Below are 144,179 nucleotides of genomic sequence, written 5' to 3'. Positions count from 1 at the left end.
TAATCTACCTACTAAATAACGATCTTAAGCTATACAGCAAAATCCTGGCAAATAGACTGAATCCCATCCTACCGAGATTAATTCACAACGACCAGGTGGGGTTTGTATCTGGCAGACAAGCCTCAGACAACACCCGCAAAATTATAAATACAGTTGATCATGCCCACCTCACAGCTACCAAAGCGGTTCTGTTAAGCCTGGACGCAGAGAAGACGTTCGATAGAATTGATTGGCTATTTCTTGACAAAACAATGCAGAAATTCGGCTTAAAAGATGCGTATCTAGCGGGAGTCCGAGCGCTGTACTGCTGCCCGTCTGCAGTGGAGAAACTCCCGGGGGGTACAGCAAAAAAATTTGAAATGAAAAATGGAACGAGACAGGGATGCCCTTTGTCCCCTCTCCTCTTCGCCCTAACAATCGAACCACTAGCGTCTAAAATACGAGACAATATAAATATACAGGGGGTACCAATTGGCGGAATAAACTATAAAGTCTCATTGTTCGCAGACGATATCATATTAACATTAACGCAGACCCAGATCTCCCTTCCCAACTTACACAAAGAATTAAAGGAATTTGGCAAAATATCAGGATACAAAAGTAACAGTGATAAGTCAGAAGCCCTCAACTTAAATCTATCAGAACCAGAGATGCGGACATTGAAATCAAACTTTAATTATAAGTGGAGCCCTATATACATCAAATACCTGGGAGTACATGTATCGAGGCACTATTGCTCCCTATACCAAAATAATTATCCCAACCTATTTAGGAAAATTAAAAAAGATCTGGATAAATGGGAAAAATACCAGATCTCATGGATCGGGAGAATGATCTCAGTTAAAATGAATATACTCCCCCGATTATTATATTATTTCCAGACGCTCCCGATCCATGTCCCTGGTTCTGAATTAAAAACTATCCAAAATAAAATCCTCCAATTTATTTGGAACGGAAGGAGATCCCGGGTAGCTACGTCGGTTCTTATGGCGTCTAGGACAAAAGGAGGACTGGGGGTCCCAGACATTAATAGATATTACCAAGCAGCCCAATTAAAACAGGCGGTAATGTGGAACTCGGACCCAGACAAGCTATGTTGGCTAGCAATTGAATCTCATTACTCCAGAACGCCTTCTCTACCAGCTTTTCTCTGGAGCGGTGACAGGGGAAACATACTTGGGACATATGGGCAAAAACTAAAACTAAATTCTTACTCTCGTCCCCTTGCTCTCAGCTCATTCCAATATTTGACAACCCTAAATTCCCACCAGGGTGTGAAACCCGACAATTCGACCTATTTAAAACAATGGGGATCAGAGCGATCGCGGACCTGCTGAGCGATGGACAGTTCCTGAGTCTCCAAGAATTGCGAACCAAATTAAAATTACCCCACCTGGATACATTTAAGTTTCTCCAAATTCGACACTTTCTACAAAAAATGTCCCCATCATTGAAATTCCCCCCTCTCACAAAATTTGAGAAACTCTGTCGCGAAGGAGTACATCAAAAAGGTCTAATAACACAAAAATATGCCGGCATGGAGAATCCGGTGAACTCTACCGCTCACGACTATATGCTTAAATGGGAAGCGGAATTGGACATAGTTATTGACAGAGAGGACTGGGAGGAAATATGAGACGCGGCCTCAGGAACTTCCATCTGTACCACGGTGAAGGAAAACATCTATAAAATAATGTATCATTGGTATCTTACCCCAGTGAGGTTAAAACAAATCTACCCTCTGGCCTCAGATCTATGCTGGAGAGGCTGTGGACATAGAGGGGACATGGCCCATATCTGGTGGTCATGTCCAGAAATTCAGAAATACTGGCTTACGGTACAAGATTTGATAAAAGAGGTCACAGGCCTCACAATTCCTATAGATCCACTGACGTTCCTACTGGGCAGGCCGATAGAGGACATCGATCGCCCAGTATGGAAATTAATCTCCTTTATTCTAACAGCAGCAAGGTGTTCAGTCGCATACTCTTGGAAGAAGATAGCGCCCCCCACCAAACAGCTAGTGAAAAAGAGTTAACGATGTTATGAGTTTGGAAAAACTCACGACCTTCTTGAACTGCTCAACTGAAGGTTTCTATAAAATCTGGGAACCCTGGTTAACCCATTAATCCGAACCAAATCAGGATACAACCCCAGACGGATCTGAACCACAGTAGAGCCGTGAAGGATGGATGCCGGGACCCGGCCGGACGAAGGTGGAATGACTCCCTCTCTCCCCCCCCCTCCTCTCTTTCTTTTTCCACACCCCAGAGACCATGACGTGGCCTTAGGGGATCTTTCCTTTCTTTCTCTCTCCCCCCACATGAACAAGGAAAATACAACTGTATTAGGCCAACACTGATAATGTAAAACCACATGAACAAGGAAAATACAACTGTATTAGGCCAACACTGATAATGTAAAACCAATGTCTGTAAAGATGATTATGCCTAATAAAAATGTTTGGGGAAATTTTTTTTTTTTAAATGGTACGAGACAAGGGTACCCATTATCTCCTCCTCTCTTCGCTCTAACGATTGAGCCATTGGCTGCTAAAATAAGAGCAAATACTGCACCGACACACTTTATTCGAGCAAATACCCGGTATGTACCTGGCAGATACCTGGAATGCGCCGCTCCTCACCTCTGACAAGCCCCGTTGCATTTGCCTTCCCAGCCTGGGTTCATGCCTGGCTGATGGGCGGCTGATCTGTTAAATGATAATGATTAGGATTTAATAGGCTGCAATGCTTCGCGTGTCTACCAGATGGCATAAATTCATGAATTGTAATGCAGTATATATATATGTACTGTGCAGTATTGCAGCCAACGGGAATAAAGTGCTTCAATCCCTGCCGGAAAATAACTCAATGCACTCGGGCAGAAAACAGTCACAAACCTCAATACACCCGGGTATACCCGAATTCGTGGGACTAGCCGAGCTCGAATAAAGTGTGTCGCCAGTGTAGTAATATACATTGTATATAGTGATTGGGAAAACAAATGATAAAATCTCATTATTCGCAGACGATATTATTCTGACTTTAGCAAGCCCTCAGACTTCTTTACCAAACCTCCAAAAGGCGCTATCAGACTTTGGAAAAATCTCTGGATATAAAATGAACAGCGACAAGTCACAGTCTTTTAATCTGAATCTTTCAGATCCAGAGATAAAATTACCAAAACTGAATTTCAGCTACAGATGGAGTTCCTCACATATTAAATATCTGGGAGTAAATGTGTCTAGGAACTACCACTCCCTATATCAAGGCAACTATCCACCATTGTTTGATAAGATTAAAAGGGATCTGGCAAAGTGGGAAGGATAGCAGGTGTCATGGATTGGGAGAATAGTATCAGTCAAGATGAATATACTCCCTAGGTTATTATATCATTTCCAGACTCTCCCAGTCCGGATACCGGGATCCGAACCGAAAAATTTCCCAAATAGAATATTTAATTTTATTTGGCAAGGTAAAAGGCCTAGAACAGCTAGATCGGTGATGATGGCTTTAAAGACAAGAGGAGGTTTGGGTGTCCCAGATATCTCGAAATACTACCAAGCTGCCCAACTAAGGCAGGTGGTGATGTGGAACGCTGATCCAACACAATATTGTTGGTTAGCCATAGAATCCCAAAATGCTAGAACGTCTTCTCTGCCAGTGTCCCTATGGGCACTGGATAAGGAGGTGTACGCCAAAATGTTTGAGCTAGATCCGACGAGATTTACCTGGGAGATTTGGAGCAAGTCTAAGGGCAAATTTAATCTTGTGTCTCCCGTTTCGCAACTCACTCCGCTTTTTAATAATCCCAATTTCCCCCCAGGCTGTGATTATAAACAATTCGACCAAATTAAAGCTAAACATATTAGAGTAGTTGCCGACCTAGTGCATAAAGGAAAACTTTCTAGTTTCCAAGAGTTCCTAACTAGGTATGAGGCACCAGACCTTAGTATGTTTAAATATCTACAGATCAGAATTTTTTTCCAAAAATGTCCCCAAAATTAGAATTTACTCCCTTCACAAGTTTTGAAGCACTATGTAGGAGAGGTAGTTATCAAAAAGGTTTGATAACTAGAATAAAAGCCAGTTTGGAGGCCTTGGTCAATTCACATGATCATGACTGCATGCTCAAATGGGCAGCGGATTTGAAAATAGAAATTGACAGGGATGATTGGGAGGATATATGGGAGTTTGCTGCAAAAACTTCCATATGCACAGCAACTAAAGAAAATATATAAAATTGTATTCATTGGTACCTCACGCCATGGCCGCTGAAGCAAATCTACCCTGTGGTGTCTGATCTGTGCTGGAGGGGTTGTGGGCAGAGAAGCGATATGGTCCACATTTGGTAGACGTGTCCGGCAATAGAAATATTGGATCGTTATCCAATCTATTAAAAAAAGAAATAACGGATGTGTCCATTTCTATGGACCCACTGACTATTTTGTTGGCTAAACCAGTTGAAGATATTGGCTGCCCGCCTTCTTGCGCCCTACCTGATCCCTCCTGAGCCTGCCTGCGCCTCCACTGTGAAGAGAGGGTCTGATCAGAGCTGTGGTCTGAATAAGAGCTTTCTGAGTAGGAGCTATCTTCATGTGTTTCAGCCTGCGTTCCATCTGGATCCAAGATGGCACCTCCCGTTTCAGTTAAAGACACAGCTTCCCTAAAAAAAAAAAAACCACAGCCAGATCCTAAGTTGTCTATGACAATACTGAATATTGATGATCCATTAAAAATGTGCTAAAGGGATGGGTTTCCGATGATGTCATTAGGAGTGGGGGTGTAGGAGGGGAGCTCCGCGGACCCACCGGCTAAAACTTAATAAATAACGCTCCCAAACCAGAAATTCACGGCTCAAAAACATACCCCCATTACTTGGAGAGATCGGAGCATGTCCAAACACACAAAGAAGCCCGCAGCACCGGCGGTGTCACGGTTCTTCTCCCCGACACAGAAGAGTCCAGCAAACCAAGAGGGTGGCGGACCACGAGGCTCACAAGAGCCGCAAGCAGCTCTAAATATGGGTACGAAAGCCCATGCAACTCTTGAAATGGAGATAGAGGAACCGATCACCCGATCCTACCTGGAGAGCCTATTCTCCACCATGCATGTCAAGCTCCAAACATCCCTGCAGGCAGAAATCAAAGCAGCAGTAGCGGAGATTAAACAGGAGATGTCTGGCCTAACAGAGAGGACAACGACTCTGGAAGGTGGACTGGAGGAGTCCCTGGCAAGACAAACAGCAGCCGAGGAAGAAATCATCCGGCTAGGAGAGGAGATCTCCCGTCTCAAAGACGGGCAGGAAGACCAAGAAAATAGGGACAGGCGCCAGAATCTGCGCATAAGAAATGTACCGGAGAGACGGTCTTACCTGGCCAGCTTCGTCCCCATCTTGCGGAACTGTTCACATCGCTCTGCGGCCCGCTAGAGGACATGGACCTAGAGATGGATAGGGCCCACCGGGCGGTAGCTCCCAGATCAGAAGATCCCAACCGGCAACGCGATGTAATCATAAGATTACACAGCTATACAGTAAAGGAGAAGATCATCACCGCCTGCAGAGGGAAAGAGTCACTACCTTTCCAAAATGAAACTCTCCAAATTTTCAACGACCTGTCACGGATAACAGTCGACCGAAGGAGAGAAATGAAGCCCTTGACCTCATTCCTCCGGGAGGAGGTGAAGTACCGCTGGGGCTTTCCGTTCAAGCTTACGGTAAGCTATGACGGCAAATTCCTAACCATCCGCCGCCCTGAGGACATGGCCCCATTCGTGAAAGCCCTGGGTCTGACCCCGCCGCTTTCCTGGACAACGGAGCAACTACAAGACCCACCGCACTGGGAGGACGCGGAACCACGCAGCACCCGTCCCGCGAGGAGAACGGCGGCGCCAAGGCAGTCTAAGAACAGATGAGAAGCACCGTAGTCCACAGCAAAGACGGGAGCACATGACGGCTCAAGAACCACACCAGACCCAGCCAGACGCATAGCTTCAGAATCCGACCCCTGACGATCGGAGGCAACCCACAGCTGAAGCTACTATAACTTTTGCCGCTGACCGGATGGCAGTTGAAGAGTGCTGAGGTCCGGCTGGGCTTTAGGGGTTGGCGGGGGGATAGGAGGGGAGCGCGATGCTCCGACAACAGCACTGCGATCTACTAACTGTAAGTAGCAAAATTTAATCTGTCTAAGGCCCGGGTACAGGACTATGGACCCCAGGCTCGGTTCGCACGACTGTTGCTACCCTCCCCACCCCCCCCGGACTAGGAAATACTAGTTAACTGGGAAGCTGCCTAATGAGCCCTGCACAAGACAGGATGCCCAAATGACTTCGATAATGGAAGCAGCGGCAGTGACACTATTACAGTAACTGGCAGTCTAGATTAGCTGGCCACATGGATCTAGTGCTAAGCCGTCCCTATGCCACAGTTGAGTTATGTAAAAATAAAAAACCTGTTCCTCAGTTGATGAATGTTGAAGTTGAGAAAAGTTGTGTGTTATAATATAATGTACTCCCTTTTCTCTCCCCCCTTCCCCCTCCCCCCCTCACACACCAAAGCCCATAAGCCTGCCCTTCCGCCGCAGAAGATATGGCCGCACGGCCCCATACTAATGATGCTGCCTGCAGTAATAATATACGTTGTCAATTCCTCTGAGGAAGGCACACGGCGGGCCACATAGATCAAATAGAAATGTCATAAGGATCCTCGGATATTAACTTCACTAAATGTAAGAGCCCCATCCCCCCCCCCCTCTTCCCCGACCAGCAAGCGTAGGAAGTATTCCGTTTATGTTCAGCATGATACCTAAAAACATTAATGCAATGTGCTGTTGTGTTACCTGTCAACCCAGGTCTCCCCCTCCCCCTCCCTCTTATCTCCCCACCCCCCCATCTCCCCCCCTTTTCCCAGGTCCAAAACCTATAAGCTTGACCGACTGACAAAAAGAGAGGTTATAATGCTTTTCATGTACTGAGCTTGTTAAGAGTTGTTCTCACGTTTATTACACTGGTTTTAAGGATTGTCAGAAAGATCTCCATGTTATGGCTATGCTAGGAGTTTTCCCTCCCCTCCCCACGTCCAAAACCTATAAGCTTGACCGTAGTCGGTGAGGGATATTATCCCAATATTCAGGGCTCTGCTGTCCTAGGAACATACATGCATATTCAGAGTACTAAAATATGTATTATAACAATTAAACAAAAGACACCCTATGAGCAGCACTCGTTGTAAGCAAATATGAATTGGTGATAAATTTAAAATTAAAATGCTTTAATCGTATAATTTAAAATAGATGTCAAAATTGTTGAAAAAATGGTCAACTGACTGTGGTAACAAAATACAAAGAAAACAGACAAAAATATATAAAATACTAGCCACCCACCCAAACAGCAGACCCCACCCCCCTTCCCCTCTCTCCCCTCCCTTGCCCCCCACATGCTCCCCCCCCCCCGCAACCCACCCCGAAATCCACCCAGGTTCCCCCCCGCGCATCCTCTGCTAACCCACGGATAGAAATAAAACATACAGCCTAACAGAGGGAAGGCGGGTGGCCATGACAACCGCTAGGAATCACGTGGTGATAAAAACAAAGCGTTATACCAAATGTATACCATGTACGTAAATCAATCTACCCGCACTGAAATGTTAAACGCATGTATTCCCCTTTCCCAATTTCAACAAATGTACTAATATATGTATGTATAATATGCACTGAACTTCATACCCCAGCAAAAGATGGGGTAAAAGGGGTAAATGTGAAATATGGTTTGCATCTGACCAACTAAAGACCCGGACCTACCTCCCTCTTTCCCCTCCTACTTACTTTCCCTCCCCCCCCAACCCTTCACCTCCTCACCGCACTGCTCTTCCCTCAATAGCCCCTCCCCCACCGCTCTCTACTCCGACACCCGGCCAAAAATCCCTCCCCCTCTCCTCACCCTCCCCCCCCCCCACACCTTTACCTTGGTCCCCCCCATCATAGCCACCCGTACCCAAGGGTCGAGGGGTCGAAGGGCAACATACGCAGCAGCGGGCCAGGACCTCCCTGTTGCACTCCGGCCTCGGGCTCCGGACCCACCCCAGAATGGGCAAATTTGTCCGAATGCCGGTCTCCAGGAGACATGGCAATATCACTTTAGGACCTGTACAAGGCCTAATCCTAGTTCTCTTCCATCTGCTGACCCTGTCCCAGCAGATCTCCCCCCCCCCCCTCCCCTTGGCAGCTCAACAGCAAGCCGCAAAGGGCCAATAAAGAAGTTACACCTTCAACCCACCAAGCCCATAGACGAAAATATGTCACACTCCAAGGAAACAGGAGCAAGGTCTCAACTAGTGGGAAAGATGTGACCCAGAGTCCACGACCCACCAAAAAAATAAAATATAAGAATGGCAAATACAGCCCCGATTAAAGTGAGATCTTTAAACGTCAAAGGGTTGCAAAACAACAGGAAGCGGAGATTGGCCCTTCAGGACATGAAAAAATCAGGGGGGACATCATATTCTTACAGGAGACACACTTCACATCTCAAGACCCCCCAAATTTATTCAAAAAAATGTTCCCAACAAGCTTTTTTGCTTCATTTAGTAGTAAAAAGAGGGGTGTGGCTATCCTAATCAGACAAGGCACCCCATTCAATCATATCAAAACGACAGTGGACCCAGAGGGTAGATTCCTTGTGGTATATGGCTCCTTAGCGGGCTCGACAATTGCCCTGATCAATGTATACGCCCCAAACGAGAACCAAACAGAATTTCTCCAAGCTGTTCTCGAGGGCGTAGACCCTAGATATCTATCATAGATGATAGTAGGGGGTGATCTAAATATGGTCTTAAACCCTACCGAGGATAGATCAACCACGATGGGTCCCCCCCGTACAACCTACTCCCAGATCATGGGGAAAAGGTTCAGGGGAATTCTAAACGAATTTTCACTAGTGGACGTGTGGAGATCCCAACATCAAGGCCAGAGAGACTATACCTTTTTCTCAGCGCCTCACCAGACTTACTCTCGAATAGACTATTTCTTGACCACAAAAAACGTGATGGCGGCAGCCATTGAATCAGACATTGGCTCAATCACCTGGTCGGATCATGCCCCAATCACCTTAACACTATCACTCCCCTTTGAAAAAACAACAAGCTATTCCTGGAGACTTAATGATTCGTTATTAAACCACCCAGAGATAGAAAGAGAAATTAGAGCCTCACTTAAGGACTATTTCTTCTTCAACGCAGGAACAGTCTCCTCTCCAGCAATCCTATGGGAAGCCCATAAGGCAAACATCAGAGGGAAATTTATTTCCATCGCCTCCCATAGGAAAAAAGCCCGCCTAACACAAATCAAAGAACTTACAGATAGCATTAAAACCATAGAACAAGCCCATAAGGCCAACCCTACAAAGAAATTATATAAAACGCTGGTTACAGCTAGAACAAAACTTAGGCAGATTCAGCTGGAGGATGTAGAAAAGGCCCTCAAATGGACAAACCAACTCTATTACGACAAGGGAAATAAGGCTGATAGACTCTTAGCAAGTAAACTAAGAGGGGTGCAAAAGAGATCTCAAATAACAGCTATCAAAAGTAAATCTGGTGAGATACAATATAGTGACAAGAAAATTGCAGAGGAATTTACAAAATACTATACTGAGTTATATAATTTAAGATCTAAAATTGACCGCCCCGCACCAATAGCCATAGAGGCCATAACACAATATTTGAACAAATGTCAGCTCCCCACTTTAACGGAGGAGGAAAACACAGTCCTCAATGCTGAGATTACAAAAGAGGAACTGGAGGAGGCGGTCAAATCATTAAAGATCACCAAGTCTCCTGGCCCTGACGATTTCACCAACGTCTACTATAAAAGATTCTTGCCCACACTATCTAAGCATCTTCTAAAAACATTTAACTATTTCATGGAAGGGAACCATATTCCCACATCAATGTCTTTAGCCAACCTGGCCATTATACATAAGGAAGGCAGAGACCCGATGCAGTGTGGAAGCTATCGTCCAATCTCCCTCCTCAACAGTGATCTCAAATTATATAGTAAAATTTCAGCAAACAGATTAAACCCCATCTTGCAGAGATTAATTAATATTGACCAAGTCGGATTTGTCAAGGGCAGACAAGCCTCGGATAACACTCGGAAGATAATCAACATCATTGAACATGTACACCTCACAGGGACCAAAGCACTTTTGTTAAGCCTAGATGCAGAGAAGGCGTTCGATAGAATAAACTGGCAATTCCTGGACCAAACTATGCGCAAATTTGGCTTCAAAGACGCATATCTAGAGGGGGTCCGTAGATTATACCAAAACCCATCAGCAACGGTAAAACTACCAGGGGGCAATAAAAGAGGTTTGAGATCACCAATGGTACTCGACAGGGATGCCCCTTATCTCCTCTCCTCTTTGCCCTTTCCTCTGTTACTCAACTGCTAAAACTCTGACTCAGGCCCTCATTCTCTCACGTCTCGATTACTGCAACCTCCTGCTGTCCGGCCTTCCTACCTCTTACCTGTCTCCCCTACAATCTATCCTAAACACTGCTGCCAGAATCACTCTACTCTTTCCTAAATCTGTCTCAGCGTCTCCCCTGCTGAAATCCCTCTCCTGGCTTCCGATTAAATCGCGTATCTCACACTCAATTCTACTGCTCACTTTTAAAGCTTTACATTCTTCTGCCCCTCATTACATCTCAGCCCTAATTTCTCGCTATTCACCATCACGACTCTTGCGTTCTTCTCAAGGAAGTCTTCTTACTACCCCCTTTGTATCTAAAGCTCTCTCCCGCCTTAAACCTTTTTCACTTTCTGCCCCACACCTCTGGAATGCCCTTCCCCTCAATACCCGACTAGCCCCCTCGCTATCCACCTTTAAGACCCACCTTAAGACACATCTGCTTAAAGAAGCATATGAGTAGCACTGGATAATCATGGACACATGACACAAAGCTTGGCCCCCTGCAGACGCACTTACTAGTATTCCCTCCTACTGTCTCTGTACGTTCTCCCTACCTACCAATTAGATTGTAAGCTCCTCGGAGCAGGGACTCCTTCCTTAATGTTACTTTTACAGTATGTCTGAAGCACTTATTCCCATGATCTGTTATTTATATTTGTTATTTATATGACATGTATTACTACTGTGAAGCGCTATGTACATTTTATGGCGCTATACAAATAAAGACATACATACATACATACACTAACCATAGAACCGCTGGCATCAGCAATACGACTCAATAGTGACATCCAAGGAATAGAAATTGGACACAGGCAGCACAAAATATCCCTATTCGCTGATGATGTCATCCTAACCCTTTCCAAACCCCAAATCTCCCTGCCCAACCTACAAAAAGAGCTCCGAGACTTTGGACAAATCTCGGGATATAAAATAAATAACGACAAATCGGAGGCCCTGAACCTCAGCCTGCCGGAGCCAGAGGTGGAACTCCTCAAATTAAAATGTAACTATCGTTGGAGCTCCTCTTGTATCAAATACTTGGGAGTTAAGATATCGAGGACCTACCAAACACTATATCAATATAACTATCCGGCCCTGTTCAAAAAAATTAAGCAAGACTTAGATAAATGGGGAGAATACCAGATATCATGGATCAGGAGGATGGTCTCGGTCAAAATGAACATACTCCCTAGGCTACTATACTATTTCCAGACCCTCCCGGTTCCCATCCCTGGCTCAGAATTAAAAAATATTCAAAAATTAATCTTCCACTTTATCTGGCAAGGCAAAAAGCCTAGAGTCGCCTCTCTTGGCCTCAAGGGGGAGAGGAGGACAAGGAGTTCCAGACATAACAAGTTACTACCTAGCCGCACAATTACGGCAGGCAGTGGTATGGAACGCTAGCCCAAAACAATACTGCTGGCTAGGTATAGAAACACACTATGCCGGGACGCCTTCACTACCAGCTTGCCTTTGGTCCATGAGCAGGGAAGACATGCTAAGCAACAAATTCAAACTAGGCCCGATGAGACACACTTGGGAGACCTGGACGAAATGCAGATATAAATTTAAGCTCACGACACCTCGTTCCCAACTCACACCAATCTACAAAAATCCAAAATCCCCACCTGGATGTGAGCCCAGACAATTTGATCAATTTGAAACCAAAAATATTAGAGCAATTGTCGAACTCCTGAGCTTCGGGGAGTTCCTGAGTTACCAAAACTTAAAATCCAAATATGAGATAGTAGGGCTGAATGTCATCAAATACAAATTCGACACTTTACCCAAACATTATCGCCAACGTTGGAATTTCCCCCTCTCACTGGCTTTGAAAGGCTATGCAGGGAGTCCGGCCATCAGAAAGGTCTCATAACACAAATCTGTGCAGAACTGGAGAGAGCCTCAGAAGCCCCAACTCATGACTATATGCTGCATTGGGCAGCAGAATTGGACATCGTTATAGACCGAGAGGATTGGGAAAGTATTTGGGAAACAGCTTCAGGAACTTCCATATGTACCACAATAAAAGAGAATCTATATAAAATACTGTTTCGCTGGTCTCACCCCAGCCAAAATTAACCAAATCTACCCCCTGGCCTCTGATCTGTGCTGGAGAGGCTGCGGTCAAAAGGGGGACATGGCCCACATCTGGTGCTCATGTCCAGAAATTCAGAAATACTGTGAAACATACACAATCTTATAAAAGAGATCACAGACCTCACAATCCCGGTTGAACCACTGACTTACCTATTGGCCAGGCCCCTAGAAACACTGGACCGACCAACAGGCAAATTGATCTCCTTTATTCTCACTGCGGCTAGATGTGCGGTGGCAGCCGCCTGGAAGAAAGTGTCCCCCCCCTCCAAACAGACAGTAATAAATAGAATCAACGAAGTAAAGGAAATGGAGAGACTGTCAGCATTTCTGAAATGGTCCATCACTGCCTTCTACAATATTTGGGACCCATGGTTCACTAGAATGGCCCTGACACACAGAAACGCCATATAAGGATAGAGGTAGGAGCCACAATGGGTAACGGAAACTAAAGGCGCATGCCAAGGCGAGGGAAGGGTACAACTACTCCCCTCCCCCCCCCATCTCTCTCTTTTCCCCTACTTCTCTTCCCTTTTCTACTTCAATTCTCGCGTCACCCCGACAGACCCTGGAGGAACAGGGGGACGTCGAGACTTTTCTTTCATATGTAAAAAAATTGTGTTAGGCCACAAATGGACTGTCATAGAAAATATGTTGACTGTTATAACTGCCTAATAAAAAAATTGAAACAAAAAAAATCTATCAGAACCAGAGATGCGGACATTGAAATCAAACTTTAATTATAAGTGGAGCCCTATATACATCAAATACCTGGGAGTACATGTATCGAGGAACTATTGCTCCCTATACCAAAATAATTATCCCAACCTATTTAGGAAAATTAAAAAAGATCTGGATAAATGGGAAAAATACCAGATCTCATGGATCGGGAGAATGATCTCAGTTAAAATGAATATACTCCCCAGATTATTATATTATTTCCAGACGCTCCCGATCCATGTCCCTGGTTCTGAATTAAAAACTATCCAAAATAAAATCCTCTAATTTATTTGGATGGAAGGTAGCTAGGTCGGTTCTTATGGCGTCTAGGACAAAAGGAGGACTGGGGGTCCCAGACATTAATAGATATTACCAAGCTGCCCAATTAAAACAGGCGGTAATGTGGAACTCGGGACCCAGACAAGCTATGTTGGCTAGCAATTGAATCTCATTACTCCAGAACGCCTTCTCTACCCGCTTTTCTCTGGAGCGGTGACAGGGGAAATGACATGGCGCCCAAATTCGGGCTGGGGGCAATGAAACATACTTGGGACATATGGGCAAAAACTAAAACTAAATTCTTACTCTCGTCCCCTTGCTCTCAGCTCATTCCAATATTTGACAACCCTAAATTCCCACCAAGGTGTGAAACCCGACAATTCGACCTATTTAAAACAATGGGGATCAGAGCGATCGCGGACCTGCTGAGCGATGGACAGTTCCTGAGTCTCCAAGAATTGCGAACCAAATTAAAATTACCCCACCTGGATACATTTAAGTTTCTCCAAATTCGACACTTTCTACAAAAAATGTCCCCATCATTGAAATTCCCCCCTCTCACAAAATTTGAGAAACTCTGTCGCGAAGGAGTACATCAAAAAGGTCTAATAACACAAAAATATGCCGGCATGGAGAATCCGGTGAACTCTACCGCTCACGACTATATGCTTAAATGGGAAGCGGAATTGGACATAGTTATTGACAGAGAGGACTGGGAGGAAATATGAGACGCGGCCTCAGGAACTTCCATCTGTACCACGGTGAAGGAAAACATCTATAAAATAATGTATCATTGGTATCTTACCCCAGTGAGGTTAAAACAAATCTACCCTCTGGCCTCAGATCTATGCTGGAGAGGCTGTGGACATAGAGGGGACATGGCCCATATCTGGTGGTCATGTCCAGAAAATCAGAAATACTGGCTTACGGTACAAGATTTGATAAAAGAGGTCACAGGCCTCACAATTCCTATAGATCCACTGACCTTCCTACTGGGCAGGCCGATAGAGGACATCGATCGCCCAGTATGGAAATTAATCTCCTTTATTCTAACAGCAGCAAGGTGTTCAGTCGCATACTCTTGGAAGAAGATAGCGCCCCCCACCAAACAGCTAGTGAAAAAAAGAGTTAACGATGTTATGAGTTTGGAAAAACTCACGGCCTTCTTGAACTGCTCAACTGAAGGTTTCTATAAAATCTGGGAACCCTGGTTAACCCATTAATCCGAACCAAATCAGGATACAACCCCAGACGTAACTGAACCACAGTAGAGCCGTGAAGGATGGATGTCGGGACCAGCCGGACGAGGGTGGAATGATTCCCTCTCCCCCCCCCTCCTCTCTTTCTTTTTCCACACACCAGACCATGACGTGGCCTTAGGGGATCTTTCCTTTCTCTCTCACCCCACATGAACAAGGAAAATACAACTGTATTAGGCCAACACTGATAATGTAAAACCAAATGAACAAGGAAAATACAACTGTATTAGGCCAACACTGATAATGTAAAACCAATGTCTGTAAAGATGATTATGCCTAATAAAAATGTTTGGGGAAATGTTTTTTTTTTTTAAATGGTACGAGACAAGGGTAGAACAAAGAGAGTGAAGCTGCACACCTCAAAAATAGAAAAAACATACAATTACCGGTGCTCCAATGTTTGCACGAAAGCCTGCAATCAGTCCAAGACAGATGAATAAAGGAACAAAGGGCACTGCGGATTTCAGCAAAAGAAACTCATTTATTGAGCCAACACGACGTTTCGACCTTAGGGGTCTTTTTCAAGTGACAATGCCATTGTCACTTGAAAAAGATCACTAAGGTCGAAACGTCGTGTTGGCTCAATAAATGAGTTTCTTTTGCTGAAATCCGCAGTGCCCTTTGTTCCTTTGTTCACGACACAAGGGTACCCATTATCTCCTCTTCTCTTCGCTCTAACGATTGAGCCATTGGCTGCTAAAATAAGAGCAAATAGTAATATACATGGTATATAGTGATTGGGAAAACAAATGATAAAATCTCATTATTCGCAGACGATATTATTCTGACTTAAGCAAGCCCTCAGACTTCTTTACCCAACCTCCAAAAGGCGCTATCAGACTTTGGAAAAATCTCTGGATATAAAATTAACAGCGACAAGTCAGTCTTTTAATCTGAATCTTTCGGATCCAGAGATAAAATTACCAAAACTGAATTTCAGCTACAGATGGAGTTCCTCACATATTAAATATCTGGGAGTAAATGTGTCTAGGAACTACCACTCCCTATATCAAGGCAACTATCCACCATTGTTTGATAAGATTAAAAGGGATCTGGCAAAGTGGGAAGGATATCATGGATTGGGAGAATAGTATCAGTCAAGATGAATATACTCCCTAGGTTATTATATCATTTCCAGACTCTCCCAGTCCGGATACCGGGATCCGAACTGAAAAATTTCCCAAATAGAATATTTAATTTTATTTGGCAAGGTAAAAGGCCTATAACAGGACGTCACCGCAAATGGCAGGTTAGGAGACGAGCTCCCGACACCCTCCCCACGAAGAGACATAGCAGCGCATCCCAAACACCGCAGAGAACCCCCAAAAGTGTCCAGAACCCCCCCGAAACCTCAGGCATGGCGGGGAAACAGCAGAAGAAGGCTCAGAATCCCGTGTCTAAATTTTTCCAACCAAACCCGGCGCCGAGGAGCAGGAACATGCCACGGAGGTCGCAACTCTGGGCCAAGCGGCCCCGGCCCCCCAGGAATTCAGCAAGGAGTTCTTTGAGGAACTGCTCCAGCGCATGCGACGGGGGTTCATAGAGGACCTAGAGAAAGTCCTGAGGGACATACGGGCGGACCTGAGCACCCTACCCACGAGGACAGACGCAGTGGAGGCCCAAATCACCACCATCTCAGACGCTCACTCCAACATGGAAGACGATATGGCCCGAATGGGGCACGAGATCGCCGCTCTTAAAAGCTCTATTGAATACCAGGAAAATAGAGACCGTAGGCAGAACCTACGTATCAGGGGGATTCCAGTCAGTCACACCAGAATCCCTCCAGCCCTATCTGAAGTCTCTTTCTGAGCCTGGTCCCTGACCTAACCGAGCATGAGCTTCAGCTCGACAGAGCACACAAAGCCCTGGGCCCGAAATCCCCCGATCCCAAACGCCCCCGAGACGTGATCGTTCGGTATCACGTATATTCGACCAAAGAAAAACTTGCGGCGGCAGCGAGAAGCGCGGGAAATATTAAAATGGCCGACCACGCTCTCCAAGTCTACAGCGACTTATCCCGGTCTACGGTCCTGAAACGCATGGACATGAAACCCCTTACAGCCCTCCTCCATGATCAAGGGATCTCCTACCGATGGGGATTCCCATTTAAACTTATCGTACTGAGAAACGGACGTTTCTACACCGTTTCGGATCCTGCTGATACGAACGACTTCCTTAAAGTCATCGGCATCTCCTCCCCACGAGGAGAAGAGAGGGCCCCCCGAGGAACAAGACCTGGCCCCCCCGAGCATCCGAAAGACTCGCCAACCAACGGATACAGTGAACCGGAGCCTGAGACTTGAAAGACCAGCTGGCCTCACCAAATACCCAACTCACCTGCGCTATCTCCCTTCTGCCTCAAACCTCTGACCATCTAAGAGGCGACGCAGCTGCCCGTATCCTGCTTCCCCCTCCCTCCCGCTCCCCACCCCCCTCCCTCACGCTCCCCACGCCCCTCCCTCACCCCCCTCTGCCTCCCCCCCTCCACACCCAATTGGTCTCCCCCTCCCCAAGCATCCCCCCCTCCCCTCCTTACCTTCCCTTTCTCCCCTCTCCACGCTGGACGACACCGCGATCCAGACGACGTCCACCCATCACCGCTGCTGAGCCGCTCCTGAGGACCTGTTACAAGATGGCGCCGAGAGCTGATCGATCCATCCGCAGAGCCGCACCAGCAGGGAAAGCGGGAGCTGCCCATACGACCCGCGTGATTCGACAGCGAAGACCTTAAAGTTCCAAAGCCGAGAAAAAACTCTCAACAAGGCCAAACGCCCCCACTTTGAGGAAAAGTCCAGGACCGTACAAAAAACTGCCCAGGCCCCCCCCCCCTCTCCCTGGACCCCCAATGGCGGACCTTCAGACACCCCAAGACCCTACCTGTGGGGCATTCCTGGACTCCTGGGCACGGACAATGGACGCTCTTCCGCTGGCAACCATAGAAATCAGGTCGTATGCGCGGAGCCCCCCCCCCCTACATATCCCCCCCCGCCAGGTAGATATGGGCGACAGATGCCCCCCGGCCTCTCCCGTTGGGTACTCTCTCCCTCAAGCAAACCCCTGCCATCCTAGGGGAACAAGACTGTGCCCCATGAGGTCCCTTCCCCCCCCCCCCAGCCATCCTTCCCCTCTACCCCCCTCCCCGGGACTTCCCCCCCCCCACTCTGATGGCAATCAGCTCCCTGAGTCTGCCAAAGCGATAGAAACAGTAGCACTACCCGTTGGCTAACCCGGCACAACCAAGAGGGAGAAGTATCCTCCCCCCCCCACCTCCCCCCCTCTCTCGCCCACTAGCCCCCTACCCCCCTCCCCCCCCCGAAAGCCCCCTGTCCCTGACTAATCTGAAAATGACTCAGGGATAAGGTGTCGAAGCCGAGGCACCACAGCCTCTTTACTTAAAAGCGTGAGGGGTTTGCTGAAAAGGATGACAAGGGATAAAGGGGCACTGTGCATAACCACAGGGTCATAAGTAGTATTGACCTCATGACCTAAACATGAGATGCAACAGGGGTGACAGAAAAGCACCGCCTGATGCTCAGCATCTCTCACCCTGCTGTCAGTCCCCCATGAGGCCTTCCCCCCCCCTCCCTTCATCCCACCCCCCGCCAGGTTGCCGTGATGTTACAAAACACAGATGATGCAAAGTGTTATGAATATATCTGTACAATAATTCAAGCTAACGCGTTCTAAACCAAAATTTCAGGAATTATGTTCATATGCAAAAAAACGCCAACCACCCTCCCCCCCGGAAACCTCCCCCCTCCCCCCATCCCCCCCAGTGTGACATTTATAACACTAAACATAATGGTGGCAAAGGTTTTAAACAGACAGGTCCAAAATAAGCGGCTCAATAAACTGAACACCAAGCAGCTGAGGGATAAGAACAGTCACAAAGATAGGGCATTATCCCCGCTCACCCCCCCCTCCTCTCCCAACCCCCCAGACCTCCCCCCTCTCCCCCGCCGGGTCACCCTGACGTTGTAAAACACAGATGTTGACAATTGCTTTGAAACTATTTGTACAAAAATGCAGTTTGATATTTTGTCAGTAGAAATGTTGAGAAATGAGATAGCCTACAAACAAACACAGTCTGTATACAAGAAACTCACTTTAATTCCAATGACCCTCCTAACACATTTAAAGAAACCTTCCCTCAGGCCTTCTACGCCTCGTCCCCCATAAACAAAAGGGGAGTAGCCATTCTTATTAAAAATAACGTTCCATTTGTTCCCACCAATATATCCCGAGATCCAGAGGGACGTTACCTACTCCTACAAGGAGCCCTGTCGGGAAACCCCCTTTCCATACTAAATATCTACGCACCCAACGAAAACCAAGCACAATTTCTTCAGGGCCTTTTGGAACCCCTGGATCATACAGTGCTCACCTCGCTGTTGGTAGTCGGGGACTTTAATATGGTACTGACGGCAGAGCAGGACAAATCCTCCTTGCCCTCTGCCCAAAACACATCCCAGAACCAGCAAAAGGCGAAAAGGTTCAGGGAAATCCTGCAGAATTTTTCCCTTACGGATATTTGGAGGGCTCAGCACGTGGGCCAGAGGGACTACACGTTCTTCTCGGCCCCTCATCAGTCTTACTCGCGGATCAATTACTTACTAGGTTCCATGAATGTTCTCCAGGCGTCCTCCCAGTCCAATATAGGACCAATAACATGGTCGGACCATGCCCCGGTCGATTTGACCCTCTCTCTCCCTTTTGTAAAGAACACTTTCTACAATTGGAAATTGAATGACTCCCTACTTAACGACCCGCAAATTGTAGATACAATTCGGCACAAATTAACCTCATTTTTAGCATCAAATAAAGGGTCAGTCTCCGCAGCGTCAACGCTGTGGGAAGCCCACAAGGCAACGATCAGAGGCGACCTAAACTCATTGGCATCCTATAAGAAAAAATCTAAACTAAAAGCACAAAAAGCGCTGACTGACAAAATAATTTCCCTCGAACAACACAAAAAGACCCACTCCAAAAAAACACTCAGAACGCTTGACAAAGCAAGAACTGAGCTTAAGCACTCCCAACTAGAAGAAGTGGAGAGAGCGCTCAAATGGACCAATCAGAGGTTCTATGATAGAGGTAATAAGGCTGACAAACTACTAGCATCGAAACTACGAGGCATAAAAGCAAGAGCCCAAATCACACGAATCCGTACTAAGGAGGGCCGCACTACATATATAGACAATGAAATTGCCCAAGAATTCGCAAATTACTACACGGAGCTCTATAACCTCCACCCCCACAACCAAGCCCCAGCAGAGGTGGATTCGGCCTCACGATTCCTAGAGAAGTGCAAGCTCCCCTCTCTCACCAACGAGGAACTCAATGCCCTGAACGCTACAATCACCCAGGAAGAACTGGCGCAAGCCATAAGCACCCTTAAGATTGCCAAAACTCCTGGCCCCGACGGCTTTTCAAACGCCTATTATAAAAAATTTAGATTGTCACTCTCCCCATATCTTCTGGATATGTTCAACTCCTTTCTAGAAGGAGCCCCAATCCCAGGCACAATTTCGGCTGCCAATTTAGCTATAATTCATAAGGAAGGAAGGGACCCGCTGCAATGCGGTAACTACAGACCAATCTCCCTGCTCAATACAGATCTGAAACTCTATAGCAATATCCTCGCAAACAGGTTAAACCCTATTCTCCCCCGACTAATTCATATAGACCAAGTGGGTTTTGTGTCAGGAAGACAGGCCTCTGACAACACCCGCAAAATTATCAACATCATTGACCATGTGCATCTCAATAAACTCCAGGCCATGATTCTGAACCTAGACGCCGAAAAGGCCTTTGACCGTATCAAATGGTCCTTCCTTGATCGAACAATGATCAAATTCGGTTTCTCAGGGCCTTTCCTAGAGAGGGTTCGGGCACTATACCAGAACCCCACTGCGTATCTAAAGCTGCCAGGAGGACAAACCAGCCCGATTCACATACGGAACCAGGCAGGGTTGTCCCCTATCTCCACTGCTTTTCGCACCCTCAATAGAACCACTGGCGGCACAAGTCAGAGCGAACCCAGATATCTCAGGCATAACCATAGCCGACAAAGACGATAAAATATCCCTTTTCGCGGACAACGTCATTCTGACCTTAGCTAACCCACATATCTCCCTTCCCAATCTACAAAAGCTGCTCGATCAGTTTAGTCTAGCTTCAGACTACAAAATAAATATGGACAAATCTGAAGCACTAAATATATCCCTCCCCGAGCCCACATGGAAACTCCTCCAAGCGAACCACAAATATAAATGGAATTCCTCTCACATAAAATACCTAGGAATAAAAATTACTAGAATGTATTCCTCGCTATATAAAACCAACTATCCTCCCCTTTTTAGTCAGATCAAGAAAGATCTAGAAGCTTTGAATACATACCAGATTTCCTGGTTTGGCAGAATCGTCTCCGCTAAAATGAATATTCTCCCCCGACTTCTGTACTACTTCCAGACCCTCCCAGTTCCAATCCCTCTAGCTGACCTTAGGAATATACAGACGCAAATTATGCGCTTTATTTAGAAACAATGAAAACCCAGAGTCCCGCGGTCGGTACTCATGGCTGCAAGATCAAGAGGTGGACTGGGAGTGGCGGACGTGATCAGGTACTACCACGCAGCCCAGCTTAGACAGGCGGTAGTGTGGAACTGCCCCCCGGACTCCGCCTGCTGGCTGGAAATAGAGACCAGTCATGTAGCCCCTGTCCCTCTCCCCGTATTGCTTTGGTCCCTGGACCGCAAGGAAAAAATCCCCCAGAGGCTTGGACTGGGGGCGATGAAATGCACGTGGTCTACTTGGTCCAAAAACAGAGGGAAATATGGCCTAACTTCACCCCCCTCTCAACTCACCCCCATACTTGGGAACCCTGCCTTCCCTCCGGGGTGCTCCCAAGTTCAGATCGGTCAATTCCAGGACCTAGACATTAGCATGGTTGCGGATCTGCTAGAGGATGATGAAGCTGTCCTTCCAGGAGCTAAAAATCAAACTATCAGCCCCCCACCTCCCCATTTCTACAAATAAGGCATTTCCTTGGAGCTCTATCCCCGACCTCAAAATTCCCCCCCCCTGACCAAATTTGAGTCCCTCTGTTGTGTGAGAGAATACCGGAAAGGACTAATCACAGCAATTTATAACATATTGGAGAACTCCCTTCCCACACCCACTCATGCTTATATGCAAAAATGGTGCACAGATCTCGGCATACCGCTAGACCTCGAGGACTGGGAGGACATCTGGGACGCAGCTCCTAAAACCTCAATTTGCTCGGTTACAAAAGAAAATTTATACAAAATACTATTTCAATGGTACCTGACCCCGGGTAGACTGAGCCAGATCTTCCCCGGCGCAACAGACCTGTGCTGGAGAGGATGTGGACAAAAGGGTGACATGCCTCACATATGGTGGACATGTCCTGAGATTCAGCGGTTCTGGACCAGAGTTCAAGGGCTGCTGGATGAAACCCTGGGCCTGGAGGTGCCCCTGGACCCTCTGACATACGTGCTGGGTAAACCAAGAGGATCTCCCAGCCCCCGCGGCCAGGCTGACATCCGCCATACTTACAGCGGCAAGATGCTCGGTGGCGGCGGCCTGGAAGCAACTAAAAGCGCCCTCAAGAAGGACTGTGGTCAATAGAATAAATGTAGTAATGAATATGGAAAAGCTGACAGCCAGGTTAAAACAGAAAATGCCACAATTCTATAATACCTGGGAGCCCTGGACTGGCTCCGGAATCCTAACCCCCGGCTAAGTCCTAACGCCAAAGAGCCTACACGATAGGGAAGCGAAAAGAGAGAGGGGCTAACCTGCCCCCCCCTTCTTCCCTCTCCTGTCGTTCCCATCTATCATCCCCCCTCAGTCTCCCCCCCTGCTTTCCGTACCAAAAAAATCAACAAAACACTTTATTGAGACTATACGCCCACCTCACAATCTAAGAGCCATTATTCCATGACTGTTATGTATCCCATTGATTGTACCCTCTGTATGTAATTTCTGTATGCATCTCCAATAAAGGAAAAAAGATATTTAAAAAAAAAAAAAAAAAAGGCCTAGAACAGCTAGATCGGTGATGATGGCTTTAAAGACAAGAGGAGGTTTGGGTGTCCCAGATATCTCGAAATACTACCAAGCTGCCCAACTAAGCAGGTGGTGATGTGGAACGCTGATCCAACACAATATTGTTGGTTAGCCATAGAATCCCAATATGCTAGAATGTCTTCTTTGCCAGTGTCCCTATGGGCACTGGATAAGGAGGTGTACGCCAAAATGTTTGAGCTAGATCCGACGAGATTTACCTGGGAGATTTGGAGCAAGTCTAAGGGCAAATTTAATCATGTGTCTCCCGTTTCGCAACTCACTCCGCTTTTTAATAATCCCAATTTCCCCCCAGGCTGTGATTATAAACAATTCGACCAAATTAAAGCTAAACATATTAGAGTAGTTGCCGACCTAGTGCATAAAGGAAAACTTTCTAGTTTCCAAGAGTTCCAAACTAGGTATGAGGCACCAGACCTTAGTATGTTTAAATATCTACAGATCAGAATTTTTTTCCAAAAATGTCCCCAAAATTAGAATTTACTCCCTTTACAAGTTTTGAAGCACTATGTAGGAGAGGTAGTAACCAAAAAGGTTTGATAACTAGAATATAAGCCAGTTTGGAGGCCTTGGTCAATTCACATGATCATGACTGCATGCTCAAATGGGCAGCGGATTTGAAAATAGAAATTGACAGGGATGATTGGGAGGATATATGGGAGTTTGCTGCAAAAACTTCCATATGCACAGCAACTAAAGAAAATATATATAAAATGTTATTCATTGGTAACCTCACGCCTTGGCGGCTGAAGCAAATCTACCCTGTGGTGTCTGATCTGTGCTGGAGGGGTTGTGGGCAGAGAAGCGATATCGTCCACATTTGGTGGACGTGTCCGGCAATAGAAATATTGGATCGTTATCCAATCTATTAAAAAAAGAAAGAACGGATGTGTCCATTTCTATGGACCCACTGACTATTTGGTTGGCTAAACCAGTTGAAGATATTGGCTGCCCAATAAGAAGGCTGATATAATTTATTCTGACAACAGCTAGATGCGCTGTGGCGGCCTCCTGGAAGAAGATAGCTCCCCCCTCTAGACAAACTCTTGAGAGAAAGATAAATGAGGTGATGCTGATGAAGAAACTGACCCCCTTTTTGAAGCAGTCAACCGATGAATTCTATAAAACATGGGACCCATGGCTGAGTCGGTGATCGGAGTTGATCTAAAAACAAAATTATCTGTGATAATTCTGGGCGACCAAGTGGGATCCAGTATCCTTCCCCTACCACTCTCTCACTGCCCTCCCCCCCCCCCCCCTCTATCTCTCTTGCTCTTTCTGTCCTCTTTAAGGACACTTATTGGATAATGATGGATGGTTTTTGCTACCATCTGGATGGAAATCATTACACCTGTTGTAGTGTTGCAAATGAAACTGGGATGTCGAACAGGTGTTATTTAATATTATTCAGTTTTCTTTCTCTTAAGATATATCCAGAAGACACCGGCCAGAAAGCAGACTCCGCTCAAGCACCCTTTGGCGACAAGTGGACAACCGCCTGTGAAACGGCATTTATAGGATTGAAAAAAAACACACAAATGCTTATCGCTCTCCAACTATTCAATATAAAGTCTATTTTCATTCATGGTGCATAGGGTAAAAAACTGATATAGACACATAAATCCAAAGGGGGGGGGGGTTTAAAGCCCCCAGTGGAGCAACCTCTCCAGTAAAACCCTCAGTCCTGCGCACATGACTATTTTGGCAAAAGGCTCATCCTTTTCACCCACTAACCACCTAGACATCTTTGGATGTATAAAAGATATACATCTATTTACTCGTAAGCTATTACTACATAAATTCTTTTCACGACGGAATAGACATCAGTATCGTAACACACCACTAGAGAATTTTGATGTAGCAGACTTCTCCTGTCTCAGGGCCATGAACAGTCTCTTGGAAGAAAGTGATAGTTAACCTGGCAAGGGACCATTCTCTGATATGAGAAATCAGTCCAAATTCACTCCACCTATTGAGACAAATACTAATGTGGACGTATTCTCAAAATTGGTTACAGCAGACATCGAGAAACTGTCCAAATACACTGGCCCTAGTAACTTGACAAACCCAGAACGTACAGCCCTTAAGGATTTACAGAGTGATACATCCATTGTTATCAAGCCCTCAGATAAAGGGGGTAACATCGTACTCCTTGATAAAGGGGCATACCAACTTGAATGCATCCGCCTCTTAAGTGATGTAAAATGCTACACTGTCTTACCTCATGACCCAACACTTACCTTCTCAACAGAGCTCAAAAACATCTTATCAGAAGGACTAGCCAATGACGTTATCTCTAAACAGGAACATGACTTTATAATTATTGCCAATCCCCAACTAGCGACATTCTACCATTTACCCAAGCTACACAAAGGTAGATCCCCCCCTCCAGGAAGACCCATTGTCTCGGGAATTGGTAATCTAACATCACACGCCAGCCAATACCTGGATATGGTTTTACGTCCGTTCGTCCATTCGCTTCCCTCCTTTCTTAAGGACACTAAGGATGTGTTACTGAGATTGGAGGGAATCACAGTAGAACCAGACACTCTACTGGTGGGACTTGATGTGGAGGGACTGTATACCAGTATTGCACATTTCCTGCGATCCCGAGGCAGGAATTTTGCCCTACACAATGAATTCACCCTGAAGCTACTGCAATTTGTACTTACTAAGAACTTCTTCTTGTTTGACCACAAACTATACCACCAGATCCAGGGCACCGCAATGGGGACCACATGTGCCCCCACCTATGCCAATCTATATCTAGGCTGGTGGGACGAAACTGTGGTCTTCAGCGAGGCCCTGGATACATATACGGGTCACATAGTTCTGTGGACCCGCTATATAGACGACGTCATACTGTTGTGGAGTGGCACAGAAGAACTTCTTGGGGAATTCATAAAGGTCCTCAATACTAATAACCAAAACTTGAAACTCACTTATTAAGTAGACAGTCACAAAATCAACTTTCTAGACTTAACCATAAGTAAGAATCAGGATGGGACCCTGAAACAACTATCTTTAGGAAGGCGACCTCCACAAATAGCCTCTTGGTAGCTGATAGCCACCACCCCAGATATATGATAAACAGCATCCCCATAGGACAATTCAAAAGATTACGGCGGAATTGTTCTAACACAGAGGAGTTTGACCATCAGGCTGCAGATATGACCACACGTTTTCTGCAAAGGGGATACAGCAAAGGGATTGTCAAAAAAGCTTATAAAAGGGCTAGAAAAACACCAAGAGAGCAACTTCTAGTGACGGGTCAGAGAACGAATCAAGACATTGACAAACATGTCATCAGGTATATTGGGACTTACAACAACCAATGGAAGAATATCAGGAGAATCTTTTCCAAACATTGGCATGTCCTAATGGAGGACGGTGACCTTAGACAGGTACTTAAAGAAAATCCCACAATGACCTGTCGAAGAGCCCGTAACCTTCAGGACACGTTAGTACATAGCCACTATCGTGGGGACCAACCTAGAACTTGGTTAGGGGATACAAAGCCTACTGGCTCCTTCCCGTGTGGTAGATGCAAAGCGTGTACTTATATGTCCAGGACCAATACCTTTTTGGGCCCTAAATCTAAAATCTACTTCATTAGGGAATACATTAATTGCCTCACCACGGGGGTGATCTATTTGATCTCATGCAAATGTGGAAAGAGATATGTGGGGAAAACCCACAGACACCTGAAAACTCGGATCCTTGAACACATAGGGTCCATTAGAAACAGCAAAGACCTGCCTGTGGCTAAACATGTCAACGTGGCCCATGATGGTGACTTGAATGCTCTAACCTTTTGTGGTATTGAACATGTAAGCTGGGGACCAAGGAAAGGTGACTGGGATCACCGTCTAATGCAAACTGAGTGCAAGTGGATCTACACACTTAAAACACTGTACCCAGATGGTCTCAATGAGGGTTTCATTTACACTCCATTCTTATGAACCCCTACAGTATATTAACATGTTATGGGATCCGGTGATCTATTTTGTTAACCGAGTCATATACTCTATGGAACCATATTGACTCTTAGAGGTGGCTCCAAGCAAGGGTTTACACTCCTACACCCTACATGTATGAGACCTATTAGATTAACCTTAAATGTCACCCCTTTTTCACCTACCTTTAATGAGGTTACAACACACAAGCTGTTATGTGGGAATACATGATACTGTTTACATCCTGTATTTGTATGAGTTACATACTCTGTCAGAACCATATTGACTTTAGAGGTGGTTCAATATAGGAGCTAACACTCCTACACCACACTAACAAGCATCCCCTCTTTTTTGAGTTCAATTCTGACACAACAACAACAGCCATGGTTTTCAGTTTGTTTTAATGCCTATCACCATGTTTTATGGCTATTTGGGGATATATGCTATTATCAGGATGGGGCGCTTACCTCCTACGAGGTTTCAACACACTAGTTGTTATATGGGAATACATGTTACTGTGTACATCTTGTATATGTATGAGTCATATACTCCTTCGGAACAATATTGACTTTAGAGTTGGTTCCATATAAGGGCGTACACTCCTACACCCCATTCACACGCATCCCATCATGCAACATACCCTTTGAGTTCAATTCTGACACAATAACAACAGCCATGGTTTTTAGTATGTTTAATGCATATCACCATGTTCATGATTTTTTGGGGGTAAGTGCTACTTATCAGGACTGGGCACATACCAACATTGATACAGTAACCATCAGCTGGATTATTTTCTTAATATTCTGTGTATGCAACTAAGTAAATTAACAGGAGGTCTGAGGAAAATAGAAATCCTCCATACATTCTCTACTAATTACTCTTGCAGGAACCTGCAGGACACTTCTAGCGCAGCATTACATTGTAGTTGGTTTACAAACCTTTTTGTGAGGAATATGCCACCAAATATCCACATTAGGATGTCAACAAGGAGTTAACTATCAGGGACCACCCATTTCCTGTTACTAAAACAGGTATTTAAGGGATTAGTGAAGTGAGTCTCACTTACCACTTTAATCCCTGACGAAGCATAGGTTCCTATGCGAAACGGTCCGTTGGTTTTAGATGACGTCATCCCTTTGACGTAGGTGGAGGCGACCAGGATATTTTGTGTACCGGGTCTAGCAGCAGAAGCGCGGCGGAACGGGTTGTATGAGTCTTTACCTTACGAGCCATACACTTTTCATGCCGGCTATACAACTTTGTGTGTGGTGTTGCAGCGCTGTATGACACCTTTGTGGGAGGCTATTTATATCCAGGGCATCCCACCAGTGGGGATTGTGTGCTTGTATATGCACGTTATACAAAAGTGTATTAGACCGGAACAGCTGGCATTCTTGCAGGAGGGTGTTTATGTCTGCGGTGCCCCACTGTGGGGGATTATCTGTACATTTATATGCACCCGTTTCAGCGCAGATGTATGGGCGTCTACTAGATGTCCCTATCTCATGTCAGTTTAGGACATTAACAGCTAAGATATACACCTTTGGTGTTAGCTCTGCATATATGTACCTCAGCTGAATGCTAAACTGCTATAAATATATACACTCTGTCCGTCTTGGCCATATAAATCTCAAGTCAGCTAATACCCTGAGTATCATATATACTGGGTACCCATATATACCTTTAGCATACCTGATATTGGGAGCTTACTTTTCCCTGGTCACCTATCCTCCTCTTATTTTAACACACTTCTCTTTCCCCGTTTACCCCACACCCTCTGATGTACCTTTCCTTGTATATATATATTTAAATAAACCTTTTTTTGTTTTGCGTTGCGTAATACAGGGCTATTGGCCCGGGACTTATTGGTCCCTCCCACTTTTTCTCGTGAGTGCAGCCCAGGGTTTCTTGCTCCACTGGGGGCTTTAAACCCCCCCCCCCTTTCGATTTATGTGTCTATTTATAGGATTGAAACAGAACCTGACCACAGCACCTGTCCTGCCGTATGCTGACCCTGAGAGGCCTTACATTCTGCATGTCGACGCAAGTTTCAACAGACTGGGGGCCGTCTTGCATCAGAAGTATCCGGCTGGCATCCAACCAGTGGCCTACGTCAGCCTCAGTTTGACCCCTAGTTAACAGAATTATCCAGTACACAAATTGGAATTTCTAGATTTTACGTGGGCTGTAGTGGACAAGCTCCATGATTATCTGTATGGCGTGATTTTCGAAGTACGGACGGATAATAACACATTAACCAATATAATGATGTCCGCCAAATTGGACGCCACTGGCCACCGATGGCTGGCGGCACTCTCAAATTACCAGTTTACACTGAAATACAAACCAGGGCCTCTGAACATTGGAGCCGATACTGTCCCGACGCCCGGGGCTGAATACCGTCCCCGACGATAGCATCTGGGAAGAGATCCCTGGACCAGGAATACGCGCTATGTGCTTCACAGCGTCTATCATGGAAGATAGAGTGGCTTTCTCGGAGCTGAGGGTGGCGGACTCCTTGGGATGGCTGTCCAAGGCTATTCCGACTGCATATTGCCATCCTGAGGGAATGAACATCAAGCCCGACCCCGACAAAGTTATCGCGTGGAAGGATCTGGTGCAATACCAAATCCGGGACACAGTGGCGGGTATCGTCCGTCAAGCCCTTCAGCAGCATAATCCTGCCTTACTAAAACGTGCTCCCAAGGACACAGTGGCTATTCTAATGAGAGAAGTGGACAAATTTGAGCTAGACAATTGTCTGCTTTACAGGGGGGTGTAGTAACACAATCACCCCGATAGAAGACAGCTGGTTCTACCCCGGAACCTACAACCTATGGTTCTTCGAGCATTGCATGATGATCATGGTCATCTGGGAGTGGACAAAACTTTTGGCCTACTACGATCTCGGTTCTTCTGGCCACGCACGAGGCAGTAGAACAGCCCTGCCGGCGATGCTCCCGGTGCGTCCAAAGGAAGACCCTACCCACCAGCATCTCCAATGGCGCATCTGAAAAGCTCCGGGCCCATGGATCTCGTATGCATGGACTTTCTCTGTATTGAGCCTGACACCAGAGGCATCAATAATGTACATGAATACAGATCACTATACTCGGTACGCACAGGCTTTCCCAACCAAAGATCAGAAGGCTGATACCGTAGCCAAAGTATTATTGGAAATGTACTTTGTTCATTATGGATTACACACTCGGTTGCACTCCGACCAAGGTCAGGAATTTGAAAGCAAGCTTATACAGGAATTGCTTAAATTGCTAAATATTACTAAGTCCCGAACGACTCCCTATCATCCGGAGGGAGATGCTCTGCCGGAAAGATTAACTGAACTCTCCTCCATATGGTCGGCACTCTGACAGGCTCTCAAACGAGCAAGTGGAGTAAACATGTGGAATCCTTGGTGCATGCCTACAACTCCACTCAACAGGAATCCACAGGGTACACTCCCTACTTTCTGATGTTCGGACGAGAAGCTCGGCTACCGGTGGATATATGTCTGAGGATATCTACCGATGGGGTATCCAACAGGAAGGAATTTGTGTACGTACAAAGGTTGCATAACAGTTTACAACAAGCCTACCAATTAGCAGAACAAGCTGCAGCTCAATTGAATTCCAGTAACAAACAGCGCTACGACCATAAGGTTTGCCATCAGGAAATTCGTCCTGGAGACGCAGTTCTTCATAATCTAGGGATTCCTGGGAAGCACAAACTTGCTGTTCGTTGGAGAGATGAGTATACGAAGTTTAGTCACCGATGCCTGGCCTCCCAGTTTATCGTATTCAAGATTCTGAAGGCCGGGAAAAGGTGTGGCACAGAAATCATCTGCTCCCCAATCCACAAATAGGAGAGGATGAACTGAAATACTAGCTACTCCACTGGATGAGCCGAACTCAACGGAGGTTGGTCAAGAGACTGTAGGTAACACCACCTCTGAGGATACTATGGAGGGAACATCTCAAAGGGGCCCCCAGACCACCGGGTAAGGGGCCCTATAGACAAACGCCAAATAGGGTGGCTCCAGTGAGTCAGCCTCTGGATCCACAGAGCCCGTGCTTTGTACATCAGACAGACTGTGCAGATATTGATCCCCTCAAGAGAAGAGGCTGAGCCTCAGGACTATGCTAGTCACTCTCCAGAGGGAGTGACCGCAGAGCAGCTCCGCAGGAGCCAACGAGTTGGTTAACCTCCAATGAGTATGACCTATGATCAATTTGGGGCACCCCATTATGAGGCTCAGCAGTGGGCTCACAGTAAAGTGAGATCTGTCATAGTGATGTTCAGCAAAATGTATAATCTTATGTAGAGCTGATGTATATGATAAGATGTATATATGATCTGCATTTTTATTGTGTAAAATGTGTATGGTCATATTATGTGCGCTGTTCCCAAGCGGGGACGTTGGGTGTTCTGGTGTTTCCCCTTACCTCCAATGTTAGAATGCTCTGCAAGGGACTATAGCCCCCAGCAGGCATAGGGGCATGTGACATCAGGGAGCCAATCACGCGGCAACGATCTTCTGCAGAGGCAGTTACATTATGCGCATTTAATCAAGGAAGGCAGTTGGAGCCGGGACTCAGAGAGGGGAAGGTGTGTAGGTGCAGGGGTCTGTGACCCTCTGCACTAGACCAGAGACACCCCTTAGGCCCCAGCTATGCCCAACTCACCCTAGATTGTGGCTGCTCTAGGGAAGGCCCCATTAGTTAGGGACCCTGCCTTTACTCGTTAGCCTGATTATAGCCACAGCTGCTTTTGGAGCTACAATCACCGCAAGTGTCACTTCAGTGGGAGGTGTTCAGCCAGCGGAGGATATCGCAGGATCGGCGGATCCCTTTACCTCTTCTTGTCAGTGCACCAGGGTGCGGATACAACCGGCAGGTACCTGTTCACCAAACGTGCACCAACACTACTGTACAGTAAGGCGCTGATCACACCTAGAAGGGAGGGTATCTTTTGGGGGACACTCGGAGGGTGAGGCGACCCCGGGACTCTCCTGGTATTGTGGACACTGTGTGGGGTATACTGTGGTGGGACAAAGCCCATGCGTGGCTAATGATAACTGTAACCAGTAGTAATTATATCCTCTGTGTTGATTAGTTTATATGACAGTAAAAGGTTATTGAATAATCTGTGAGCTGTTATTATTGGTTCCTCTTCGGGGTTATCTCATATAATTGGGTTCCTGTACAGGTGAAGGCGCTGCCACTTTATATATTTGTTAACCCAGGCTCCTAGTGGCAAAGGCTCAGCTCTCTGTGAGCCCACAGGTAACGCCAGCACCAGTAGTCCCTTCATGCTAGAGGGAAAAAGGGCTGCGGAGTATGCGTATGGAGATCCGTGGTTTTCTCCCACAGCTCGACTCTGGGCTTTAACCTGAGTGGCTTGCTCCATTGCTGGGTGATGGGATGCTCCCATAGACGCCTGTTGTGCAGGGTGGTACTGGCCTGCTGGCGTTGGGGGGCGCCCCTGATCAGTCTCTTCCTCATGTCTTTGTTGCACAGAGGGAGCACTTAACTGATCTTCATGGTCACACAATTGACGCGGTGACGTCACGCACTGTAGGTGTACATATAGCGAGTCGATGGCTTATTTTACAAAGGGCCAAGTGAAGGGTCGATAGTGACACATGGTGCCAGTCCTCATTTGGATTTGGGTCTTCTAGGCTGCTTCCTGCTTTTCTCCTATTCTGTTCTATGGGGAGGGGGGAAGTGAATTTCTGCGGATATTTGTTTTCTCTTCCCCATACACCACCCTTGTGAGATTCTTATTTTAGTGTTTTTTGTTTAATAAATTGTTTGTTTGTTTTTGCAAATGTATGTTTTATGTATAAACAAGAGGGGAGAAAGAGATATGCTTTTGATCGGTGCATTCCTAGAAAATCCCAAATGTGAGCCGGTGTGGAAATAGGCACTTTGCAAGTGTTCGTACCGGCTACGGTATCTTTTAGCACAATTAAACCTTATTCCTGTGTCTAGGGATAGCCTGACAGGTGGGTCATAGGTTGAAAGTGTAAGCACATATACCTGAATGTATAGGGTATTTATTGCATATGTTTTATGTATATCCATTTGAGCGTTGGACCTTTTTTCTATTGGAGTTTTGTAGTGATCCTTACGCAAGAAATATGGGGCCGCGCAAATGAAAGTAGCTTATGCGAGTCGCGGATCGAATGCAATGATGAGCATTATGGTTTTAATCGACTGATCTACTAAACTGGATATACACCAAACTGTAATTTCTTGCTCTTAATAGCAATATTACTTGTACATATAAAAGGGGTCTAAGCCACAAAAAAAGAAATTACAAAACTGTAAGCTGAACAGCACTATTGAAGAACTCTTCAGAAAGCCTTGTGGAGCGAGTATATGCAACAGGCAGAACAAAACTATAGCCAACGTGGCAACATCTCTCCATCTTTAATTGTTAAGTGCCTTTGAAATGCTACTAAATAAAATTAGCACTGTTTAAAAGGCAAACCCTTCTCTTTCGCAAATAAATGACAGAAGTGGACAACTCGAGTTTATTCGGCTACGTATCAACACAAAGGCTAAATACTAGCCACATGTTTGTCACACTGTTCATGTGGATGAAGATGGATTTCACTTGACTATTTTGAATAATCCTACATTGCTTGATTTTGTAGATGCAGGAGAAGTTTGTGTAATAACCATCACAAAAAAACCTGCAAAAAAAGACACATTACTGTTACAAACTTTCTAAAATACTTGTTTAACATAAAATCTATGACCAACAAAACTCACTATTTTTTTATTGTAGACCACGTTTCTGCATCAAGTTCCCGTGTGCCATATATTCCAGACCATTCATTGGATTTATAGTACACTATATATATGAACAAAAGGTTTTTTTAGATTAGGTGTTTCATGCCACTCTTTACTTCGGGTGAAAAAAAACTTTTCTAGTGTGATTTAAATATATGAATATTTAAACACATTACTAATATGTTAATGCAGCAATACAGGTATCATAGTTTAAATTTATTATAGGCGAAGAGCTGAACTGTGTTAATTTCAGCTCTGGGGACACCTTACTTCCAGAATTAACTTCGTAGGGTGTGACGGTTATCTCTTTTCAGTTTAAACATCCCAGTCACGCGGGACAATAGAATGCCGCACTGGATGACGTTATCTCTAGAAGCAGGGGGTCCAATGAGCTGAAATGAATACAGTGCAGCTCCGAAAACCCCTGCTTCAATCCCGTAATAAAAAAATAAAGTAAAACCCGTATTGCTGCTTTAATTTAACTTTTATGATACAGGGATCGCAACCACGTGATCACTTCAATAGCAATCAGTTACAACCAGCATTCCGATGACTGAAATAGGAGTGTTTTTCCTTTCCAATCATGAATGCAATCTCCCATTCAAGAACGAGAAAAAAGGTATGACATTCAGGGTCCCTGGAGTGCCGGCCCTTGTGGCTTTCAGGGACCTTCATAAATGTCACTCTAAAAGGTTAAAAATTAAGACAATGCCTGTAGGCCATGCTTAGAAAATCAGCCACCCTCCCCTTTTTCTGTCCAGTAACTCCACATTCAGTAGTGCTATCGTAGTGCATTCAAAAACCTTCAATGCAAACAGAAAATGTGGTACTTCAATACAATCAACGTATTATGGTGAAGCCATCATTTTAAAACAGAAAACATATTTTTTAAATAATAACTCAAGTGATTCTACAGTGACAAGTTGTGTTAAAAAATAAAGTTCTGTTTATTTCAATGTTGACCTACGAGTAATTGGCCTTATATTTTCCACAGTTCATTTCAGGGACTCCCCTTACCACTCTTCTGCTTTTCTATTGCCTACATTTTATCTGACTTTTAGGAAGAAGTGAATTTCGAATCGTTACAGAATTTGAGACTTGACTCACAAACCTACCAATTATAACAGCACAGACTGCAAGGCAGTGCCACCGTGAACTATATAAAAGCAGAAGAAAAAAATGTACCTTCTAAAACAGAGGGAAATCTTCTGTTCATTGTATACCTGAAATCTAGTGAAAGGCAGAAAGATTAGCGATTTATCAGTGGAACACATTACAATCAAATGTACAAAACCCACCTATATTCATATTATATTTATTGTAACAATCACACAATATAGAATACTTGTATAAAAGGTGAGTATTTTAACACAAATTTCTAATCTAAATGTAACCACCCCTTACTTTAGGTCCACATAATGCCTCAATAGTCTAAATGGTACAAGATCTAAACAACTGGGGCTAAAACGGTACCAAAAAGGGACAAACAAATACAAGAAGATGATAGGACAACAGCTATTGTATAATGTTTGACCTGTTTTTAGAGTTGATGGTACTTTACAGTCTTTCACTTATTTGCCACCTATGACATATAGTGTTACAGAGCTTTGTTATTAGAAGTTAAGGCCGGGAGTCATCAAAGCACGATGCGGGATAGTCAAACACGATGATGTAGGGTATCGAGCAAATTACTTTATCGGGAGATACTGTCAGACTGAGAGTGACATTCGTCATTGCATTTTTATGACTCCCGGTCTGTCTCCCACATGCACCAGAAGACTTAGACAGATGGATGCTGGGTGAAATTTAAATACATTTACTGTTTAGCCAGGGTACAACCTAGACTTGAAAAACAGATTAGGAGCAAAGTTAATCCCATTGAGTCACAAATAAGAAAACAAACTGAGCATAAAGGGTCTGATTCCTTAAGCTCCGGATCAGCTGATGGCAGAAACGCTGATTCAAGTCAATTGGAGTTTTCACCCAAAGTGCGACTGGCCTTGGAGTTTTTACAATCAGTCCCAGAGAGTACTGTAACCATGCTGTAAAATGGCTGCAGTCATCTCTCCTGCTGACAATAAGGCCTCGTAAATTATGGGCATGCCAGCAGTAATTATGGAGGTTTGCCCTCACACCCTGGTGAGGTGCCCTATGTATGGATGGGAGTGGTCACATGCTCTGAATCCATAATTAGTGATGTCAGAGTTGTGTCAGCCCCCAGAGGATACATAAGGCACAGCACTGATCAAAAGTTAGGAGTTCAGAAGTAGTTGCTAAGCTGTTGAAGGATTAGGTAATAGTTCTTCCCAGTTCTGGAAGGAGTTAAGAGTGATTCTGTTCTAAGCTGCTGCTTATGAGACTGTGACCAGGGACCTGGCACAGGGTAGATATCCCTGCGGGGATAGGGAATCCCTACATTAGGAGGACTATACCTTTCAAAGGGAAGTACGGTGAACAATGGAGGGCTAAATACACCCATTGTGGAGGGCAGCTGGCCCACCGTATTCAATAAAGATGCTCCTGATTAAAGACACCCTCGTGTGTAAGTGTGGAATCATTGCACAGAGAGGAGCACCACAGAGGAGTTCCTCACCAGGACCATCCACAAGCTCACGATGGGATCCTGATGAGGTGGAGGCGCTGCACTGGATCTAGGTAGGACTCAAGCACACTACCTCAGCTGCCTGTCTGGGTTGGCAATCCCCACACAACATCATGCGGAAGACTCAGGAGTCCTGTTGCCAACAGGTGCACCACCGGACATCACACTGTAATGGGGACTGGTTAGACCACAGGGGCCAATATGGGATTGGGTGGGTCAGGCTAGGTCAGAAAATCCGTAACATTTGGAGGCGCTGCTGAGATGACCTGTCAACAGGACAGGCTTTTGCTAGGCACACTGGGAAACAGGGAGAGTGTCTGCTGCCACTTTGTGCTGTGTTGGGACGGACCTAGGGGTAGTCAGGGGGCTGATGGAGTTGTTAGTTCGCAGGGACGACCTAGGGGCCTGAAAGGAGTTGGGGGTTTGGAGCCGGGCTATAGCTGTCCTAGTCACCTTGCGGCAGTGCTAGTTGGTAGGATACCTAAAGGGATAGCCTGTTAACATGGTCAGGAATCCTGGAGAGGGTCTGCGCTAGGCTAACCAAGATAGGTAGACGCCCCAGTACTGCATGGAAGCCCCAGAGTACTCTAGCCCATTCCAAACCACTTAACGTAGGGAGCACCGACTGGGAGGAAGGAGATACAGCAGACACTGAGAGAGTGAGCCTAGCCTGAGGTAGTGCATACACGAGTCCAGCCTACATTAGGTACACATGGTGGTGCATCAGGGAAATCTTTATTGTGCCGGTGTGGTAGCTGCCCCGCAGAGAGGAGCTCCATGTACAATAATTACGGAAACAATACATCTATGGCGACCGCAAGAGTGGAGGATCCGCGCGGTGCGGATGGTCCAAATAGGCGACCGGAGGCTGATGGGGAGAGCACACCTGGCGTGCGCCCCACTGAAGAGCAAGCTGTTACTGATATGTCTGTCACGAGCCTGCTATGGAGTGGAGTGAGAGCAGTGGCCGCCCCGTTTTGGTCCTGCCTAGGACACCGAGGCGCTACCCTGGAGGACTGTGTTGAGGACATTGCTATAACAGGAGAACACAGTGAGAGTGACTGTCAGTCGGCATACAAACAGATGAACGCTTACCCCATTCATTGACCAGACTGACAGTGCAACCCAAAATGGCGGTTCCCGCTTCCCTGGGAGACCGCGTGGGCCGATTGCAGAGAATTCTGCAAATGCAAAATTTGCAAGGAGTTGGCCAGGAGCGGCGCCAACAGGAGCCCCGCCCTGATGGGGGGTATGGCGCGAAAGCTGCGGCCGCGCCTTCATGGACAGTGACTCACTCAGCCCCAGTGCTGAGTCAACCGATTAGCCTGTGGGACCCTCCCCTAATCTCAACCAGCGGGAGTGGTTTCCAATTATGCCCCGTGGGCCTGAATCCGGCGGAGCAAAGCACTGGTGAGGTGACAGCGCTGCTACCAAAAGAAGTCCCTGCAGCTGGTGTTGTGTGCGGAAAGGAAGGGTATTTTGCACGCAAGGCAGCTGCAAGAAATCGGCTGGGATTGGCGCCAAAGGAAGAACCCCATCCAGTGGGGGATAAGGGTGCGAAAGCTGAGGCCGCGCCCTCTAGGACTGAAAGAGGTGCGGCCTCAATTAAAGGACATCCTATCTCATTGTGGCACCCGCCCATAATCGCTACTACTGGGGGCGGGTTCCAATTGTGTCAGATAAGGGCGGAGCTGAACAAAGGAGTGGCTGACAATCCAACCTCTGTTGGTCACTCACGCGGAACCAGCTTCCAGAACAGACCATTGTTGAAAGTGGCTCCCACCAGGACAATGGCCTGCTCCCCAGACGTGAATACGATGGTGTCCACTCAGCCCTATGCAGTACCAGGGTGGGGTACTGGTGATACGAGTAGCGGGCACTGAGACAGTGGTGGGCCTCTACCTGCAATGCAGACTGCCCGGCGGTACCATGGGTACAGCGGCGCGCTGTCCACAGTGTGGCACGCAGTACCTGTGGCCTATGCCCACCTTTGTACCGATTCAACCTATTGACCCAACGGGGGATACGGCTAGGCTGTCCACCGAGTCCCCCCGTGCACTGTGGACCAAGGGTGCAGATCCCGGAGAATGGGAATCGGAGCCGGTTAATACGGCTGGGTCCGAAGAGAATGGAGCGATCGGTCAGGCGACTGACCGGGAGAAGAGAAGGCGGTCGCCATGATCGGCGACCCCAAGTATCCTTAACGTGGATTCCTCGGACGAGGGACCCAAAGAACTATCCAGTACCCCGGTCTGGCCGGTGGCAGTGTCCTGTGGAGGGAACAGGGCGGCAGTACCACTTACCGGGAGTGACGGCCGGAAGAGCAGAGTGTCCCCCGTGGATAGAAAAGTTGAAAGGCGGAGCCCATCCGTCCCCGGGGTCGGCGGGACCAGCGGTGACGTGAGATCCACGCCCACCCTGCGGACTGGTAAGAATAGTCCTTGTTCTTGCCAGGCTCCGGTGCTGACACTAGCGGAGGAGGGGCCGTGCCAGGCCAGGACGGCGCACGTGGCAGCAGGTTGACTTCCGGATGGCATCCCGCATGGGGTTCCATCCCAAGATGGCGGCACCTTCGTGTCTGGTGATGACGTCGTTTCCGGCGGAGGCAGCGGAGCAACCGGAAAGAGATCGCCAACGCTTCGGCGATCGGGCAGTAGTTCCCGATCGACTAGGAAGACCAAGAGCAAGCGACGGACCGAGAAGGGTGAGGCTCAGCCGGCGGTACCACTGCTCAGTGGTACGGGACAGTCCGATAACGGAGAGCGGGTCGGAACCCCGCGGCTGCCAACCGCCTACCCCTATGCCCAACCCCACGCCCTAGCTAATGACCCTGCCCCAATCACCTTTTCCCGGGAATCCACATCCAGTTTGGGGATATCAGAGGGGTCCTTGGGAGTTGGTGAGGAACGGACTGGGGAAGGACTGAGCAGTTATGCCTCCGAGGGTGGTTCGAGGGGAGGAGGGCAGCTGGGAAAAGCGTCGGAGTCCAGGTGGGTGCCTGAAGTGGCTGATGTGCCGTTGAAGGAGACGCCGAAGCATGAAAGGTGGTCCAGACCCCGTTCAGCGGAGACCTCCGGGATATGCTCTTGGGGGGGTACCGAAGAGGGAGACTCTCTAGAGTCTGGGCCCGAGAGGCCTAGGGAGACCCGTTGGTGGGCTCCCTTATTTGAGGGATATGTGGGGTGGATGGACCGCACGCGGTTTCTGTTAGAAAAGGATGATGTGGTTGACTACTGGTGGGCTAAAGGGGAGTTCACGCCCGCCGAGAGAAGGAAAGAATTACAATTCAGGTGGTTCCTAATAGGCCGGAACGAGATTGAACCAATGGGTCCTGAGATGTTATCAGACCCTGTGGACCCAGATGAGCCCTTGTCCTGGGTATTACCAGGGAGAGCGGGGAACGCCAATTTGACTAGGTGTAGCCGGGCTGAAAGGGCCATTACAGCCAAATACAAGTACTCCCATGGCTTGGAGTATCCATATGTCCCAGAACCCCTCATGCAGGAGATTGAGGATAACAGGGACCAATGGTTAAGGGAGACCATAGAGGAATACATGGTCAATAAGGGGGGTGCCATTACTGGCAGTAAGGCGGAGGAACGAATTGAACACCTAATAAGGGTGTGGAGTATAGGGCGGAGTGTTTACAAACACAAGGTGGTGTACCGGCCTGAGAGGGGTTTGCCGCGTAGTTACAGCGTGACTGTCCTGGACATTTTGGGTCGGGAGGTTAAGAAACCCGATCCCCGGCACTATTATTAGGAGGTACTGGATAGCATTGCGCGAGTTCGTGGCTGCTGGACAGGGCGTGCTTGGCGCGATGTGGTTTGTTTTTCATGAATCTGTATGTTCTAATGATTATGTGTGTGTGATCATTTTACAGTGCTTCCTGGAGAAAGGTACTTCAAATTTAGGTCCCAGCCGGGGAAGGTGGGATTAACCAGGGGGAGAATGTAACCATGCTGTAAAATGGCTGCAGTCATCTCTCCTGCTGACAATAAGGCCAGGTAAGTTATGGGCATGCCAGCAGTAATTATGGAGGTTTGCCCTCACACCCTGGTGAGGTGCCCTATGTATGGATGGGAGTGGTCACATGCTCTGAATCCATAATTAGTGATGTCAGAGTTGTGTCAGCCCCCAGAGGATACATAAGGCACAGCACTGATCAAAAGTTAGGAGTTCAGAAGTAGTTGCTAAGCTGTTGAAGGATTAGGTAATAGTTCTTCCCAGTTCTGGAAGGAGTTAAGAGTGATTCTGTTCTAAGCTGCTGCTTATGAGACTGTGACCAGGGACCTGGCACAGGGTAGATATCCCTGCGGGGATAGGGAATCCCTACATTAGGAGGACTATACCTTTCAAAGGGAAGTACGGTGAACAATGGAGGGCTAAATACACCCATTGTGGAGGGCAGCTGGCCCACCGAATTCAATAAAGATGCTCCTGATTAAAGACACTCTCGTGTGTAAGTGTGGAATCATTGCACAGAGAGGAGCACCACAGAGGAGTTCCTCACCAGGACCATCCACAAGCTCACGCTGGGATCCTGATGAGGTGGAGGCGCTGCACTGGATCTAGGTAGGACTCAAGCACACTACCTCAGCTGCCTGTCTGGGTTGGCAATCCCCACACAACATCATGCGGGAGACTCAGGAGTCCTGTTGCCAACAGGTGCACCACCGGACATCACACTGTAATGGGGACTGGATAGACCACAGGGGCCAATATGGGATTGGGAGGGTCAGGCCAGGTCAGAAAATCCGTTACAGTAAATAGACAGAAGTAGAAAAATAGAAACGGGGAGAGTCCAGAGATCGAAAGGAAAATATTTTCTAGAGCAAGGGGTGCGCAAAATTTTTAAGTAGCATCCTCTGCCTGCTCTTAACTTCCACACCCCCCCCTCTTTGGCATCTCTCTCTGTGACGTTGAGACGTTATCGTCATGGCATTGCGATGTTGCGTTGTCATGTGATGCGTTGGCATTTTGTTGCATTGTCATAGCGACGAGTGTCAAGAGAAGCTGGAGAGAACGGAAGAAGCAATTTAGAGGCCCGGCGCTCTTCCCCAGGCAATCAATTTAAATGTTGTGGAAAAGAGCACGGGGCCTTTGCAAGCGCAGCGCCCCCCCTTTCAACATTTTGTGTCCCCCCCCCCCCCCCGTTTGCACACCTGTTCTACAGATTGGTGAAGCTTAGCAAATGTTGGCCATTTGCAGCTTCCAAAAAAGTTAAAGTTATCAAACTTCACTAAAAAATCCTCAAAAGCAAATATCTTACGTAGAAAGCCACGTGTTAGAAATGTTCCTGAAAATAATCGAATTTGTCAACTTTTCCAATATTTTTATACAAAAATTGAGAAGTGTTGAGTGCAAATCAACAAGTTTCCCTCAAACATTTTGCTGATTTACAAAGTTATTAAAACAAATTACAATAACTTTTATGAAACTACTATATTAAATAAATATATTAATGTAAATACTTTATTACTGAGAACTACTATTAATGGTTAAAATCTACTAGGTCCTTCAAAACCAAGTGATAACCCCTGTAAGAGTTTATGGTGTAGAAGTGTCCTTAAATTTAAAACCTCAATAGCGCTGGCATGTGGCATAAAGCCATGTATGGTTGTCACACAGTTGGTGTGACATTTGAAGAGTCAGTATCCTGAATCCTATATATTGGTGTCTCTATTGGTAGGGTCAGTTAGAAATGAATGTTACTGTCTGTATGATCAGTAAGAGCTGTAATAGGATGTTAAAGCATTCCTAGTAATAATATTTGATCCCAAGAGAGCCACTGTATAATATATTGATATTCTAAACTTGATATATGGCGAGACTGGTAATAGCCAATTTTGTGATACTGTTAGTGATAATTATGTGAACGGTATATATACAAAATAAGTCATGGGCCGTTTTAGAGCCCAGAAATGAAGAAAAAAAAAACCCGTGAAAAAAAACTGTCTCATGGATTGTGTCAGGAAGTAACTGGGACATCTGTGATTGTCCTGGAACAGGATTACACATTTTCTGTGTCTTTGCAGCTCACAGATTTTTGTCTCCTTAGTTCAGCTGCTTGTTAGTTCCCCTGTTCCAGCAGCTAGCTGCATGTGTAAAGATACATTATTGACACTTTCTATCTTTACACTGCCACCAGTTGGTTGCCCTGGCAACCTCCCATTCTCATTACCATGCGTTTGGTTTAGCCTTGTTGTTCCCCTACCCATTTCTGTTTATGGAATGGTCCTTTGACTCTTCCTGCTTGTCACAGGAACATGTGCTTTAGATCTAACTAGCTGGCTTAGTGAGTACATTCTTCCTCCATTACACCCCTGCAAAGGCCATCCTTTTTTACCCCCCCCCCCTTTATACCAAGGCACCATCAGCTATTGAAGCACACGCACTACATTACACCATCTTCAAGTACCTTTTATATTTCTGTTGACTCCTCCAATAAAGTTAAAGAATATAGAAGGACTTTGTGTGCTTTCAAAAGGGGTTGCGTTAAATTACTGGAGTCATTCACATCCTACATGTGATCCTGGTTCCAGAAGAGTGATCGTGTTCAATGTATATACAGATAAAATAGGTGTGTGGATAATTGTCACAACCATCAAATATTTATCATTCTAATTGAATGCTTATCCAAATAGTAAAGATGAGGGTAGGCTGTTACTATTGATAGACGCTGTAGCGTACTGTGTCTCACATGCCTGCCTCTATTTACCGGACAGATTATATTTTGTGTATCGGCTTGAGTAATGGTATACTGAAATCGAGTTAGTGCTCCATTGACAGTATTGGTTTAATATACTGACTGCTAGTGTTTACCTTGTGGGTCCACATCTTTTTATCTAGCTATAGATTGTTAGCCAGAGCTTAGCGTAATAGAACACACTGCCTGTCTAATGCCTTGACTGAGACCTGCGTCTCAGTCACACTTAGTGACGTGAAAAGCAGCACATCACCCGACGCGCTTTTCGTTCCGGGAGGAACTTCTTCATGGGTGGGCTAATGTCATACCAAGTGTCTCATACATGGCTTTATGCCACATGCCAGCGCTATTGAGGTTTTTTTTTTTTTTTTTTTTATAACTTTCATTTTATTAGGTGAGGCAATACAGACATGTTAACACAAACCATTGGCTTACAATGCGTCACCTTGTTTCCATACTTCTCCTCCAATCAACATAGAAAACATGACATGACATACCGGACAAACAAAGGAACCAGGGATAGGGGAGGGGGGGGAGGAAGGGAGTGGGGGGGTGGTGAGCGACACTGGCGGTTTGTGGACTATGCTAATTTAGGTTTTCCTAATTAGGGCCCGGACCGCAGCTCTTTACGTGGCTATATGCCTACTTGCCTTTATTAGTTCGTAATATCCTGTAGTGAATTCTCCCTTTTGACGTCGCTTACCCCAGTACCTAATGTCAAGGATCCATTTCGCCACCGGAGAACGCCTTTGCTGAAAATCATTGCAAAATGTTGGTAAGATCAACCCCCGGGATGTCTGTCTGTGTCAGCCAAGGTGACCAAACTTTTAGAAAATTTGTGCCGGTGTCGTTGACCAGACTTGTCAACTGTTCCATCCGGCAGACGAACCAAATTCGATTTCTGATTTTGGGTATAATTGGAATTTGTGGTTGCTTCCACAGTGCTGCGATCTCGCATCTGGTGGCAGTGGCAAAATGCGCCACTAGTCTATGTGTTGCGTTCGAGAACCCCTTAACCCGCCGGCCTAACAGGAACAGCCACGGGTCCAAGGGGACCTCGATCTCCAGTAGCCGCTGTAGCCACATCTGTACTTCTTCCCAAATCGGGGCCACCTCTGCGCACGACCACAGCATGTGTAGCAAGTCTGCTCTCTCCCCGCACTGTTTGGGGCAGAGCGGGGAGTAGCCTCTGACAAATTTCGAGAGTTTTGTTGGGGTGTGGTACCAACGCATGAGGACCTTATAGGCGTTCTCCTTTAGCGTGGTACAGATAGAGCTCTTCGCTGCTGCCTGTAGGATCCTATCCCAGTCGTCGTCTGCTAGTGTGTCCCCTAAGTCAGCTTCCCATTGCCTCATATAATTAAGTCTAGGTGTGTCAGCCGTCTCCGGACAAATCACTTCCCTGTACATTCGAGAGGTTAGTCCCCGTGTGTCCGTTTGTCTGGCACACAACTGCTCAAAATTTGTTCTCCGTGGCCGAATTGGGGTCTTGGTATAGAAGGCCCTGATCTGTAAGTATCTAAATAATTCAGTATTCGGAATGTTTTTTTCCTCTTTTACATGAGCGAAGGATTTAATTACACCCTTGCTGCCGAGATCATAGAATCGGAGATAGCCTGCTTGGATCCACTTTGTGAACTGAGCGCTGTCTAGGCCAGGAGCGAAATCTGGGTTGCCCCATATGGGGGTCATCAATGACCGCTGTGATGTAAGAGAACATCTGAATTTAGTGGCCCCCCATACTTTCAGGGAATTTTTCATGGCCTGCAGTGGTGTAGACATCCGTATATGACTACTCTTAGGCAGCCATATCAGGTTCTTCAGATCTACCGGGGCGCAGCACTCCCTCTCCAGTGCCACCCATCTCCTAAGGGTCGGGTCTGTGTGCCACTGCAGAATCTGCGTTAATTGAGCTGCTTCGTAGTAAGCAAACAAGCACGGCACGCCCAGCCCCCCTCTTGAGGTTGGCCTCCTCAAGATATCTTGTCTAATTCTGGGTTTTTTTTTATTCCAAATGAATTTTGTTATTGCGGACTGTAAAGAGAGGATCTCTTCTCTTGGCAGGGGAATCGGAAGGGTCTGAAAGAGATATAGCACTCGTGGGAGAAGATTCATTTTTACGCTTTGTATCTTGCCTATCCACGAGATGCTATATTCTGCCCATCTCCGTAGGTCCTCCTTTAGTGTCCTAAACAACTGTGGGTAATTTGCCTTATATAAGATTTTATAATCTTTGGTGAGGTTAACCCCTAAATATTTAATCGTAGAGGGCTGCCATTTAAAATTGAAATTGAGTCCAATTAGTTTTTCGGTTGATTTAGGCAGATTGAGATTGAGAGCTTCTGATTTGGCCTGATTAATTTTAAAACCCGAAATTTGATTGAATCTCCCTAGGATTGAGAACACATTGGGTAGAGAGGTAAGAGGCTGTGATAATGTCAGGATCACATCATCTGCGTACAGGGCAACCTTATGTGATTGCTCTTTAAAAGTTATGCCCTTGACATCCGGGCTGTTCCTAATATGTGCCGCCAAGGGTTCTATACATAGGGCGAACAGCAAGGGGGACAACGGGCAACCCTGCCTCGTGCCACTTTGAATCTGAAAAAGCTCTGAAGGGAAGCCCTGATGCCTCACCCTAGCTGCCGGCCCCTCGTACAGTGCCATAATGGCCTCCAATAAGCCTCCTCCGAAGCCAAACGCCCCCAGCGTCTCTTTCAGGTACGGCCAATCAATCCGATCAAACGCTTTTTCGGCGTCCAGACTGAGCACCATCGAAGGAATATTTTGCTTTTGGGCCAGATCAATAACGTCAATTATTCGTCTGGTGTTGTCTGCCGCCTGTCGACCACTAATGAACCCCACCTGATCTGGATGAATCAGCTTGGGAAGGACGATACCCACTCTATTAGCTATGAGTTTTGAGAAAATTTTAATGTCTGTATTGATTAAAGAGATGGGCCGGTAGCTCTTACAGTCTGCCGGGTCCTTTCCAGCTTTGTAGATCAGTGAAATGGACGCCTGGAGCATCTGCACCGGGAAGGAAGCTCCCTGCAGTACCGAATTAAAAAGTTTCAATAGGTATGGGGCTAGAAGTTTTATGTATTTTTTGTAATAGAGGTTGGAGTAACCATCTGGACCTGGCGCCTTGGCTGGCTTAAGAGACTTTACGACATCTGTCAACTCTTCTAAAGAGAAGTCAACCTGTAGTGCCTCTCTTTCCGCTCTACTCAATTTGGGCAAATTTGCCTCTTTCAGGAATTCTCGGAGATTTTTATTTGTTTTTTGGTTGTGGATAACCTTACCCCCATCGTACAGCGACTCGTAGTAGTGCTTAAATTCCTCTACGATTCGCGTAGGGTTGGAGGTAAGTTCCCCTCCCTGCGTGCGAATTGATTGTATTTGGTAATTTGGTTGTTTATTTCGAAGTTTAGTCGCTAGAAGTGTGTCTGGCTTGTTCGCTTTCTCAAAGAATCGGCGTTTCGTCCAGCTCATTTCTTTTTCAGCGTGAGATGTCAGTTTTAGATTTAGTTGCTTTTTGGTATCTTGGATCTGGGTCAAGATTGCCTCGTTTTTTGAGGTTTTATGTATTGCTGTCAGGGAGGTCAATTTCCCCTTCAGATCCTTAATCTGACTCTCTTGTTCTCTCTTGCGTCTAGCAGCTAGGCACATGAGAGAACCGCGGAGGGTAGCCTTATGGGCCTCCCACAAAGTGGCAGGTGAGGATACACTTCCCTCGTTCTCTTCAAAGTATTCTCTGATTTTGTCTGCAATTTCGAAATCAAATTTAGGTATTTTTAGCAGTAGTTCATTTATTCTCCAGTTCGCTCTCGGTCTATCTCGCAGCTGTAGTCCGCACCGCAGCTCTATAGGTGCATGGTCTGACCACGAAATGTCGTGTATGCCCGTGTGGGAGACCATCGGGACCAGTCTGTTGGATACAAGGAAGTAATCTATCCGGCTATATCGGTCATGGGGGTGGGAGTAAAAAGTAAAGTCCTTGGTCCGTGGATGTTGCTCCCTCCATATGTCTACTAGCTGACAGTCCCGAAGTCCGTGGGAGATTGTTAGTATGTCTCGTTTATTGGACTGGTTAGGGGCCGTACATCTATCTAGTTTAGGGTTTAACGCTCTGTTCAGGTCTCCTGCTAATATGATTTGGCCCTTTGCTTCCCTCTGTAAGCGCCTGAAAAAAAGAGCGAAAAACTCTGTTGCTTGTTCGCACGGGGCGTATAGCGAGACTAATGTGATTGCTTGACCTTGGATGGTACCTATTAGTATAATGTATCTGCCCTCAGGATCTATAATTTTCTTGTCTAGCTCGAACAGTAGGTTCTTTTGGAATACAATGGCCACTCCTCTCTTTTTCGTTGAGGCGGAGGCTAGATATATTGTGGGATACTCCTTATCTATATATTTGGGGTAGCTTTTTTTGGAGAAGTGGGTCTCTTGAAGGAAGAGAATGTCAGCACTGTATCTCTTATAATCTTTAAAGGCTAACTTACGTTTAGCTGGGTGATTCAGTCCCTTTACATTATGGGAAAGGCAACATATCTCTCTACCCATTTGGATCGGTGTCTGATGGCTGCTTTACGGTGGCTGTCAACCTTTGGGTGGGATCCTTCTGCGAAGTCCTCCTCCTTTTCCGGTCTGGTAGGGCTTTGTCGTCCGCTTCATTGATGACCTCAGTCGCTGGGATGGGAGGTGGGGGGGGGGGAGGAGGATAAGACACGAGAGGGTAGGTACAGACATAACATAACAAGAAAAACACTGTTTAAATGTACACATCCAAACAGTATGGGCTCCCCATCAAGACTCCCCAGTCCTGATATAGAGTCCAGCGCCTTCGGGGAGTGTGGCCCCATTCCCTTAGGGCCCCTGCCCTCATTCCCTCCCCATAGGACTTTGACAAGATACTGGGAGACCCTCCATCCCAAATCCTGTCTAAGGCACATGCCTACCTCGGGGTATAGAGCTCCCTCATACCCTCAGGCCTGCGCTCTTTTGCTAACTACCATCTGAAGGTCTATCTAGACAAAAACTTTAACTCCTGTGTAACTGTAAGTAGCTGTAACATTTACTTGCTCATAGACCTGAATTAATATATAGGGTCGTATGTGTTTTTTGAGCTTAACCTAGAACTGTAACTCGAGTTGTGCCTTTTTCTCTTCCTCTGGCATATTTTGCAGCCCCTGAGTGATCTTTTTACTTTTCTCATATTTGTTTCTCAAACTCTCTCTTAGTGCCCTGCTCTCTATATCTCTCTTATGGGCTATGCTGCGGGCGGCATCCCTGAAGAGACTATCTGCTACCTATTAGGGGCCCTCTCCTTCCGCTCTTCCCTGTAGCGTTATTAGTATAGCGCCCGTGTCCCCCTGCCTCTGCGCCGTGTTCAGTGACTCTGCTCGGGACTTATCCGGACTTTGACTCGCGTCATGGATATGAGTCAGTGACTCTGAGGTGTCTTCCTCTGCCTGCAGGGGCTTTCGCGGTGTGTGGTCGTGCTGGGCATCTCTGCCACCTCCAAGATGGCGTGGGTGTTGCTTCAGCTGTTTGGAAACATCCGCTTCCGGTTTCCGGCGGCGGCCATTTTGGATCTTTGAAGAGTTCGAGAAGGATGTGCTATTCGCTGCTCCCGCGTTCCGGCCATTTCCTCGCCTTGCGCTTCACGGTGGGGTGCAAGAAGCTTCATCATGCCAGCCATCTTCTTCTGCCCGCATGGCGGACGCCAAAAAGTGAGTCTTTGAAGATCTTTCACTAGGACTTAGCTCTTTCTTGGGCGGACATAGCGAGACGACTTAGATTCTTTTCCAGGGATTTGTTGCAGGTATTCCGCATGGGGCTGCGATCTCTGTGTGGGTGTAGGACTCTTTCCTGGCAGTTCCCACTTTGGCACCACGTGGTTTTTTTTTTTAACGATAAACTTGAGAAAACTCAGAACAACATGTTTTAGATAACAAACAATTATGTTTTATTACTGGCATCATTTCGTGCGCTTTGGTTTTGGAGTGGATGGTCCGCCGGACCATTCCGGTTCCAGGGCCGTTTCTTCCTCTGCCGCTCCCATCGGGGGGCTGTGTAGGCCAAGTGCTTTCAAAAATCCTGGGCCCTCTCCGATAGTTTTCAGCATAAGGGATTTTCCGTTTTGTGTGACTTGGAGTCCGAACGGAAACAGCCAGCGATAACGTATGTTTGAATCTCGGAGCACTTTGGTTACCGGGAACAGGGTGCGACGCCTCGCTAAGGTAAGGGGAGACAGATCTTGAAAGATTTGTAATTTATTGGCCTCGAACTCCACTACTGGCATTCCTCTTGTTAACCGTAGTATTGCTTCTCGGGTGGAATAGTAGTGCAGTCTGAGAATTATATCTCTCGGCTGCTCGTTCTGTGTCGGACGTGATCGTAGGGCCCGGTGGCAACGGTCCATTAGAAGTTTTTCTTTTGGGCTGTCCGGCATGATGGACTCCAGCCATCTTTCAGTAAAGGCCTCGCAGTCTCCGATCTCTTCTGAAACTCCGCGGATCCTAATGTTATTCCTCCGATCGCGATTTTCCGCGTCTTCTTGTCTTTCTTTAAGGTCGTCTATCTGTACTTGTAGGTCGGCCATTTTTTTATCCGTTTTTCTCCCTGCTTTAATTGTAAGATCCACCTTAGTTTCTAGGTCGTCTGTGCGCGTCCCCAGTTTTGTATGTTCACGTTTGAGCTCTTTAATGTCAGCTTGAAGCAGTTTTTTCAGATCCATATATAATCGCTCGAAGTCACAGCGTCTGACTGGGAGTTGGGATTGACTATTTATATCCTCATCATCTCCTTCCATTTCAGTGTCTGTGTCGGCCATTTCTCTGGCCGGGGCACTTTCTGCTGCTCCACCAAAATATGTCCTGACATCTGCCAGCTTTTGTTTTTTTTGCCCTCCCGATTTCTTTGGCGCCATCCTGGTATGTTGATAGTGCTCCGGTTAGAAGTTTGAAACCCCGAATTTATTTTTTAGGTAGTGTTAATCGTTATTTTGTGATCGCGCGGGACGGAGCTAGTATTTTATGCTACCATACTCCGTTCCTTCGCGCATGCGCCTCGCTATTGAGGTTTTAAATGTAAGGACGCTTCTACACCATAAACCCTAACAGGGGTTATCACTTGGTTTTGAAGGACCTAGTAGGTTTTAACCATTAATAAAGTATTATTAACATTAATATATTATTTAATCTAGAAGAGGTTGGGTGAGTCATTTATGGATTCTTCTTTCCTTGTATATGCCTCATGTTTATTCCCTGACAGCACCCCTCTAGAACATATTAACACTGTATTAGCTGAACTGGGGCTCATCCTCTTTATCTCTCACCTTATTACATATTGAGTGAATCATCCCTTGTTTTGGATCTATCAAACCATGTGGAAACCAGAGTAAAACAATATTTTTTTAAGATAATTGAACAAGCTGTCTAAACAAAACTAACTATCACCATATCACTTCAACGTACAGAGTTTAAAGGAACAGTCCCTGCAGAGTCAAAAAAAGAACGAAGGACAGTGGCATGTTAGTAGGTTAAATGGAGATGAACAATCTAAAAAAAAATATTTCACAAATCTTTTTTTAACCGTATTTTCCATGGTAGGCCTTAACCAAATCTGTTGGTCTTTACATTGTTTATCTTATTCTTCTCAAAATTAGAGGTAAATTTGTGTATTTGTTTTGTCCATTGTTTGTGAAATAGGTATAACCAGACAAAAATAGTTATGGTGGGTAAACAAAATTGACAAAAACCCTCCACCGTACATACAGTAAATAAAAATGCCATGTGGTGAAATTGCATAGCTCAGAGAGGTCTGCAACCCTGTCTTTCACCATTATCGCTTAACAGTGCTTCCACTGTAGCCAGGTACTCTGGGTAATGACATGCAAATGAGCAGTGTCCTTCTTTACTTCTTATCCATTGTAACATGGACCTAAAAGCTTATGCCTGCTGTATTACACAGCTTTCCAGCACAGCCTGGGCAAAGTGCATAGCCAGTAAACCTACTCACAGGCAACATCTATTTCGACCTTTTGGGTATAAGAATAGGTATAAAACTGTAAGGGTGTGTTAGGTACTTTATGTGTGCGCGCGGAGGGAGTGCGGCAGGTTCCGCGACGGCACGATAGTACAGGGTGCCGCCATGTTATTGCGCAATGTTGCAGAGGGCACTAACAAAGTGGAGGTCGCGCATGCGCGATGGAAGCGCGCGAACGCCAGGCCAATAAGGGAAAGGCTCTATTAATGGACTACAACTTCCAGGAGTTCTGGATCAGTCACCTGACGCTAGGAGCCAATGAGAAAGCTGGGATTAGAAGGAAGAGGGAGACCACGCTAGGGAGGAGAGGAGGACAGAGCCGGAGGAGGTAGTGTGAGTGCAGGGGGTCAGTGACCCGCCTGCATAGGTCAGCTATTCCCCTCAGGCCCATAGGAGAATTCCCTGAGTCACCGTAGGCTGCGGTACTGCAGGGACGCTCGATAGCGGAAGGAATTGTCACTTTAGTTAGGGACAACGCACCGAGTTGTGGCCGGTCGCCGTCATCTGGGATCAGACGGCGGGACAGACACCGCGACATCGGGAGGACAAGGAGCGGAGGCACGGATCCTTTGTGAAGAAGGAACGGTCACCGCCGTGACCGGAAGGTACATTGTAATGGAAAGTGCACCAACACCGCTCATCAGGCGCTGATCCCGCCTTAGGAATACCTCTGTAGTGACACTAGCAAGTGGCTAGCGGACTGAGCATACTACCTAATACTTTACAAGGACAACCTCTATAAGAGCGTGGCGGAGCCACTGTTATACCGGACAAATTCCCTAGAGGTGTGGCTGAGCCACTATAGTATAAGGACTCTAACGTTATAATATATGTGCAAGTTATGTGTGATGTTATATAGAGAATAAGATAAGACTGCCTATGCATAGTAAAACTTGGTTGCACGCACTGTATGGTATGTTTCTTGCCCAGGGCAATCTTACATAACGGGGATCCTGGGCAAGTGGAGGCGCAGCGCTAGAACCGTTACCCCAGGCTCCCAGCTAGCGGAGGCTCAGATCTCCTGGAGCCGCAGGTTGTGTACAGTACCAGTAGTCCCTTAGGAAGGCGTCAGAAAAAGGGCTACAAAACCATCATTGATTAAACAGATAAGTAGCTACCTGTATGCATGAATTCAATGGGCCTGGAGAAAAGTAAAACGTGCTTTTTTTTAACAGGATACTTACTTTAAGATTAGTTTAATTTTTCTAAGTTAGTGGAATATACTCATGTTTTTTTACCTGCCACGTGGGACTGCCCCTTTAAATCAAGATAAATACCCAAAGATGAAAATTCACATTTTGATATTATTTCGCATTAAAAAAAAAATAGATATGTATGTTGCAGGTGCTATTCTGTGTACGAGACTGCATACAGTTGTCTTTACTTGCAGGTACTTTGTGTTGTGTAACTTTGAGTGCACCTCAGTACTACCTTGGCTCACGTTCAATTTATGAAACAGAGCGTATGACCCAACCACGCCGGCCACTTCCAGCAATATAATGCCTTTCAAGATCTTCTTGGCGACGGGTTCCATGCTGACGACCAACCTGGAATCTGATAACAGGGGGGGGGGGGGGGGGGTGTTGTGCTTAAACTGTAGTTTGATTTACTTAAAAATGTATATTATGAATAAAGTACAACCTTTTAAGAAAAAACATACTGTACACTAAATTATCGATGTATGCATAAAATACAATTACGATACACCTTTGGCACATTCTGTGAAAGCGATTTTAAAACGTAACTTAATAGTGGTCTTAAGGTTTATTTTAAAGCGGTAGTCCATCTACATTTTCACGACACCACTCATCATTATTCAAAAAACTTACATCTGCTGCAGTCTACTAACCCCCGGTACGTTTATTCTAAATAGAAATAAAAACTGGACAGACGGGAAGGGGCACAGGTTGATTTATCTTGAAATGTAGGTTTCTAACCACTAATCTACATTGTAATACCCTAAAAACAGGGACTTAACATGTTATATTAGTATATTCTACCATCATATATTGCTTTCTAAGAAGTTATCTTGACATCACTGATTTGGCTTCTTATATACTCCTGTGCTGCATTTGCACCATGTGAGTAAATGATTAATATGCACACTAATTATTCTGCAGTTATGTAATACTCTACAACAGCAGAAGATGGACACAATATAATTAAAATAAGTGCTGAAACTTTTAACTTTCCTTAGAACCGGATAACACCCTAATTCCTTATATAGCAAATGCATTCTAGTTTTTTTCCCGTTTCCAAGTTTGTTGTACAGTAGATTGTTGTCATGCTATCATCTGATCATGGGAATGTTTATCAAGATTAATCCATTTTCTTCAGCCATTACAACTCCCCAAACCACTCACTAAAGGTGCCAGCAAAGTGAAAACAGAGTAAAAATGATAGACATTTTTGCAGGACTTAATTTGAGTCATGCTTCATTTTGCAAGTCTTCATACATACTGCATCACCCATTGTGTTCTAGTACCCATTACTAAAATGAATAAAACAAGGAATTTGGAAAACTACATTTAATAGCACAGCACTATTTTGATGCAAACATCAGACACTTGATTTTAACATATTTTTGCATTGTGTACATTAATTGGCTGTTCACAAATCCCAATTGCAGACCAATGGGCTAGATTAAATCTTTGCTCTCAATGTAGTCGTATACCTGGATATTTTTGGTAAAAAGCCCTTTTTTAAAGTAGAAAGAAATTCAACCCTTTTATGTATACTTGGCCAAGCCTCGTATGGTGCAAAATGTATTATAACTGATATATGTAGATTTATAACACAAACTATGCAATATTCTGTAAAAGTCAAAATACAGTAGACACTTTAAATCTCTGCAGACTTCACAATCTAATTTTGATTCCTTGAAGCAAAGGGGGGGTGGAGGAGGGGAGACCTCAGCCTGAGGAATATTTCTCTAGCCGCTGATGCGAGGTACCGTACCCAAGTCTATAGCACTTCATAGCTCAAGATGCGATAGCCCACATCAGCACTTTGTGAATCCTGGCATTAATGTTAAACTGTTATATCCCACTCTTGTCCCATCGCCTCAGTAATTACATATGGAGGTAACACACTGGAATTACCGAAAACAAAAAGTGAGATGTAAGGGTCACTCAGATAACTCACACATTGAAAATTTGAGAGGATGTGTATATAAACCAATCACTTCATGCAACAAAAATCTCAATTACATTCATATTTTGTGAATGTTTGGTGTCTAAAAGAAAGAAATCCTAAATAATTTTTTTTAAATCAAAAATAGATAAAATGAGCAACATTATTTTTAAACTATTGTCAATTGGAGGAGCGGCTAAGTGAGTAAAGACACTGACTGGCACGGAGTTTGAAGCAGGGGAACCTGTTCCTTGTCCCCCTGATGAAGTGTGACACGAAACGCATAGGATAGCCATTGCATGCTGGGTAATTACGTGACAACGCTATACGCCTAGCACTGCCTACATGAGTTTAGGGATCACTACACGTGGACGCCAGTTTAGAACTTCCCCTAACCACACGCCAACTGCGATCCGGAGGGGGATATTGCCTGGACTACGGACCTTCCGTTTGAGTGATATACCCATTCTGTGTACTTGGATCCATATGATTCCACTTTTATCGTAAGTTGTGTACTTGTTATTTTAATATGAATTTATAAATGTACTTATGCACTTTCAGTGATTCTTTTCCTTCTTCTCTGCGCCCCCATTCTTTTTGTTATGTGTGTGAGTCCTCTCAAGCCTCGCTGATCACGGGAGACGGGGAGCAGCATTGAAGAGGGATCTCCAAGGAGACATTTGACAGCCAGCGCGCACTAAAACTCTTTACTCGTGTCGGCTCCTTGTGACCTTGGGCAAGTCACCTTATCTCCCCTGTGCCTCAAGCACCAAAAACATAAGATTGTAAACTCCATGGGACAGGGACCTGTGCCTGCAAAATGTCTCTGTAAAGCGCTACGTAAAACTAGCAGCGCTATACAAGAACATATTATTAATTGGACTTATTCCCAAACTGCACTTAAAAAGTTATTTCTTAATACTAAGGCCCAGTCAACAACAAATTTGCTTTGAACAGAAAAAAAACCCTTTATAGTAGTAACGATTTCCCCACTCTGTGCTCATAAAACTGATTGTCACTGATCAGTTCATTATTGGCATACCATATTAATTTTCTGCTGAAGGGCCAAGTACTTAATCCCTCAACCGTCACTGTAGAGTTGGGCATTATACTGATATGATAGTAATATTGCAATAATAAAAAAATGACGATGTCGATATGTACATTTTTTATTACTGCTGTATCAGTCAGCCATAGTAATTGTTGACATTTTAAGGTAAGCTAGTAATATGCAGTTTCAGACGAGGCATCTTCAAAGAAGGCAGAGCCGCCAAGTAAACCAGGATCTTTGGACCCCTATATTTCACCCAACCCTCAAATACAGTGATACACCCCTGGAGGATCGCTTTGCCCAGTGTTTGCGCTCTGCCTCTTAATCACTTCCCCACCCATTTCTGATGTTCAAGGACAGGGGGAAGTGTGACTTATTTTAAAATGAAATTGATAAAAAAAAAAACATTTAATCTGTAATAAATGTTAAGAGCCAATGCCTTCTACATTTCCCCTTTTATACATTATAGATCCCCCCCCCCAATAATTAAGAGTTGATATATTTTTCTATTGTACATATATGGATCATATTTGTTTTTATACTAATTATTGTAGTTTTTTATATTTCCAAACCCTAGGTCACTGGATGTGCCTTATTTATTTTAGATAATAAAACATCATATAAGGTAGTTATGGCGTGGTACTTATATTTTGTCTGGGAGAATCTTTAATACAGAAATGCCTCCCTTAGACTTGTCTCTATGTGGTAGCCTAATGAAGAGCTCCTAGACAACTACTTAGTTTGATGATAGTCATGTACATAATCCACCAGTACTGTTTATACTCCATATACCTCTGCCATCTGTTAAAAATATCCCTTAATTCAAAGCATGGGTTGATCCTTCTCTTAAGAAAAGCCTCTCTATTTTTGTCAAGGTCAGTGGTGTTTTTGTAGGGGAATAAGTTGCCAGAAACCCGAGGGGAAAAAAATGAACAGATCTAAGCCTACAGTAACTAAATTAGCTTTAATATAGAAATATCTGAGGCTCATTTGTATTTCTTTCATCCCTTCCAAATAATTGTACAAATCACTGTAGTTTCTGGTTAGCTGCTTACATAAGGTGATGGCGCTCACTTCCCTTTAAAACCCAGCCCTGTTATCAAGGTCAACTTAAAATACAGAATGCCACCATGCTGCAGGTTACAGAAACACTTTCAGCCGGTGCATGGGCCTTGCTGGGTTACTAGAGATAGCACAGTATCTGCTGCGCACGTGCCGAGAATTGCTATACACTGCGGTTATGTTTCCCTCGTGGGAGGGCTGCTTTTTATAGACTGCCTTAATAAAGCAAACCCGTTGCCATCAGGTCAATGTCACCCCCTCCACTTATCTCCTACAGATAAACACGTGTCCTTATAATGATGCGTAAACCCTGCCAGCATGTGTCGTATAACACACTCCTGCTCTCCCCAACACAACAACTGCAGCAGCGTCACACTGCGCGGGGCTTTATATAACCTCACCCCGCCCCCTCCTTCCACGTGACCCCGTGTTCTTACCACGCGGAGACGACGGCAGCAGTTATAGTCAAGTATGTCAGCGAGGTGACGTCTGCAACATACGATATCTGACGCGTGACCGCACCGAACGTGCCCTCGCTGCTACTGGCAAAACAACTCTCTCGCCATCATTGTTACTGGCAAAACAATTCTCCCGCCATCACTGTTACTGGCAAAACAACTCTCCCGTCATCACTGTTTCTGGCAAAATAAGACGTTGCCCGACGCGCCTCAAGAAGTGAGTTGACATGAAAGCTCCATATGCTGAGATAACCGTGTATTCGTGTCTATAGTACAGATTGTGTTTAAAACGATACACTGTAAATACATATTTATTGGTGTTAAAAATCTCAGTGTCAGTGGTGCAAACTACTGTATTGTCACATCTAGTGTGGGGTTTTATATTATTGATTTGTTGCCGGGGAGCGAGGCTGTCAGGGGCACAGTTGACCGTATCCAAGATGGCTACCTCAAACGTGATTGTGTCAACGCGCGGCCGAGGACCAGCAGCCGGTTTTGCTTGTCGCGCTCATGACGCGTTTTTGCTTGTCGCGCTCACGACGTGTGGTGAAGGGAGAGAAGAAGCTTCCTGGAAGAGGAATCCGCAGAGGCATCTGACAGCAGGTGTATAACCAGAGAGGGCTAATGTGAGATGGATGTATCCACCCATCCTGGGGAAGGGGAATAAGGGATGTGTGTATATATCCTGGGGAGTGATAAAAAAAAAAGTGGATGCATATATCCTTGGGAGGGGAAATAAGAGGGGTATATATCCTGAGGTTTGGGAGATAAGGGGCTGTATATCCTGGGGAGGGATAATAATGGGGGAGAGTGTAACCTGGAAGGGTAATAAAGGAGGGTGCATAATCTGGTGAGGATTTAGAGAGATGCAAATACCCAGGGGAGTGGTAGTAGGGGCTCTTATATCCATTACAAATCATTAGCGGGTGTCTGACCAGGAGAGAGCAGTAAGACATTGTGTGTAAATAGGTGCTAACTTGTTTGTCTTCCTCAGGCATCAGGGATCTGAGGTGGACAAAGCATCAGAGCAGGAATGGAGCTGGCTCACAGCTTGCTGCTGAAGGAAGATGCCTTGGTGCAGATCACAGAGGCTAAGAAGTCTGTCTTCATCTTTGAATGGTTGCGGTTCCTGGACAAAGTACTTACCGCTGCAAACAGGGTAGGTTTCTTGATTACCATTTTATAAACTGTCACCCATTCTGTCAATGCATGTAATTAATACACCAAGAAGTCTGTGTTCAGCATTCATTACATGTTTTATGTGGAAATCAGTTGTATTTCCTTTGAATAATTACATAACTAGTATTCTATCTAAAAAGTGCTTAAAGGGCAATCCCAGATAAGGACAAAGAGAGATAACGGGTTAAATGTAACACAAGTACAGTATGTGTATATTTGTTGCTGGACATACTGTATTTCCATGGTAACCAAATGCTCTGGTGTGTTTTAGGGATAAGACCCATTGTGAGCTCTATCTACAAGCAAATTGCTGACCCACTCTTTATTTTATTTTTTTTGCATGTAAACTGTAACGAAGGCAAAAAAAGTAAGAAACTTCCAAAAACATTTGAATGGCAGTTACAGCCAGAAAGAGAGTGATACTCTGTATCGCGCTTTGATGAAACCAAAAATAATATGCACAGTCAAATGAAACACATTACAGAAAAGTCCTATAGCAAAAAGCCATGAGGTAGAATGTCAGTGTCGGCTACTTTTTCGTTATGGAAGTTTTCTTGTTTATATTGCTATCCTAGTGACTTCATTACAGCTATTGTATTGAGGATTAGGTTCTGCAAGAAAAATAGCACCACTATTGTATTGTATGTCTTTATTTATATAGCGCCATTAATGTACATAGCGCTATTGGGAATATATATGTCGCTGTGCAACGCAGCTGTTCTATTTAAGAACTAATTATGCTATCGTTATTAGCCAAACAGATAAAGGTGGGTGACAGTAGCACCAGTGTTGATCAAAAGAATGATCAGAAAGAATCCCCATATATATAGCACTCAATTGTCATATATTATTTAGAGTGGACACAAATGGTCCTGCTGTAAATTACAACAATAGACTTGTTGTAATTTACAGCAGGACCATTTGTGTCCACTCTAAATAATATATATGACAATTGAGTGCTATATATAATGGGATTCGTTCTGATCATTCTTTTGATCAACACTGGTACTACTGTATAAATACCCTTGTAGCACCTGTCATTCACTCCTGTGCATATATTAATAATGGTGACTGCGGTCTCATTGACGTATCAAAGGTGGGTGACAATAATAACTTTATTTCATATAGCCCTTTTCTTCTAAACACAAAGCACTTCACAATTACAGTATAGTGCACAGTATGCAGCATTGTATATAGCCCTGAAGAGCTTTTCAATTTGTTTTTAGTTTGAGGCACAGCAAGATAAAGTGATTTGTGCAAGGTCACGAAGAACTGACACCGGGATTTGAACCCCTGCTCAGTTTCCATTTTCAAACTGTGTCGTTATCAAAGTCAGTGTCTTTACTCACTGAGCCACTGTATCAAGCCATTACGTAGGACCTGGTGATAATAGAAAGATGCACATTATTCATAGGAACCTCAGTCATGTTTTTCATTGAGTCATCATGATTAATAATTTGTTTCACTTTTTTGCTGCCCTGTAGGACGGCTCCTTGAATGCCTCAGCCCTGGTCTCTGCAGCTTTGGACTTGCCCTAGCAACTCCTGAGCCAAGTAGTGTTCCTCAAATATTTTTTGTAAGCACTTTTTACATGGTAGATTTGTGGCTGCAAGGCTCAACAATGATCCTATCCTTGTGTTTTATTTACTTCTGGAAAATTATATTTAATTGGAAAGTAAGAGTATTTAAAAAAATGAGGTGGTAATTATTTAGGTCAACAGGTCAGTTTTTTTTTTATTTATAAAAATGTTTTACCAGGTAGTAACCTCGTTTTCAGGTTTGTCCTTGGCATAGAGTTATTACAATATATGGTTACATTACAAGAACAGAAGTTATACATTTCATGGACCGAGTTGGAAAATTGGGTAGAGGGGATAAAAGGGCGGTTGAGTTTCAGATTGAAATAAGAACCTTTAACATCAGCAAACAGCTCACACCCTTTGACTGTCCAACGGCTGCGCCAAAGTCTGTCAGCCTTTGGGGCGACACAGATGTACACAGAAATGGTTCAGATTGAATGCAGCTGTGAATTCAAAGGCCTTTGCCCTCTTGGCTCAATTAACATTCCATTGGGTAGAGTTGATGTTCCACATAGTACAAGCAAATGTTAATCCTTGGCACGCTGGTTCTGTGCAGATGGGAGCAGGTCTGGGAGAACCCCATCAGGCGCCCGCTTTTGGGGCGGCGCTGATGTACACAGAAAAAGTTGCAAAGAAGTAATATGTATTGCCTGCACAGAAACACTGGTCTGTGAAGTTTTGAGCACCATAGTGTAACGGTGAAGGGGTTAACCAAGCTCACTAATAAAGGTTCAGCCCACTTGCTTACCCCTGATCCGTGAGTTGAGGTCCTAGAGTGTCAGCTCTTGGACCCAGATGTCCTAAATGCATTACTGTGACTGGGTGCAAATTATGCGACAATAAAGAATCATGTGTGTTTTGCCTTTCCTGGGATGCTGGGATCGGGAGGTTTCTAGGCTGTAAGTTTCAGAGCTGGTTTGTCAGAGAAATTCTTCACAGAATGTGGCTATGTATCGGGGTTCCAGAGTTATGGGATACCCCAGGAATTGGATCCGGGAATCGAGTGAGATTCTCGGATACAGCCAAGCACATTGCTCCGGGCAAACCCTGACTCTGAAAACGCTATTGTAACTCACCGCCAGGATTCCTGCTGCAGCATCTTCCAGACAAGGTAAACGGGCATGAAGGGGCTAATGTATACCTACGGTCACCCATGGGGTCCCTAGTAGACAGAGGGGTCCCTAGTATAAAGAGTGGTACCCAGATACATGCCCAGGTACCCTGCACCTAGTATTGCGGTTCAGGGGGCACTCCAGGTAAGTGATAAAGCTGAGAGTGGTTCGTGTGTGTAAAAGTTTTACAAGTTATTTTTCTAAAGTGTGCCAAGTATGAGGCTAGTGAGGGTAGGTGCTATATACACTCACTCCATCCCTGACACCAGAACAGAGACTTATATATTTTACCACACATAAGACACAGTATATTTTATTAAAGGATTATATTTAATAGGTATATGTACTGGTAACCTGTAAATGAACTGTGGGATTTCCAAGCCATGGCTTCCGAGCAGACCAGATGGCTACCACGCTTGGTGCCTATGGGTCTGTGAGAAGTCAGGACTTGAAAGTCTCAGGGATGCCAAGGTGTTAGAACAGGAGGGGTACTGCAGTTCTGCTTGAGTACCCGCCTCCTGGGCTAACACGGGGCTATCCGACCACCGTTTGCCAGAACCCATACTCTGTGGAGCCTGGACAGCGGGTGGGCTCAGTATGCAAAAAGGCAGAGGTGCCAGGTTGGCGCATGCCCCTTGACAGACTGAGAAAGGTGCCCACCCAGCTTTACAATACTGGCAAATCGGTGATTGGCTGGCAGGAGAATTCCCACGCTTTGATAGGCTGCAGATGTTAGTGAGGGAGACACTGAAACCCATAAAGGGACTTGCAGCCAATCAGGAGCGCAGATTCCAAGTGCCAAACCAACAGCGGCAAATTCAAAGATGCTCTCTACTGAATAGACTCGAGCCGGCTTTAAAGATTTTCAACTCAGAAAAGTTTCTACGTCCCGCTTTTTGAGAACGTAGCGGTCGCAGTTGGCATTGCGCCGAGATCAGTTCCAGGACTTTCGTGAGTACCTACCGGTCAAGGAAAAGGGTTCATACAGAGGTCATTTTTGGGAATTTCATTCTTAGGATAGATGTATTCGTTAGCCCTGTTCCCAGTAAGTGTGTTAACGTTGTAAATTGTGTTACATTGTGTGTATGTCTTTTCCTGAAATAAATTACAATTTCTTTTACCTCCTTGCTTTGTTCAATCAATGATCTCGGCATAAAAAGGTGTTAATAAACCTGGTCTCCCGTGACACATAGTAGTGCTGCCCATAGATTCTTAATTCTCATTATACAATAATGCATTTAGTTGACTGTAGTCACATCATATCTTATTATATATTTGTGAAAGCACTGTATGCCTGTCTGCATCTCCTGTGTCCCTAGGGGAAATCTCATTGGTCCCTTGGGCCGCCCGCCCCCGCACACCTCTCATTGGCCTGAGGCGGAGTGACGACACACACACACACATCTCCCGCTCTCTTACCCGCCGGTCCCGGAGGCTCATCTCCCGCTCTCTTACCCGGAGGCTCCGCCTCTTCCTCCCCGAACATCAGCCTACAACTCATCGTGACCCGCGCGCACCTCCTCTCCCCGTGTCTCCCCGTTTCCCGCGCTTTTACCCCCCCCCCCCCCACCCGGCGCCGCTACAGTCAGCGGGGGAGCGGAGCGAGCGCCCGGGACACCCCCCACAGCTCTCAAGCACGCGACGCGCGCCCCCGCGCTCTCCTCCCCGGGATGCCATGCGCACACCTCCTCTCCCCGTGTCTCCCTGTTTCCCGCGCTTTCACCACCCCCCCCCCGGGGCCGCTACAGTCAGCGGGGGAGTGGAGCGAGCGCCCGGGACACCCCCCATGGCTCTCAATTGTGTGCACGCGCTGCGCGCCCCCGCGCTCTCCTCCTCCCCGGGATGCCGCTGTGTCCTCTCCCCGCACTCTCCGCACTGTGACCGCCTCCTGTACTGGCTGCACGGGTTCCCACACCTGCAGCTCTCCCTGCGGCCCGGGGGCAGCGACTTCAACCCCACGGACAGCGGCTACTGGCAGGTCAGTGCCACCCATGGCCTGTGTGCAGGGGGTGTGTAAGTGCCACGGCCTTTGTACAGGACGTGACTGGGTCTGTCCTTAGCCTGGTAGTGGGTGCAGCTCTGTCTGTGGGACAAGGTGCAGCCTGTGGCTGTGAAGTTCCCTGTGTCAGTGGGTGCAGCCTGTGGCTGTGATGCCCCCGTGTCAGTGGGTGCCTGTGATGCCCCCGTGTCAGTGGGTGCCTGTGATGCCCCACCTGCCCTTTGCCCCCCCGCCCCTCCCTGCCCTTTGCCGCCCCTCCCTGCCCTTTGCCGCCCCTCCCTGCCCTTTGCCCCCCTGCCCCTCCCTGCCCTTTGCCCCCCTGACCTTTGCCCTCCACGCCCCTTGTCCCCTTCCACACTCCTCCCCCCGCCCTTCCACGCCCCTCACCCCCCCTGCCCTTCCACGCCCCTCCCCCCCTCGCCCTTCCACTCCATGCCCCCTGCCCTTCCACACCTGGGCAACGCCGGGTATATCAGCTAGTATCTTCTATATTTCCTTCTGTTTCTAACATTCTAATACATTATTTGTGTGTTATCTCTTTGGAAACAGTTAAATCCCATGTAACCAACCACAATAGTTTTTGAAAACACTTTTTAACCATTTTAAATTTGCCTCCTTAAATACATGTAACAATGCTAAAAGCTAAGATCTGGCTACTTTTGTTGCATTTGAAGTTAGTTACAAATTGTATGTCTTAAGGCGTTCTGAATGAGTGCGAGTTTTCCAATGAAGTATTTAATTTACCCATAGCCCTCACTGTCCTTATCAGAGAGCCAACAAAGATAAGGAGAGGGGCAAGAGGAGAGTTTTGCGTGGACAAATGCATGTTGGAAACAGTGATAAACACAGAAGGTAGTAACTAGAGGCAATATAACACCTCCTGAGTCGCAGCTCATGTTTCCAAACAAACTGTAAAAAAATGTCTTTATAAATACTTATAGATGTCAGATTGTGGTTTCAAGTAATCGATCACCCAGATGTAACCCCTTAACCATGTCACTGCCATCAATACACTTGGTTCCTACTGAGGACTTGACCCTTTAAATGTCATCCAGCTGGAGTGCTGAATACCACCCATATTTTATTTCTTGATGGCACAATGACTAGCACAAATACATTAACTGCTTTTTTTTTTACTGCAAACAAGGCAGCACAATTGATTGCATTTCACTGAATGGACAAAGCTAAATATTGTCCCCGAAGCCTTTCACATGACATTTGTTTCTCAATTTATGTACAGTATACCAATTTAGTGAAAGGGATTTATTGCTTGGCGATGCTTTATTCAATGTGTATATTTAGAACATGGAATCTCTCACTTACCAATATTTTGCTTATTCTCTGGCAATGAAGGATTAAGGCACTGTTCAGTAAACTGGTGAGCTGTGGGTCTGCTCCTTGTGACCGTGGGCAAGGCTGTTCGACCCTTTTGTGTTTCAGGAACTAAAGTGTAGATTGCAAACTTCTTGTATTGTGCTGCATACACGAGATGTAAACTAAATAAAAGTACATTCCTATCACAGACGGACATCAAAGACAACCAGAAGAAGCTCGTGGAACAGGTCACCGGTCTCATAAGCAGCTCCCCAGGCCCGCCCACTCGCAAACTATTAGCCAAGAACCTTGCCACACTCTACAGCATTGGAGACACTTTCACTGTCTTCCAAATCCTGGACAAGTGCAATGAAATGATCAAGAGTAAAGACGACACTGCTGCCTATCTACCAACTAAACTGTAAGTTTGAAGGCTGCAGTAGGGTGACCATCTGTTTTGTACATACTGAAAATAAATGGGATGGGGGGAAGAGGGGATGTAACCTCAAGCTACTGTCTAAGAGACGGTGCCAGGGGTAAAGAAATCAGGTAACAAAAACTACACTTGCCTAGGCAAGAAAGGACCCCTTTTAAACAAGCACTCGTGTGGTAATGAACATAAATGAATAAAATGACCTTTATTAATATATAAGGGTAAAATGAATGAAGGAATAGACACACAACACTATTAAAAAGAATATTAAACTAAATACCTCCCAGTCCAGTGTACCAGACTGGTTGCAATATGGATATGAGGGACCTTGTAATAACTGGCACATGCAAAGATAGATGGATAGCTTGTGCCTCAGTGTGGTATATATGTTGGAACCAGTCTCATGTCTGTCAATGATGTACCGGACAGACAGCTGTATATATAACCACAACTGATTGAATGGTTACTCTAAGAGAGTACACGGTGGAGTTAGTAGTGAGTGATCAGTGCACAGTATCTCAAACTCACATACTAAATATTTCCAGAGGTTGGTATACCTAGAAATAGTACTCAAATCTTAAGGGTAAACAAAATAAATGAAATAAAAAGGTCCTTAAAGGCGACGCAGGGTATTAAAAATGAACACTAAAGCTACTGTGTAGCTAGGGAAAAGAGGCTTCAAAGTGGGAGCCTTAGACACCCTAATGGGTTAAGTATACACAAGGTCTCCCACAAGGCGCACTAACAGTATCTAGTTAGTGCCATAGATAGCCTAAGCCTATGTGGAAGCAGTGAAACAAATGTATAATACAAGCTAAACTGTAAGCTGCTTCTCAGGATCCTCCGTGGAAACAGCACAAATAGTACAGTAGGGATAAGCAGGTATCTGGGTATATTGCTAATATGTCAGTAGGTGTTTAAAAAGATACCCGAAAACCAGTTGGTAATAGTGACCTATGTATAGGGTATGTATATATAATTAGTGTCACCCAGGTTGCTCAGGGAAGTGGACACAGTTCAAAGGGTATCAGGCAATCAGACTTATCAGTTGACCTGAATATATACACTATTCCACATTTAATGTAATGGAGATCTATACAGGTCGCTGGGTATATACTGTGCATACGTGCATTGTGGGTGCAGCGGATATGGTCTCCAATACACTCAAACATGTAAAAGTACCAAGATAGATAGTACCTGAGTGGATGAGTATGTGTTCAAACACGATAACCCTAAAAAAACATTCAGGCCCACACCCAATGATTCCAGCACTGATTGGGACACTTCCAACGATGAGGGCGAATTAGAACTTAGACACACAGGAGTTGAAGGTGGGCAAAACTCTTTTTCAGGCAAGGATACAGACAGTGTAATTCCTTTTCCAAATCCAAGACACGAAGGGGTAAGAGGAGTAGATCTTCAAGACAGAGACCAATGGGGTTTCAGGGGTCAAGGAGGGAGGAGGCGGTCGAGAAGGAGGCGCAGGTATTGACAACATCACAGGAGGAGAATAGTCAAGTGATTAACTTGTCTCAATTAGCCCTTGACGTATTCCACTTGAAAGCTCTCTCAAAAGTCTTGTCATTTTCCCCTTCATCCGACCTTAACATCTTTGAATGGGTGAAGGACGTTAACCTTTTTGGGCGTAATTTATTGTTACATAAGTTCTTTAAACGGAGAGAGGACTTTATTAATAAGAACCTAGGCCTACCTGACTTAGACCAACTTGACCGTGAGAACCTTCTCAACCTGGCCTCACTTGAAGAAGAGTCCAATAGACCTATTGGTGAGGGGCCATTCACAGATCTCAAACCCAGAGCCACGTTTATTCCTCCATTAGGAATTTGTCCCAAAGTGGAGGTATTTACCAAGTTGGTGGTTACCGACTTGGAAAATATTAGATATGCTACCAACACTGGTAACCTATATGCTCAGGAAAGAAAGGCCTTGGATGATCTACGTTCAAACTCGTCAATAGTCATCAAATCCTCTGATAAGGGGGGAACATTGTGATTATGGGAAGAGAGGAGTATACTGTATCAAAGAAAACCTGAGACTCCTATCCGACCGAACCTGCTACGAGGTCCTGAGTAAGGACCCAACTATTCAGTACAATCAGGAATTACTCACCATCCTCAATACAGGCTTAGCAGATAAAGTGATCAACAAGCGTGAATTGAATGGCATGTACAATAAGGTCCCTAAAATAGCCACATTCTATAGCCTCCCAAAAATCCACAAGCTTACGAGGCCACCACCGGGACGACCAATTGTCTCCGGGATTAACAACTTGAGTGAACAGGCAAGTGTCTATTTGGATAAAGTACTGAGACCGTTCGTGGTAGCACTTCCGTCCTATTTGAGAGATACCACGGATATTCTCACACGAATTGATGATATTGTGGTTGATAATGAAACACTCCTCATTAGCATGGACGTTGAGGCCTTATATACGAGCATCATACACGAACATGGCATAAATGCCACACTGTACTTTCTGAAAACATGGGGCCTATTGTACAATAACCATAACAAATTCATTGAACAACTGCTTTGGTTTGTACTGACGAAGAACTACTTTCTGTTTAACAACAAACTCTACAACTAGGTACAGGGGACTGCAATGGGGACGACTTGTGCCCCCTCATATGCGAACCTGTACCTGGGGTGGTGGGAGGCAGAAATAGTGTTCTCTGAAGAGAATGATATCTACACTACCCATATTATTTTATGGGCAAGATACATTGATGATATCATTATTCTCTGGAAGGGACCTCGCACACTGTTTGTTGACTTCATCAACAAACTTAACTGTAATTCCCTTAACCTTCGACTCACTTACGATATAGGGCCTGACAGCATAGTCTTCCTAGATCTTAAAATAACTTGTGCAACCAATGGTAGAATTGAGACTACAATTCATCGTAAAACCACCGCAACTAATAGTTTACTCCACGCTGATAGTCATCACCCTCAGAATCTCATAAATGGCATTCCAACTGGCCAATATTTGAGAGTTAAGAGAAATTGCTCGAATGATGAAGAATTTGAATCACAAGCACAATCTATGTGCCAACGCTTGCTCGCGAGAGGTTATAGTAAGAACAGCGTTAGGAAGGCTTATAATAGAGCCAAGCATACACACCGGGCATCTCTGCTGAATCCCAAACCCAAACCACGTGAGCAAAAAACAATTCGCCTCATTGGCACTTATAATAGACAAGGGAAAACCATCTTTAACATTGTCAACAAACATTGGCATGTTCTCTTAGAGGACACGGATCTACGGGGAGTCTTGAAACCCAGACCAACTATGGTCAGCAGAAGATCTACTAACATCAGGGATCTTCTAGTCCATAGCCATCTTGAACCCATCACTTCGGGAACTTGGCTAGACAAAAGATCTCCGGGTAACTATAAGTGCAAGGGGTGCCGTGCATGTCAGTACGCTCAGGTCACCAAAACCTTTGGTAATTGGGATGATAGTAAAACCTTTAAAATACAGAATTTTGTGAACTGCAGAACTACTGGGGTGATCTACCAAGCAGTGTGCACATGCGGCAAGAAATATGTGGGGAAAACAAGTCGGCAGCTGAGACGTAGGGTCCTAGAACACATAGGGACCATACGCAATAAAACTGACACCCCACTTGCCAAACACGTTAACACTGCACATGGAGGTGACATTTCCAACTTACGTTTTAAGGGCATATACCAACTCCCAGAAACAATCAGAAGGGGGTGACTGGGACAGAGAACTCCTCAAAAACGAGGCAAAGTGGATTTATACCCTAGGAACTCTATCCGCAGGGTTTAAATGAGGGATTTATGTTTGCCCCATTTATTGGTTAGAATATTTTTTATACCTTATGCCACTTTTGACATCACGATAAGACCATATGTACTCATACTGCCAGGATCTGATAACCATGGGGTGTAAGTGTGATATTCACTTTGGCTCCAGCATTTGGGCTGTAACACCCCTTATACACCATAGCCTATACTGTATCCACTCCATATCCCAGCATTATGTACTGGCACATTTACAGCTAGGTACTATCTCTCTGTTCCCTATCACCATGAGCCTCTTGGATGGCATATGTTTATAGACCCTTCATTTACTTCCTTACTGTTCTGAATTTACTCAGGTTCTATCAGGAAGCCAGCCAGAACTTTCACACAAATAAATAGCAACACAAACACATGTTTTATTACTAACACATATACTTACCTTAGCGCCACTGTTGCCAAGGCAACGCTCGCCTATTTCAACGTTCGGCTTCCATAGAGGCGGGGCCACCTTGAGAAAGCGTCAGTGCGACGCGAAACGGGCGTCGGTGGTGGCCGCTCCTCTGTGACGTCAGCACATGTGTCAGTGCGGTGGCGTCTAGCGTAGTCCCGTGGCAGCCTTCACAGGGCTGAGCTATATCTAGGCTTGCTGCTATATGAGATATACTTCTCTCCACCCGGCTAGCTAACATTCTGTGGTGTTCATTAATACACCACGCCGGGTGGAATCTCTGTAGATATAATCCGATTGATGCAGTGTTCATAACGCATTCTGGTCTCATCCACTCAGGTACTATCTATCTTGGTACTTTTACATGTTTGAGTGTATTGGAGACCATATCCGCTGCACCCACACTGCACATATGCACAGTATATACCCAACGACCTGTATAGATCTCCATTACATTAAATGTGGAATAGTGTATATATTCAGGTCAACTGATAAGTCTGATTGCCTGATACCCTTTGAACTGTGTCCACTTCCCTGAGCAACCTGGGTGACACTAATTATATATACATACCCTATACATAGGTCACTATTACCAACTGGTTTTCGGGTATCTTTTTAAACACCTACTGACATATTAGCAATATACCCAGATACCTGCTTATCCCTACTGTACTATTTGTGCTGTTTCCACGGAGGATCCTGAGAAGCAGCTTACAGTTTAGCTTGTATTATACATTTGTTTCACTGCTTCCACATAGGCTTAGGCTATCTATGGCACTAACTAGATACTGTTAGTGCGCCTTGTGGGAGACCTTGTGTATACTTAACCCATTAGGGTGTCTAAGGCTCCCACTTTGAAGCCTCTTTTCCCTAGCTACACAGTAGCTTTAGTGTTCATTTTTAATACCCTGCGTTGCCTTTAAGGACCTTTTTATTTCATTTATTTTGTTTACCCTTAAGATTTGAGTACTATTTCTAGGTATACCAACCTCTGGAAATATTTAGTATGTGAGTTTGAGATACTGTGTACTGATCACTCACTACTAACTCCACCGTGTACTCTCTTAGAGTAACCATTCAATCAGTTGTGGTTATATATACAGCTGTCTGTCCGGTACATCATTGACAGACATGAGACTGGTTCCAACATATATACCACACTGAGGCACAAGCTATCCATCTATCTTTGCATGTGCCAGTTATTACAAGGTCCCTCATATCCATATTGCAACCAGTCTGGTACACTGGACTGGGAGGTATTTAGTTTAATATTCTTTTTAATAGTCTTGTACATACTGAAGCAGACTATTTAATCAGCCGCGGTCCTTCTCTGGCAACAATTTGTAACAAATGCTTAACTGAATGCTAATTACAGACAAAACTGTTCTGCTGAGGTACTATCAGGGTCACCAGCATCTGTGTATATTTTATCTGTATCTATATATCCGGGTCACACACGGGACCATACATTAGCACTTATTCTAAACGCTTATTTTGATGTATGTACTTGAAATGGGTACTGATAGCTTCTGCCTCTTTCAGGGCCGCTGTTGCTTGTGTCGGAGCATTTTATGAGAAGATGGGTAGGATGCTGGGAAGCTCCTTTCCTGAAACCGTGAATAACCTCTTAAAGTCACTGAAAAGTGCTGAGGTAAGATGCACAATTAGATGGCCTTCTAAAAACTTCTCGAGTTTATGATCCCAGTTTCTACGAATATCTAGAGCACGGGTGGCCAACTCCATTCATCAATGGCCATCAACAGGCCAGGTTTTCAGGATATCCCTGCTTCAGCACAGGTGGCTGCCATTCTAACGGAGCAATTGATTGATCACTGATGTGATGAAGCTGGGATAGCCTGAAAACCTGACCTGTTGGTGACCATTGAGTATTGAAGTTGGCCACTCCTGCTCTAGAGCCCTGGTAAGAAGAAGTTAATGAAAATTGAACACAAAATCATATAAGCAGGGTGACGGGTCTCGATGCATGAATAATACAATTTATTTATGAAGCTTTCAACATTTCGGTCCTCCCTTAGGACATTTCTCAAGAGCAGTCATATCGTAACAGCTGTTTTTGGCTTTTTACAAGTACCTCTGATGTAGCTGGAGTACGCGGAACAGTGTGTTTGCAAGTCATGTGCTCATAGTCATCTTTCCAAAGATGCCATCACACTCCGTTATTGGTTAAGCAGTGATCTGAAACATATCTAACCTCTGGAAATCATCAGTGTAGTGACGGTGTCTCCAGGATGGTGCGACTAAACTATGATCAACTCGACTGCATGCGGTTTTCAATGTAAAATATATATATATATGTATGTATGTATGTATGTATGTATGTATGTATATGTGATAAAAAATCACTGGCACTCCAATAGAAATTCAATAATGAATAGGTGCATGTCCCATATAAATAATAAAAGTATACATTACCGCATAGCAGCAAAAAGGAGACCGCACTCAGGTGAATGAAAAATGAATGTATTAAATACAGCACATAACTCCAAGTTATACTCCAAGTTATGTGCTGTATTTAATACATTCATTTTCATTCACCTGAGTGCTGTCTCCTTTTTGCTGCTATGCGGTAATGTGTATATATATATATATATATATATATATATATATATATATATATATATATATATATATATATACTGGACACCTAACAAGCTCCTATTGAACCCCCAAAATAACCACAACATATATATAAGCATATGAGTGTCACAGAGGAGTGCTACTGAGCATGGCAATATATATTTAAAACCAGAGACAGAACATAAAACACAGACAAAGCTCAGTTTTAGCACATCTAGTGAAACTCATACACGGTACAGTGCCTAAATATATGTATAAATATCTATTAAGTAAAATGGTCTTTTAGTTTGACATTTTTGGCCAAAATTGTTGTAAGCCCCTGAGCCAACTTCACGGCAGACCACAATTCAGGGGTCCCTAACGCTAATATAAATTCTTAATAACCTGTATAATAACAGGAAGAATGATTTATAGTAAATCTGTCAATATTAGTTGCAAAGTTCTAAGTCTGATTGAAGCCTTTATTAACCTGTACATTACCAGGAAAAGCACTCTGTATTAGAGTTGTCACAACCATCCAGCAAGCAAACAAGTTCCCCTGTGTGGAAGATGCTATGGAGTGAGCCCTTAACCATTTAAATGTGGGAGGGGGTGAGCGTAAATTAAGTAGGAGGTTGCCAACCTCCAATCAGCCAGGACTAGCTGAAACACAATTGTGAAATATACTGGACACCTAACAAGCTCCTATTGAACCCCCAAAATAACCACAACATATATATAAGCATAAGAGTGTCACAGAGGAGTGCTACTGAGCATGGCAATATATATTTAAAACCAGAGACAGAACATAAAACACAGACAAAGCTCAGTTTTAGCACATCTAGTGAAACACATACACGGTACATACATACATACATACATACATACATACATACATACATACATACATACATACACTGAAAATAACATCAAAATAGAGTTCCACATAAATTTGCTATATTCAGTTTGGTATAAAGTAGCTATTTTCTTTTATTTAAAACCTAGTGTTAAGTAACTTTTTAAATTTTTTTATTTATGATTTATAGTCGCTGCAATTATCTATCTTTACTTCCTTTTAGACAGAAGGGCGAATGCAACTGTATAAAGCTTAAGTTGTCCTACGTTATCTGGTATTGTGACTGTTCTCTTGTGCCGTTTAAGTCGCAGGGTCGCAGTGAAATCCTAATGAGTTTGCAGAAGGTCCTTGGCGGTCTCGGAGGGGCTGCATCTTCCAGCCACAGAGACATCTACAAGAACGCTCGGTCCCTTCTGACTGACAGGTCCATGGCTGTACGATGTGCTGTAGCCAAGGTGAGTAACCACTGTGTAATGTGAATAAGAACTGCATGAAGCTAGAAAACAAATAATATACTGTGTAGACCAGTGGTTTTAAACCTTTTTTTGGTTGGGGAACCCCAGAATTCGATTTTGAAATTCTGAAGAACCCCAACCCTCGCCCCCATTCTCTCGTCACTCCCGTCTCTCTCCCCCACCCCCCTACCCCTGTCTCTTTCCTCCGCCACACACTCTCCCCTCCCCCTCACTCTACCCCTCTTGCACACACATACACTCCCCCACTCGCTTACACGCACTCCCCCACTCGCTTACACATACACTCCCCCTCTCGCTTACACACACACAAACTCCCCCTCTCACTTACACACACACACAAACTCCCCCATTCGCTTACACACACACAAACTCCCCCTCTCGCTTACACACACACAAACTCCCCATCTCGCTTACACACACACACACAAACTCCCCCTCTCGCTTACACACACACACAAACTCCCCCTCTCGCTTACACACACACACAAACTCCCCCTCTCGCTTACACACACACACAAACTCCCCCTCTCGCTTACACACACACACAAACTCCCCCTCTCGCTTACACACACACAAACTCCCCCTCTCGCTTACACACACACACAAACTCCCCCTCTCGCTTACACACACACACAAACTCCCCCACTCTCTTACTCTTACACACACAGTCCACCACTCTCTTACTCTTACACACTCAGTCCACCACTCTCTTACACACACACACTCCCCCACTCTTACACACACTCCCCCACGCTTACACACACATTCCCCTACTTGCTTACACACACATTCCCCCACTTGCTTACACACACATTCCCCCACTTGCTTACACACACATTCCCCCACTTGCTTACACACACATTCCCCCACTTGCTTACACACACATTCCCCCACTTGCTTACACACACATTCCCCCACTTGCTTACACACACATTCCCCCACTTGCTTACACACACACACATTCCCCCACTTGCTTACACACACACACATTCCCCCACTTGCTTACACACACACACATTCCCCCACTTGCTTACACACACACACATTCCCCCACTTGCTTACACACACACACATTCCCCCACTTGCTTACACACACACACATTCCCCCACTTGCTTACACACACACATTCCCCCACTTGCTTACACACACACACATTCCCCCACTTGCTTACACACACACATTCCCCCACTTGCGTACACACACACAAACATTCCCTCACTTGCTTACACACACACACACACACTCCCCCATTCGCTTACATATACACACACACACACACACACACCCCCACTCGCTTACACACACACTCCCCCACTCGCATACACACACTCCCCCACTCGCTTACACACACATACACACACAAACTCCCCCTCTCGTCCTCTGTTGCTCGACTGCTAAAACTCTGACTCAGGCCCTCATTCTCTCCCGTCTTGATTACTGTAACCTCCTGCTGTCCGGCCTTCCTGCCTCTCACCTGTCTCCCCTACAATCTATCCTAAATGCTGCTGCCAGAATCACTCTTCTCTTTCCTAGATCTGTCTCAGCATCTCCCCTCCTGAAATCCCTCTACTGGCTTCCAATCAAATCCCGCATCTCACACTCCATTCTTCTCACTTTTAAAGCTTTACACTCTTCTGCCCCTCCTTACATCTCAGCCCTAATTTCTCGCTATGCACCACCCCGACTCTTGCGTTCTGCTCAAGGATGTCTTCTTTCTACCCCCTTTTTATCTAAAGCCCTCTCCCGCCTTAAACCTTTTTCACTGACTGCCCCACACCTCTGGAATGCCCTTCCCCTCAGTACCCGACTAGCACCCTCTCTATCCACCTTTAAGACCCACCTTAAGACACACTTGCTTAAAGAAGCATACGAATAGCACTGTGAACATTCTGAACACATGATACATAAAGCTTGGCCCCCTGCAGACGCACTTACCAGAACTCCCTCCTACTGTCTCTGTACGTTCTCCCTACCTACCAATTAGATTGTAAGCTCCTCAGGGCAGGGACTCCTCTTCCTTAATGTTATGTTTGTCTAAAGCACTTATTATCATGATCTGTTATTTATATTATCTGTTATTTATTCGATTACCACATGTATTACTACTGTGAAGCGCTATGTACATTAATGGCGCTATATAAATAAAGACATACAATACAATACACACACTCCCCCACTCGCATACACCCACACACTCCCCCACTCGCATACACCCACACACTCCCCCACTCGCATACACACACACACACTCCCCCACTCGCTTACACACACACTTCCCCACTCGCATACACACACACTCCCCCTCTCGCTTACACACACACACACACACACACACACACACACATACACTCTTTGACACATGCTCTAACAGTGACACACAGAGACTGACACACCCCTCTCTCTCTCTCTTTGAGGGAGCTGCGTGCTCTTGCCTGATCCTTCCTCTCCCCCCTGTCAGCAGGAAGTTGACACGACTTCCGACGCAGGGAGAGGAAGGATAGCAGTGACCGCGTGGCTGCTGCTGAGCTCCGTAGCCGCCGGGTCCTTGCTATGTGGGGGTTCCGCCGCGGGGCCCTGGGACAGCATGGGAGAGTTCTCCCAGCTCTCCCCCCCCATGGCGGCTGTGGAACTTGCTTACACACACACTCCCCAACTCGCTTACACACACACACACTCACTCCCCAACTCGCTTACACACACACACTCCCCCATTCGCTTACACACACTCCTCCACTCGCTTACACACACTCCCCCACTCGCTTATACACACACACACTCCCCCACTCGCTTATACACCCACATACTCCCCCACTCGCTTATACACCCACATACTCCCCCACTCGCTTATACACCCACATACTCCCCCACTCGCTTATACAAGCACATACTCCCCCACTCGCTTATACACCCACACACTCCCCCACTCGCATACACCCACACACTCCCCCACTCGCATACACACACACACTCCCCCACTCGCTTACACACACACTTCCCCACTCGCATACACACACACTCCCCCTCTCGCTTACACACACACACACATACACTCTTTGACACATGCTCTAACAGTGACACACAGAGACTGACACACCCCTCTCTCTCTCTCTTTGAGGGAGCTGCGTGCTCTTGCCTGATCCTTCCTCTCCCCCCTGTCAGCAGGAAGTTGACACGACTTCCGACGCAGGGAGAGGAAGGATAGCAGTGACCGTGTGGCTGCTGCTGAGCTCCATAGCCGCCGGGTCTTTGCTATGTGGGGGTTCCGCCGCGGGGCCCTGGGACAGCATGGGAGAGTTCTCCCAGCTCTCCCCCCCCATGGCGGCTGTGGAACTTGCTTACACACACACTCCCCAACTCGCTTACACACACACACACTCACTCCCCAACTCGCTTACACACACACACACACTCCCCCATTCGCTTACACACACTCCTCCACTCGCTTACACACACTCCCCCACTCGCTTATACACACACACACTCCCCCACTCGCTTATACACCCACATACTCCCCCACTCGCTTATACACCCACATACTCCCCCACTCACTTATACACCCACATACTCCCCCACTCGCTTATACAAGCACATACTCCCCCACTCGCTTATACACCCACATACTCCCCCACTCGCTTATACACCCACATACTCCCCCACTCGCTTATACACCCACACACTCCCCCACTCGCTTATACACCCACACACTCCCCCACTCGCTTACACACCCACACACTCCCCCACTCGCTTATACACCCACATACTCCCCCACTCGCTTATACACCCACACACTCCCCCACTCGCTTATACACCCACACACTCCCCCACTCGCTTATACACCCACACACTCCCCCACTCGCTTACACACCCACACACTCCCCCACTCGCTTACACACCCACAAACTCCCCCATTCGCTTACACACACACACACACTCCCCCACTCGCTTACACACACACACACTCACCCACTCGCTTACACACACACACACTCCCCCCACTCGCTGGCACACACTCCCCCACTCGCTTACACAAACACACACACTCCGCAACTCGCTAACATTCCCCACTCGCTTGCTCACACACTCACTCCCCCACTTGCTCACACACCCACTCCCCCAGTCGCTCACACACATTCCTTCACTTGCATACACACACACTCACCCTCTCTCTTATACACACACACTCCCCCACTCGCTTACACACACCTACACTCCCCTACTCTTACACACACACACTCCCCCACTTGCTTACACACACACTCCCCCACTTGCTTACACACATTCCCCCACTTGCTTAAACACACACCCCACTCTCTTACACACACGCACTCCCCAACTCGCTTACACACACACACTCCCCAACTTCGCTTATACACACTCCCCCACTCGCTTACACACACACACACTCCCCCAATCGCTTACACACACACACACTCCCCCGCTCGCTTACACACACACACTCCCCAACTCGCTTACACACACACTCCCCCATTACACACACTCCCCCACTCGCTTATACAACCACATACTCCCCCACTCGCATACACCCACATACTCCCCCACTCGCATACACCCACATACTCCCCTACTCGCATACACCCACATACTCCCCCATACTCCCCCACTCGCTTACACACACACACACACACACTCCCCCATTCGCTTACACACACACTCCCCCATTCGCTTACACACACACTCCCCCACTCGCTTACACACACACACTCCCCCCACTCGCTGACACACAGTCCCCCACTCGCTTATACAAACACACACACTCTGCAACTCGCTAACATTCCCCACTCGCTTACACACACACACACTCCCCCACTCGCATACACACACACACACTCCCTCTCTCGCTTACACACACACACTCTTTGACACATGCTCTAACACTGACACACAGAGACTGACACACCCCTCTCTCTCTCTCTTTGAGGGAGCTGCGTGCTCTTGCCTGATCCTTCCTCTCCCCCCTGTCAGCAGGAAGTTGACACGACTTCCGACGCAGGGAGAGGAAGGATAGCAGTGACCGTGCGGCTGCTGCTGAGCTCTGTAGCCGCCGGGTCATTGCTATGTGGGGGTTCCGCCGCGGGGCCCTGGGACAGCATAGGAGAGTTCTCCCAGCTCTAACCCCCATGGCGGCTGTGGAACCCCTGAGGGGTGCTCGCGAACCCCGAGTTTCCACGAAACCCTGGTTGAAAATCACTGGTGTAGACAATCATGCAAAGCAATACTAAATGGATATTATTGTGTTTGCTTGATAACATAACTAATGAACTTCCAAATGGGTAGTCAATCTTTTTATGATTTTCTGATGATGCTTGTAGCTTTATCTCAAATTTGTAGCAAATGACCATTTTGTGCTGGTGAAAAAGCAGTATTTTATTCAGATTTAAATAGCAATTGTAGAACGAAAGTAATTATACATGTACAGGCAGTCCTCGGTTATCCAACGGAATCCATTCTGGAAGTAGCGTTGGATTGTAAAACCGTTGTAAAGTGAGTCCCATGTTAATCAGTGGCGGTGAGCGTTGGATAACGCATTCAGGCGTCGGATAACGCATTCTGGCTTAAAAAAACGGCCCTTATGGGTTGCATTGTAAAGCGTTGGATATTCCATTTGTTGCAAAAGAGAAACGTTGGATAACAAAGACTACCTGCATATTGTTGCATTTAAGCTTAAGATCTGAGAGGTATCTTTGTAATTTCTGAAGAAAGAACCAACATACTAAAGACACTATTGGATATAATTGTTCAACACTATGTCAGATATTATACCTATCGCAATTATTCACGTGGGTTAGATTTTTTAATTTAGTACTAAACCATATATGCCAGAGACTTCAACATCGGTGTGCTTTGGAGCTTATCAAATAAGCCTCATAGTCTTCTACTACTTTACTTTTAGAGAATATTCAATTTTCACATTTGTTGTAAAGGTGCCTTTTTTTTTTTCCATTAAAAACTCAGTGAAATTCTTTAAGGCTTAAGTGTACTGATCATTAAAACTGAATTTGAGCACAAAAAAGCTATTTGAGACTTATTTATGCTCCTCCTCTATGGATGGGGTTGATCAGGAACAGATTTATGAAGTGGCTATATAGAAATGCTCAACATTTTAAATGTAACCCTTTCGCTGCCTGTGGAGCTTGCCTAGTATTGCAGTTTATGCCGTATTGAGTTAATACGAGTTGAGTGTGTTTTGGTATGTGTGTGTGTCTCTGCAGTTTTGTGGGTTTACAGGGGGCATTGCTGTGTGTGTTTGTGGGTGTACAGGAGGGGGGACTGCAGAGTGTGTTTCCGTATAGAGGGGGGTTGCAGAGTGTGTTTGTGTGTATAGGGGGGGCTGCAGTGTGTGTGTGTGTGTGTATTTATAAAGGGTGGTTGTGTGTATGTACAATTTTCTTTTAATAAACTTGCAGTAAAAACATAAGAATGTAGATGATCATGCTGATAAAAATCAATATGACTACAAAAGTGTCCTATCTTTTTTTATGAAAAATGTAAAGAAAACAAAATTAGCCTACATTTAGCCTATAATAGTAATAATCCCCTCAGAACATGGTATTACTGGCCAATAATGCCCTGTCTGGGTTAAAGTCCCTTGGCTTCGCCTCGGGCCTTCAACTCTTCCAGCCAGGGAATTATTGGCCAGTAATGCCCTGTTCTTCGGAGATTATTACTTAAGTAATGTTTTTTTTTCGCAGTGCCTGCTGGAGCTGCAGACCGAGGCCGTTTTCATGTGGACAGCCGAGCTGGAGAACGTAGCAACACTTTGTTTTAAGGCCTTAGAAGGCTCCAACTATGGAGTGAGAGTCGCAGTTTCTAAACTCTTGGGAACGGTTATGGCCACGGCATTAATGCCAAAGCAAGCAACAGGTAGGTTTACAGCAGCTCGGTTGCATTCATTAGGACTCGTACAGAAGGTGGGTGGGAATAACCAAAATCCCCAGTCAGTAACCAGCAAAGTACTTCTAGTAAAATTCCAGTGGTCAAGGAGAAATCTCTCAGAAATTCATTATTGTAGAGTCTTGCCATGTGCGGCTTAATAACAAAGCATCAAACTTCTTCTTGGATTAGGAAACCCAGCAGTAAAGCCAGAGTCCAATGAGGGATGAAGACACTATTAGTGTAAATCCCTAGACAGCTGTCCTTGCACATCTCTATTTCTCTACAAGAGCTCCATTCCTAATGCCATCGTCAATGACCTGTACATTTCAAGTTAGATTTTTTTTTTAATTTGTTTTCTTTTACTTTTTTATCTTATTCACTAAAGTGATGCGACAGAATGTTAAGAGGGCCACGTTAGAGGAGGTGTTGGAACTTATGGCCACAGGATTTCTGCGGGGAGGCTCCGGATTCCTTAAGAGTGGAGGAGAAATGTTGAAAGGCGGAGGATCAATCAGTCGAGAAGTGAGAGTTGGCGTTACACAGGTTTGTTCTGCAATATGTATAAACCTATAAGCAGCCGTACATAGCCTAGAAAGAAAAAAATAGCCATTAACATCTTGTGTGTATTATTTTCTACTTCTGTACAACAATGAAGCAGAGTTTTATTTTTTAGCATTTTTGGAAATGAAAAATACAACTTTGGCTAGTAACAGAGTCAACAATAAATCATTTTGAAAACAATGTGATTGGGTAGTCCCTGCCATGAAAAACTTACATGGCTGCACATACATGAATTCTCAAATGTTAAGAGATGGTTAATACATCCTACAAAGTGATAACCCTTGAGTTCTATAATACCATTATCAACTCTGAATTCTACTACCGAACTTTACTCAAGGTACCTGTTCTGTAAGTGAGGGCAGTAATAGTGTGGATGTATTAGAAAGCAAGACGTACATTGTAATTCTTTGCTAAAATATCCTTAAAAGTCTAAATAATGGAAGCAGGCTTCTAAACTAGTTATTTTTGAGGTGTGTGTTTTTGTTTTGCTTCGTCTCCCAAGCCTTGCACCACATCTCCAAATAATTGCTTTTACCGTTCATTTAGTGATTGAAACCTGCATTGTGGTTTCCCTGGCATCAGTTTAATTTAGTACAGTAATAGTAATGAATATTTTTATTGTGCATTCTGCTCTTACGTTGCCCTGTACACACAGGGACCCTTCAACCAGTTCTCCATATCGGACAACATTTTGGAGTGGAAAGGTTACGCGTGCGTGCGTGCGTGCGTGCGTGCGTGTGTGTGTGTGTGTATGTGTGTGTGTCGTAGCCCGAGAGGCAGATGGTGTCTCGGGCTACAATCCGGAGGTTCCCTCAGCTGGCGGTGGGCATTTAAAGCCGTACCACCACACAGTTATAAAGAAACCTTTATGTGATTTCTATTTAATCCATCTTGTAAGTGGGCATTGTCTTCCCCCCCTACTTTTTATAATAAATCCAATTTTTCTGGTAATGCCCTAGGATTGTGCGCTGTTTCTTTTGTTATATATATATATATATATATTAAAAAAAATTCATTTAAATATTTAACATGTATTTTAATATTTTACAAACCTTTGATAACATTTGTATTTAAATACATATTTAAGCTACCTTAAGTTACAAGTGTTTTCAGTTTTAAAAAACTGCATTTAGCTGCCTAAGCAACTAGTAGTATGAAATTAGCAGGAGCAGAGAGTCTTAAGGGCCACATGAAGGCTCTTTGCGGGCCCCATTTGACCTATGGGCAGGCAGTTGAAGAGCCTGGCTGTACACACAATGAAACCAAGCCAATGCATTTCTCTACCAAAGAGCTTGACCTAATTTTAGTACACACCACAGAAAGTAATTTGTTTGAGATCACATGAAGCTTACACTAGATCTTTCACTAGGGATCACCTGTCCTCGTGTCCACCACAGAGGTGACACTCGCCAGTAATTTGTAACTACTTCAAACATGACTTCCATGCAATGAGGACACAAGGGAGAGATCTCGGCCATCAACAAAGAAAAACACAATCGTACTGTGCATACTGTCAGTTCATTAGGTCACTTTTATGGGATGCTCATTCGGTTTGCAGTAAACTAAAATCCCATGTGATGCTAAGGTTTATTACAAAATAATGTCTCTCCTTCATGTTTGTTTTAGCTACTCTTGTTCTACATGCAGAATTGTCTCCACATTCTACAATAATATGCTAGATCACGGGTGCACAAACTTCTGGTGCTGCCCCCCCCCCCCCTCTACCTTTTTGCTGCGGGGTCATGGGACCCTGATGCCGCGTTGCCATGACGGGCGTCGAAGGACGCAGTGGGGTCATGTGATGTCACATGCCACGGCTGAGTTGAGTTGCAGAGGCCTTGCGCGGTCCCCCGGCATTTAATTTAAATGCCTTGGGGAAGAGTGTGGGACCTCTGCAACCGCCTGCGCCCCACCAGAAAAATCTTGTGCACCCCTGCACTAGACAGTGAAGAAAACCAAAATGGCCTTTTGACTGGTCACATTATTGCAAGCTTTTTCTATTGGTAAAGAATGGTGTTGTGAATAATAATGGAATCAAATCTTGTTCAATTTGTTAGCTTTGTTTTGTCATTTAAGTACTGGTTTATTGGGAATTGTAACCATGGGTTGATACCACTTTTACTGACCGTTTATAGATCTTTAATGCATGTTGGCTGCTCACTATCCCATTAAACTAGGCTTTATATGGAATTGAAAGACCTAAATGGCCCAGATTACTAAACGGTGCTTGGCCTTGATGTATTAATTTGACTGGGCCTGACGGTGCACTAAAATGTGTGTCCGCTGTGTAGAGCATTGCGCAGGTTTTGCATCTTGCGTCTTGGCATGGTTTCGTCCCGCATTCAGTTGTGCTGCTGAATACCTACCCACATCATTTATATTAACTCCCACTCCACACACACCTTTTGTAAAGCACTGTATACACTGTGGGCTCTCCATTCATTTATATTCATACAGATTCACACACACACACTCTTACATCACTAACTTTCAGGAACCATTTAACACCTCTAGCCATAAATCACATCCACACACGGGGGAGGGACGAGCACAGATAAGATTCCTAGAGACACTGTTTTTAAGTATACCCTTTGCTTGCTTCATTCATTGTAACATCGCCGGAAGAAGAGATCAGTGTATCTCGAAAGCTCGCACAAATAAAAGCATTTCGTTAGCCACAGAACGGTATCGTCTATATATTTTTTGATTATTGAAGCTCGGCTAACACGGTACTGATACCTCTACATATATTATATATATATATATATATATATTTAATATTTTTATTTTTTACAGTCCATGTAATGCTTCTTAAAACTGTTTCTATTTATTAACATCCTTTTAAAGTGACTTGTTGACTTGACTTTTCTGTTGGTCACAGGCGTACGTGATTTTTGTCACGACACTAGGAGGCGAGTGGCTGGAGCGCAATTTTGCCGCGTTCCTGTCTCACGTGCTTGACCTGCTCTCACACCCCCGTGCCACCCAGACGCATGTGGAGGCCGTGTACTCCCGGAGGTGCGTGTCCTTTATCCTGAGAGCCACCGTGGGCAGCCTACTAGGGGAGAAAGCCCAAAACGCAGCGGCTAAGGAGATCTGCCAGGCCATCAGTAAGCAGATGAAATCCGTGGGTAAGATGATTGTGTTTATTTTTTATTTTATCGTCCTGTTTTTGTTGAGGTTTTCAAGGTATAACAAAAGAGGGAGGGGGGGATGTAAAGGTAAGGATACATAAATAATGAGGGAATGGAGTGGGGAGTTGGGGTTGGGAGGGGTACAGCAGTTTAATGCTATAGCGCTCAAGTAAAGACATCAGCAAGTATAACTTTTTTATGGAGTGTAAACAGTCTATTTATGTGGAAGGCAATCCTGAGAGTCGTCAAGGAGGACACACACCTCATTGCCCAGGTAGGATGAATAAGGGGGAAAAAGTCTCTAGTTACAAAGATGATTGTGTGCTTTAAATCATTTTTTTTTGTTTGTCTTCCTCTGTATCAATAAACTGCAAGTACAAATATAGGATAAGTATTTGTCATCCTAAATTAGCATAGGTTGAACTTGATGGATATGTCTTTTTCAACCTCCTCTACTATGTATGTAACTATGTAAAAAAAAAGTACAACAATCAAAGGCTGAAATATGATTTGCTTTTTTGCCACTTGAATATAAGAATTGGGGATACGTACAATGTAGTTTCTGTGTTCTCAATTGCCCATAAATGCAGATTTACTGAAAGCTGCTAAGATTTTAGGTACAATCGTTCTCAATTAACATGCTATTTTTTTTTAATTTTTTTTTTAACAACATAACAATGAAATTGTCTCCTTTAAAGAATTGTTGCCATGATTATAGCAAACATTTGGCTGTGCGGGTTTAATTGGAAATGAAGAGAAGTTTTCTTTTTCAATGGGTGAATCTGAACAATGGAGAGCTTGAAATTCGACCATTTTCTTTACCCCTAGCTCACACATGTCCCTGTTGACGGGCAGTAAAGATAAGGAAGGAGGGAGTTAGCCGCGCAGGCCCCTGTTCAACACGTCCTCGTCCTCTGTCTCCGCTCACCATGTTTACAACCTTACTTTAAAAAGTGCATACAAATACGTACTGTACAAGTGTTTGTTTATATTTATTTTTAAGTAAATCACTCCTATTTACTTGAATGGGCAGGATGGTGCTTTATTGCTTAGCACTGCTTCATAAATATGGCCTCTAAAACATATAATTGCCTTTCGTTCACTTTCATCCTAAAAGGGATTGCACCTTGAAGGCATATTCAGCTTCTTGCCGGTTGGTTGGTTACCAGGATTTTATCTTCATTTACAGAGCAGCGGCCCTTCATGGAAATACTGGAACAGCTGATTTTCCTGGCCTGATACGATTACTCTTTCTTAGAACCTTATTTGTTGCACTGTCCTACATTTTATTTAATGCCCAATATTGGCATAAACAATTTAGAATCTTACTCCTGTTTATTTAGATCCTTTTTATGGTCGTGCTCGATATGACATATCAACTTTTGCGGTGTAATTGTGCTGTTTCGTGTTTTTTTTGTTGTTGTTTAGAAGCTGTGGTGAATGATGCCAACAATGAAAATAAAGGCGGATCTGCTGACGTTTCTGCCACTCAGCATGTCATGGTGTGTGCCCTGCAGGAGCTGGGGAGTCTGGTACAAAGCCTGAACTCCACAGCATCACCTCTCATACTGGAGCCTTCTATAGGTAACTGCAGCCAGATGCACAGCAGGCGTAATTTATACAAACAGTAGATTGTATTGATAAGAATTTGTCACGTACGCCGCACCCTTGAGCACATGATTTCTGTGTGTGAAAAGGGTTAAAACATCTGGCGGTCCAGCTGACTTGCTAACCTTCCCGCAAGGCCCTCAAAACGAGCAATATCTCCCCCCAAAAACTCAATACGCTGCCACCACTAAGAATAAATGAAGGGCTTGCTCCCTGGAGTTCACAGCCCATGTTTACTGGAAAAATATGTAACAATGTAGCAAAATGTGTCAGAAAATACAGTTTATCTCTTCTAAAAGGTTACAAGGTTCAATTAGAGCTCCAAAACAGTACTTATTCCATTTTAGGTATAATGTACGAAAAGTGGTAAAGTGATTGTTTAAAGAAAAAGCGTTTCAAAGACCGTTTCAGAAAATAATGGGATAAAAACAGAAAACTTAAATACGTTCTCACATGCTAAAGTTCTTAAGAGGATATGAAGAAATATGAGAATCCACCTGTTATTTGGCCTAACACCCCTCTATGTTGAACCTCTTCAGCCTACACCTGCGTTGCCCCAAAGGCTATTTTTAAAACAAGCCAAATCAAGAAAACTGCTTAGCACATAGAGCTGAAACTACCATGTGAGTGCAGTTTGTCTTCGTGTTTCCCCTTTGCACTGCTATGAAGTGTTTCAACCTTTTGCCGTTTGTATTTAGGACTTTTGGACACAGTGACGTCTGTCCTCCTTCACCCCAGCATGGCAGCCAGACTCGCAGCTGCATGGTGCCTGCGCTGTGTTGCTGTGGCACTACCCTTTCAGCTTACACCGCTGCTGGACAGGTGTGTAGAAAGACTAAACAACTTGAAGAATTCCCCTGAAGCGGTTAGCGGTTACAGCTTTGCAATGGCTGCTCTACTAGGCGGTGTACATCAGTGTCCTTTGGGTATTCCTCACGCCAAAGGAAAGGTAAGAAACAAAATGTATCTGGTCTTTCAATACTTTATGGGCCATAATTACTAGGTTACTGTAAGCCTTGCAGCTTAGCACCGCTTGGTAAATATTGCTCATTGTTTATGTCTCTCACAAACTGTGTGTCTGTGCATGTGTGTACAGGCATACCCCGCTTTAACATACGCAATGGGACCGGAGCATGTATGTAAAGTGAAAATGTACTTATAGTGAAGCACTACCTTTTTTCCACTTTACAATGCATGTACTGTACTGCAAACATCATATATGTGCATAACTGATGTAAATAATGCATTTGTAACCAAAATAAATACAGTAGGCTTTATTGAAATAAAATCTTTAATGTCAGCTGATTTTTCTTATGTGCTGACAGATACAACATGGATGAATGGAAAATTATTTAAAAAATATGTAGGAAGGATGAAGGAGAGGGCATATCTTCTACTGTACAGTATTTTTACTGAAAGGGCATGAAGGTGAGGTGCATTTATTTGACTGACTGATATATTTTTGGGACTTATTTTTTGTGACTTTGGTGAAAACAGTACAGTACAATACTGTACAGTACTGTACAGTGTTTTACAATGCTGTGCTTCCTTAGGCCGTGCGTATAGTGCCCGCGACCGGCGACGTCACCCATCATAGCTAGCGAAAGTTATATTTCACTTTGCGGCGGCAGCGCGGGCTCCCGGGCATTTGATTTGTTCAGGGGCTGTCACATGAGGTGACTGCCCATGAAAATCAAATATTCCCGGCTTCCAACGTCCGCTCCGTCGCATTGCCGCTCTCGCGCCTACTATAAGCGCACGTGGCGGCGGCAATGTGTTTGTTTTTGGGTGGCATCGCTGGCACTATACGCACGGCCTTATTCAGGTCCTTGATCAGCTTGGCTTGCACGCACTCCCTCAGTCACGCACACACTCCCTCTGTCACACAATCTCTCACGCACTCCCTCAGTCACACAATCTCTCACGCACTCCCTCAGTCACACAATCTCTCACGCACTCCCTCAGTCACACAATCTCTCACGCACTCCCTCAGTCACACAATCTCTCACGCAATCTCACTCAGTCACGCATGCACACGCACTTAGCCACGCACGCACTCTGTCACGCACGCACGTGCACTCAGACACAGACACACGCACGCACTCAGACACAGATACACGCGCAGACACACACACACACGCAGACAGACACACACACACACACGCAGACAGACACACACACGCAGACAGACACACACACACACGCAGACAGACACACACACACACACGCAGACAGACACACACACGCAGACAGACACACACGCAGACACACACACACACGCAGACAGACACACACACACGCAGACAGACACACACACACGCAGACAGACACACACACACGCAGACAGACACACACACACGCAGACAGACACACACACACGCAGACAGACACACACGCACGCAGACAGACACACACACACGCAGACAGACACACACACACGCAGACAGACACACACACACACGCAGACAGACACACACACACACGCAGACAGACACACACACACGCAGACAGACACACACACACGCAGACAGACACACACACACGCAGACAGACACACACACACGCAGACAGACACACACACACGCAGACAGACACACACACACGCAGACAGACACACACACACGCAGACAGACACACACACACGCAGACAGACACACACACACGCAGACAGACACACACACACGCAGACAGACACACACACACGCAGACAGACACACACACGCAGACAGACACACACACACGCAGACAGACACACACACACGCAGACAGACACACACACACGCAGACAGACACACACACACGCAGACAGACACACACACACGCAGACAGACACACACACACTCAGACAGACACACTCAGACACTCAGACAGACAGACACACAGACACACACTCAGACAGACACACACACAGACAGACAGACACACTCAGACACTCAGACAGACAGACACACAGACACACACTCAGACAGACACACACACAGACAGACAGACAGACACACACACACACACACACAAGCACAGAATGCAGTAGAAGAGCACCTCCTCCCCGTAGCCTGTAACTCACATGCAAAGTTCCATTCTACAGCAGCAGCAGCAGCAGGCTAGAGCGAGCTCTGAGGAGGGAGAAGGGAGGAGGAGAGCGGAGGGAGAAAAGCCAGGAGCTGCAGTGCGGGCGGAATCACTGCTATAGCAGCTGATTGATGGTGCGCCCGATCTCCCCGTTCCCCCTGCCATCTGGCCCCGTTCCCCCTTACCCCTTACCTGCACTCCCACTCAGTTAGGGACCACAATGAAGGAGGTTGCAGTATTGATGAGAGGTGCGCACGCACGCCGCCCCCTGGTGTCCGTACTCGCGAAGCATGCGTACGTACAAAGGGGTATGGTGTAACTAAAAATAAATGTACGTACTTGCGAGTGTAGGTAAAGCGGGTGTACGTAAAACGGGGTATGCCTGTATTTATATGTGTATATACCGTACTCGTTCAGCCTAATAGACATTACTGAAACTTGGCTAACGCCACCTGTTACTATCTCACCTGCTGCACTGTCTTACAGTGACCTTTCCTTTAGTCATACCCCTGACCAGGGAGCAGACATGGTGGAGGAGGCCTTCTTCTCTCTCATTGATGCACTTTCCAAGTAATACCCCCTTGTCCTTCCCTCTCGTTACCCTCATTTGAAAAAAAACACTCCCCTGTCTCTCCGTATTGCAGACAATTTTGTTGCCTGGCTTCCACACTTGCTCATTCCTGACTTCCTCACTCATTCTAGCAGACTTTAATATTCCTATTGATAACCCTAATACTCCAGCTTCCTCTTATTTCCTCTTTGACCTCATTCTTTGGTCTCTGAGCAGTTGTCCAGCTCTGCTTCACATTGTGATGGTTACTTGCTTGATATTATGTTCTGTCGTTTCTGTTCCCTCACTAAATGTCAATGGAGGAAATCACTCTCTAAAGCAGGATTTATGCACCGCAAATTAATTCTCTTTGCCTGTAATTCTGCCCAAATCCTTTCTAAACAAAACTACTTTTACTCTCACATATCTACTATCCACCAATTCACAATGTCTGTTTTCAACTTTCAACTCTCTTTGTCCTTCCACCCAAGGTCCCACTTCTGGCCTTATAGCTCAAGATCTAGCTAACCACTTTAGAGATTAAATCAACGCTATTCGACACGACTTTGTCAAGCCACATCCACACCAGTTACCAAGGAGAAAGTCTCCCATCTTCTCCCCTCACCCCCCCCTCTACAATTTTCTCTCTCAATCCTCTCATCTCCTGACCACTCCTCTTTCATTCCAATTGTGTGTAACTGTTTTTCTGCTATTTGCTCGTGGATGTCCCATTATCATCTCTAACCTAACATGTCAAAAACAGAGCTTATCAGTTCCCTTCCTTCTAACCCTACATCTGTACCTAATTTCTCAATTGAATTGTAAGTCTCCACTATACTTTGTAGACTCCAAGCTAGATGCACGGGTGTCATTTTTGTACTCCTCCCCCACCCCTCACAATCAGTACCTCGCCAAATTTTGTTTCCATCTCTGCAATATTGCCAATCTACATCCCTTCCTCACCTTTCTGACCTAATTTCCAAGTTATTTCTCAAATGCAATCTACTTTGTGCTCATGTTCTAGGTCTCTTCACTTCCATGGCAACTAAACCCATGCTACTGTAAGCAATCCAACACATGCTATTATGCACTGCAGCAGTTTAGTGAAGGTTATTCTGGTTCCTGAGTATTACTGTTGCCAATCTGTATACTGTATGAAGTCCGTCTCATTATTTTGATTTTGTTGTTGCAGATGGTTGTCAGCATAGCCGAAGACTTGTTACGCACTGCTTCACAAAATAGCAGACTATCGTTACAACGCACGCAGGCTGGATGGCTATTGCTTGGAGCTCTAATGACATTAGGTACGTACGCTGCTCTGCATCTTCTCTGTACCCTTCCTGTTTGAGAGATGCACAAAGTAGAAACCAAGCACAAGGAATACCTGCCTTTGGCTGGGGTTCATCGGGGTATCGCACCCCAATCCAATCCGTTGGTAATTGCATCACAGCCGGATGAATCCCTGTCTTGCTATGTAACTAATTTCTATGGCAAAAGTTGAATTTCTGTAACTTGGAATAATAGAAAAGGATAATGGAAAAGTGTGCATCGCTCATAGGCGCTTTTTGGGAACAAAGAGTAGTTGGGTTAGTGATAATATAATGTGGTGCCTGATCCATAAACCTACTTCCTTTGGATTTATCATCAAGCTAACACTCTCTCTCAGAACCTGAATAGATGGGCTGCTGTAAGCTGAGTACGGCACTGGTTATACCGTCTGAAGCTCCCTCTTATTTAGCTCCCCATAGTCCCCGCATTTTTACAAATAAATGTGAGTGTTGTGAGTACTTGTTTATTTTTGTTCTTCTCTGTAGTAAAAGCTTGTCATATCCTTGCCAAACATACATGGAGACAAGTCTTGTCTGCTCACATCCTTTCCGTTCACAGTCCATTGCTATAGTCCCTATGGCTTCTCACCAATTTCTTGTCTCAAACTTACACAGGCCCCTCAGTTGTGCGATACCATCTCCCTAAGATGCTTCTGCTTTGGCGAAATGTGTTTCCTCGTTCCTTAAAAGAGTTGGAGGCAGAGAAAGCCAGAGGAGACTCTTTTACTTGGCAGGTGACTCTGGAAGGTCGCGCTGGAGCTCTCTGTGGTAAGAAGCAGGATGGTACACCCCCGATTTCCTTATTGGTGCAGTCCGACTTAGGAATAAAAATAAATTGATGTTTAATTGGGTAATTCTATAGTTCAACGTTTTAGTAGCCGCATTGGTGCTGGAGAAGTGTAAATGTGTTGTAGGCTGTGATACCTTTTTTAGTGGAAAAACAGAGTCCTCCATAGATGAAATTATAGTGTACAGAGCTTTCGAAACTTCAAAAGTTTATTTTTCTAGTGTACAATGAAAATTAAACCTCTGTACACTAACTTAATCTATGAAAAACTCTTTGTCCGCTAAAAGGTATCACAGCCTAATATGGGTCTAGTCTGAGTAATAAAAAATAGACCTGTATTTAAATATCGAAAGTAAGCAGGAAGACAATAGGTAAATCTTCCACAGATCCCAGATAGCTGCACACAGGCTAATAGAATATATTGTACAGATAGAGTAGCTTGTATTGCTACAGGGGGTGGATTGAGGGGAGGGGGATCCTGGTAATTGTACCCAAAATTGGGATAGAACAATCACCTAAAATGCCCTATGGGCAAAACAATAAACTTTTATTAAACATCTATGTAGACGCACATTGTCACGACGCAAAAAGTGTAGTGAGTAATAAAAACAACTAAAACACAGGCACGGATGTATAAGGAGGTGGTGGTAGGATTAATATAAGGTATACCACTGCTTAAATAGATACCTCCATAGGTGGCTCCGATAGGGGTAGTGGGCGGTGAGGTAAATATGCCTAAATGAAAACTAGCAATATATGCTGATGAATCACCTAAAGCCCTGGGAGGGTGTAATGGGTATCTATTATACAACTAGTGTAATAGTACCGGAGGAATGAGCCTCAGTTAAGGTGGATCAGAAGTGCTGCAGTAAGATACGGGTGCATTACCCACTGCTCTGGTGATTGCAGTGTCACCTCGTGCAGTCTGTACAGCACCTGCTCTCCTGTTACATAGAGTGGCAAGTGCCAGTATGGTGCTCAATTTCAGGCAAAGTAACTGTAGTTAGGAGTAGCCAGTACAGCACCAAACACCCTCCCTTCCCTGTCAAGGAGCAATCTCTCCCGTGACCTCCGACGTCAGCGTGATGACGTCATCCCGACGTACGTTTCGCGCTCGGGGGCGGCGCTTTCTCAAGGTAGGAGGTCGAAACGTACGTCGGGATGACGTCATCACGCTGACGTCGGAGGTCACGGGAGAGATTGCTCCTTGACAGGGAAGGGAGGGTGTTTGGTGCTGTACTGGCTACTCCTAACTACAGTTACTTTGCCTGAAATTGAGCACCATACTGGCACTTGCCACTCTATGTAACAGGAGAGCAGGTGCTGTACAGACTGCACGAGGTGACACTGCAATCACCAGAGCAGTGGGTAATGCACCCGTATCTTACTGCAGCACTTCTGATCCACCTTAACTGAGGCTCATTCCTCCGGTACTATTACACTAGTTGTATAATAGATACCCATTACACCCTCCCAGGGCTTTAGGTGATTCATCAGCATATATTGCTAGTTTTCATTTAGGCATATTTACCTCACCGCCCACTACCCCTATCGGAGCCACCTATGGAGGTATCTATTTAAGCAGTGGTATACCTTATATTAATCCTACCACCACCTCCTTATACATCCGTGCCTGTGTTTTAGTTGTTTTTATTACTCACTACACTTTTTGCGTCGTGACAATGTGCGTCTACATAGATGTTTAATAAAAGTTTATTGTTTTGCCCATAGGGCATTTTAGGTGATTGTTCTATCCCAATTTTGGGTACAATTACCAGGATCCCCCTCCCCTCAATCCACCCCCTGTAGCAATACAAGCTACTCTATCTGTACAATATATTCTATTAGCCTGTGTGCAGCTATCTGGGATCTGTGGAAGATTTACCTATTGTCTTCCTGCTTACTTTCGATGTCAGTACTATCCCTTTGCACCGGTTATATTATTTGCTATTTGGTGAGCGGTGTACTACCAGTTACTGTATTTAAATATGTAAGCATTGTAAGCTGTTCGGGGAAAGGACTCCTTTTCCGAATGTCTACTTTTATTCCTATCATGTATCTTATTATGATGTCAGGTGTATTACTACTGCAAAGCGCTATGTACTTGGATGGGCGCTATAAAGATGTATGCATGTGTATGTGTATATACGTGTGTATATGTATGTGTATATGTGTATATATATATATATATATATGTATATATATATATATATATATATATATATATATGTATATATATATATATATATGTATATATATATATATATGTATATGTATATATATATATATATATGTATATATATATATATATGTATATATATATATATGTATATATATATATATGTATATATATATATATATGTATATATATATATATATGTATATGTATATATATATGTATATGTATATATATATATGTATATATATATATATATATATATGTATATGTATATATATATATATGTATGTATATATATATATATATATGTATGTATATATGTGTGTATAAATGTATAGTATACACATTGTTTTGTGTATTATACACACGTTTTTTAATTTCAGTAATGTTTCAGTTGGATCTATAAATGCCATTAATTAAATGTTTTCCATTTGTACAGCAGACTAAATCATGAATCATCTATGTTAATATATTTTGATGAAACATTGACTTTTTTTCAAGCTATGCGAAGTTTTGTTGCTCACTGCCCTGAGCTGCTCACTGAGGATGTGATCAGGAAGTTGATGACACCCATTGAATGTGCCATGACCATGATGTCACAGTAAGTAATTGGGGCATGGCTGGATAAAATCCTTAAGTTATGCAGTTTAATTAGTCTTTACATCTAAATCTCATTTAAATCAGGAACCTGCACCATTGAATTTGTATTTATTTTTTTGCGTGCTTGTAATTGGAACCAGGGAAATTTGGTGGAAAAGACAAATAGTTGGTAACTACTACAGATGCAGCGGCCATTATCCGAACATTTACCTGGGTACATTTTGTGTTGTGCCGCGTGTAGGCTGCGATATATTCACAAGTTTTGCCGCTGCAAACGGCCCATCGGATAAACACAGCAGGGGTCCCTGCTGTGTGAATCCTGCCGGGATCTGCCTCTCTGTAATAGACGCGCAGTAAGAGGCTGAATCAGTCACTAACTGCGCACCTCTCATAGGCGATCAAGGGGGGTTTATTTAATTTTAAACATTACAGTATCGTAGCAGGGGGTCTCCCGAGCTGAACCGCATTGGTTTCAACTCCGGGGATCCCCTGCTTCCCGAGATACAGGCCCCGTTATAGGGTGCCGGTATCTCCTATGCATGGAAATGTTCCGATCACGTGACGCGAGACATTTACATGCATAAGAGATACCGGCACCCCATAACGGGGCCTGTATCTCAGGAAGTAGGGGGTCCATGGACTTGAAATCAATGCGGTTCAGCTCCAGAGACCCCCTGCTACATTACTGTAATGTTTAAAATTAAATAAACCCCCCGCGATCGCCTGTGAGAGGCGCGCACTGTGAGTGTGACTGATTCAGCCTATCTCTTACTGTGCGTCTACTACAGAAAGGCAGACCCCGGTAGGACTCACACAGCAGGGACCCCTGCTGTGTTAATCCGATGGGCCATTATAGTCTGCCCGGCAAAACTTGTGCGGATCACGGTGAGATCTCGAAATCCGTTTCGAGATTTGTTCGAATAACGGCCGCTGCATCTGTACTTCAGTGGAACAAGCTAATGAAACTCTGTTTTCCAAATATTGGAGTGTTTCACTGATGTCAGAACTACTGACTAGATTGCATTTTATTATAAATGCTACCCTCTCACACTGCTTGAATATAGAATATACCATTCTGTTTTTATTGATCACCGCCTGTAACATTATAAAGTAAATATATTAATGAGCAATTTTTGAACTGCAGACCATTCCAAATATATATTGTCCCTGAAACTGAAGTTACATTGCTATCGGAAAATATAGGTTCTATTCACACTACTAAACTGGGTGAAAAAAGCTTTTAGGAGATTATTTTAATTAAATTATTGGCATCAATCACAAGTTAGTGTCATTTTTTTCCCCTTCTTATTCTTTTCTAAATGACAAAAGTAGTTTTGAAATGACCTGTGTGGCTGATAATACTGTGATGTCACCAATGTTTGTTTACTTCTGATATGTGGTATCACAATATACATGTGTTACCAGAGGCACACAGGTGTGCTCCACTATTATTTTATAGAATATATTATTTTGCCAAATCCGCATATAATTGGTTAGAAGAGAAAAGTATTCTTGTTCGTACTGTGTGTCCTGCAAAGTGTTTTTAGGCGTTTGGAAAAAATGGGTTAGGTTAAACCAGTAGTTCACAGCCATACTGTATCCCTAAGGAACCACAGATACAACAGATATATTTACTAACTAGTTTTCTGCCATGCGGAAGACTAGTTGGTTCTGTTCATGTGTTCACAACAACAGATTTCTACCTACCCTCTTAATAATGGAGTCACCTACCACCACAGACTTTTTTGTTCCGAGTATCCTGTCCCCTCTGTGCTGGATGAACAATTCCCCGGGCTGCTAAAGGAATCGGTCTCCCCAGCCTTGCCATTCCTGCCATGACACACCTAATATCTTCACTCAATCTGGCAAATCTATTGGGATCTGTCAACTCAGAACTGGCCTGCCTCTCCCTATTGCCCCTGCTTCTTCTTCTGTTACCCAGCTACCTACCTGTTCCTCACTCACAGCTCCATCATCTGCAACACTAGTCCCAGCTATGGCTTGCTTTGTGAGCACTAAACTCTGTTAAAGATTGTCAATGGCTCTCAATGTTGCAAATTGCCTCTTCAGATTAGCAATCTGAGACTCCAAAGAAACCACCTGCTCAAACTTGCCACCAAGGAACAGCTGCTCCAAGGGACCAGTACACTGTTTTTTTTTGTTTTGTTTTTTTTTAACCCGATTGTGCCAGTCACATCTGAATGAATTTGGTGTAAATATTATTAGAATATAATCTGATGCTACTGGAAGCTTGGTCCAGCTACTGTGCCTTGAAGACAGAGCTACGAACCAATGAATGAAACTGTTGAAGCTGTGCTCAAACAGCTAATAAACCTGTTGACTAGTCAAGATAGTTTAGATTTTTTTTTATTTGTAGTTGCAATAAGAGAGCCTGGTTCGGTATAAACTGTCCTTCTGAAATCATTTATTGTGTTTAATGCAAACTTTTTATTTCCCCTCTTGATTTAACTCTATAGCATCCTTTCTGTAATTAAAGCACATGGGACACATCTAAAGGCAAGTGCTGCAATGGTCCGTCTGAGGCTGTATGACATTTTGGCTTTGTTGCCCCCCAAGACGTATGAAGGTAAAGATAACCTCTTAATGTTCTCTTTTTTTAAGAATGGCTAAGTTGATATAGAAAACTTGGTGGACTTCTAGCTCCAGGATCTTAACTGGGAACAACAATGTTTTTGAGCCTCAGGAAGAAACAATAAAATGTGACAAGATTCTCGTATTGGAATTGTCATTCTCAACTTCTTGTTTTTGACCTTGGTATTCACGAATAAAGGTCCCTACCCCTCTCCTCTCCCCCCCCCCCCCCCAGTTCTCACATCCTGTGTGATAGGAACATAGAATGAGCCTCTAATTTGTATCTGCAATGGTATTTTGTTTTAATTTATTAACAGTTTTCTTATCTCTTCTAAATATTCATGTATACCTAAATATCCATTCTTTTGTATAGGAAACTTCAACGTGCTTCTTCGTGAGCTAGTGGCAGAGTTCACCTTAACCGACAACTCTTCCAATACCACCACATCCCTCCTCCGCTCTCTGTGTCACTTTGATGACAGTGTGCTGCTTGGCTCGTGGCTGCAGGAGACTGACCACAAATCCATTGAAGATCAGGTATGGGATTGATGTGGAGTGACAAACAATATTTCTCAACCCCCTCCCCTCCCCCTACAAAAGGTAGCAAATGATCTTGATTGTTGCATGATCAGTGTGGTCCCAAATTGAACGAACCAAGTTAAAGCTGGGTGATGCCTTCACAAAACAATCGTACCGAAATGAGTGTTAAATTATTTTTGTAAGCTTATTGTGAAAAGGCACTGTCGCTGGAAGTGTATGATGGGGTTTACTACCCTTATCTCTGCTTACATTTCCAGTTTCCCAGTTTGTCATTTGACTCAGTGGGCATGTATAATTCTGGTTATTTTACCCCTGTGATGGAACAGACCAGATTGGGTCATCCCCCTTTCAGAGTTTGTATTTTAGAATTCTTTATAATTATTCCTATTCTTTCGCCCTCATTTGGCGAGCTGCTCACGTGACGCATCAGTGAGCAGCTATATCAAATTTGGTTGTCTGCCAAGCAGGAAAGCGCCACGCTCGCTCACGCTGGCCACACACATTGCAGCAATGTGTTTCATCGCGGCCAGCGGGAGCGCCCGCTCAGCGCCACCCTGGACAAGGCCTAAGACTTGTCTTTGGCTTGTTTCTTGTAAGGTCAGTCTTATTTTTCCCAGTTGGCTGTACAGCTTCCATCTTAAGACCAGAGAATTGTTTTCTCATTGGTTGGTACAGTACTCGCAACCTTCAAGGGGGGGGAGGGGGCAGAGAGGGTTTATGGGGGATTTTGACACAGATGTTTTATTCTGTTGCTGCTTTTATTAATTGATATTTGCATGTTGTGCAGCTCCAGCCCAACAGTGCATCTGGAAGTGGGGCTTTAGAACATGACCCTTCCTCAATCTATCTGCGCATCCCAGCCGGAGAAGCTGTGCCTGGCCCCCTCCCGCTAGGAGTGTCTGTGATCGATGCTTCTGTGGCTCTCTTTGGGGTGGTGTTCCCTCACGTGTCATCCAAGCACAGGTCAGTGTGGCATTTCAATTTGCGGCAGCAAATTGGGAAGCAGTTGCTAAAGCAACTGGGTCACTTTCAGGTGAGTGTTACTGAAGGCAGAGTTTCTGCAAAGGAGACGTCCTAGCAAAATGTGATGCTAGTTCAAGCTCTAAACCAGGGGTGCGCAAACTGGGGGGTGCGCCCCCTAGGGGGGGCGTCGTGTTTACACAGGCCCAGTGCTTCCCCGAATGCATTTAAATTAAATGCTAGGGGGCCGCACAAGGCCTCTGTAAATTCCCTTACCTTGATTTGGCTTCCAGCAATATGACTCGATGGCAACCCGGCGTCAAATGACGCTGTGGGGTCACGTGACGTTGTGTTGCTATGGCAACATGACGTCACATGACTCTGCTTCGTCATTTGATGCCGGAGCCGAGTGGGAGGAGGGTGGGGGGCGCGAGCAGGGGGGGAGATCAGGCTTATTCTCCGTTCTGGAAGAACATTTAGAGCATTAATTTAAAAACATAATTTCTTGTTGTATTTCAAAAAAAAATCTCTCTTGCCGTTGAATTTTGATATTGTTTTATTTTAATGTTCTGTGTTTTTGTTTTTTTTTTAAACAATACCTTTTGCAGTTTTTTTTTCCCTGCAATGTTGACACGTTCAAATTTGCTCCTACTTTGCGTTCAGCTATGTAACTCTTAACATTGGCATTTATAAAACAAAGCCCAGTTACTAAATATATATATATATATTTCTCAAAAGAATTGGTGTGCACACCTGTAACACCTCCAAATTACACGTGAGAATAATATAACATGTAATAGTGCTCCTAGTAGGTGCTGCTTAATGTCTAAGGTCCACAAGATCCTCAAGAGAGAAATATAAAGAGAAATGACAGAAGCGCAAATAACTAGGAAAAAGATATACATCTACTATATATTTGTGAAATCACTGTATGTCTGCGTCCCAAGGGTCAATCGCATTGGACCTTGGGCCTGTCACTCCGGCTCAGGCCATGCCCGCCCCCGCACACCTCTCATTGGCCTACGTCCAACACCAATGCCACACTGTCCCACCCCTCACTGACTCTCATTGGCCTGCGTCCAATGCCCGCCCCCGCACACCTCTCATTGGCCTGCGTCCCACCCCTCACTGACTCTCATTGGCCTGCGTCCAATGCCCGCCCCCGCACACCTCTCATTGGCCTGCGTCCCACCCCTCACTGACTCTCATTGGCCTGCGTCCAATGCCCGCCCCCGCACACCTCTCATTGGCCTGCGTCCAACACCAATGCCCTAATACTTCCACACTGTCCCACCGCTTTGCTTTTGCAACACCTAATCCTCAACCTGCTCTGGGGCCACGCTTCACAGCTATCAAAACCTTCACGTCTGCTACCACAGACTGCCGAATCAGGTACAGAATCTACACACAACGCACAAACACAGCACACACACACATTCACACAACACCAAACACTGCAGACTGCCTCTTCAAACCCCCCCTCCCCTCCACGCCACACATCTCCCTCCCGCAACCGGACCGCGAGGCCGCGGCCTCCACTCACACACCATGGCAACGATGTCCCTCCCCCTATCCCGCTACCTCACACAGTGTAGCTCCCGCGAACCGCACAGCACGCCTCCTCTCCTGCACCTCACACAGCTCCCTACCGCAACCAGACCGCGAGGCCCCCTACCCCGCTACACCATGCCACCAATGTCCCTCCCCCTATCCCGCTACCTCACACAGTGTAGCTCCCGCTACACACCACTCCCTCCCGCTACACACCACTCCTCCCGCTCCATTCCCTCCCGGCGGGGGAACAGGCAGGCTGCCACGCGGCGCCTAAGATGCGGACCCCCTTCCTCCCTCGCGCTCCATTCCCTCCCGCTCCACTCACCTCCCTCCCGCTCCATTCCCTCCCGCTCCACTCACCTCCCTCCCGCTCCCTCCCCGGCGTGGGAACAGGCTGCCACGCGGCGCGTAAGATGGCGGACCCCCTTCCTCCCTCGCGGCGCCGAGTGAGAAGATGGCGGCGGCCGGAAGTACAGGTAGGTGTCGCGTGTGTTGCTCCCCCACCTCCCCCCCACCTGCGGCGCCGCCGCCGCCGCACAGAACTGAGAAAGGGCGCATCACGGGGGACTGAGACGTGTGTGTGTGTGTGTGTGTGTGTGTGTGTGTGTGTGTGTGTGTGACACTGCCCCCCCTCCTATCCACTGCCCCCCCTCCTGTCCACTGCCCCCCCTCCTGTCCACTGCCCCCCCCTCCTGTCCACTGCCCCCCCCCTCCTGTCCACTGCCCCCCCTCCTGTCCACTGCCCCCCCCTCCTGTCCACTGCCCCCCCTCCTGTCCACAGCCCCACCCCTCCTGTCCACTGCCCCCCCCTCCTGTCCACTGCCCCCCCTCTCCTGTCCACTGTCCCCCCTCTCCTGTCCACTGCCCCCCCTCTCCTGTCCACTGCCCCCCCTCTCCTGTCCACTGCCCCCCCTCTCCTGTCCACTGCCCCCCCTCTCCTGTCCACTGCCCCCCCTCTCCTGTCCACTGCCCCCCCTCTCCTGTCCACTGCCCCCCCCTCCTGTCCACTGCCCCCCCCCTCCTGTCCACTGCCCCCCCCCCTCCTGTCCACTGCCCCCCCCCTCCTGTCCACTGCCCCCCCCCCTCCTGTCCACTGCCCCCCCCTCCTGTCCACTGTCCACCCCTCCTTTCCACTGCCCCCCCCTCCTGTTCACTGCCCCCCCCCTCCTGTCCGCCGCCCCCCCTCCTGTCCGCCGCCCCCCCCTCCTGTCCGCCGCCCCCCCCTCCTGTCCGCCGCCCCCCGCTCCTGTCCACTGCCCCCCCCTCCTGTCCACTGTCCACCCCCTCCTGTCCACTGTCCACTGCCCCCCCTCCTGTCCACTGCCCCCCTCCTGTCCACTGCCCCCCCTCCTGTCCACTGCCCCCCCTCCTGTCCACTGCCCCCCTCCTGTCCACTGCCCCCCCTCCTGTCCACTGCCCCCCCCTCCTGTCCACTGCCCCCCCCTCCTGTCCACTGCCCCCCCCTCCTGTCCACTGCCCCCCCCTCCTGTCCACTGCCCCCCCCCCTCCTGTCCACTGCCCCCCCCTCCTGTCCACTGCCCCCCCCCTCCTGTCCACTGCCCCCCCCCCTCCTGTCCACTGCCCCCCCCCCTCCTGTCCACTGCCCCCCCCTCCTGTCCACTGCCCCCCCCTCCTGTCCACTGCCCCCCCCCTCCTGTCCACTGCCCCCCCCCTCCTGTCCACTGCCCCCCCCTCCTGTCCACTGCCCCCCCCTCCTGTCCACTGCCCCCCCCTCCTGTCCACTGCCCCCCCCTCCTGTCCACTGCCCCCCCCCTCCTGTCTACTGCCCCCCCCTCCTGTCCACTGCCCCCCCCTCCTGTCCACTGCCCCCCCCTCCTGTCCACTGCCCCCCCCTCCTGTTCACTGCCCCCCCCTCCTGTCCACTGCCCCCCCCCTCCTGTCCACTGCCCCCCCCCTCCTGTCCACTGCCCCCCCCCTCCTGTCCACTGCCCCCCCCTCCTGTCCACTGCCCCCCCCTCCTGTCCACAGCCCCCCCTCCTGTCCACTGCCCCCCCCTCCTGTCCACTGCCCCCCCCCCTCCTGTCTACTGCCCCCCCCTCCTGTCCACTGCCCCCCCCTCCTGTCCACTGCCCCCCCCTCCTGTTCACTGCCCCCCCCCTCCTGTCCGCCGCCCCCCCTCCTGTCCGCCGCCCCCCCCTCCTGTTCACTGCCCCCCCCCTCCTGTCCGCCGCCCCCCCTCCTGTCCACTGCCCCCCCCTCCTGTTCACTGCCCCCCCCCTCCTGTCCGCCGCCCCCCCTCCTGTCCGCCGCCCCCCCCTCCTGTCCGCCGCCCCCCCCTCCTGTCCGCCGCCCCCCGCTCCTGTCCACTGCCCCCCTTCCTGTCCACTGCCTCCCCTCCCCCCTTCCCACCGCCTCCCCTCCCCCTTCCCACCGCCTCCCCTCCCCCTTCCCACCGCCTCCCCTCCCCCCTTCCCACCGCCCCCCCCCTTCCCACCGCCCCTTCCCACCGCCTCCCTTCCCACCGCCCCTTCCCACCACCTCCCTTCCCACCGCCTCCCCTCCCAACTTCCCACCCCCTTCCCACCGCCTCCCCCCCCCTTACCACCGCCTCCCCCCCTTCCTACCCCCTTCCCACCGCCTTCCCACCGCCTCCCCCCCTTCCCACCGCCTCCCCCCCCCTTCCCACCGCCTCCCCCCCCCTTCCCACCGTCTCCCCCCTCCTTCCCACCGCCTCCCCCCCCCCCTTCCCACCGCCTCCCCCCCCTTCCCACCGCCTCCCCCCCCTTCCCACCGCCTCCCCTCCCCCTTCCCACCGCCTCCCCCCCCCTTTCCCACCGCCTCCCCCCCCTTCCCACCACCTCACCCCTCCTCCCCCTTCCCACCACCTCCCCCCTTTGCCCTCTTCCCACCACCTCCCCCCTCCTCCCCCTTCCCACCACTTCTCCCCTTCCCCCCCCCGCTCCCCTTCCCCCCCCGCTCCCCTTCCCCCCCTGCTCCCCTTCCCCCCCGCTCCCCTTCCCCCCCCCCGCTCCCCTTACCCCCCCCCCCGCTCCCCTTACCCCCCCCCTGCTCCCCTTTCCCCCCCCCCCGCTCCCCTCCCCTTCCCCCCCTCCGCTCTCCTTCCCCCCCCCTCCGCTCCCCTTCCCCCCCCCTCCGCTCCCCTTCCCCCTCCGCTCCCCTTTCCCCCCCTCCGCTCCCCTTTCCCCCCCTCCGCTCCCCTTTCCCCCCCCTCCGCTCCCCTTTCCCCCCCCTCCGCTCCCCTTTCCCCCCCCTCCGCTCCCCTTTCCCCCCCTCCGCTCCCCTTTCCCCCCCCTCCGCTCCCCTTTCCGCTCCCCTGCACCCCCCTCCCCTCCACCCCCCTCCCCTCCACCCCTTTCCCCTCCCACCCCCTCCCACACTTCCACCCCTTCCCCCCCTCCTCTAACCCTTCCCCCCCCCGCTCCTCTAATCCTTCCCCCCTCCTCTAACCCTTCCCCCCTCCTCCACCCCTTGCCCCCCTCCTTCACCCCTTGCCCCCCTCCACCACCCCTTGCCCCCCTCCACCACCCCCTCCTCCCCTTCCCGCCGCCCTTCGCCTTCCTGCCCGCCTTACCGCCTCCCCACCCCCGCCTCTGCCTTTCACCCGCCCTTACTCCGGCCGCCTCTGCCTTTCACCCACCGCCTCACAGCCGCTGCACGCACTCAACAGACACCCGCCACACTCGACACATACCTGCCGCCACACACACCTGCTGCCTCCCGCCCCTACGCACCAACATCACTGACCCACCGCCTCACACCCTAGCAGGACCCCCACTCACAGACAGCACTCACAACCCACGCGCCACCCGCCGCCTCACACCCTAGCAGGACCCCCACTCACAGACAGCACTCACAACCCACGCGCCACCCGCCGCCTCACACCCTAGCAGGACCCACACTCACAGACAGCACTCACAACCCACGCACCACCCGCCGCCTCACACCCTAGCAGGACCCCCACTCGCAGACAGCACTCACAACCCACGCGCCACCCGCCGCCTCACACCCTAGCAGGACACACGCCTCACATTTTTACATCACTTATGGCACCAAAATATACGTTGTACTGTGGTGTGGTTACAATAAACCATTTTTATACAACATTGTATTACATTTTCTTCCATCTTTCTTTTCAATATTATTATCCAACCTTTACAACAAATACTCACCTATTGTTCCACAATTTATAAATAATACTACCTATTACGCATTTACATCCCGGGCAACGCCGGGTCTCTCAGCTAGTACTAAATAAATAGTAAAAAGGGAAAATGAAGACTATTCTACTAGGTCGAAATCAGAGGTGAATGTCCAATTCAATGAACAGAGAAGAAAACCGGTCCTGAAAATTAATAATAGCACAATATGGTGAAGTACTGTAAAAAAAAGGTTTACTACCCAAAAATAAAATGCCACTTACAATCTGGCAGAGTAAAATCGCACTGTGAGCAACATCCCAATACAGCAATCTGCTCCATGTCGGCTGACGCCGCTTGTTCGGATGGTAAGTAGTCTCTGGTCACACAGCACGCTCTGTCGATTCAGACCACCTAGTCACCAGTCGATTAAGTTAGGGGGCGTGACGGGGCCTGTGCATTGGAGTTGATGCAACTACAGACACAGCTGTGAGGTTTCCACTCCAATGCACAGGCGCCGTCACTCCCCCTGATGTAATCGACTGGTGACGAGGTGGTACGCACAACTTCAGCTTGCCCCGGTGTCGGGAAACAATTACTCTTGCTACATCTGTATAATGTGGTCTCCTTTTTCATTACTTGGCCATTTTGTTCAGCTGCTGCAATTCCTGCTTTCTCATTGTGCCTACGGGTAGTAATAATAAATGATGGGTATGAAAAGAATGGTCTGTTTAGTGTCGAATTTTGCTGTGTAAGACCCATTGCAACAAGTTGCTGTTGTGTTTTTGTGTTTATTACAGGCTGCAAATGTTGGATCATTTTGCTGAATGTGTCAAGCAAGCTAAAGGAGTTCGCCAGCAGGCTGTGCAGCTGAATATTTTCACAGCTGTGCTTAGTGCACTGAAGGTAGGGACAATACCATACTGATAAATAACATGTGAAATGTACATATGATATAAAACGCATTACTCTGCTGTTCTGGAGAAGTGAAACATTTTGCACGCTAACGATGAGAACATCTACATTCACAGCCTAGATACTTTGTAATATCCCAATAAATATTTGCCATGTGATGATTTTCCAATATAATTGAGGGACTTCAGTGAGTAATTGTGTTTAGCATTCTGACAATCCTAAAGGTAGGTGTATATTTTAGCATTGCAATTCTTTGTAATATAGGAGCCAATGTGCTAGCCATTTGATACATTAGCCATTCGGCTATTCTGGAGAAATTAATACATCTGCACACTAAAGATGGGGAAAATCTAAAATTCACAGCCTAGATACTTTTTTTTTAAATCCCAATAAATATTTGAGGATTTCTTAAAAACATTTCAGGGACTTCAATGGGCAATCATTCATTCCCCCAACTTTTAGAGGTGGGGGGAGATATTTAATTTCTTCTGTTCCAATGCAAGGGTGGGAATCTGGATTCTTGACACATTAGATTTTCTCAAGCTCCCGAATATAGAACATTTAATAATGTTACTATATTAATTAAGATCATATGGGCCATATTTCCAAGGCATATGAAATAGTAGTAAGCGTAAATGTGTGTGCTTTTGTGTATAACTAATCTAAAGGATATTGCTTAAGGCGGGATCGCCGCCTTTTTTCACTATTGATGTTTTTTTTTTTAGAGAATTTGAATCACGGTGTCCTTCATAGAGCAACCTCACTATTTTGAACTTTACCCTGTAAAGACTGTAGCCAATGACACTGAGTTTCAATTAGGGAACCCTGGTTCAATTCCTGGTGTCAGCCCCTTGTGACCTTGGGCAAGTCACTTTATCTCTACTAATAGAAAAATAATACATTTTATTATTAATTATATGAGATACGAACGTGAACATAGATAAAAGAAAAAGTGCGCTAGCACAGCGTATGACTGTCATGCAAGAAGATACAACTCCAATGTGTGGGAGACGGAAACACTATAACTTGTAAGTATAATACATGGTATATAGATGCATGAAAACATGCAGAACTAGTATACAAATGGACTCCTATTGTATGTCTGCTGTACCTTAATGACAATACTTAAGTATAGCTGTATAATATGAATGGAGTACTATGTACGTGAAGGTGTCTGAGAAATGGACAAGTGTGTCTCAAAAGGACATAATAGCACCAGCGCAATAGCTGTGCAGGTAGGGAAACACTTTACTCTATTGACACACACACAGATCCTTGCAAATCCCTGATATATAGGTGTGTACCCGTGGTTCATAGTGAAGTAAATCCAGGATATACTCGGTAACCTCATTCATTCATTCAAAATCACCCTCACTGGATTACTGGATAGCTATACATAAGGTATATCATGTTGTTAATCAGGACAGGCAAGCAACAGGTTAATGCAATCTCTATTCCTAGTCCATGCAAATGCATACGAAGGACAGGAAAAGAAGAAAATCACTGAGTCTGTAAGGTAAGACGACTCAGACAGTCCAGTTACGGAAAATTCCGTCTGTGTAGTTAAGATACCCTTTAAATGAGTGCCAATACCTAAGTAATCAGCACATTTACAATTTGTATATCACAGGGTAAATTGTGTATTGTGTCAAATGGTACTCTATAATCAGAGAAATCTTGATCTAAAGGACGTAATACAAAGAAACCGTCTTGTCTAGTAGCGCTGTTATAAGTAAGGCTTATAAAACCTTCACTTAGAATAAAGGTACTGCAGTCCTGTCTCCACTAGTGGATACCACGTATGGCCCACATCTTAGTTAAATAACTAGGAGTTCAAAGCATGGAAAGTCGCTGCTGTGCATAGATACCGGAGCTACCGCTCCTGTCGCGCTGATGACGTCAGTGTGAAGTCATAACCCGACGCGCGTTTCGTTCAGTAGCCTGAACTTCTTCGGGGACCACACCTAAAAGTGCTGATTACTTAGGTATTGGCACTCATTTAAAGGGTACCTTAACTGCACAGACGGAATTTTCCGTAACTGGACAGTCTGAGTCTTCTTACCTTACAGACGCAGTGATTTTCTTCTTTTCCTGTCCTTCGTATGCATTTGCATGGACTAGGAATATAGATTGCATTAACCTGTTGCTTGCCTGTCCTGATTAACAACATGATATACCTTATGTATAGCTATCCAGTAATCCAGTGAGGGTGATTTTGAATGAATGAATGAGGTTACCGAGTATATCCTGGATTAACTTCACTATGAACTACGGGTACACACCTATATATCAGGGATTTGCAAGGATCTGAGTGTGTGTCAATAGAGTAAAGTGTTTCCCTACCTGCACAGCTATTGCGCTGGTGCTATTATGTCCTTTTGAGACACACTTGTCCATTTCTCAGACACCTTCACGTACATAGTACTCCATTCATATTATACAGCTATACTTAAGTATTGTCATTAAGGTACAGCAGACATACAATAGGAGTCCATTTGTATACTAGTTCTGCATGTTTTCATGCATCTATATACCATGTATTATACTTGCCAGTTATAGTATTTCCGTCTACCACACATTGGAGTTGTATCTTCTTGCATGACAAAGTCATACGCTGTGCTAGCGCACTTTTTTTTATCAATGTTCCCGTTCGTATCTCATATAATTAATCATAAAATGTATTTCTTTTTCTATTAGTAGAGTTTAGTGTGCATCCTCGTAGGGTTCTTTCTCTCTGTCGTGTAATCCAATATGTGTATACCCTGATAGCACCACTCTAGGAAGTATACGTTTTATTTTATTTTCGGTAGGCTGAGCAGACACTCTGTGTGTTTTTATGTGTAAGTCACTTTATCTCCCTGTGCCTCAGGTACCAAAATCATAGATTGTAAGCTCATCTGAGCGGCGACTGTGTCTGTAAAAATCCTATGTGCTGCGTCCTGCGTGCTGTATTGTAATTGTGAAGCCCTTTGAGTCCCTTTGAGAGAAAAGAGCTGTATGAAATAGCGATATTACCCTTTTAGCAATTGCTTAAGTTGTGTAGAGTTGATTTTAAAGCATTGTTGTTATTTTGCTTCTTTATCCAGGGCCTAGCAGAGAACAAGAGCTCTCTAGGTCCGGAGGAAGTACGTAAATCAGCCCTGACGCTGGTAATGGGTGCCCTGGACAATCCCAACCCCATCCTAAGATGTGCTGCTGGAGAGGCCCTGGGCAGAATGGCTCATGTGGTTGGAGAAGCAACTTTCATTGCCAGGATGGCACAGTACAGCTTTGACAAGTGAGACAATGCTCGAAAGCATAGAAAAGGGGCTTTGGGACTGGGGCTTATATTTAGACTATTTATATTGCAGTTTAAACTGGCTTAGGTTTTTTTTGTGCAATAAGTCCTATTGCAGCAACGGCGCAACTTTGTACTATGCTGTGTGTTTTCTGTGCAATATATACAGTGTGTTTAAATTGCCAACAGCACCGACCATACATGACTGCCTTGTGAACTAACTTTCAGCTACAATCATCACAAATCATTTATTGTAACAAATGTTACCAATTAAAATAATTTTATTTAACTATACTATATGCAACATCAATTGCTAAGATCGCTTCTATTGTAGAATTCCCTATACATTATCCACTGAACATCATATCATATAATCTGTTGATAACACGCTCTATCGGATAGTGCAGTTGGCACTATTCCCTAAGCACCTGATTACCAGAGTGTAGGACCTGAGTACATACAATTGGGGCCTGTTCGGGGCTATCAATCTCTCCATCTGTGAGGGTTGATTGTACTTATTGTTGGTTGCAACCTTGTAGAAGCCCTGACAACGTTCATGTTTTGAAAGAAAATGGCATTACTTCACTCTTCCTCCGTAATAGCTGTCGTGGGACATAAAACGCCAGTTTCTTGCACAGTAGAGATGTTCACGGTTTGACAAAGCTGTTAAAAAGGCATGCCAAATGACCATATTCAACTAAGGTTTATGTTGGCATTAGATTCTTTTTCTCCCTTCAATCAACTCATAGCTGTAACAGCAGCTGCCTATTGTATAGTATGGCTCTTGTGTAAATACCATGATAACATTTCATTGTATACTCTTCCTAAAAATTGTCATATCGTATATATTCCATACCGTAGTTTCTTTAACTTTTTCACTTTCATTCATTGTATATTTCCTTGAAATTGTCTAAACCACTTGCTTGTTTAAATACACACATTCCAACTATCAATAGATATCCTTACTTGTGTTAGAATGTAGTTTCTAATCATTTGTTTGTACCTCAGCGTAACTTTAATATGTTCCAGCACTTTGACTGAGTGCCTGAAAATAACATTCTGATTCCTGAATTCTGCATGTAATCAATGTGTGTTCGGTGTTAGAAAGTGTTAAGCAAGTCCTGTATTCTGCATGTGCTCTGCACATGGACTTCTACATCATCTTCATCTAGGCTGAAGTCTGCTCGGGATGTAGTGGCTAGGACAGGCCACTCTCTGGCACTCGGTTGCCTCCATCGTTACGTTGGAGGGATTGGGTCAGGCCAGCACCTGAAGACTAGCGTCAGCATTCTCTTGGCATTGGCTCAGGATGGCACCTCACCAGAAGTTCAGGTGAGAGAAGATTATGGGCTTGCGGCACATCTAACACCGCTCTAAAGACCACTGTCACATAATCTATGGGTCTAACTGCAGCCTTGATTTTAACAATCCTATCGAAGCAACAAAAATGAAAAACCATTACCTTGTATTTAGACTTTAGCTTTCAATTTGGAATTAAATGCCATTTCCCGTATTTGTAAGTCATTGATCTAGGATTCTAGTCAATTCATACTGTTTCGGCACTATAGAAATAAATTACAGCTCAAGCCCATTATAACGCGGTGCTTGGGGTCCAAAGGATCACATCGTGTTATTGCACCACTCGGGTTCCGCGGTCGCTGGAGGGGGAGAGCTGGGATAACTCTCCCAGCTGTCCCACGCGCAGTGGCATCCCCACACAGGAGTGATCCAGCAGCAGCTGGCAGCTCTCTTCTCTCCTTGCTTCTGCCGTCAGCTTCCGGCTGACAGGGAGAGAGAGGAAAATTAGCGCGAGAGCCAGCATGGTAGGAAGATCTGCATAGAATTTAGGAGCCACGCTTGCATCGCATTAAAAGCGGATACGCTTCTCTTTCTCTCCCTCTTTTTCTCTCTCTCCCTCTTACTCTCTCTCTCTCTTTCCCTCTTACTCTCTTTCTTTCCCTCTTACTCATGTTAAACGCCCCCCCCCCACACACTTTCAATCTATTTGCAGACATGGTCTCTTCATTCGCTTGCCTTGATTGTTGACTCGAGCGGCCCCATGTATCGTGGCTACGTTGAACCAACACTCTCCTTAGTTCTGACACTTTTGCTGACTGTTCCCCCTTCACATATAGAAGTACATCAGTGCCTGGGCCGGTGCTTGGGTGCCATTATAACTACGGTGGGCCCAGAACTGCAAGGTGAGTAGGTTAACCCTTTTGCTGCTGCAATGCAGTGTTTTGCTATGCAGGTGGACATATATATATATATTCTAGTATATTCTAGTATTTCAGAGCTTAGGAATTCTGGGTGTTCTGCAGCAGTGGCCAAAAGGGTAGAATAATTGGTATAAATGTTGAAAATAGTTAATATTTTAAAGCTGCAGTTCAGTCAGTATCCTGCATGTGTGTTTTTTTTTAATAAATCAGTTCTGTAGTAAGAAAAAATACTTTTAGCATTTTCTGTTTTTAAAAAAACAACTTTGAAAGACCATTTTCTTGTATTCTATTTTAACAACCATTTGCTAAGGCACTGCCCCTTCATGTCCTGTCACAAGCCCTGGCACACCCCTTTGTCAGCCCTGCCCTCCCTCTAGCACATGTCAGTGCAGGAGTGCTCATGAATATTCATGAGCTTCCACTGAGTGACAGAAGCAGAAGAAAAACAGATCCCTTCACTAATGATGTCACCAAATTTCGCCTATCAATACATGGAGAACGAATTGACCTGCAGCTATGCAGTTCTTTAGGTAAGTAGAGATTGCCCACATGAAACTATTGACGTAAAAAAAAAAAAAAAAGACTGAACTGCAGCTTTAATAGTTAATTGTTAACGGACGGAACAAGGAGTTTAAAGTACATTATTGAGTAGAGGATAATACTCAAAATTGAAGTACTTCATTTAAGGTTAGAAAGAAGGAAAAAACAATGACAGCATTGACAATTTGTCTACTTTCATCTACACCGTAAAATGAAACGGTTGTTTTCAAACTGTTTCTGAGAACTGAAGTTCGCCAATTTGTGTATCCAATGTTCTTATTACTAGCAAAAAGAGCGTTAACGTAGTATATAAATTCATGTCAAACCCCTTCATTGCTGAAATAATGTAATAGACATCATACGGACATGTTGCCTAGCCCCCTAAAACCAAAGAATATAATAAAAACTTTACATAGATAAATGATTGGTCTCAGCATTTTTTTGAGTCGCTCACTTCAGTGATAAAGGATGGTAAAATGTAGTAGTGATCGTAAACCTGTCTTCATGATCTTTTCATTTACGCTGTTCAGTGTATAATGCAAAAACAAGAAAAAGACTAAGCAAAAAGACTCTCCAAGGTAGGAAGTACAGGCAGTCCTCGGTTATCCAACAGAATCCGTTCTGGAAGTAGCGTTAGATAGTGAAACCGTTGTAAAGTGAGTCCCATGTTTATCAGTTGCGCGGATAACGCATTCCAGCGTCGAAAAACGTCCCATTCGTTGTAAAGTGAGACGTTGGAAAGCGAGGACTACCTTCATATTAAAATTCCTCAAAGGAAATAGGTTGAGAATCCTGTATCTGTTTTTGGTTACAGGTAACGGGCCCACTATCTCTACTATCCGTTCCTCATGTCTGGTTGGCTGTGCTATCATGCAGGATCATTCAGACTCTCTGGTGCAGGCCGCAGCCATCTCCTGTCTCCAGCAACTTCACATGTTTGCACCTCGTCACGTCAACCTATCCAGCCTGGTTCCCTGCCTCTGCGTAAGTTTCACTTCCTCTGCGTCCTCAGCCATTGAAGGTGGAGTGAAGATAGTGGAAAGGAACAAATAATGCTCTTCAAGATGGGCTCTCTGACTTATTTCTGCAAAGTTTTATTGTGCCACAGTGTGAGTCAACATTTCGGCTGCTCTCTGGCAGCCTTCCTCAAAGCATATAGTGGCGGGGAAAAGTTTGTGAACTCCTTCAATATACACGTGTGAAAATTTATGTGAACCTTTAGTTCAGTACCTGCTGGCACCCCCCCCGAGCAACAATCACTTCAACTTAGCGTTTCCTGTAACTGCTGGTCAATCTCTCACATCGGTTTTGAGGAATTTTGGCCCATTGAACTGCTTAAGCTCAGTTATGTATGAGGGCTTCTTTGCATGGACAGCTCGCTTCAGGTCCTGCCACACCATCTCGATGGGGTTTAGGTCCGGACTTTGAGTAGGCCATTCAAAAACGTGGAATTTCTTCTGCAGCCATTCTTTTGTAGATCTGCCTTAGGATTATTGTCTTGCTGCATGACCCACTTTCAGTTCAACTTTAGCTCATGGACGGATGGCCTGACATTCTGCTCTAGAATCTTCTCATACAAAGCAGCCCCAAACCATCACACTCTCACCTCCATGCTTGAGGGTTGGGATGAGATTCTTCTGTTCGAACTTAATGTTTTTGTTTTCGCAAACATAACGTTTTTCATTGAGGCCAAAAAGTTCTACTTTTGACTTGTCTGTCCAAGGAACATTGTTCCAGAAGTCTTGTAGATCGTGTACGTGCTCTTTGGCGAACTTCAGACAGACAGCAATGTTCTTTTTAGAGAGCAGTGGTAGCCTCTTTAAACAAGAATGGTGTTCATAGAAGGATAGCAGTCTCTTTTTCTGATAGTTGAGTCATGACCACTCACATCACCCAAGGCGGGAGTGGCCCGTAGATCCTTGGATGTTAATCTGGGGTTCTTTGTGACTTCTTGGAAATAGTTTTGTAACCCTTTCTAGCCTAATGAGCATCAATAAATGCTTGCTATCCAATGCATTGGTTTGACGTGTTTCTACACACCTGTATGGTGAAGACTAAACTCACAAAGTTTCTGATTTTTATAAAGGGTGTGGTCTCCTAAACTCACCCCTGAAGATCGACCTAATTATTTAAACACCTGATTCTAATTATCCCCTTTCATCTAGCTAATAAAACCAGAGTTTCACTTCCTTTTGCACATACCCTGATACTCATTGTTTTGTCTAATTCATACATCATTTTGTTTTAAAATATATGAAAGTGGTTAATATAAACCCTATTGGATATTTAAGAAAAGACTGCTTTTGATTCACGAAGGTTGTCATGGAAAAACTACGGAATTTCCATCATTATCATTGGAGTTCACAAACTTTTTCTTGCCACTGTAGGTGTCCTTGAGATTCAAAATTAAAAGCTCTGCTTCACATGCTTTTTGTGATACAGTATTAAGTTGTGTGGCAAAAAAACTACTCTTTTTTTTTTTTTTTTTTTTTTAATCCATTCACTTTTCTTTTTTTTAATGGTTTGAAACTACAGAATACGCGGCCCTTTTTGTCTATTACATCACATTTTTCAAACTTTCTCTGTTCAGTAGACAAAAAAAAAACCTGCAGTAATTTTTTGAACTGCTGAAAAACCTGTAGTAAAACATACAAGCAAACAAGAAAGATGCTGTGACTCTGTAAACTCTACTACTGTGGTTCCCAAGTTTTTTTTCTTTTTTTACATTGTACATTTACATTGTTTTTTACACCCCCTGCTAGAAAATATTTGTTCTGCGAAACCCTAATTAATACATTGTATTGCCTGCTTATCAGACTGTTGCTAACAAAACTATTTGACGGATCCCAGGCAGTACCGTGTCCTGAGTTTGTACGGGGAACACACGTTTAATAAGGTGCCAAACTGCACCTCGGTATGTGCAGACAGCATGGCTGGTATAGCTGTCCGTTATTGCAAGAGCTTTCATAGTCACGCCCCACAATGCTGTGCTCCTGTGAATGCAAAACATTGTGAGGTGCGACTTTGGAAGCTTTTGCTGTAATTGCCAGCCATACCACCCCACACTAAGCGACGGTTTGGGGCCTCACTAAGTATGCAGACTCCACACTGGGTCAGGAACCCAATCTGCAGCCTAGAATCTGTCATTATGTATTTTTGGGGGAGAACTTCTTGGACATACCTCCCTATCCACTAGGGGTCCCTGAACCCACTGTTGGGAATCACTGCGCTAGTGGATTAGCTCTTAAAACTTCTTCTGTACTTGTCTTTAGTCTTGACAAGTGCAGTGCTTTCTGGGCATGTATTGTAATTGTTTGATCTCTGTTCTAGGTTCACCTGGGCAGTTCACACTTGTTGCTGCGGCGTGCAGCCGTTGCATGTCTCCGGCAGCTGGCACAAAGGGAAGCGGCAGAAGTATGTGAATATGCAATGAACCTCGCAAAAAATGCAGGGGACAAAGAAACCAGGGGCATAAGTAAGTGTGACTGGAGGTAAATGTTAAGGAGATTGGATGGGAAAAACATAGCCACACAAAGATACAATACATAAATACAGTAGCTGTATTATGAATGAATATCACCACCAACAATGTCAGCATATATAGATATAGTTGTATGCTGGCAGGGCGTACATGTGTTTCTTGTTTGATTTATGCACTGCTACCTGGCCAGGCTTTACCTACCGCTCAACATATTGCTGGTTACTTTAAGGTGTACACAAGTGCTTTTGTTGTTTCCACAATGGGGGAAAAGACTTAGGGCAATTTTAGCTAAAGTGCTACTCCAAAAGACACCTTCTGGGCTGGAAGACACATTGTGGCCATATTGAAGTCAATGGGTCATAAAGGGCAATATTTACTTAAGTAAAAATCCACGAAGAACAGGGCATTATTGGCCAGTAATGCCCTGTTCTGAGGGGATTATTACGGCAGTGGATATTCACAGTTGAGTGCAAATAGCCGCACGGCTATTCGCACTCAGTAGAAAATAAAATGGAAAAAAATAAACACCCCAGCCAGGAATTGAACCCTGGTCCACTCTGTTAATGGCCTGGAGCATAACCACTGAGTTATAAGACTTTCTGATGTGTTTTTAGTGAATAAAGACATAGAAACCTACTGACATTACAGTGTTCATAGCAGCTCGGCTATTCGCACTCAGTTAAGTTGAGTGCAAATAGCTGCACGGCTATTCGCACTCAGTAGAAAATAAAATGGAAAAAAAAAAAGAACACTCTCCTATTGACATTCTATACCCCCTGCATCTGTAATCAGCGCGGCTTTAGGCTGAGTCCCCAGTCAGCACTGTGACACGCGCCCGGCGGGGTGGCGGCGCATGCACAGCGCTAGTCCACGATCTGCGGTCTGAGGGGAGAGAGAAAGTTTGTGACGGGAGGGGGTGTGGCGGTAGGTTTGCGGGGGCATGGCCATGACGTCCCGCGGCTGGTTCGCCCTCATTGGCTGAACCGCCGGTGGGGGCGTGGCCACGCCTCCGTCACAAATGCCAATCTCAAACTCTCAAAGCCTGAGAGGGAGCGTGGCGTGCTGGCACACGAGCGCTGCGCCCTGCTCGGCCGTGCAATTTGTGGCTAGGTGCACGCTCATCTGGGGGCGCAGCCACAACGGCACTGAGCTGGTTCGCCCTCATTAGGTGAACCGCTTACGTGACGCGCTTGGAGGCGGCAAATTCAATTTTGCTTGCTCTGCAAGCGTCTCAAGCCCCGATGCTCACCCTGGCCAGACACATAAGGCCTCGGCCAGGGTTCCTGCTAGCGTGCGGAGGCGCGCTGAGGCTCAGGGAAAGCGGGTGCTTTCCCTGGCCTTAGACAGCGCGCCGTCCGGGGGTGCATCGGGGGCGTGTCGGCGGGCGGGCCAGTGACGTCACGGAGCTGGTTCGCCCTCATTCGGCGAACCGCTCACGTGACCGGACCTGCGCGCCGGCAAGCGGGGAAATGTAAAATTTCCCTAAGACCTACGCTTCCGCAAGCGCGCAGAAGCATAGGCGAGCCCCTACTAAAGCCGCTCTCATTGCGGCTGTAGGGGCTTAGTGCCGAGCGGAAGCGCGCCTCCGCCCGCAAGCACTAAACATGTTGTTTCACGTGGGACCTGCATCGCGAGACGGGTGCTTCATGGCCGGTGTCAACTGCTCTGACCCCTCCCCCCCCATCGGGCCAGCATCAGCCCCACCCCCGCAGCACACTGGTGCGCGTGAGCAGTGGCGTGATCCCTGCAGCGGGGCTGGCGGCAACTGCTGTGACCAACCACCGGGCCCCCCGCTGCACCGCCACCCCTCCCCCCGCATGACAGGGCTGTCCCGTCACCCCACGCAGCCACTAGACAACCCACGCAGCCGCGGGAAACCCCCGTACTGCCGCCCTCCCCCCACCCGCAGCATTGTTCCCCCACCCCCAGTACCGCCGCCACCACCCACAAGCACCCTCACGCCGCACCCTCCTCCCCCCCCCCCTGCTGGTAAGTCTGATTTTTGGGGGTGTTTAAAATAAATATTAAAAAAATAACCCACGGGGGTTTCCCGCGGCTGCGTGGGTTGTCTAGCGGCTGTGGGGGGTGACGGGACAGCCCTGTCATGCGGGGGGAGGGGTGGCGGTGCAGAGGGGGGGTGTGACGGTGCAGCGGGGGGGCCGGCGGCTGGTCACAGCAGTTGCCGCCAGCCTCGCTGCAGGCATCACGCCACTGCTCACGCGTGCAGCAGTGTGCTACGGGGGTGGGGCTGATGCTGGCCCGATGGGGGGGGGGGGCAGAGCAGTTGACACCGGCCATGAAGCACCTGTCTCGCAATGCAGGTCCCACGCGAAACGGGGCTCCCTCTGACGCCGGTGTGCCGGAAGCTTAACCCAGACTACTTCCGGCGCTACCACAGGTAGACAACGCGATTTTTTTTGCAGTGATTTCTTATTTTTTTTTAATTAACAGGCGCCCGGCCGCGCGTCACCCACGGGGCCAGGGACACCAGTACCCTTTCTTCCCCGCTGTTGGCAGCCCTGATTAAGATCAATGGTGTACAGTACATATATCGTAACCCAGTTTATAATTGGTATACATCATTATGCATAAGGCCGCGTCCATGTTTAGTGCTTGCGGGCGGAGGCGCGCTTCCGCTCGGCACTGAGCCCCTACAGCCGCAGTGAGAGCGGCTTTAGTAGGGGCTCGCCTACGCTTCTGCGCGCTTGCGGAAGCGTAGGTCTTAGGGAAATTTTACATTTCCCCGCTTGCCAGCGCGCAGGTCCGAATGTCACTGGCCGCCCGCCGACACGCCCCGGACGGCACGCTAGCAGGAACCCTGGCCGAGGCCTTATGTGTCTGGCCAGGGTGAGCATCGGGGCTTGAGACGCTTGCAGAGCAAGCAAAATTGAATTTGCCGCCTCCAAGCGCGTCACGTAAGCGGTTCACCTAATGAGGCTCAGTGCCGTTGTGGCCGCGCCCCCAGATGAGCGTGCACCTAGCCACAAATTGCACGGCAGAGCAGGGCGCAGTGCTGACTGGGGACTCAGCCTAAAGCCGCGCTGATTACAGATGCAGGGGGTATAGAATGTCAATAGGAGAGTGTTCTTTTTTTTTTTTTTCATTTTCTACTGAGTGCGAATAGCCGTGCGGCTATTTGCACTCAACTTAACTGAGTGCGAATAGCCGAGCTGCTATGAACACTGTAATGTCAGTAGGTTTCTATGTCTTTATTCACTACAAAAACATCAGAAAGTCTTATAACTCAGTGGTTATGCTCCAGGCCATTAGCACAGTTGACCAGGGTTCGATTCCTGGCTGGGGTGTTTATTTTTTCCCATTTTATTTTCTACTGAGTGCGAATAGCCGTGCGGCTATTTGCACTCAACTGTGAATAGCCGTGCGGCTATTTGCACTCAACTGTGAATATCCACTGCCGATTATTACTATTATAGACTTTATTTTTTTTAATTTTTCATAACAAATATACATTTTTGTAGTCATATTGATTTTTAATCAGCATGATTGTCTACATTCTTATGCTTTTACTGCAAGTTTATTAAAAAAAAAATGTACATATACACAGCCCCCTCTATATATACACACACACACACACACACACACACACACTGCAGTCCCCCCTCTATATATACACACACACACACACACACTCGGCAACCCCCCCTATATACACAAACACACTCTACAGTACCCTCTACACACTGTGCAGCCCCCCACCCCCACCTCTACACCCACAATACACACTGCAGACCTCCTCCATTCTCTACACTCACAAAACACAGCAGCCCCCCCCCCTCTACACCCACAAGATACACTGCAGACACACACACCAACAAAACACACTGCTGCCCCCTCTACATCCATAAAACACACACCAGCAGCCCCATCTACACCCTCTGCATCTACCCCCATGTAAACCCACACACTGCAGGCAGGCAGACACACACACACAACCTTCTGCACCCCTCCTCCACCCACAAAACACACACTGCAGCCACCCCTCTGCACCTACAAAACACACACTGCAGCCACCCCTCTGCACCTACAAAACACACACTGCAGAGATACACACAAATCAACAAAACAGGCTCTGACACCTCTACATCCACAAAACACACACCAGCAGCCCCCCTCTACACACACTGCAGACACACACCAACAAAACTCTGCACCCTCCTCCAATCACAAAACACACACTGAAGACACACACACTGCAGCTCCCCCTCTACACCAACAAAACACACAGCAGACACACACCAACAAGACTCTGCTGCCCCCTCTACACACACCAACAGAAGACACACACACTAATAAAACACTGCTGCCCCCTTTACACCCACAAAACACACTCAGCAGACACACAAACCTTTCCCTTCACTCTCCTGTACGGCGCTCTCTGCAGACAGGGTGGTGGTGGAGTCAGTGCCTTGCTGGTATGTTCTGTCCAATCACCTCCCCTGTCTAAGTGCAAATTTCACTCTTTGTGAATTAAACCTGAAAGCTGATTAGCTGAAAAACTTGGCAAGCTGCCAGAAATTCTGGGCCATTACTGATTGGTTAAAATTCCGGGCATTATCCAATCAGAGAGCAGGGATTTCAATAATGCCCTGAATTTTACTGCTTTAGCCTATAATAATTAGTAATGTGTCTTTCAGCATCGGAAGGTGTCTTATGGCATTGGTAAATATGGGCCCAAATTCCTTCTGTTAGGCCTAAAAGCTCGTAGATACTTGACGATGACTAATCTACTGTAGTGGCGTTTTAATAATAATAACTTTTATTTCATATAGTGCATTTCTCCCAATTGGACTCCGTGCATCACAATTACAATATAGTGCGCAACATTGTACATATAATTTTTATAGACACAGACAATTTTAGTCTCCCATGAACTCAGCATTTTTTTTTACAATGAAAGAACTGTAATCCAGTATTGAATAAACTAATTTTCATTAGCCATTGATGAGTGCTAACGGGATATGCATTTCTGTTTTCTGTTCCTGAGGAAAGGAAAATTGCAAAAAACTGCCTAGGTTTACAGGCGGGAATCTGACTTTTGTTCTCTCTGCCTTGTTCCCCAGATATAAACATAACCGACACTGGTCTAGAGGGGGTTCTCTTTGGGATGCTGGACCGAGAGACTGACCGCAAGCTGTGCTCTGATATCCACGACACCCTGGGACACATGCTGTCCTCCCTGGCCATGGACAAATTGTCTCATTGGCTGTTACTATGCAAAGATGTCTTGGCAGCCTCCAGTGGTATGTATTAAGCTGGACTTCCATTCAGAAATGTAATTAACGTTTTAAAATATTCAACTTTTAAAAGAAAACTCCAGAAAAAAGTCCACTGGAGTCCTTCAATATCAAGAGGGGGGTGGGTGGGGGGTGGAGGAGGGGAATTTTGTCTTTCCTTATATAGCTCCAACAGTGCACACCGCACTGTACATACATGTTTGCTGGCACAGAGTCCCTGTCTTGAACAGCTTACAATCCAATGTTGGTGCTGGTGGTAGAGGACAATAAATGGACTTGTCCAAGGTCATGAGGAGAGCACACGGATTTGAGCCAAGTTCCCCCTCTTCAAAGGCAGTGACATGACCACTGAGCGACTCCTTCGGCCCATTCCATTCGTTTACATTGATGAAACCACACGTCCAATATGTCATTACAGACATGGGCACCACAGTCCTTGTCGGAGGAGTCAAGGATGAGGAATCGGAGAAGAAGGATGAGATGGACGACGACACCATGTTTACCTCGCTTGGCGAAGACAAGTCCAAGCCATTCGTGGCTCCCCGCTGGGCCACGCGGGTGTTCGCAGCCGACTGCCTGTGTCGGATCATCATGCTATGTGAGAACTCGGACAAGGCTCACTTTGACCTGGCTGTGGCCCGGGCAGTAAGACTCAAAAATCCCAAAAGTAAGAGCCACTATTTCTTCTTTGTCTTTAATCAATGGGAATGTGATCCAGTAGTACATGGATTAACACTTTCCCTGCCAGTGGGGACGGCACCATAAGGCAAAGCATTGCAGCCTTTTCTGACAGCAAAAGGGGTGTGCTGCTGGTGTCTTTAACGCTGGCTGGGGGTCAGCTCTGCATGTTCTTATACTGTATTGGACGATTTGTTATATTGCTAGCCAATACATTGCTGGCCTCTGGCTGCAAAGGGGTTAATACACAGCAGAAACATGATTTTAAGGCTTGTTTCTTTCAAGTCGCAATCAATATATCACTGATCTATTACTTATGGTGAAATAATTTACTAGGGTGTGTGGCTGACTATCGTTGTATGCGGCCATTGTTCATAGCCAGACTTGCTGTCCCCAAATGCTGCGGCACTTGGGCCCCCTAGATTTTGAACTCACCCTGTCAGCAGCCCGGCATCTCCCCCTCTATAACTCGCACTTGCTCCTCTCTCCCTAATCCCGTTCTTCAATTCCCACTCCCCCTTTCTCACCCCCCCTCACCCCTCCCCTCTCGCTCTTTAACCTTCCACCCCTCTGCCGCCAGCCATGGAATGGTTGTCCATCTGCTCCCCCCTCTGTCAGTGGCACTGTCTGGAAATACCACTAGCTCTCTAGTTTCATAGCATGGATTCTCAGTCTTCGTTTACAGTATAGATATCTGTTTAAAAGTGATCTTCTAAATTCCCTAATACTGGATTCTTTCACAGACGACCTTTTGGTTCTCCATCTCTCAGACCTGATTCGTATGGCTTTCATGGCTGCCACTGATCATAGCAACCAGCTGCGGATGGCCGGCCTCCAAGCACTACAAGACATCATCAAGAAATTTGCATCTGTTCCCGAGCCTGAATTTCCGGGTCATGTAATTTTGGAGCAATACCAGGCTAATGTAAGAAATTGCAACGTCCTAACGGCCCCACTTGGGTCTGGCTTAGATACGAACAGCTAAGTTATTAAATTTCTTCAAACCCCTTTAATCAGAGCTTGAAAAGCTTCTCTTATCCTTGGGGGGGGAGAGGGGGGGAATTAATCGCTTTCCCTGTAATGTACAGATCAATATATTTGCTTGGCCCCAAAGTGAAGAACATTTAAGCCACGTGCTTTGTTCTGCTATGAAATGCATGATTGTGCCAGGAAACCATCTGCAAATAGTGTTGTGGACACTTTGCTGCCAGAGTAGCTTGCAATGCATTCCTCTTGCAGCTGAGCGGTTAAAATCCGCTTCTCATTATTGCTGAACTTTTAGCACCTATCTGAAGGTCATGTGCTTTACAAATAAATGCTAATAATAATAATAATAATGTGGAACATCTGCACTTGTATTTTGGCGATACAGTATAAGCAAACCCCACAGCAATGACTTGCGCAAAAATACTTACCTTGATGTGTGTCTGTATATAAAAGTAATTTAGATAAACAGTGTTTTTTTTTTTTTTCATTAATACAATTTAATGCTGTATGTCCGTGTTCTCCAGCCTTCTCCTATATTGAGACCCAATGGGAACTTATATTAAGTATTACCTGATCCTACCCTCTATATTCCTGTATTTATTATCTTTATATTTGTGTCTGACTTGCCTGCTTGAATATTTTGTTCTCACTTATTAACTATACAATATTTTGTATAATACTTCGTTTTGGTGGCCTCAATGATTTTGTAAAAATTGTGGATTTATTATAGATTCTGAAAACTTTTAATGTCAACAAGAGTTCTTCTTAGCTGGTACAGGGTTTGCAGATATGGAATACTCCAAGGTATGGTTTTCATGTGTAATGTTTTATGAATATCAACATATTTTATCTTCAGGTTGGAGCTGCATTGAGACCGGCATTTTCACAAGATACACCTTCAGACATCACTGCAAAAGCCTGCCAGGTAAAGTAATAGCAGTGCATTTACAGCAACAATCCAAAACATACACAACTTTCAGGCAAATAGCTGTACTTAAAAAGCATTTTGATGTCATATTCACTGACCGCTTGGCCCTTTTCAGACACTTACCTGAACACCCTCCTACTGTCTCTGTAAATTGTCCCTACTTATTACTTACATTGTAAGCTCTTCAGGGCAGGGACTCCTTTTCCTAGTGTTATGTTTATGTCTTAAAGAATTTATTCCCATTGTGTGTTATATAATTATGTCACATGTATTACTGCTGTAAAGCGCTATGTACATGGATGGAGCTATATAAATAAAGATATACATCTGTCTGCTTGTGGGGTTGTTTTTGGCAGGTGTGCAGTGCCTGGATTGGAAGCAGAGTCGTAAGTGACTTGAATGATCTCCGTCGAGTGCACAACCTGCTTGTCTCATCCCTGGACAAGGTTCAAACAGGGAAAGGAGCGTCCAGTCCGCTTTATCAAGAGAGTGCCATGACTATGGAAAAACTGGCTGTATTGAAAGCTTGGGCAGAGGTATGTGCGGCCACTCATCATATGACGAGCATGTTACATTCCCTTCAGTAATTAAGAACGCCTTCAACTAAGGTGAAAGAACATTGCATGCTTGCCTTGTAATTGAGAAAACATTGCAAATGACGACATCCAAGACACCACCCAGACCAACAAATCTTTCATATGAGGAAGCTTTATTCCTCTTCCAGTTTGTTGGACATTATATAATCCTAATAGTCTCTGTTCCCTAAGGCATATTGTGTTTTTTGGGGTTTTTTTTTTTAATTTTGTTTTGCTGTCAAAATAAGAAATGAGGCGTTTTTGCAGATTTGAGCACGTTTGTAGGATAGCTAATAAATCTCCAATCCAGTAGCTCAGGAGTGGCCAACTCCAGTCTTCAAGGACCACCAACAGGTAAGGTTTTAAGGATATCCCTGTTTCAGCACAGGTGGCTCTGTCAATGACTCATTGAGCCACCTGGCCCTTGAGGATTGGAGTTGGCCACCCCTGCAGTAGTGTATTGCTAGTGTTTCACTTGCACTTTTCAAAGCAGAAGAGGAATATACAGAATAGCAGACCATTAAAAGTAATGCCTCTCCGACATTGGGAGTAAAGTGAGTGACTTGCTTTTTTTATTCACGTGATCTCGCCCTTTTTGAACTGCGTTTGAAAGGTGTACGTTGTGGCCATGACCATTAAAAAAGAAGCCGAGAGCAAACCCAAGAAAGCTCTGAAAGCCAGTGATGAGGAAGAAGAGGATTACGGCTCCACAGGCGAGCTTCCTCCCGAAAGCCTGATTACGCTGGTGGAGTCTGAGCTTCCTACACTTAGCCGCCTGTGGCTGGCAGCGCTGAAAGACTACGCTCTCCTGACCTTACCATCAGAATTTGCTAGTCAGCTTCCACCAGACGGTACGTGATCTCCTACATCAAGCTCACATATGCCACTATTTAGGACATGCAATGTAGACAAAGCCAAACATAAATAATTTCTTCATGATCGCAGGTTTTTTTTATTTTAATTTTTTTACATCAAGGTTTAATGGCCCTTATAGTGAATAATTATTAACAAGCTGTGTAGTGACCGACCCAATGCTATGTTTTTGGTTTATGTATATCTAAGAGAAGTTGTTTTTTTTTTTTTTTTTTTTTTTTTTTTTCTGTCTGCTAACCAGCTGTGTTTTTCTCTGTACATACATGAAATGTATTTGATCATTTGTATCTGGTGTGTAGGCAACTTTTGTCCTTAGCTTGTTATGCAGGGAGCCTATATTAATCCCCAAATTCCCTATGTAATTATTATTTTTAAAATGCTATCTGCATACACCTACACCTTTTGAGAATGTACACTATGTGCGTTTTTCGGTCTTTAAACAGGTGGTGCGTTTTATACCCCCGAGACCATTGATACAGCCAGGCTGCATTACCGGAACTCTTGGGCACCGATCCTGCATGCAGTGGCACTCTGGCTCACTAGCACAGGGTTTACCAACCATGAGCTAACCGAGGAAGCCGCAGTGTCAGGTTCTCAGAAGCGCAGCACATGCATGGCACTTAACCAGCTAGCAGGCACACCGCCCAGCGCAAAGTCTCTGATGGAACTAAACAAAGACAAAATGCATCTGATTTTAGGTGGGTAAAAATTATTCTTGTTACAGCATTGTGCAAATCACTTCAAGTGTGAACTTAATTTCTCTAACTACAGTTTGTGAAACTTTTTTATGTAGTTCTTGTATGTCTCTGGTCGCAGCAGTGTGTTTAAACAGGGGTGTCAGCTTTCAGGTAAAGCTGGAAGAACAGGGGTTGCTCGGTGAACACTGATGGGAAGTGAGTTTCAGAGGTAGTGAGCGAAAAGTGTTTAATGAGATTTTAGTAGAGACGACTGCGGGGAGCATTTATGAAGCTTAATGTGTATGTTTAATTGTAGGCATCAGCATCCAGTTCTTCTGTGCACCCCGGCCTGAGGAGCCCATTGAACATATCACTGCTTGTCTCCAGGCACTGCATATACTGTTGGACTCTCCTTTTGCCAGAACTCATATTGCAGAAGACCAGGTACATTTACAGGGCGTGCAATGTTTTATTTTTGAGGAGGCTACTATTTGTCAGGCCAATGTATAGTTCTTTCCTCCCAGCTGCTTTTTGGATCTCCCATTCCTCTCACATAATGAAGCTTTCAATTATTTGATTCACGCAATGGAAGCAAATGTAAAAATTCAAACATAGTGAAACAAGCTGTGTTGTAAGTTTTCCCCCAAAGACTTTAAGGTATCACCCAAAACACCATATGTTTCCCCTCGTAAGAACAGAAGAGACATGTTTCTACAAAGTTGTCTAAGGCTGGAGAATAAATATCGGTCCTGCCGAATTAAACATGGACCTCATCCCGAGGCAGTTTTATCATCACTGGCTGGTAGTTAGTCAGCTTAGCCAGCAAATGGCCATAACTAGCCTGCCATAGGTAGACAGCAGACTGCTTTTGTGTGCCCTATATGTACAACATTACCCTTTCTTTTTTTTCTAGCCAAGGTTGGCAACAATTGTTTGTTCCAGATTAAGAGTAGTATTTGTGGCTTCATATTGCAAATAAAAATACCATTTGTGAGTAAATTCACATTGTCTCAGACAGGCCTGCAACCCGCCTTTCCCCATTATCGCATAGCATACAGTGCTTCCAGTGCAGCCAGGGATTCTGGGAAGTGTCTTCATGTTGGTTTCTTGTTGAACAGAGGCAATAGTAGTCCTGGAGGACTGTAGGTTCATTGTAAGTTGTGGTTGTAATTTGAACAGGAGAGTATTTTCATATATATAGTTGATTATACAATTTGTATTAATCCCTTTTTGTTGAACTGTACATTTTAGTGAACATTCAATCAAAAGCATTGTAGGCGGACGCTCACAGAGGTATGCAAGGGAGTCTGGTTATAGTGAAATTAAATAAGGCTTTTATTGTGCCTGTTTCCTTAGCATCAGGAAACCATCCAAACAAGGGGTAAACAAAGCTTCTATTCACTTGGAAGTATTTCTAATGAAATACTATGCAATCCACCACTCCCTTTAGATAAGCATGTCTCCCAGCCCCAAACATATAGCATGAAATGAACAGATATAAAAAAGTCTTATAAATGAAAGTCTTATCTGTTCCTTGTGGTTTGGAGGGAAAATCTTCTCTGTTCCTGGTTGCTACCTTTTCTTCAGGATTTGTCAGCATTCAGGTTTAGAAGTTTCCTCTGTGTCTTGCAAGCAGCCTCTTCTGGTACAGTAGACTCAAGACGTCTGTCTCCAAGTTCAGCTCAGGTGGGGAAAAAAGTAGGACATTTTGAGTAAATAAGCATGTAAGAGTACATGTGTGAGCATGTGTGAGCTAAGGAGTCTCACTTCCTGTCTCAAAAGACAGGCTTTTCTAAGCAATCTAATCAGTCAGGTGGTGTTTGTTAATTGACTATCAGCAGTTAACCACCACACTGCTGGATTAGAGGCACATTACCTGAACAGGGGTAACACCCCTGTTACAAGCATCTAAATAATTACTTTGTTATGATACATCTGAAGAAATGTAAAGGCTTATTTAGAACTATATCTAGGAAGAATTATCCTAGTAGTTATACCTCACTAACCATGTTCAAGATGCTTCAGTTTGGTAGTGAGAGCAGAAGCCCATATAATCTGCCTCTAACATGCCTCTAACACGCTGCACCCCTGGGTAAAAAACTGGGGTATACGATCTACTTGGCCACATAACTCAGATTATCGGTCCTGCTGAGCGGCATTCGAATACCGGAGGAGGTGTAGACCTACTGAAGCTCCTTTCATCATAGAAGAGTATCCCTCACAGTTTACATCACGTGGTTTCTTTTGTCTGTGTGATATCTACACACTATTCGTCCTCCAGCTGCTGTCGTCCAGTTACATATTGTATATATATCTTTTACTTACAATAACAGGAAATAAAATGTCTAGCACAAAACAACTGGTTGAAAAACTGCACCGACATCTGTTTTTGGCTGAGTATAAAACATTGCACATGCATTGCTGCTCACCTTTATAATGACATGCTGACAGTGACAGACTCTGTCTTAGATCATCGGAGTGGAGCTTCTGAATGTTCTGCATCGTCTGCTCCTGACCTGTGATCCCCGTTCAGTGCAGCTGCTAGTGACTGCTGTTGTACAGCAGATTGTAAGAGCTGCCCAGGACCGCTTGCAGGATGAAAGAAATGCTCAAAGTAAGTTAAAGAAGCGGCACAATGTTGTTTTTCAACCCAGCGGACTCTTGTGCTCTCTTGTACTTTACGTGCAACTTGGGTGGGTTTGAAGGCTAAAACCTACATGCCCAATACTTTCAACCTCAGAGCGCACGCTTATATTAATCCATGAAAGCACTGGTGTGATGGTATATCTGTATTCCACCATGTTTTGGGGTGGGTTTAAAAAGATATAGGAGAGAGGTTGTAAATTCTGTTCCATACACCTATAACATTAATATAAAGTTGTATTGTAGGTCTCCTTTAAATGTAAGAAAAGTATGAAAATGCATCATGGTCTGACCTATGAACATGGGCCCTCCCTTATTTGTATAATTTTCTCTGTTGATGCATTCTTTTATAATGCATTTCTATATGAGAGAGATGGAAATATTCTGGAAATACTTGGCTTAGGTGTTTGATTTTACAAATAATATGTAAATAAAAAAAAAGCTTTTTTATTTTATAAAATGGTTTCTTTTGTGGTTGTGCAGAATTCAATTGTGCTTTATCTATGCAAATCTCAGTTGCAAATAAAGCAATGTAGTGGTAAGGCTTACAATGATAGGCCATGGTATCATCCAAATCAAAGAATAGCCGCCTAACCCATATGCGGATCAGAAGCTACAGTTGTTAATATGCACATTATGTGTCAATGGAGGAAAGAGTTGTGTTGCCAAAACTCTTATATGGGACAAGCTTATTTGAGAGTAACAAACCTCTTAAGTTGCTTATTGACATCCTAACCCCAGGTGCCACGGCTCATTTTCCTTTTTCTCCAGCAGATAAAGATGATACCAGGGAAAAAGAGACAAACATGTATTTAGGAGAAGGTGAAGAAAGTGGTGGTCTGGTACCAGGGAAATCGCTTGTCTTTTCTGCTATGGAGCTGCTGATGTTCATCTTAGTGCGACATATGCCACAGCTCAGCGCCAAGATGTCAGACTCTCCGAGCCACATTGTCACCAAACCACAGCAGCTTTCAGAAGAGAGTGCCCGCCTGGTGGCATGCACAGTGACCATCTTAGCTGAGCTTCCTTCACTCTGTTCACCAGCAGGTAAACTTTTCTCACTTGTTCTATGGACATAATGTAATTTCCACAATGGCAAAATTCATGCAGCCAAAAGAAACTCAACAGTATTATCCCATCTTGGGAATAATGCATAGCGAACTGGCACTTCGCTATTGAGCTAGTAGGGCAAATCTATCGTAACTTGCAAGCAGTAGGAGGGACTGACAATGCAAAAAATAATTATTGGTGAGCCATGAAAAATATCAAATGTAACGGACGGGTCTGATCTCGATTATGCTGTTTGTATGAGAGAGAGAGAGATGCGTGCGTGTGTGCGTGTGCAATGTAATTGAAATAGAAACGCCGTGCGCGTGGCAGTTTTAGTTGGCTGAGGATAGCCAGCCATTCTATAATAGGGTCGCGCTCGTGCATGGCAGGGAGCTTGGAGCGAACCGACGAGGGAGAAGTTGAATGATTTTGTGCCGCTACCGGCACTGTAGAGTGTGTGTGTGTGTGTGTGTGTGTGTGTGTGTGTGTGTGTGTGTGTGTGTGTGTGTGTGTGTGTGTGTGTGTGTGTGTGTGTGTGTGTGTGTGTGTGTGTGTGTGTGTGTGTGTGTGTGTGTGTGTGTGTGTGTGTGTGTGTGTGTGTGTGTGTGTTTCAAAGTTAAATATATAAAAATTATTTTTTACATTTTTTTTTTTTAATATTTTTAATACATAACTTACAATCTCTACACACAGTACCTTCACTCACAGCATACACACGAAAAGCATGCAGCATTCACGTAAGCACATGCATGCGCGCGTGCACGGCCGCACAGTATAGAACGGCCCTTAGTGGGTAAATACAGTCCATACAGAGAGACAGCATGTATTCGGTAATGTAAAAAACAGGTTTGAGCCCTAATTGATTGCCAAGTACTATATCCTGTTGTGTATTTTTTTTATATAACCAGCATGACCAGGTGTTGGCGAGTTATGGTATTGTTTTTGTGATGAGCTAAATAAACTACACAATCCTTTTTTTATTTTTATATATATATATATATATTTGTTTATTTATTCATTCATTTTTCAGGATGCATGACAATATTGCCTACAATCCTTTATCTGATCACAAGAGTTCTGAAAGAGACGGCGATAAAGTCTTCAGAGAACCAAGTCCCCTTACCTGTCAGTGCTTCGCTACAGGGGATCAAGACTATTGTCACTTCTTCATTGGCCAAGACAGAAAAGACTCAAAAGAGGTGGACTGATCTGATTCGTAGCACTTTGGCCTCCATCTTGGAGTATTCCCAGCCAGGTAAGAAAAGAATATGGGTTTGCCAGCAATAAGCAAGATGTGTCTAAACCTTGCTGCACATGTTACGATGGATAACATGGATGGATATAATGTTTTTTTTTATGAAATTGTCTGAAGTAATGACTTTGGTTCTAATTATAATACATATTCGACACCCTCACAGCATGGAAGGCATTCCATATAGGAAAAAAAAGTAGTAACAATGATATTGATTATATATATATATATATATATATATATATATATATATATATATTTATTTTTTTTCATCATCATAACTTAACTCAGTATGGTAAACCCCATCCTTATTGCTTCTTTGCATAGTCAGTTAACCAACCCCACACTGATGAGACCCATTAAGGTCGAAACAGCTGTCTGTGGGTGGGTTTTCTGGCTATGCATCTTAACCCTGGCTGTGCTCAAAGCTGTGACCATGCAGCAAGCTTAAGCCTATAGGGAACCATGTTAAAAATGTTTTTTGACGCAAAAAGTGGCACTGTGTGCTCATTTGCATGTCATTTCCCAGAATCCCTTGCTGCAGTGGAAGTGCTGTGTGCTGGTGATAATGGTGAAAGGGGTTGCAGACCTGCCTAAGACATGCAAATGAGCATACAGTTGTATTTCCATTTGATATATATATATATATATATATATATATATATATATATATATAAAATTATTATTATTTTACTGTAACAGATGTGCAGAGGTACACACAGGGAGACAGATTTGGGGGAAATGAAACCATGGCTTTATTCAGCCTGTTAGTTTAAACAATGCAGGAAATACAAAAATAAATAGCCTATCCCTTTGTAAGGGCTAACACACTTCCCAAGTCCCTATCTGCAGGCCTGGGGGGGGGGGGGGGGGGGGAGATAAGCCCCTTACCAACCAAACACCCCACAGTCTAAAGAGGGTACCTCAAAGCAGGTGGCCCTTCGTTTCAGTCTCTGGGTCTGGATTGTTGACCATTGAAGGGCCAGCCTCTGGCAGGTTCGCAGCACCCTGGAATAGAGGTCTGGTCCCTGGTGTTTTGATGTCAGCACACAGTCCTTTTATGTGCTCAAGAGTCTCTGTCAGTTCCCAGCAGGAGGCTTTTCCATCTGTTTGATTAGTCAGGTGGAGACTGGTTAATTGTTTAGTTGTAATTAACCAGCTCCCTGCTGGATTTGTCAGACCACTACAGGCTTAAATTGAAGCCTTATTTAAACAGGGATAAATCCCTGTTACAGTAATGTATGTAGTTCCCCAGCAAGTACTACAGTGGATAAAATATGCGGGGTTGTAGTGGGAAGCGTGGTGACGGCAATAACATGCTCATGCATAGTTTTCTCAATCGGTATATGGCCATTAATGGAGACTCAACAGTAAAAATGGATCAGTATCGTAGCATATAGAGCAATAATAACAGTATATAACGAGCAGAAATCTCAAAGTGCTGTTCCTAGACCAATGTATCAACCATGCAGGTCCTCTCGCACAGGCTTTTGAAGTGAAACTTCCTTAGTGGCACCTCATTCGTGATGGGGCAAAAAAGGATTGTGGAGACAGAAATGAAACGGATGTGACGTCAGTGCTGGCAGTTGAGGCCGGGCTGTGTTCTGGCTCAGCCCGACCCCAACACTGACATCACACCCGCTCCACAAATCAGATGCGGCGGCCGCTCCTAATGGCCACTGCACCCCCCACACAGCATAACGGCCGCCGTTCCCCGCCCGCTGCCTAGTACCGCGCATGCGCGATGGCGCCAGTGACTCCTGGCTCCTGCTCGGGTAAAGTGGGAAGCGGGGGGGTTTGAGCGCGCCGCTTCCCACGCATACGGCGGGCCCGGTGCGGCCGCGTCTCAACCTTCCCCCACCCCCCTCCCCCCAATTACCCCCTCTATTCCTCCCCCCATACCCCCCCACCGGCATCATGGTGTTCTTCCCCGGGGGGGGGGCCGTCACACTCACATGGGCCTCCTCGCCGTATGTGCCGTCCTCCCTGCCCTGATCCCCGGCACTGCGGGGCAACACAACCTGTGCCCATCCCTCCTCCTACCACATTGCTCTGCCGCCGTGCTCGCAGGTGCAGGGGGTGAGGGGAGGTGCAGGTGAGGAGGTGAAGGGGGGTGATGTGAGGAGGTGAAGGGGGGGTGATGTGAGGAGGTGAAGGGGGGGTGATGTGAGGAGGTGAAGGGGGGGTGATGTGAGGAGGTGAAGGGGGGGGGTGATGTGAGGAGGTGAAGGGGGGGGGTGATGTGAGGAGGTGAAGGGGCGGTGATGTGAGGAGGTGAAGGGGGGGTGATGTGAGGAGGTGAAGGGGGGTGATGTGAGGAGGTGAAGGGGGTGATGTGAGGAGGTGAAGGGGGGTGATGTGAGGAGGTGAAGGGGGGTGATGTGAGGAGGTGAAGGGGGGTGATGTGAGATGCAGGGGGTGATGTGAGGTGGAGGGGGGTGATGTGAGGTGCAGGGAGGTGGTGTGAGGTGCAGGGGGGTGATGTGAGGTGCAGGGGGGTGATGTAAGGTGCAGGGAGGTGATGTGAGGTGAAGGGGGGTGATGTGAGGTGCAGGGAGATGATGTAAGGTGATGTGAGGTGCAGGGAGATGATGCGAGGTGCAGGGGGTTGATGCGAGGTGCAGGGGGTTGATGCGAGGTGCAGGGGTTTGATGCGAGGTGCAGGGGTTTGATGCGAGGTGCAGGGGTTTGATGCGAGGTGCAGGGGTTTGATGCGAGGTGCAGGAGGGTGATGCGAGGTGCAGGGGCATATGCGAGGTGCAGGGGCATATGCGAGGTGCAGGGGGGTGATGCGAGGTGCAGGGGCATATGCGAGGTGCAGGGGCATATGCAAGGTGCAGGATGGGTGCGCATACATCGCACACACACAGTCACACGCACACACACACAGTCACACGCGCACACTACACAGTCACACGCACACACAGTCACACGCACACACACACAGTCACACGCACACACACACAGTCACACGCACACACACAGTCACACGCACGAGGAATTCACGCTTAGTGCAAATAGCTAATACAGGGGATGTGTGCCGAGCACGCACATTCTAAGTCCAAATTTATTTGCATTTTGTCAAAGAAATTGTATTTTGATTTTTAGTTAAAACATCACAAACACAATTTCTGTGACAAAAGTCAAAGAAGTTTCACTTACTATGCGCGTGCACAGCACACACAGCTTTTTTTATAAAGGATGACAGAGCACTATCCCAGTGTGGTATACTCTTCAATGAATTTGCTGCTGTTTGTTTAAAAGTCCTTGGGCAACTGCTCAACTGGAGTATTGTACAAGTGTGGCATCTACATCTAACTTCTACAATTTATACACTATGGTAGGTTTTAGAGATTTGAACAGTCATTGGTGAATCTGGGTGAGAGTAGAATGCCAAATCGTTTTTTGGTTTTTAATATATTACGATTTTGAAGTTACGAACTTCAAGTAGTTCTATAGTAAAGTATAGTAATTCTTCCTAAAGACCTTTATTCTGGAGATTACATTTTATCATTGGTAACTTGAGCTGGTTAAAATGGCTGGTGACAATGCCATCCCTTCCCCTGTTGCTTAAATATACCTTGTGCCATCCTTGATTGGCTTGCTTTATGTCCTCAGATGATTCCAAGAATATGATGGATGAAGTGAGCATGCTAACAGCCATTGTGCTTTTCCTGTGGTCTGCAAGTGCAGAGATCATCGGGGTGCAGTCATTACAGAACGGCTGCATGAACAGGTTCAAAACCACACTGAACTCCAGCGACCCCTGGGTGAGCAAATGGGCAGCGGGTAGAAGCTTGGAGTTAACCACGATTATTTCTTTAAAGACATTTAGTAATGATATTACACTTTTTAGTCAAGTATTTTTCAACAGGTTACTTGGAACCCTGGGGTTCCGCGGGCATCCTTAAAGGGTTCCCTGTGATATTCAGGTCATTTGAAAATTGTACCAAATACAGAAATGCATCTGATCTCAGACTCTTTATTGGAGAGGGTTGGGGTTCCTTACAATTCATCTGATCTCCGACATGCTATTAGAGAGGGTTGGGTTTACACAGAATTTCACAATATAATTATAGGGTTTCTTAACTCAAAAAAATGTAAAAACAAAAAAAATAACTGCTCTAGTCTGAGGCTGCGGTCCCAGTGACTACTATGTGCGCTGTACGTTTAAGCACCGCCCCTCAATGGGGCTGGGCCCAGTGCGCACCTTCTCGCTGAAGGTGCAGCCACGCAGTACTGCCAGGTTTTTTAAACTCAATGAAATTGAGTTTAGAACTTCGACGGAGGCGTGGCCAATGAGGGTGAACCAGCCGTGTGAGGTCATGGCCACGCCCCCACAAAATACCCTTCCCCCGCCGGGCACGCGTGCCACAGTGCTGAGTGGGACCGCAGCCTAAGGACGTATCTCCCCTAGCTTTAAGCATTAAAGTAATATATGAAGATGCAAGAATTGGTGTAATCTGCAAATGATCGGTTTGGTTTTTATTCTGCAGGTTCAAGCCAAATGTTACCAGCTCCTTTTGTCCGTTTTCCAACACTCCAACCGAGCTCTCTCAACTCCCTACATCCATTCCTTGGCCCCAATCATGGTCGAAAATCTTAAAGCTGTAGAAAGGAAAAGACCACACAACAACACAGAGCTGCTGGCTGTTCAGGAAGGCATCAAAGTTCTCGAAACTCTGGTTGCTTTGGGAGAAGAGAAAAATAGTGAGTGGTTTGTTTCATTTTAGCTACCAATTGCACAGTACACTTGTGAATATTTTCCTTGCACAGGTATATGCATACGTAGAGGTTCAATTGTGTGTTTCTCTTCACTTTATTTAGTCTATTAAAAGGGCAGTCCGACATAACTTTTTCTTTACAAAACACCTTTTTTTGTGTTTCAGGAGTTCAGCTGCTCGCTCTTCTTGTCCCAACTCTCATTTCTTATTTGCTGGACGTCAATACTTTCAGTTCGGCATCGCCGGCATCAAAGGATCTACACGAGTTTGCATTGCAGAACCTCATGCGTATTGGGCCTCTTTACCCACACGCCTTCAAGATCGTGATGGGGGCTGCTCCTGAGCTAAAGGGGCGGCTAGAAAGTGCAATCCGAGCGAGTCAGGAAAGCAAAGCCAAAGCTGCTTCTTCACAGCCTGTGCCTACCATACAAACTGCTCCAACCATCAAACTGAAAACTAGCTTTTTCTAGACAAGTTCATGCGTCGTTGAGCGACGTCCAGTTCTGAGACCAACTTTTGGGCTTGCTAAAAAGCCTGCCTTAACTCCTTCACTGCCCTGGAGTGCCTTGCTGGCCCCACTGGCAGTGAAGCGGTTAACCATTTTGGCAATGGAAACCCTTCCAGCATTAAAAAGCTGTTCCTTTGCAGAGTGGTCTGAAATGTCAAAAGCAGGAGAAGAATCACATGTTTTCCCACCTTCATCGTTTCATAGCTATTTGATATAAACATGACCAACCATCATAACATCCATTGCATCTCACTAATATACTCAGGCATGCTGTGAGTTCATTTTGTACTTAAACTGCTAAACAATCTGCAATAATTTAAGCAGAATGTGCAAAACACCTGTTCTCATCCATTCCTACTTATAGTTGGGTCTAAGAACAGCACTTTCTGGGAGAGGCCAACAACTCGCTGTAAGGCAGTGTCCCCATTCCAACGTTAAGTAATTAATACGGTTTGTGTGCTTTCTGTTACAGCTTGTGTTTGGGGTGTACCCTTTCTAATGAAATCCTATTATTTATAACATGCAAGATGGTGTTTTTGATCGATTGTGTAACATGGATTTGTGTTATAAAATTATCTTCCTAATTTAAATAGTATGTCAAGTGAATTTGTTCCACAATGTCCACAGATCTATAAACCAGTAACCACTGGCTATATATGTGTACATGTTGATGTGCAATGTAATGGTGCGGAAACATTTAACATTAAGTAGAAATCGATGAAACGTTCTTCATTTATTTTTTTCCTCTACAGTTTTGCAAGGTTGTTGGCATTATACTTTTTTCATAATTGTTTAAAAAGTAAAATGTACTGTACATTTTTTTGCAAAACTAACTTAAATAGGTCTAACAAATACTGTTTTTGAGAATTAAAAATATGTGTGTGTTGGTGTTTTTGGTTTAGACACAAAATAAACCGTTATTGTTTTATTAGAGAACATAATAAGCACACGATTCTCAAACGTATTTGTTTTTCATCCATAATTAATAGCGAGTGAATGATTTGTGATGCTGATCTCAATCCTTTAACTTAAATGCTGCCTTTTCTTTTGAGTCAAGGGCTTAGGCTTTTAAATACGGTAACAATTGTTATTCAATAGGGGGAGGGAAGAAGGGAAAATGGTCCACCTCAGCTAACAAGTTGAACTTTCTGGAGTGGTGCTATCTGATAGAGAATATGGGTATTTATAAGAGAGAAAGATCCCATATGATGCACTCACCTCCACTAGTGATAAAATAACAAATTTTTATTAATTATGTAGAAAACAGAAAATGCAATTAAAACCTAAATAATAGTGCCTGCTGTGCTATGCTATCAAGTAAAACTAGACTACTGTGTCTAGAGAAATCATTCTTGAAAATCAATTATGTTAATATCATTTGATAGATTTAACCGAGAACATCTGTTCACCGTATGCGACTATAAGCACACATCACATTCCTTCAGAGGGGATCTCAGTGGGTATGGATAGGCAATATATATTTCTTAATTGCCACTTGTTGAGTACACGCTAATAGTATAGGTTACTTAGTGCCTATATACAAGACCCCCCCATAGCATGTACTACATAGATGGTAATATGTTTTGGCATAGTTAAAACATTGCGTTCGGGCGTTACAGATATAAAGAATGCTATCTCAAGCTAGTGGATTCCTGATTCGGCCCACATCTTTGTTAATTATCTGCGAGTATGAAGGTATACACATATACAGAGATGCCAAAATGCAAATATAATTGGTGGGCTAACTGATAATGGCCCTTCCCTACAATGAAATACATCTTTACCACTCGATATACAAGCTGAATGATCCTTGCGTCATGCCCTGCGGGTGATCCCGCAATATAACACAAGTGTTGTGTGAATATACAAACGAGTATGCCCTCTGAAATCAAATGCAAAGCAATAGATGATGTTAGTGCAATGTTTCACGTTTATAATCACCAAAATCTTGTGCCTTTCTTTGGCACTGAAAGTTTCAATTCAGTGAATAAATCTCATGTATTTTGCCAGCACAAATGATGGGCGGAAGTGCTTCATGTGTCTAGTCACGTTATGCCTCCGCTTACTCCCGTTTCATGTGTGGTCTGTTTACGTCCGGAACAAGATTGTAGCTGGCATTGGTCGGTAACTTCCTGTGTGTAGAGCTTACTATTTATCTACAACTGAAAACTATCAGGGAAGGAAACCCCGCGAGGCTCTGCAGCGATGAGCTGTGGGGGAAGGGGAGAGGGATTATATGTGTGATACCTTCATCAGCACCCAGTAAGGAGCCACCTCGTGTGATATCAAGTGTCCATTGATTACAACATGTCCCACTAACTCTGACAAGTGTTCCTCACTGATTACTACATGCCCCACTCACTCTGACAAGTGCCACTCACTGATTATAACATGTCCCACTCACTGACAAGTATCACTCAATCACTCCCCAGTGTGAAACTCGCTTCCTGACCAGTGCCAGTAACACAGCTAGAAATGGGCACAATCCAGAAAAAGCACTGCAAATATGCTTTATCTTTAGTCCACCTTTTGATATTTAGGGGTTTCACAATGATTTAAGCAGTGACCTGCTGACGTTGGTCATTACAGTGAAAGGTTGGCTAAAAGAAAACTATATATAACCACAAAGACTCAACAGAAGCCACCCCTTCCGGCACACGTCGGTGGCGACCTATTCGGAGAGGCGGCGGGGGGCCCAAGGTATCCGACAAGGGATGCAAAAGCCAGGGGCTTGCAGAGGGGTCGCCAGCAGAGGAGGTGATTTTTAATATCTCTGGATACACACTTTCACCAGCAGAACGCAGTATCCTGAATAAGGGGTTAAGCTTTGTGCCGACGCACACCATAGATCCCTTTGACTGGGAGGTGGATTTATATCGTCTTAATTTACGTTTACGCTCGAGGGATTTTTTCTCCAAAGACATTGCTGACACCCGAACAATGACCTCAGGTGATAATTCCACATGGCAGTTTCGTCCAGCCAGTACCTTTGACCCACAGGTCCACAACTCCAACATCTCTACCTTCATTAATCTGGTGGAGGCAGACACCAAGGGACGTTTCAAGAATTACAAATGAAGCTTCTCGAATCTCTCACCTGAGGAACAACAGGCCCTTAAATCACTACGCCATAATAAAAACATAAGAGCCGCAGATAAGGGAGGAGGTGTTGTGGTCATGGACTAAGGACAATACCGCACTGAGGTTATGAGACAGCTTGATGTGACTCAACATTACATGTTGTTGAATGGAGATCCCACACGCAGCTATAAGAGAGAGATTGATTCAGTGATACAACTGGGAATAGACAATAGATGGATTACAGAGGATACGAGGAAATTTCTTCAACAACAATTTCCAATTACCCAGGTCCTGTATATACTACCCAAGGTGCATTAATCACTCACCTTGCCACCTGGAAGACCTATTATCTCGGCCAGGGGCTCGCTGTGTCACCCCCTCTCCCAGTATGTCGATTTCTACCTTCAGCCAATGGTCATTAAGATGTTCAGCTACATCAAGGACACCACGGATTTTATTAATAAATTGTTGGCAGTGAGGGTGGACCTGAATGATGTTTTGCTCGTAACAATGGATGTTTCAAGCCTGTATACGAATATTGCCCATGCAGAGGGGATGGAGGCCATTGTGGATCATTTGAAGAATTGTGATGACTATACTGGACCACCTGTGGAATTCCTCCTCCTTCTGATAGACATTGTGTTACACAAAAACTTTTACAAGTTAGAATTTTGTTTCAATCTCCAACTAATGGGCACAGCGATGGGGTCTAATATGGCCCCATCGTATGCAAACCTCTACATGGACCAATACGAGCAAACGCACATTCTTGGTGATTCACCCCATACTACTCATATTATTAAATATATGAGATACATTGATGACATCTTTATGTTGTGGGGTGGCACAGAGGGGGAACTTTTACTGTTCTTGGACTACTTGAATAAAATCCCCTCGAATATTCGTTTCACCATGACCCATTCGGCCAGTGAAGTGGTCTTTTTGGACACTATAGTCTACAGAGAGGCAGACAGACTATTGACCAAGATTCATCAGAAGTTAACGGATAAAAACAATCTGCTTCTGGCCAATAGCCACCACCCTTCATAATTGAAGGGGTTACCATATTCCCAGTTTCTGAGGGTACGGAGGGTGACCAGCAATGTTGAAAATTGCGAGACAGCACTGCTCAACATGGCGTGTAGATTCCAGGACCGCGGCTATGCGAAAGGAGAGATCAAAATCGTGCTTAAGAAGGCCAGACTGATTCCTCGTGAGCAGTTGCTCACATCTACTATTAAATCACAGGATACAGAAAGGTTTCATGTTGCTAGTACTTACAGCACAGCCTCGGGACTGATCAAATCAAGCGTGCAAAGACACAGGCATATACTCGCCAATGACAAAAAGATAGGTGCGCACTTCAACAAACCCCCATTGTTCTGTTATAGACGAGGACGAAATATTGGTGATTCCCTCTTGCAGTCATACCCTATAACAAAATACGCTAATAGTACCACTTGGCTTACCAGGACCCCAGGAGTCTACAAATGTCACGGGTGCACTAATTGCCAGCATATGATCTTGGGCAAACATTATGCGCACCCACACAGTGGCAAGGCTAACAAGATAAAGGACTTCATGAATTGTGAGAGTCGCTTGTATTGTATGTCCTTATTTATATAGCGCTTCACAGTAGTAATACATTTGGTAATCAAATAATTAACAGATACTATAAATAACAGGTCATGGGAATAAGTGCTTCAGACATAAAAGTAACATTAAGGAAGAGGAGTCCCTGCCCCGAGGAACTTACAGTCTAATTGTTAGGTAGGGAGAAGGTACAGAGACAGTAGGAGGGAGTTCTGGTAAGTGCATCTGCAGGGGGCCAAGCTTTATGTATCATGTGTTCAGAATACCCACAGTGCTATTCATATGCTTCTTTAAGCAAGTGTGTCTTAAGGTGGGTCTTAAAGGTGGATAGAGAGGGTGCTAGTCGGGTACTGAGGGGAAGGGCATTCCAGAGGTGTGGGGCAGTCAGTGAAAAAGGTTTAAGGCGAGAGAGGGCTTTAGATACAAAGGGGGTAGAAAGAAGACAGCCTTGAGAAGAACGCAAGAGTCTGGATGGTGCATAACGAGAAATTAGGGCTGAGATGTAAGGAGGAGCAGAAGAGTGTAAAGCTTTAAAAGTGAGAAGAATGGAGTGTGAGATGCGGGATTTGATCGGAAGCCAGGAGAGGGATTTCATGAGGGGATATGCTGAGACATATCTAGGAAAGAGTAGTGATTCTGGCAGCAGCGTTTAGGATAGATTGTAGGGGAGACAGGTGAGAGGCAAGAAGGCCGGACAGCAGGAGGTTACAGTAATCAAGACGGGAGAGAATGAGGGCCTGAGTCAGAGTTTTAGCAGTCGAGTAACAGAGGAAAGGGCGTATCTTTGTTATATTGCAGAGGAAAAAGCGACAGGTTTTAGAAATGTTTTGAATGTGAGGGGCGAATGTGAGAGAGGAGTCAAGTGTGACCCCTAGGCAGCGTGCTAGGGCTACTGGGTGAATGATCGTAGTTCCAACAGTAATGTGGAAGGAGGTAGTAGGGCCAGGTTTGGGAGGAAGTATGAGGAGCTCTGTTTTAGCCATGTTGAGTTTAAGGCGACGGAGGGCCATCCAGGATGATATATCAGAGAGACATTCAGAAACTTTGGTTTGTACAGCAGGTGTAAGGTCAGGTGTTGAAAAGTATATTTGTGTGTCATCAGCATAGAGGTGATATTTAAACCCAAAAGATGTTATTAGGTCACCTAGAGAGAGTGTGTACAGAGAAAAGAGAAGAGGTCCCTGGACAGAGCCCTGGGGTACCCCCACAGAGAGATCAATAGAGGAGGAGGTGTTAGCAGAAGAGACACTGAAAGTACGATGGGAGAGGTAAGATGAGATCTAGGATAGAGCTTTGTTTCGAATACCAAGAGTATGGAGAATGTGAAGGAGAAGATTCAAATGCTGCAGAGAGGTCGAGTAATATGAGCAGAGTGTAATGACCTCTGTCTTTGGCAGCATGGAGGTCGTCAGTTATTTTAGTGAGGGCTGTTTCCGTGGAGTGAGCAGTGCGGAAGCCAGATTGTAGAGGGTCTAGGAGAGAATAGGTGTGGAGAAAATGAAGCAAGCGAGAGAATACAAGACGTTCAAGGAGTTTAGAGGCAAAAGGCAGGAGGGAGACAGGTCGATAGTTAGAAAGACAGGTAGGGTCAAGCTTGGTGTTTGAGTAATGGTATGACTGTTGCATGTTTGAAGGAGGATGGAAAGGTTCCAGAGCAGAGGGAGGAGTTAAAAATGTGTGTGAGTGTAGGGATTATAGTAGGAGCAAGAGGTTTTAGGAGATGGGAGGGAATGGGGTCAAGAGAGCAAGTGGTAGAGGGAGAAGAGGCGATCAACAGCGACACATCCTCTGAGACAGTGGAAAAAGAGTCAAGGAAGGCAGGAGGAGAGTTAGGTTTATTTCATTCGCTGCCCTTGTGGTATGTACTACGTGGGCAAGACCACTCGGATGTTGAAGGAGAGGATCTGTCTCCATAGATCGGCCATCAGGAAGGCATTATCGGAAGTGGGTGACAATGATGATGAAAAACTACAACCGGTTGCAAGACATTTTAAGAAATTCAAACACAACCTTGCGACAATGAGATGCATGCCCATCATGCAAGCTCGTGTGTCACCACGGGGTGGTGATAGGGGAAGACTCTTATTACAGCTGGAAGCAAGACTCATTTTTCAGCTCAATACAATGGCCCCAAAGGGTCTCAATGAGGATTTTAAGCTTGGGTGCTTTCTTTAATAACAGTGTGTTACTTATTTGGGCGGGCTGATTGCCCTCGGCTGTATGTGTTTCTTTCCCCATTCCCTACTTCACTCCTTTCTTATTCCTTCCCTACTTGACTTATCCTTCCTCCCCCTCTATGTTCTCGCCTTTCCCTCCCTCTCTTCCTCCGGTTATTAATGTGTTTTTCACTGTCAGTGTTTTACCATGTATACATAGCTTTTTGTTGCTATTTCCTTCCCCTGGTTTTGATTAACTCAGGGTCCTTGTAGCCATTTTGTATATCCAGTTGCCTGATGATCATATAGTGTTGTAATAATGTTTTTTTATTAATGCCTGCAGAGATAAGGAATTCTGCTCTGATTTTATTTCACGTTTGTTTCTCACTTTCTGTCATTTCATAGTACCCATGGAGATCCCCCTGATGTCCCGGTTATTACTGCACCTTATCTCTATATGAGTGTTCCCACGGATGTGCAGTTAGATACTATATCCACCATCATGATTGCCAGGATGTGAGGGATTGATCGCGTATCTCACCACTGTGTGAGATGCCGCGCTGCCTACTTATGTGGTGACGGGGCCGCGCATGTGCGTATAGCTAAGCCGTTGAGTCCTCTTCGATGGACCGCGGCATCACTGTCTCCAGCAGCACGGCACCATGGTTACGGAGTACGCTTTCTTCCCTCGCAGTGGCGGCCTGATGGTACTGCATACACAACTCATTGGCGGCCTGATGGTACTGCATACACAACTCTGATCCCTGTGGATCATGCAGCTGTGCTGATGACGGGCATTGTGCGACATCAGCGACTTTGGGACTGATCATGGGACTTGATACATGGCCAATCAGCTACTCTGGTTGAGTCATTTTGGTGGGGGTATTTAAGGGATCCACTGGCCATTTGTCTCAAGCACCACCCTGAGGAAGGTCCCACGAGGACCGAAACGTTGGTCATGTTTGTGCTATGTTTACTTTTGAATACAAGTTTTCTTACTTACCTTTGAGTGCTGTCTTGTGTCTGCTCCTGCGGGAGTGGATTACTTTTCTCTTACTATTGGTATAGGACATGCACCGCAAACTGTTTATGGTATTGGGAGTGCCGGCTGCCCCATTTGGGGGGTGGGGGGGTGGTGTGTGTGTGTGTGTATATGTATATATATATATATATATATATATATATGCAAAGGTATCAGTACCGTGTTAGCCTGCAAGCTGCCTTCCTTGGCACTGAAAGTTTCAATTCAGTGAATGAATCTCATGTATAGTCTCCACCAGAGCACACATTGTGCATCAGCCAGTCGGTATTCAGTGAACACATCACTGATTACAAAGTGCCACTCACTGATTACTGCATGCCCCATTTACTGACACTCATTGATTACAACATGCCCCACTCACTGATAACAAAATGCTCCACTCACTCTGATTATTACATGCCACATTCACTCTGACAAGTGTCCCTCAGTGATTACAAAATGCCCCACTCTGGCAAGTGTCCCTCACTGATTACAACCTGCCCCACTCACTCTGGCAAGTGTCCCTCACTGATTACTACATGCCCCACTCACTGACAAGTGTCACTCAATCACTCCCCAATGTGACACTCGCTTCCTGACCAGTGCCAGTAACACAGCTAGAGATGGGCACAATCCATCAGCCGGTCGGTGTTCAGTGAACACATCTGTTAAGATAGTTGACTGCTCCGCTAACCCGATCAATGTTTTCGTCTGTACCCTGGAATGAGTGGCTCTTGTTTTGCCAGCACAAATGATGGGCGGAAGTGCTTCGTGTGTCTAGTCATGTGATGCCCCCGCTTCCTCCTGTTTCATGTGTGGTCTGTTTCCGTCCGGAACAAGATTGAAGACGCACCCGAAGCTGGCATTGGTCGGTAACTTCCTGTCACTGTGTGTGTGTAGAGCTTACAATTTTTCTCCAACCGAAACCTATCAGCAGAAGGAAACCTCCCAGCGATGAGAGCTGCAGTGGGAGAGGAGGAGGAGGGGGAGGAGGATTATATGTCTGATACCTTCATCAGCACCCAGTAAGGAGCCACCTCGTGTGATATAAAGTGTACCTCACTGATTACAACATGCCCCACTCACTCTGACAAGTGCCACTCACTGATTACTACATGCCCCATTCACTCTGACAAGTGCCACTCACTGATTATTACATGCCCCATTTACTGACACTCATTGATTACAACATGCCCCACTCACTGGCAAATGTCTCTCACTGATTACAACATGCCCCATTCACTCTGACAAGTGCCACTCACTGATTACTGCATGCCCCATTTACTGACACTCATTGATTACAACATGCCCCACTCACTGATAACAAAATGCCCCACTCACTCTGGCAAGTGTCCCTCACTGATTACTACATGCCCCATTCACTCTGACAAGTGCCACTCACTGATTACAAAATGCTCCACTCACTCTGACAAGTGCCACTCACTGATTACAAAGTGTCCCTCACTGATTACTACATGCCCCATTTACTGACACTCGTTGATTACAACATGCCCCACTCACTCTGGCAAGTGTCCCTCACTGATTACTACATGCCGCACTCAATCACTCCCCAGTGTGATACTCGCTTCCTGACCAGTGCCAGTAACACAGCTAGAGATGGGCATAATCCAGAAAAAGCACCGCAAATGTGCTTTATCTTTAGTTCACCTTTTGATATTGAGGGGTTTCACAATGATTTAAGCAGTGACCTGCTGACGTTGGTCATTACGGTGAAAGGTTGGCTAAAAAAAACAAACAAAAAAATATATATCATATAAAAATATTACTTGTGAACACATTCACAACACTGGAAAATATTTGCTTTGTGTCTGGTTTATCTGCCATTATACTCAAGAGGAAAATATAAAAGTTATCCCCTGTGTGGATAAGTGAAGAAGGCATGTTAACTCTTTCCTGACAGCCTGCAAGCTGCCTTCCTTGGCACTGAAAGTTTCAATTCAGTGAATGAATCTCATGTATAGTCTCCACCAGAGCACACATTGTGCATCAGCCAGTCGGTGTCCAGTGAACACATCTCTTAAGATAGTTGACTGCTCCGCTAACTTGATCAATGTTTTCGTCTGTACCCTGTTATGAGTGGCTGATGTTTTGCCAGCACAAATGATGGGTGGAAGTGCTTTGTGTGTCTCGTCACGTGATGCCTTCGCTTAGATTGAAGACGCACCCGAAGCTGGCATTGGTCGGTAACTTCCTGTGTGTTGAACTACAACCAAAAACTATAAGTGGAAGGAAACCCTGCGAGGCTCCGCAGCGATGAGAGGAGGATTATATGTCTGATACCTTCATCAGCACCCAGTAAGGAGCCACCTCGTGTGATATCAAGTGTCCACTGATTACTACATGTCCCACTTACTCTGACAAGTGTTCCTCACTGATTACTACATGCCCCACTCACTCTGGCAAGTGTCCCTCACTGATTACAACATGCCCCACTCACTGACAAGTGTCTCTCACTGATTACAAAATGCCCCACTCACTCTGGCAAGTGTCCCTCACTGATTACAACATGCCCCACTCACTGACAAGTGTCACTCAATCATTCCGCAGTATGGCATTCACATCCTGACCAATGCCAGTAACACAGCTAGAGATGGGTATAATCCAGAAAAAGCACTGCAAATGTGCTTTATCTTTAGTCTACCTTTTGATATTGAGGGGTTTCACAATTATTTAAGCAGTGATCTGCTGACGTTGGTCATTACGGTGAAAGGTTGGCTAAAAGA

The 144,179-nt window shown here is 45.6% G+C and overlaps 3 protein-coding genes across 24 annotated transcripts in view; 2 read left to right on the top strand and 1 right to left on the bottom strand.

Annotated features, from left to right (window-relative positions):
• Positions 1-33,419: 33,419 nt before the first annotated feature.
• Positions 33,420-56,980, bottom strand: LOC142493122 (protein CEBPZOS-like). Of its 4 annotated transcripts, XR_012800991.1 has the most exons (6): positions 56,741-56,976; positions 52,490-52,612; positions 47,512-47,698; positions 34,881-34,925; positions 33,675-33,756; positions 33,420-33,595 (listed from the first exon to the last, which is right to left on the bottom strand). XR_012800991.1 is itself a non-coding variant. In XM_075596654.1 (4 exons), the coding sequence occupies exons 2-4, from the start codon at positions 52,590-52,592 to the stop codon at positions 33,513-33,515; spliced, it is 231 nt and encodes a 76-aa protein (XP_075452769.1). In that variant the 5' UTR covers positions 52,593-52,612; positions 56,741-56,971; the 3' UTR covers positions 33,420-33,512. The 4 variants fall into 4 exon arrangements, 1 of the variants encoding a protein (XP_075452769.1); XR_012800992.1 differs by lacking the exon at positions 33,675-33,756 and having other exon boundaries at positions 56,741-56,980; XR_012800990.1 differs by lacking the exon at positions 47,512-47,698 and having other exon boundaries at positions 56,741-56,888.
• HEATR5B (HEAT repeat containing 5B) lies at positions 56,833-134,174 on the top strand. Of its 18 annotated transcripts, none has more exons than XM_075596634.1 (37): positions 56,833-56,978; positions 57,756-57,920; positions 59,425-59,516; positions 64,155-64,366; positions 70,161-70,269; positions 72,357-72,506; positions 79,239-79,410; positions 79,808-79,965; positions 82,865-83,114; positions 84,546-84,701; positions 85,424-85,674; positions 89,537-89,648; positions 90,288-90,440; positions 93,140-93,239; positions 95,716-95,825; positions 96,204-96,367; positions 97,158-97,333; positions 103,803-103,908; positions 107,004-107,194; positions 108,367-108,526; positions 109,206-109,395; positions 110,768-110,937; positions 113,284-113,428; positions 118,516-118,695; positions 119,108-119,356; positions 120,111-120,292; positions 121,211-121,279; positions 121,639-121,818; positions 122,471-122,708; positions 123,174-123,428; positions 123,724-123,851; positions 125,877-126,021; positions 126,822-127,097; positions 128,131-128,355; positions 131,971-132,122; positions 132,849-133,062; positions 133,242-134,174. In XM_075596634.1, the coding sequence occupies exons 2-37, from the start codon at positions 57,878-57,880 to the stop codon at positions 133,544-133,546; spliced, it is 6,168 nt and encodes a 2,055-aa protein (XP_075452749.1). In that variant the 5' UTR covers positions 56,833-56,978; positions 57,756-57,877; the 3' UTR covers positions 133,547-134,174. The 18 variants fall into 18 exon arrangements, with proteins under 18 accessions (XP_075452749.1, XP_075452756.1, XP_075452764.1 ...); XM_075596638.1 differs by lacking the exon at positions 56,833-56,978 and adding an exon at positions 57,104-57,364 and having other exon boundaries at positions 72,363-72,506; XM_075596637.1 differs by lacking the exon at positions 56,833-56,978 and adding an exon at positions 57,105-57,364 and having other exon boundaries at positions 126,825-127,097.
• Positions 134,175-142,259: 8,085 nt separating this feature from the next.
• GPATCH11 (G-patch domain containing 11) overlaps positions 142,260-144,179 on the top strand; it is a 43,820-nt gene continuing 41,900 nt past the window's right edge. Inside the window, exon 1 of one of the 2 annotated variants that reach the window (XM_075596652.1) lies at positions 142,260-142,460. In XM_075596652.1, the coding sequence (XP_075452767.1) occupies positions 142,390-142,460 (71 nt within the window). In that variant the 5' untranslated portion in view covers positions 142,260-142,389. Of the gene's footprint in view, positions 142,461-143,562; positions 143,752-144,179 lie in introns of those variants that run through there. The other variant, XM_075596653.1, reaches the window with a different exon arrangement.

This window comes from Ascaphus truei, chromosome 4 (assembly GCF_040206685.1).
Source record: "Ascaphus truei isolate aAscTru1 chromosome 4, aAscTru1.hap1, whole genome shotgun sequence".
NCBI classification, from domain to species: Eukaryota; Metazoa; Chordata; class Amphibia; order Anura; family Ascaphidae; genus Ascaphus; species Ascaphus truei.
This window is presented reverse-complemented; position numbering and strand designations above follow the sequence as displayed.

Coding starts and splice junctions, on each gene's coding strand:
- LOC142493122 (XM_075596654.1), bottom strand. CDS start 52,592: ATGGAACCCGTCGCCAAGAAGATCTTGAAAGGCATTATATTGCTGGAA. Junction 34,926..52,489: donor TAAATTGAACGTGAGCCAAG/GTAGTACTGAGG, acceptor GCCTTTCACTAG/ATTTCAGGTATACAATGAAC. Junction 33,596..34,880: donor ATTTCCCTCTGTTTTAGAAG/GTACATTTTTTT, acceptor CTTTTTTTGCAG/GTTTTTTTGTGATGGTTATT.
- HEATR5B (XM_075596634.1), top strand. CDS start 57,878: ATGGTTGCGGTTCCTGGACAAAGTACTTACCGCTGCAAACAGG. Junction 84,702..85,423: donor CATACTGGAGCCTTCTATAG/GTAACTGCAGCC, acceptor GTTTGTATTTAG/GACTTTTGGACACAGTGACG. Junction 118,696..119,107: donor TGTCTTGGCAGCCTCCAGTG/GTATGTATTAAG, acceptor ATGTCATTACAG/ACATGGGCACCACAGTCCTT.